We start from the raw sequence: 136,414 nt of genomic DNA on the forward strand, positions 1-136,414 counted from the left end.
GTTATTTCAACAACAAAATAATAATAATAATAATTATTAAGTATTAAGTATTGGATTTTTATGTTCCTGTATGCCCATTACAATGCAATGGCAGTCTTCAGAATAATAAGTACATAACTCCAGTTGGATAGTGCACTCACAAGCATAACATAACAAAAAAAAAAAAAAAAAAAAAATCCTCTCCTAGCCAATTTTTTTTATTTTTTTTTTCACTCAATTAATTGCTGGATCATTGTATCTCTTGAATATGTCTTCAATTCCAGCCATGACTTCAGCTGGAAGAGGGCATTCCATTGTCATAAATGCACCAATATCTTCTGTTAGTTGGTCGACTGAAGTTGCCCCTATGATTGAACTGGTCATGAATGGACGGTCCCGTGCAAATCCCAGTGCAAGTTGAAGAGGACTAAGACCATGTGCTTTGGCCAACTCGATGTATTTCTCCGTTGCTTCCTGAAATACAGGGGCAAAAATCATTACCAACAACTTTTTCATGAGACAATTATGACTCAGGTTATACATCTCAAAATGATCATGGAGATCTTTGAAACTTTGAACATATGAATCTACAAAAATCAAACAGTAATTGGAAGTAGTCAGAGGTAAACATACCTTGCTGATGGTTTTGTTGTATCTTTCCATGTAACCAGGAAATAGGTTGAATCTTCCTTTCTTTGCATCTTTTGAATTAATATCAAAATGCTTTCACGTAAGAGATTCACCACCCAATGGAGAATAAGTAAGCAATCCAATGTTGTAGTTGTTTGGGTGGCATACTTCAACCGGATCAACTGCACAAATGAAGTTAGTACAATGAGACTATATTCCTCATCTCTGTTTACTTCACAAAAATATGTAATTAAATATTTTGCATACAGTTTAACTCTAGGTGAATCCGATCCGAAACTGATCTAAAATCTCATCTATCATCCCAACTACCTAAAATAAACGACTAAAAGGAGAAGGATTAGCTGTCATATTGATTCATTCGATAAAGATATGTTTAATTATTCAATTTTCATTAATATCTCAATTAGTAGAGTATACCATAATTAACATGGACATTTAAATTGGACCAACCTTTTTTCTACCACTAAATACCCTTAATAAAATATTCAAACAAATTATTCAATGCTTTTAAGAAGGACTACTTCATCATTTCAAATTTTACTACCATTTATACCCTTAATATTACATAATACTTTAAAGACGTATGTGTAAATTCAAGTAAAAAATCAACTACACACCACTATTCAATTGTTTGCCACTTCTCCTTCACATTAATTGCCAATTTATTACCATTTATACCGAAATTAAATGCAAGGAAACCAGCCGTCTCTCTCTTTTTCTTCTCTTCTTCAATTATATAGATACTCCTCTGATTGGATTGAAGGTATGATTGGGCTTCTTCTTTTCTACTTCTAGCAAAAACTGAAAACAAGATGGATGTTGATCGGTTACTTTTAAAGGTGTTCTCTCCAATACTTAATTGATTAATCATCAATAACTACATGTATTTCATTCTAAATTGCAAAGTTGGGTTTTTAATCTTTCAATAAACCTATCTTAGCAAATTATTGGGTATGTTTGCTCGCTTTACTACCTATAAATCGTAGTTGTACTTTTTGTGCGTATTTGAGATATTATGTGCACTGAGTAAACACATGCATATGAAATTTGAATGAAGTTGTATAATGTGAATCATTGCAACTTCGTTCAGCCCAAAAAATGAATACAAAAGATCTATGAGGGGCTGCTCAGCAAAGGTTAGATAAGCCCATGCTATGTAAGTTTTGTATGGAGATGCTATTATGTATTACAAGGCTGATGCCTTAAGGAAGCAACAGGTGATACAATACTTGGACAACAACATGTAACTACATCTCTCTCAACCACAATCTCGGTGATCTGGAAGAGATTGACAGGCAAGAAATTCTCTTTTAACTTGCCGAGAAGTTTGTAAGAAAATATTCAAAACCATAAAATTAGAAAGCGATACTAAAGGCTGCATTTGAGAAGACTAGGTTTTTCGTGCTTTTCAGAGACTTGCACTTGCTTCCGTTCGATAAGGTTATTTTGCAATATTTTGTGCTTATGAACAATGAACTACTTGGCTTGCTTGGTACATTTCTTTTTGCTTTACGTAAAGAAGGTCAGCCCCTTTTTAAAAAATTAAAAGTTAATGAAAAGTGGCCATGTAAGAAAAAATAGAAGGAAACTTTGTGTATAGTATTAGCATCATATGAGCATATATATAATCTAGCTAACCTGTAGAATTTAATTTTATTTATTCAAGCTGCTAATGTACAACTCCATAAATTTGGAAGAAAAGGAGAGGCATGACCTGCAAAACATTTCACCGATTGAATTGTGACCTGGAAAGCATATATCTTAATTGTATGAACAACGCTTCAACTTTATTTTTGTGAAAGCTCCTTATGCAAATGGCAAGTCTTTACTGATACTACATACATACTATATTACTTTGATTCTTAGCTACATAATAAATATTAAAAGTAACTTACAAATTGTGTCCATTTGATCGGAAGAGTATGGACCTGTTTCTCGACTTTGACATGGTTTTCTGGCTGTTGAGGAGCATAAGATGCCGAAGTGGGGGAGAATGGATCATATACTTGGTTTCCACTAGGAGACAGAGTTGGCTTACCAGATGAGAAAGTGAGGTTATGTTGGTTTGGCACCAAGAAACTACCTGATCATATTATTGAATTTGATTGATTTTGCTACAATTGCAATGAATTCATCATTTTGGGAGGAAATGGTGCAGGAAAATTGGGTCTTTGTGGTGTTTGTGTAAGGCTTTGTGGTCCCATATGCAAGCCTAAAGTTGTTGGTGAAACGGGATTCAAAAACCTTGGTGGATGTGTGGGAGATGGAACTTGAAATTGAGATTGAAGTGCCTGATTCCTCGGTCGAGTACCTGGAAACCCTTGCATGACAAGTGTAATTAAATTATGTATATATATATATATATATATATTGTTAAATAAAATTATGAAATACTAAATATTTTGCATACATGTTGTCTGTGAATCCAATCCGAAACTGATTTGAAATTGACCCGTTGGCTTAGTGGGTCATCCGTTGGGTAACTCGTTATATAGGCAGGTTGGGTTTGGACTTGACAAACTCGACACAATAAGTAATTGGGTCAGATTTAGGCTTGCTCTCCTAACACGTGACCCGAATATGACATAACACAAACCCAACCCAACACGACCTATTACCACCCTTATAGTACACTCCAATGTGATAGAGATGAATGTAATTCAAACATATATCCACATATAGCAGAGTAGGCTTAGTAGCAGACACATATCAGATGAAACCCAACTAACTAAAAACTACATAATTCAAATTTTCTTATGCAAAATGCAAAATGCAAAAAAAAAAACGAAAGAAAAGATATTATTGTTTCATGCATAGTTAGTTATTGAAACTAATAGCCTCACAGATAAGCATATAAGCAGTCAAATAATATTCAGTAATTGGAACCGGATCACTTGGTTGGAAAGTTCAATGGTGCAATTGACCCAATATGACAAGTTCATGGGTCAAAAATGCACAAAATCAATTTAAGAATGATATAAAGTTTTATTTCTTCATTCTTCATATATACATACCCATTTACACTATTATATATACAGCCCGGCTCCTAAAAGGACTTTAAATAAGTACCAAATCTAAAACACCCACAACTTCACCTACAAAATGATTTAAACCCTATTCTTTTGTGCATATGATCTGTTAACTATAAAGAACATCTCTACAAAAATTCAACTCATTTGACAATTTTTAACACTGGCAAAAGATGAATGCAAAAACTAGACATTTCTGGACCTTTATATATATATATATTCAAAAGTGGAAAACAATTTTATCTAAGTTAGAGGATATCAAACGAGTTGAATTTTTGTAGAGATGTTCTTTATGGTTAGTAGATTATATGCACAAAAGATTAGGGTTTAAATTATTTTGTAGGTGAAGTTGTGAGTGTTTTAGATTTGGTATTTATTTAAGGTTCTTATTTAAGGTCCTTTTAGGAGCCGGGCTGATTATATATATTTAAATATTTAATTAATTAAATAAAACTGTCTAACGCCTGGCCTATTTCAGCATTAACGTCCATAACGTGGGCCGAGTTTAAAAGTACAGTTGGGCCTTGGGCCTTATTAGACAGACAAAAACGCGGGAAATAACTGACAATTGGTGGGAACCGTTTCACAAAAAAAAAAAAAAAAAAAAAAAAAAAAACTTCCAAACTCTTCACTTCAATTTCAAACACACTCTCTCTCTTTCATTTCTCTCTCTTAGGGTTTCAAAAAAAAATGTTCTCCCAATTCGATGGAAACGTAGCTTTCTCAGGCGGTGGATTCATGCCTTCTCAATCATTTCAATCCACCGACCCTGGTTACTCTTCATCATCCAAGGTAACATTTTTTTTTTCTCTCTCTCTCTCTCTCTTAGGGTTTTTAACTAATATTGTTTTTTGTTTATTACAGAATCGTGACTCGCAAGTCTTACTACCGTTAACAGTGAAGCAAATCAAAGACGCGTCTAACCCAAATGATGAGAAATCTAATATAGTCGTTGACGGTGTTGATGTCAATAATGTAAATTTCTCAAACTCTATTTATTTTTATCACCCTTTATTTTTTGTTACTAATATATGTATATATATATATATATATATACATTATTTTGTGTTTTTGTTATTAGATTAAGTTGGTTGGGATGGTTTCTGATAGAGTTGAAAGGGCTACTGATGTTTCTTTCTCTATTGATGATGGCACTGGGCGTCTCGTTTGCCACAGATGGTGAGTTTTTCTTAAGTAGATATAAGTCATGCCTTTAGTCAACAAAGCATCCCATTGTAAGAAATGAAAGCAAGAATTGTTTATAGTTATAATTTTTTTTTTCTATTTGTATTTAGGTTGAATGAGAGCATTGATTCAAGGAAATGGAACAAAATCTGAAAGAAGTGGGTTCCTTATCAGTTTACTTTTAGAGTAATAATTTAATTACTTAATAGCCTTTTCTTTTGTTTGTATGTTGATCTTTAGAGATGGAATGTACGTTAGAGTTCATGGAGCATTGAAAGTATTTCAGGGTAAAATCCAGTTGGACGCATTTTCCATCAGGTATGCAATTCATGAACTTATTAAGCTCTTTGAATGCAAATATTCACTTGGTAAGTATTCGTTCTCGAGTTTGTAAAATGGACTTGAGGCAAGTGTTCTTGGCCTATCATTTTACAGTTTCACTACATCCATGCACTAGTCATTCCTTGATTGTTTAATATCTTTCTTTAAAGAGCTTAATAAGCAAGATATTAATCAATCAACGAAGAAGACATTCATAGACTTGAAGTGAATATTTTGGATTTTGGACATTGACGGGAGGATTCACATGTACACTAACTCTGGCCATAGCAAGGCTGTCTGCTGAAGAAAAGAGTACTACCTGTAGTGGTAGTATCGGGGGCCCAAAGAGTCAAGGAGAGGATGCACCCGAGTTAGCGGAAGATAGTATACCGCGGCGTATGGGATAGAAGCTAGGTCACGTGGTCGCAGTACGAAAACCCTACACGCGTAGAGAATGGGACCGCGAGATGGGGGGACAGGTGGAGGGCTCGGATGGAGAAAGGAGAAGGATATAAAGAGAAAGTGAGGGGAAGGGAAAGGGGAGGCCATCAAGAGAGAAAGAGGGGGATAGGGTCCAAAGGAGAGAGGGCGAGAGAAGAAAGGGAAGGAACTGTAACAAGGGTGGAGTGGGACTGTAGCAAGTGTCAGGGGATTAAGGGGTCAGGTCTTGTAACATAAAAAGAGTTGTAACATTTGGCGCCGTCTGTGGGGAACGACGAGAAATGGCACCAAAGAAGGCGGTGGGTAGACCTCGGAAAGCAAGAGTCATAGAGCAGATGCCAGAAGCGGCGGTGGAAGAAGGGGAAGAGCGAGGGGAAGGAAGGGGAGAAGAAGAAATTCGACTTATGCGGGAGGAGATTGAAAGGCTGAGGGAAGAAAATGAGGGGCTGAGGAGAGAAAGAGAAAGGATGAGGAGGAGTCCGGGATGAGACGAGGGAGGAATCGAGAACGAAAGGGTGGAAGAGGAGGAGGAACAGTGGTCCGACTACGGTAGACAACCCGTGACAGGGAGGCTGACCATGGAGCAAGTTCAACAAATGATTAACAACGACCGGGAGGCGAACCGCTGCAAACGAAAGTCCAGACGGGCGCTGCCGGCCAGTGGTGGTATGGATCAACCGCAACCACCGGCAGACGCGATATGGACTTCGAGGTGCCAAAACGTTTCAATCAGCCAAGGTTTGAGAGATATGACGGAACGGAGACCCGGCAGATCACATTCATCATTTTCGACAACAGATGCCCTCGCAAGAGGCTGGCACGACGGTCTGCGGTGTATGATGTTCCCGGCCAGTCTTAAAGGAGGGGCTTCCGACTGGTACTATCGGTTGCCGTCAAGGAGCATAACCAATTTCCAAGGGTTGGAGCAAGCCTTTGTGGATCACTTTATACATCAGAAGCGGAGGGTGGTAGACATCGCAGCCTTATTCAACGTCAGACAAAGGTCCGCCGAATCTGTCAGGGAGTACCTGTGTCGCTTCAAGGCAGAAACACTCAAAGTGGAAAATCTGGATGAGAGGACGGCGGTGATAGCGTTCGAGAGAGGGCTGCGGCCAGGTACAGCGGTACATCAGTCCGTGGCAAAGAATGAGATTGCGACATTGCACGAGCTCTATCCGCGTGTAGAGAAGTATATCAGATATGAGGACACTATGCAGAAGGACTCGAAGAGGGGAGCTAAGGCAGTTACAGCGGTAGAAAAAGGGAGGGAGCGCGGGAAGACAGAGCGAGAAGACAGAGGAGGGGAAAGGTATCGCGGCAAGACACCGCGGCTGGAGAGGGGGAGAGAAGTGGCACGCAGAGAGCAGAGGGAGAGAAAGCCATACCGCGAGGTGGAGCAAGTGCCCCTGGCGAGACCGTTGAGCGAGATACTGCCGTTGATAAAGAATGTGCCGGGATATGAAGGTCCGCGAACATTTCCTGCCGAAATGCCTAATAAACCCTACTGCGAATATCACCAGGTACACAATCATGGAACAGACGACTGCTATGCTTTAAAATGGTTGGTCCAGAGGTTAGTTGAGAAAGGAGTGATGAGGGAGTTTGTAGCGGAACCTCAGAACAGGGAGCCGGTGCCCAATGCGGGGAGAATATTGGGAACCATAAACGTTATCTTCAGTGGGGAGGCACTGAGCCACAATGACCACCGGGATAAGGTCCGAAGGACAGCGAGCATCCAACAAGTTAATGAGTCCCAATGAGGGCAGAGTTACGGCACGGGAATGAGGAAAGGGGAAGAGGGGATTACCTTCTCCAATGCGGATCTCCGAATTGTGGATACTCCGCATGAAGATGCGCTAGTCATCACGGTGGCAATGGGTAATTATGTGGTCAAAAGAGTCCTGATTGACTGTGGCAGCGCCGTGGATTTGTTGTTTAAGGGAGCTCTAGAGGAGATGGGGATGGACCCGGGGCAACTGAGGCCCCCGCGGACCAGTTTGTATGGGTTCAATGGGAGTGTCACGGAGCCTATGGGGGAACTCTTGTTGTCAGTGACAGCGGGGCCGGTGACGGTGTTTTCGAGGTTTATGGTGGTGGACTCCCAATCCCAGTACAACGCGATCCTAGGAAGGAGATGGATACATGAGATGAGAGAGGTGCCCTCGACTTATTATCGTCATACGCTTCCTACCCCTATGGGAACATACGAGGTCCGTGGAGATCAGTGGCCGCCAAGAACGACCACCGAACACAATTAAGAGGATGTCCCGGAGCCGGGCATGGGTCGGCTTAACCCGAGGAAGAGGGCGGCATAGCAATTACAGTGTGGGGCCGTGGAGGGGGCTGAAGAGTCCGCAAAGGTTCCAAAGACTTTGGATGAAACAGAAGTTGTGGATCTGGGAGAGGGCGGAGACGGGAAGTTGACGTCGATTGGATCGAGGCTGTCAAGCGAGTGGAAGGCCAAGTTGATGCAATGTTTGGCAGAGAACAAGGACGTGTTCGCATGGGGAATAGAGGATGTTACGGGCTTGGATCCGGGATTCGCATGTCATCGCCTACATATGAGGGAGGACGCGAAGCCGGTGAGACAGAAGATGAGGGGAATGAGGGCTAAATACGCGGAAGGGATCCGGGAAGAGGCTGCTAGACTAAAGAATGCCGGGATCATAAGAGAGGTGGAGTTCACGGAGTGGCTGTCCCAAAGAAAAATGGAAGGGTGCGGATGTGTGTCGACTTCACGGACGTAAACCTGGAATGTCCGAAGGATAGTTATCCTATGCCGCGAGTGGACGAATTGGTAGATAGGACGGCGGGCTTCAGAATATTCTCATTTATGGATGCGTCCATGGGATACAACCAGGTCGCGATGTACGGGCCTGATCAGGAGAAGACCTCATTTGTGGTGGAAGGGGGCACATACTGCTATACGAGGATGCCATTCGGATTGAAAAATGCAGGGGCTACGTTCCAACGGTTGGGAGAGAAAATGTTCGAGGGCAAGATCCGGCAGGGCATCGAGATATACATCGATGATATGGTGGAGAAAAGCATGTCAGAATTAGAGCACCTGGAGGGGTTGAGGGAGACGTTCCAGATACTGCGGGCCCACAACCTGAAACTTAACTCGGAGAAATGCACATTTGGAGTCACCACGGGGAAATTTCTGGGATACATCGTGACGCAGCGGGGAATAGAGGCAAACCCCGAACAGATAAGGTCGCTGGTGGAAATGTCGTCGCCACAGATAGTGAAGGAGGTGCAGCGGTTGGCAGGAAGAGTCGCAGCTCTCAACAGGTTTATCTCAAAGTCATCCGACAAATGTAGGCCGCTGTATCGACTGCTGAGGAACACCACGGACTTCAGATGGACAGCGGAGTGCGAAGAGGCGTTCCGGGGGCTTAAGAGTTATTTAGAAGAGACACCGTTGCTGTCGCGGCCCGAAGTGGGAGAGAAGCTGTTTTTATACTTGGGGGTCACAGATTACGCCATCAGCTTAGTCCTCGTTTGGGTAGTAGATAAAATAGAGAGACCTGTGTACTTCCAGAGCAAAACCTTATTGGACGCAGAGACTAGGTATAGTCGAGTAGAGAAGTACGCCCTAGCCCTTGTATTCTCGGCCCTGAAGCTGAGGCCATATTTCGAAGCTCACGCAGTAATCGTGGTGACTAACCTGCCCCTCAAGCAGGCTCTGAGGGCTGAAAAATCAGGGAGGATGCTGAAATGGGCCGTAATGCTTAGCTCATACGAGATTCAGTATCAAGTCAGGACAGCGGAGAAGGCTCAGGCGGTGGCGGAATTCTTGGCGGAGTTCCCTGCAGAGGATCCAACATGGGGGGAGGAGATGGTTTTGGAGCCTGAGGGAGAGGAGGAACTGGATTGTCTGAACCCCTGGGATGCAAGGAATGGATGGAGGGTGTTTGCGGACGGATCAGCGACAGATGCGGGCAGCGGAATAGGCGTGGTACTGGTCACTCCGGAGAACAATAGGTTGGAGCAAACAATGAGATTGGGCTTTGCAGCATCAAATAACGAGGCGGAGTATGAGGAGGCGGATCGTGGGCATGAGAATGGCGGTAGAATTGGGCGTGAGGGAACTCACCGTGATAATTCGACTCAATTTGGTGGTATGCGGCGCTTAATGGAGGGTTCGCGCTTGATGTCCTAGAATGGCAAGGTATTTGGGGTCCCGTGGGCTTGGGCCTCGGGTTCAACCAAACCGATTCATCCATCTGAACCGTGGGGAGAACCGCCACGCCGATGCTCTGGCTTACGTAGCCGCCGCCATACCAGGATCTGAGGAAAGGACAATTGAGATAAGGAAATTGAGCAAACCGAGTACCGAGGACAAGTTAGAGGTAATGAGCACGACGGAGGGTGATGATGGATGGATGGGCCCGCTCAAACAGGTCTTGGAGGGGATTGAGGTGAAAGACCCTAAAGAAAGGCGTAGATTGGAACAGGCGTCGCGGAGGTACACACTGGTTAGAGGAGAATTATATAGAAGGAACTTCAACGGGCCTCTATTGAAATGTTTGGGGCCAAAGCTGGCTCAAGAGGTGCTCAGTGAGCTTCACGAGGGGGACTGCGGGAGCCATTCCGCTGGCCGTACAACGGTACACCGATTGTTAACGCAGGGTTACTTTTGGCCGCATATGAAAAGAGACGCTGTGGAGTTCTCCAGGAAGTGTGAGAAATGTCAAAGATTCTCTCAGCTGATATGGGCCCCAGCTGAGCCGCTGCACTGTGTATCAAGTCCGTGGCCCTTTGCAATGTGGGCCCTCGACATAGTGGGGCCGCTGCCAATGGCCCGCGGAAAGAGGATATTTCTGTTGGTCGCAACAGACTACTTTACGAAGTGGATTGAGGCCGTCCCTTTGCAAGTAGTAAAGGAAGCCCAAGTAATTAAGTTCTTGTGGGAGAACATCATTTGTCGTTTTGGATTGCCGTATGCTATCGTGGTAGATAATGGAGCGCAGTTCACGGGGGCGAGAGTTAAGAGCTTTCTGCAGGCCTATCGTGTGAAGCAGGGGTTTTCGGCCCCATACAACCCCGAGGGCAACGGGCAAGCGGAGTCTTCCAACAAGACCATCCTAAACAACCTCAAGAGAAAGTTGGAAAGCAAGAAAGGATCCTGGGCCGACGAGCTCAACCATGTATTATGGGCATACCGAACCACGCCGCGGACTACTACAATGGAGACCCCCTTTTCTTTAGCATATGGTGTTGAGGCCGTGATACCAACAGAACTGGTGGCAGCTACTACTAGGACTGCGGCCATCGAGGACGACTCAAACTGGGGCATCTTAGCCAGAGATATGAATCTGGCTGAAGAGAGAAGAGACACCGCGCGCATCCGACTAGAAGAGTACCATCGCCGCCTCCAACGGCAATACAACAAGAGGGTGAAGCCGAGGAGCTTTAAGGTGGGAGACCGGGTACTGAGGCGAGTAACCCCCAACACCAAGAAGGTGAGCGAGGGCAAGCTGGGTCCAACCTGGGAGGGACCTTATGTAGTGATTGAGGTGGGAGGCTCAGGCACCTACAGGTTGCAAACCGTGGAGGGAAGAGTTGTTGAAAAACCTTGGAATGTACGGTTGTTAAAAAAGTTTCATGAGTAAATGTAATGGGGAGTGGATGTAAACCACATGAGCTAGTTGTACATATATAAAACTTTAGCACTTTTGAGGTGGTTAAGGTTGCGTGAAATGTTACTGCCTTCAGAGTAGAGGGATCGGAAGGAGAGAGCCTTCCGAGGACGAGAAGTCCGAAACTCCGTCTGGGCAAAAAGAGTGTCCCCGACGGGGGCGAGATCTCAGGAGAGCCGGGGCGAAGGGAGTCGCCCCGGACCCGAGATGATGTGCCGGCAAGGGGAGGCGAAGAGGCCTCCTCTGACCGCGGACAAGGGGTCCGACATGAGCACAGGTCCAGGACGTTGTCCCGACCTGAACCGGGGCAAAGGGAGCGAGGCTCCCAGCCAGACTGGTGAAGATGAGGATAGAGGATCCTTACCATTAAAATCATGCAAATATCGGATACCGCCAAGGACACGTGGGATTTACAAAAACAAAATATTCGACATATCGATAAACAAAATGAAACAAAAGTTAACAGAGATACTACACAGAGTAACAAAGAAGCCTGGCCAGGGCACAAAACAGGCCATTTCAAGCAACACACTCTTAAACACTCTCCTGAATCACTGACTCCGCGGCTTCCTCGAGGGCGGCGTCAGCAGCAGCATCTAACACCCCGGCCACTATCACAGCGGCATCATCTGCAGCGGGATCAGATGCCGGCAGGGGCTCCGCCACCACCGAGGGTGGGGCCGCGGTCGGGGCTTCCGGGAGAAGTCGCCCCTCTTTGACAAGCCGCTCGTGCTCCTCCTTAATCTTTTTGGCCACCCTCTTGTCGGCCTGAGCACGAAAGTGATCCTGGAGCTCATCCATGTCAGCGTCATGCTGCTTGAGGAGCGCCGCCCGGTTCCCTGGTGCTTCTGAGAGGAGGGGGGGCGCGGTATCTTTGGGCCAAGAGGGTTTCCAGCCCGACTACTCAGCGGTCATTAACCTTATCCATATATGCGGTGCGGGCGGCCTCGCCATCCAGGCTTCGCCCCGGCCCTAAGCTTCTCCATCTCCGTAGCCTCATTCTTTTGCTCCAGCGGCCACGCCGCCGCCCGTCGGTCGATCCGATCCGGGCCCTCACCCCAAAAAGGCCCCGGATCATATAAAAGATGTCCAGGCTCATCTGAAAAGAAACAACAGAGGTTAGAGCATTCAAAGGGGAGGAAGGGAAAGACAAAGTACAATAGAGAGAGTACCTTCTCCCAGCCAGTGTAGAAGGAGGTCCGGTGAGAGTCGAACGTCCCTCCGTCGGCATAGGCCATGTCCCTGGGGAGATGAGACCCATAGAACAGAGACGAGGCCACGGCCACATTGTCCAAGGCCGAGTCGCGGATATTGAGAGTGCGGTTCCGGACCTTGAAGGTGGGGCAGAAGGTGGGAATGGGCTCAGAGCCCCCTCTTTCAGAGCGGGGGGCAACTTCCTTCCCAGGCCGCTGCTCAACGCGAGGGGGAGCAGCAGGGGAGTCCGCGGACTGCTGGGTGGGGTTCTCTTCAGATACAGACGTCCGCGGACGCTTGGAAGTCGGAGGAGGGGGGGAGGGAGCGGCAGTCGGGGGAACGACAGGAGTGACACCCTCGTCATCGGAGTCACTGTCAAAAAGCTTGCGCTTATGGGCACCCATGTCGGAATGAGGGGACGAAGTGGAAAGCGAATGAGGGGAAGAGTATTGGTCTTCCCAAGAGGTCAGAGATCGGTAAGGGTGTGGGTCAGCGGAATGAGGGGGGGAGACGGAGGATGACTGAGGGGGGCGGCGAGTTGGTCGGTGTCGGGGGGAAGCTTTCTTGGCGGGGCTCTTCTTTTTGGGAGGAGGTGAATCCCGAGGTTTCCTCTCTTTGGGTGGTGGGGGACGGTAGAAAGGGGAACAATATTTCCCAATAAACTTCAGCTGGGGGTCGGAGAGGAGGGGAGTGGCAGTGACAGGGTCAATTCCTAATACCGCAGCCTAGGCCGGTCCCAGGTCGCGTATCTTCTTGAACGTGGTGGAAAAGAAATTATCGTAGGGCCGCGACTTAGAGTCCGGGCGCCAACCTGAAAAAGAAAGCAGTCAAAAAGTCAGAAGGGGGAGCAAAGAAAATCTACACCAAGGGATTAGTAAAGAGGTAAACTCACCGCTGGGGAGAAAGGCCAGATGATTAAGGCTCAAGTTGGGAGGGAGATCCGCGGAGAGGAAGTTCCCGGAGATGTAAAGGGGGTAATGATGCCACAACTTGTCCGAGGAGGTGACACGGAGTATAAAGTGTTGTTTCCTAGGTCGAACACAGAAGGAGTGGTATCCCACGCTAACATCCTTGGTGCTCTTTTTTATATAAAAATGGGCGGTCATGTCGCGGACTGTTATTTTGGGGACTTCTGACCGGTTATAGTGGTTCGCGGCAAACATAACCCTCCAGAAGTTGCCGATGCCTTGGCAAGGAGGGATGTTGAAGTGATTGCATACCTCGACGTCGAGACGGGTAAGGGGCAAACGGAGGCCGGCTACAATCTGCCCCACCGTGGCAACTAGACAGCCCGGCTTATAGGGAACCAGGTGAGGGTAGTAGGTTAGGGCAGGGACATGCTCCAGTATGACGTCAGCAGGTATGCCATAGGCCGCCTTGACAGCCTCGAGATTAGGTCGGCGGCTGCGAGGTGGGGCCTGAGGAAGGGCAAAGGGGTGCCAGGAAGTGGAAGGAGCCCCGATCTGATCGGTGTGAGGTGGGGAGGCGGCACCACGGGACGGGGAGGAGGATGAGGTGTCGGATTTGAGAGCCGACATCGAGGTCAGGGGAGAAGGTAAACAGACAAGACCAGATGGAGAGAGAAGAAGCTGGATAGTCACGAATTCAAGAGAGAAACTCGAAATATAGCAAATAATGGATTAAGAAGGAAAGGGGACCAACCTGAGGGAAGAGAGGAGCAGCAGGAACGAAATCCTTCACAAAAGAAAACAGGAAGCACAACCGCGCGCGTGACCGGAGCAGTTAGCCAGGGAGAAGAGTAGAGAAAAGGGAGCAGTTAGAAGGAAAATGAGGAACTGAATGGAAGAAGAAAAGAATCGAGCGGGCTTTTTATAAGAGGAAAGGGCAAAAGAGTAATTGGGAGGGGCTGAAATCGAGGCGACACTAAAAGGGATTAGTCAGGGAGTGACGCGTGGACGCGCAAGAAACGAGGGGTTGCAGGCTATAATGGTGATGGGACTTGTGAGTACAGCAAGGAAAAAGGATCGTGGGGAACCGCGGAGGGAAACGTGATATCAGAGACTCTCGACCCCTCGATCACCAAATGGTCGCGGACTCGAGAGGGGGCATCTGTAGTGGTAGTATCGGGGGCCCAAAGAGTCAAGGAGAGGATGCACCCGAGTTAGCGGAAGATAGTATACCGCGGCGTATGGGATAGAAGCTAGGTCACGTGGTCGCAGTACGGAAACCCTACACGCGTAGAGAATGGGACCGCGAGATGGGGGGACAGGTGGAGGGCTCGGATGGAGAGAGGAGAAGGATATAAAGAGAAAGTGAGGGGAAGGGAAAGGGGAGGCCATCAAGAGAGAAAGAGGGGGATAGGGTCCAAAGGAGAGAGGGCGAGAGAAGAAAGGGAAGGAACTGTAACAAGGGTGGAGTGGGACTGTAGCAAGTGTCAGGGGATTAAGGGGTCAGGTCTTGTAACATAAAAAGAGTTGTAACACTACCCCTGTTATGCCTATTGAAGCTCAGAATTTGTTTAGCCCACCACTTCACAAAAATAAATAATTGTTCCCCAATTTTATCACATTCTTAATTGGAACTACATGTTAAGCACTCCTATTGTATGTGAACATATAGGTCTTACTCTTAATAGTTTTTATAGAGTTTATTTGGGGATGGGATTTTATGGGATATAAAGTACATCAAGATGTTAATTATATTTAAGTTTGATGTATTTTATAACTATGTTTAGAACCACTTTCCAATTTTGCCTAAACTTAGATTGTTGGAAGATTATATCTTTACAACGGGCTTTAAGGGAAATCTGAAATATATACACTCACTTTTAAGTCGCAACTTGGGAACTCCAGTGTTGTATGCGAGGGAGGATGCATCCTATTGGGGGAGGGACTTACTATCGATATGCTGCTAGTTTGTTTAAAGGAAAATCTAGAGACTGAACATTCTTTTTCAGGCCTGTCACAAACTTCAATGAAATCGCTTACCACTTCATTGAGTGCATATATGTGCACCTCTACAACTCTAAATTACAGGTAATTGTCACTTATCTCAATGAATATGTCTATCTTTAACATAATTTTGTATGCTTTTGACGCCTCACATCTACATTTTTTTTTATTAATGTGGTGTGTTTCCGTTTAAACCAGATGAAAGGTAGTGCACAGACTCAACCCCATGCGACCAATTCTGCCCAGGCGAGTGAACCCATCAACGGGATATCAAGGAGTCGGGTTAACAGGATATCAAGGAGTCTGTTCCAAATCAAGCAAGACACTAATTGGGTCTTACATTTCCTTCCAATTTCCTTTTTTTTTCAAATGTATTTAATGGAATGTTTTCCAATTTGTAGGTTTCGAAAGCAACAAAGATAGCCGCGGCCGAATCGATGGGACATCTAAGATGGTGCTTGATTATTTGCAGCTCCCTACAAACCTGTAAGTTAGGCGACAAAACTAACCCCTTTTATTTTTCTTTTCCTGCGGACAATTATAATGATCGTTGTGCACTAGATGTGTCTGGTTCCTTTCTAATCACCTGGTGTGAATGGTCCTTGATAGTGCAGATTGTATATGTAGTGCTTTTCTAGATTTCTCCCAAGTGCCTAACTAATGAATTTTGGTCTGTTTGCATTTCTTTGCCTTAATTTCGAGTTTGGCGATCGCGGGGTACATATAAATGAACTTGCCCAGCATCTTAAAGTTCCATTACAGAAAATCAGGTATCTCTCCTCCTCCTCCCCCCAAACACACACACAGCTTTATGCTTTTTAGTCCTTCAGCTGTCAAAATTCAACATCTTCATCGATACTATCCAAGATAGGCATTTAAGCAAATGTTTGCCCCTTTTGGTATGTGTAAGGAATCTATCGGATTACTGGAAAATGAAGGTGTGATTTACACAACAATCGACGAGAACCACTATAAGTCTGCTTTAAATGGTTGAATGCTCTTTCTTCTTCGAGTTCATCAGTGTTTGTGATTTGGTTTTTTAATCCACTTTGTCATGCTGTAATTTTGTAACTTTTCTTATTTTATGTTTTATTTTGTTCTCTAAAAGTTGTAGATCCTACTATGTTGAAAGATAAATCGAGATAGTGATAGTTGACGAAAGCTTACAATATTTAATAAATTTACATAGCTGTGTTTCTGTGCTTGTATTTATTTGTGGAATTAGCTTGATCGTTTTCCCTTCCTGTAATTCGTAATTCTCAACCTGTTTAAATTTTGCCCTTAGTGCTATGACTCTTTTCCGGACCCCATTGTTTAAAGTTTGATATATTGAGACAATAGAAACCGATGAGATGTTGCACTTCAGTGATATACCAGTATAATGCTAGAATGGTGTATAGAATATTGCATATGGAAGTTGAGAAAATTTATACTCGTAAGATGACTTGAAGAGACACATTGGGTCAATTGCATAGTTCCAGAATATCCGAATCGAACCAATTTTTTGGCAGATTGGTTTCTATAGGGGTGTGATACGGGGCGGGTTGGGTCAACTGCAGGGCGGGTCTAGGGGATACAAATCCTGGCCTGTTGGGTCAGCTTACGGGGCCGGGTCATTCGGGTCAGGTGGAAATTGTCATTTTAACCCAATTTTAAAAAAAAAAAAAAAAAAAAAATCCTAATTTTGCAAGTAATATCTTTCCAATTCACAACATAGAGAAAATTAATGGAATCAATCAATGAAAAATAAATAAAAATGAAAAACTATAACTTGAACCCAATATCATATATATCTGAAAATTTAATTTTTTTTTATCGTGATTTACCATTTGTAAATTGATTATCTTCTATAGTAAGATAAAATGAAGACGGGAAGATCTATAATACAAAACAATAAAATATAAACTAAAAAAATTCAAAATTAATACAATGACGAATGATTCATCTTCTCTAAATTTCGACTATTATTCCGCGGGACCAGAAGATGACGGAAAAATTAGCTCTAGAAAAGCGTCACAGTTTTATTCACGAAGGCAAGTTTTTTTATTGGACCTAAATTTCAATTCTTATTTTATGTCTAATATTTCAAGAATCACATAAAAATGTTTTCTTGTAGGTCAGAAAGTTTTCGAATGGGACCAAACACTTGACGAGGTGAACATGTACATAATCTACCTTCTAATGAACATAGAAAACTTTTCACGTGTAAAACACAATCGAAACATGTTGAAGTTGGAATTAAAGGAAACCATCCTTATCTTAATATATGCATCTAGGAGTGTAAAAAAAAACCATTGACCCATCATCCAGTAGGGTACCCGGTTTTCACCCGCCACCCAAACCCGCACCGACCCGAAAAAAGACCCGTCCAGCCCCGCCACCATTTTTACACGGTCGGGCTATGGGTGTAGGTTCTATGCTCAAACCCGGCCCGTCAAGCCGCCCGACCCACACCGTGTCAAAAGCCGTTAACCCGCATAATTTCAAGACTCTAACTCTAATATTTTTGTATTTTGTTTATATTTTCTTTTCACTTTTGTAGGAATTTGAGAGATATGAATACAAACTTATGAGTCCAACATCAATTTCACATATTCAAGTTTGAACATTGGGCAAATATCAAAAGTTCAAATTCAACTTTCAAATTTCGGAGAAGATGAATCATTCATCCTTGTATTAATTTCGAATTCTTTTAGTTTATATTTTATTGTTTTGTACCATAGATCTTCGCTCCCATCTTCATTTTATCATGCTATGGAAAATAATCAATTTACAAATGGTAAATCACGAGAAAAAAATTTCAAATTTACAGATATGGTTTGGGTTCAAGTTTTTTTTTTTTTTTTTTTTTTAATTTTGTTTATTTTTTATTGATTGATTCCATTTTTTTTTCTCTATGTTGTGAATTGGAAATATATTACTTGTAGAATTAAAAAGTTTTTTTTGGGTGAAATTGGGTTAAAATGATAATTTCCACCCGACCCGGATGACCCGCCCAAAAACCCGTCGGGGGACCACTGGATTTGTATCCCCTAGACCGCCTCCGCCCGACCCATCACTATTTGACCCGTGGTTGACCCGCCCGCAGATATTACACCCCTATATGCATCTAAATAACATCGTATCATTTTTTAATTTTGCAATACATTGTTTCGATATTTTGTGGTGGTTGTTATTTATTCAGCATGATTTGACTAGTCATGTTAAGACCGATTCGTCATTTTGGACTATAAGTAAATGCGTCTTTTTTTGTTTGTATTATTTCTAAGAAGTGTTTATTTGATATGTGTGTTAATAGTATATTTGTTTTTGTTGTGAATTGGATGTTGGTAGAGGATGATATATTGCATATAACTTTGCAAAAGAGAGAAAAAGGGTAGACATGGGTTTCTCCTATATCTGGTCAAGGTCAGCTTGATCCTTATGCGTCTGATCTCGAACAGAAGCGCCTTATGCTTCAGAGATTTCAAGAAGATGTAAACTTTGTTTTTGTCTTGTTACTCAAATGTTTTTTGTCACTGGTAGTTAGATATTGTTTAATATTTTCGTATATGTTTGTGGATAGTGAAAATTAAACATATAGAAGATTTCCCTGGGCTAATTTTGTGATAATATAATTTGATGAGGAAGTTGAATTAAGATGTTACGTAGGTATTAGGTAGGTATTAGGCCAACTGGGAGTCTGGATCCCTAAATTACTAAGTTTGAGGATCTGCGTGCTAGTAGCACTGTCATGCTTTGACATTAGAGTGGAGTTGTAAACGGGGATTTGTACTCGTCCTCTCAATCCCCAAAAACAAGTTGTTAATTGCTTCACAAGCGAAGTCTTTTAGTGTTTCACCTAACCATGGATTGTGACCAATGTCCTTGTTAGTAATTGATGGCCTCTCGAGTGCTAACAGTTGAGGTAAACTTGGAAAGGACATTGGTCACAATCTGTGTTTCACACAACCATGGATTGTGACCAATGCCCTATCAAGTTTGGGATAATATGTTTATAACAGTTCCAATGTGAAAGAAATGTTTTTATTTGAAATCCACTGTGAGAATTCTGGCTCTCTAGTGAAGGAGAGTGTTTTTTTTTCATAAGGTTTGTAGTTGTGGTAAGCATCAACTTTTACGATTTCTCTAAGCCTTTAGAGTATATAGTAGTAAAGGGATGCAAGGTTTCCTCTTTTACAACCTTGTGCAAGATAGCTCTCCATTCTAGTAGACCGCCTATTGTTCTGACAACTATGTAATATGAACACTGTAGATTTTGTTCAAAAGAAAAATGTGTTGGAGAATGGAAGATGCAAACACTGTATGTTAGTATTATTATTGTGGTATTTGTTGAGAGAGGCAAGAAGAGAGATAATAATTCTTGCTTTTGTAAAAAGAGAGAAGATGAACTATAAAGGAAAGATATTGTTTTCTTCTTTTAAGTTATGAGTTACAATTGGGTTTGAGCTCTAAAGCACGGACGCACCTCCTAATAGGTTGTGTCCGCGTCGGACGCGGGCGCGGCATGGACGCGGTCAACATTGTCAAGATGCAGTCAACTAAATCGGAAGCGGGTCAGGACGCGGTCAACATGGTCAGGACGCGGATTGTGACCTAAAAAAATAAAAAATAAATCAAAATAATATTAAAAAACTCAATTTTTTCATTGTTTTTGTTTTGTTAAGACTTATGACATGTTTTTAAAGTTTAATTAGGAAATATGAAACTTAATTTTATGGCTATTTATCTACCCTTATCTTTAATAGTTTTGAATTTATGAATGTTGATACATTTAATTTAGTTTTTAATGTTTAATTTATATAAAATAAAATTATAAATATTAATTAATTTCTGCGTCCTACTTTTTTGAGATATAACTGAGTTGCCGCGTCAGTATCCGTGCAACATAGGGTTTGAGTAAGGTCAGGGTAATTTAAAATGAGGAACTAAGCTAGTCTTGACACAATAACAAAATATAGTATGAACTCAATATTATGTTACTAACAAAGTGATTTACTTGGGAATGGTAGATTCAGCAGATCATATGCTCAGAACATTTATTGTCTGTTGCCACATGTTTCCCCCTATCAATGTGATTTTAAGATGCCTGTGGTTTTTCATTGAGCTGAAGCATATCTATTTGACAAGTGTGGAATACAACGTCTATTGTACACACAAAGTTGTTCAGTATAAGTCACTGCGCTCTCACTTTCGAATTGTTAAAAAGTGACCATATATATCTATGCAACTATGAAACCAGAATAGGAAATTCATGAACACCATCTTCAAACAAATACCACCAGGTCTGTAACTGCTAGATTCTGTAGGACTAGAAACTGTATACAATGTTTAGAAAAAATGCATTGAGGCTTGCTTCAGAGCCTCGCATCCAAAATCCCACGGAGGCTATAGGCTTATAGGTAGTGCAAGAGCCTTCAGTTTTTTCAAATGTTGTTAATTCTTTTATCCATTCACATGTCTTGTCTTATATTTTAATTTCCAAGTTTGTTTTTCTTTCGTTTATTTATAATAACAATATTGTATTCCAAGTCTATTTTTTTTCTTTATGTTTTTTTATTTTTATTTTTACAGAGATATTGTTTTCTTCATTTAAGTTATGGGGTTACAATTGGGTCTGAGTAATGTTGGGCTACTTTAAAATGAATAGTTATAGGAACTAAGCTAGTTTTGACATAATAACAAAATATAGTATGAACTCAATGTTGGTTACTAGCAAAGTGATTTACTTGTGAGTGGTAGGTTCGGCAGATCCTATGCTCAGAAACATATAAAGTATGTTGCCACATGTTTCCCCCTGTCGATGTTATTTCAAGATGCCACGACGGACGCTTTATACCCGTGACAGATACCGGCCAACACGGTATCAATGTCACTTAGTTTAAACCTGAGGCTTTTCATTGAGTTGAAGCATATATGTTTGACAAGTGTGGAATACAGCGCCTATCATACACACAAAGTTCTTCAGTCTAAGTCACTGCGCTTTCACTTTCAAATTATTAAAAAGCTATATATATACATATATATTATTATAAAACCGGAATACTAAATTCATGGACACCATCTTCAAACAAATACCACCAGATCCATAATTGCTAGAAACTGTATACATTGTTTAGAAAAACGAAATGTCGAGTTATGATTACCGAAATTCTTTAAATGAAGCTTCATCTCAACATCCTTTGGCGCAAATACCGTAAACTGGTCTTCAATTGGTAATAATTGCAAGTCAAAAAACGAAGCCATTACTAAGCAATCATTAGAAAACTCCTTTACAGATTCGACAACAAAACTAGGCTTTACTTTTGGGAACAAAAACTCAGAAATATCAAAGAAGGATCAAATATTTGTTTGAAGATGGTGTCAATGAATTTACTATTTCAGTTTTATAATCATATATATGTATATATATAGCTTTTTAATAATTTGAAAGTGAAAGCGTAGTGACTTAGACTGAAGAACTTTGTGTGTATGATAGGCGTTGTATTCCACACTTGTCAAACATATATGCTTCAACTCAGTGAAAAGCCTCAGGCTTAAACTAAGTGACATTGATACCGTGTTGGCCAGTATCTGTCACGGGTATAAAGCGTCGATGTAGCATCTTGAAATCACATCGATAGGGGGAAACATGTGGCAACATACTTTATATGTTTCTGAGCATAGGATCTGCCGAACCTACCACTCACAAGTAAATCACTTTGCTAGTAACCAACATTGAGTTCATACTATGTTTTGTTATTGTGTCAAGACTAGCTTAGTTCCTATAACTATTCATTTTAAAGTAGCCCGACATTACTCAGACCCAATTGTAACCCCATAACTTAAATGAAGAAAATAATATCTCTGTAAAAATCCAAAAAAAACATAAAGAAAAAAAATAGACTTGGAATACAATATTGTTATTATAAATAAACGAAAGAAAAACAAACTTGGAAATTAAAATATAAGATGAGACATGTGAATGGATAAAAGAATTAACAACATTTGAAAAAACTTAAGGCTCTTGCACTACCTATAAGCCTATAGCCTCCGTGGGATTTTGGATGCGAGGCTCTGAAGCAAAGCCTAAATGCGTTTTTCTAAACATTGTATACAATTTCTAGTCCTACAGAATCTAGCAGTTACAAATCTGGTGGTATTTGTTCGAAGATGGTGTCCATGAATTTCCTATTCTAGTTTCATAATTGCATATGATATATATGGCCACTTTTTAACAATTCGAAAGTGGGAGCATAGTGACTTAGACTGAACAACTCTGTGTGTACAATAGGCATTGTATTCCACACTTGTCAAACAGATATGCTTCAGCACAATGAAAAGCCATAGGCATCTTAAAATAACATCGACTGGGGGAAACATGTGGCAATAGACATTAAATGTTTTGAGCATAGGATCTGCTGAATCTACCACTCACAAGTAAATCACTTTGCTAATAACATAATATTGAGTTCATACTATGTTTTGTTATTGTGTCAAGACTAGCTTAAATCCTTATTTTAAATTACCTTGACCTTACTTAAACCCAATTGTAACTCATAACTTAAAAGAAGAAAACAATATCTCTCCTTTAAAGTTCATCTTCTCTCTTTTTACAAAAGCAAGAAATAAGAGATCTCTTCTTGCCTCTTTTAACAAAAACCACAATAATAATACTAACATATAGTGTTTGCATCTTCCATTCTCCAACACATTTTTCTTTTGAACAAAATCTACACTGTTCATATTACATAGTTGTTAGAACAATAGGCGGTCTACTAGAATGGAGAGCTCTCTTTCACAAGGTTGTAAAAGAGGAAACCTTGCTTCCCATTACTACTCTATACTCTAAAGGCTTAGGGAAATCGTAAAAATTGATGCATACCATAACTACAAACCTTATGAAAAAAAACACTATCCTTCACTAGAGAGCCTGAATTCTCACAGTGGATTTCAAATAAAAACCTTTCTTTCACATTGGAACTGTTATAAACATATTATCCCAAACTTGATAGGGCATTGATCACAATCCATGGTTGTGTGAAAACACAGATTGTGACCAATGTCCTTTCCAAGTTTACCTCAACTGTTAGCACTCAAGAGGCCATCAATTACTAACAAGGACATTGGTCACAATCTATGGTTGGGTGAAACACTAAAAGACTTCGCTTGTGAAGCAATTACCAACTTGCTTTTGGGGATTGAGAGGACGAGAACAAATCCCCGTTTACAACTCCACTCTAATGTCAAAGCTCGACAGTGCTACCAGCACGCAGATACTCAAACTTAGTAATTTAGGGATCCAGATTCCCAGTTGGCTTAATACCTACGTAACATCTTAATTCAACTTCCTCATCAAATTATATTATAACAAAATTAGCCCAAGGAAATCTTTTATATGTTTATTTTTCACTATCCACAAACATATACGAAAATATTAAACAATATCTAACTACGAGTGACAAACAACATTTGAGTCTTTAACAGGACAAAAACAAAGTTTACCTCTTCTTGAAATCTCTAAAGCATAAGGCGCTTCTGTTCGATATCAGACGCATAAGGATCAAGCTGACCAGATATAGGAGAAACCCATGTCTACCCTTTTTCTCTCTTTTGCAAAGTTATATGCAATATATCATCCTCTACCAATAACATCCAATTCACAATTACAAAAACAAATATATTATTAACACACATATCAAATAAACACTTCTTAGAAACAATACAAGCAAAAAAAGACGCATTTACCTATAGTCCAAAATGGTGAATTGATCTTAACATGACTAGTCAAATCATGTTGAATAAATAACAACCACCACAAAATATCAAAACAATGTATTACAAAATTTAAAAATGATACGATGTTATTTAGATACATACATTAAGATAAGGAGGGTTTCCTTTAATTCCAACTTCAACATGTTTCGATTGTATCTTGCACGTGAAAAGATTTCTAGGTACATTAAAAGGTAGATTAATGTACATGTTCACCTCGTCAAGTGTTTGGTCCCATTCGAAAACTTTCTGACCTACAAGAAAACATTTTTATGTGATTTTTGAAATATTAGACATAAAATAAGAATTGAAATTTAGGTCCAATAAAAAAACTTACCTTCATGAATAAAAGTGTGACGCTTTTCTGGAACTAATTTTTCCGCCATCTTCTGGTCCCGTAGTATAATAGTTGATGCCGGGCTTAAACTTATTATGGTCTGCATTGCGGGCTTTAATTTTAGACATTTCATTTTGGGCCCTTATTCCCTCTAGGCCCAATAACGTTCTCACTTGACCTATAGTTAATGGGCCCCACCTTCTAATGTAGTTGTCGAGTAATTAGTATGCTAATGGCTGTCATAACTTCTATCGTTTTCTTTAATTGGATTTTTGTAAGGCGGTGTTTGGCAACTAACAAAAAGCCAAAAGCTACCAAGCTCAGAAGTCCTTATATGATTTTTCATTTAATGCAAAATATAAGTATCTTTGTTAAAAATACAATTTCTAAAGCAAAAAGACGAAATTTAAAAGCCAATAAGTTAAAAGTTTGTTTGACATAAATAGTAAAAAAATGCTTCCTAATTAGAAAATATTACAATACCCACAAAAAAGTTACAACGGTAGTCTATAAAACATACTCATCCCCCTACAAATACCATCTCTCGCTATCCCCATATCTCCTTGTACTTCACTTGCACTTGTCGAACTTTGTCCCGCTTCATGACTACTACCCACACCTTGCACAACAACATCTTTTTTTTTTCAAATGTCTCAAAAAAATTGTCTTTAAGAGCATGCTTCCTTATAAAATTATGAAGAGCACATGAAGCAATCAGTATATTTCTTTGCTTGTGAAGATTATATGATGGCATTAATTCCAACACTTGAAACCGGCATTTCAACACCCCAAAACATCGCTCAATTATGTTACGGATTGACGCATGAGCATAATTGAATTGCTCATTTGCGGTTTTTGGTGATCTTCCATGTCCACTATACTCATTCAAATGGTATCTTTGTCCTCTGTACGGTGTTTGAAACCCAGGGGCATTAGCATATCCGGAGTCAACCACATAATATTTTCCTATTAAAAAGCAACTTAGTTAAAGTGAAAAATAAAATAAAAATGGTAATGAACTTAGCTTAGCTGCAATTACCATGTGGAGGCTGGGGAAAATTCAGTTGCGGATCTTCAATGGTTTCTTGTAGAATTCTTGAATCATTTACTGAACCTTCCCAGCTAGCAAGAACAAAAGTAAAACACATTTCAAAGTTGCATACACACATGACATTTTGAGTTGGTATGCCCTTCCTCCCTCGATATGGTATTTGTACTTTACCGGATGGCACAACTATTGGAATGTGTGTCCCATCAATTGCCCCAATACAATTCTAACAAACAAAACATACTAAGCTTTTAATATGATATCACTAATATAAAACCTACACCATCTATTATAATAAAACATAATGGCAAGACAAAGAGAGGTCGGGATCGTGTGGGGATCTAAGTTAGATGTGCATGGGGATTTGCATAGACACGTGTATGGCTTAGAACATTTTGAAACCTCAATGACATTTAAAATGTTACTTAATGAATCAAATGTTTTGTAATAAAAGATTGATTTGGTAATAAAAATACCAATTACTTCAGTTACCAAAAAATAGTTATCAATTACCTAAAAAAGTGGTTGTATTAATAGTTATATTAACTTTCTACATGTGAATTTCTACACCATTTAAGAAATTTGAAACATCATTTCTAATTTCTGTAAGGGGAATTAGTAAATCTTTTGACTTCTTAATTTCTTAGTAAATGGGTTTTAATTACTTCAAAGATCGGTTACCAAATACAACCAAATACAATAATACAATATGTATTAAATATCTTGAGCCATGTAAATGCAATTAACTCTCTCATTTAATCTCAAAATTGTGCGTGAAGATATTCTCAAGTTTCACGTGGACTTTGGGCTTGGTATAACTATGGAAAGAAATGAAAAAAATGTAAAACGTAACGCACGGAGATTGAAGATTGCAAACTTTTCATACAATTGAATTTTTGCATGATGTTATAAATATTTTTGCTTCAGCGGTGATGCTTAATCCCCAAACCTCGCCATCAGTTTCAGAAAACCAATCAAGTCTTGATCAACCTCTATGTATTCTATCAACTAAACATTAATTAACTCTCCTATATTATTAAGGCTATCCAACACATATAAAACACTACCTCCACACACACGCTCTCTCTCTCTCTCGCCATTAGTGTTTCTAATTTGTTCTTGATCTCTAATCATCTTTGGGAAGGTTTTTCAGGAGGTACGAATTTAGTGTTTTTTTTCCTAATTTTAGAGTAAATAGATTTGTTGGATTATTGTTTGATGTTAGAGCATTGACGTTGGTTTTTGGTTGAGCTATACGTTTTACTAACAGTTTTAATTTGTTCCAAATTTTTAACTTTGCCGATGAAGATTCAAGATTTTGGGTTTGAATGCGAAAACCAACAGTAATTTCACTCACAACTGAGTTGTGATGAGAGACCACCCTGCTGTTTCATCTGCTTTGTGTATGCATTTATTTTGTACTTTTGTTTTCAGTTGAGTTTGACAGTGGATATTGATGTCAAATTGTTTTCTTTATGTGTCATGCCTAAATTATTATAATTTAGCTTTGATTCGCTGATCATAATTTACTGTCGAACTCCAATACTCTATTGGTTGTTATTCTTTGTTGACGCCACTTCTTCCTGCTTATGTATTCTCACTTTACGCTTAAAAGTTAAAACGTTTGCCCACCCAAACAACTGTAGTCACTTTTTTTTTTTATGGCTGACTTTATTCTTAATCACCCAAATAACGCCCACCATAAATCATTAATAAACCATTGTTCTTTAATCACTAATAAAGCCTTTGATAAACCTCTTAGCATTATTATAATATTATTGGAAAAAATAAACTCCTACCATTATTTTCTACATAGGAATTAATGTATCGTTAAGAATAGAATCAGAAATGTCTGTAATACCAATAAACCGCTTTGTCTCCTCTACTAATCACCTCTCATGTCTCAATCAAATATCCGATTCTATGAAGGTTTTTCTTGCATTTCCATTTCCATTTCATTTGTTCAATCCAAGTAGCGATTTACAATTAAGTTAGTCGGGCTCCCAAATTGCTCTCTCAAGGTTCGCAATTATTTAATTGTTCGTTAAATGTTTAATTCCAATTTTGGTGCTCTCTTTTGTTTGTTGATGTTGATTGTTTTGCTTTGCATAGGATGAATCAGGACTGCTTCTCTGGCATTTAATTGATTTAGCTCTATCTGTCAAGGTTAATAAGTTTCAATGAATTTAACTCCATTACTAGCTCAGAGAAAGGACATGTAGCCAGATTTCTATTGATAGTAAGATACCAACATTACATCTTATGGTATGGTAGTAAAATACCAACATTACATCTCATGTTATGGTTCTTAATTTGTCCATTTTTTTCCCCATGACATTGTAGTACGTTTCATTTTTGTAAGGATATCCAAGGATGGGGATTTAGTGCAAGGAAGGTGACCATAAAAGTTGAACCACAAATGGTGGTTGGGATTTCACAGGGATTTGTGTTCGATCGGAGTAGATGTACGCTTTGAATCGTTTTGAAACATTTTTTTAGTATACTTTTAAAGCACGTTAATGTGTATAAATGCCAATTAAAAATGGAATAAAGGCCCACAAAATAATTCATAACTATTAAGTTTAATTTGTGAAATGCTAGTTTTTTTTTTCGATAATATATATAATTTGTGAAATGTAACGGTTGTGATAAAGGGTCAAAAACACAAAGTAGCATATGGAAAGATTATTAAAGGTTTTGTGGGCTTGGGCCTCTACAACAACGTTTCAGGCCGTTAAAAAAAAATTATTTCTTACAACCAATATTTACTTTCAATCTTTATGTTTTTTTAGATGAAAGATATATAACACTCCTTTTAGCATTTTAAAGTTACTTGCAGGCATATTGAAATTAAGATACCCACTTGCTCCAAAGCAGCGTAGCAGCATATTCCAAAGGGTAACATAGGTTACCTTGGTATTGAAAGAAATATAAAAGCGCTTGGTGGAAGCCAAGTGAGCACTTAGGGTTTTGTATTGTAGCTTAATAGTTCACTTGCTTATTAGTTTCTTTGGTTTTGTAGCAATGTAGGCAGTTTTGCTCTTGCATTTATTGCGGATTGTGGCTAATAAGGCTATTGTAGCTTTATATTTGTTGATTTGGGATAAACATTTTAGTCCCTTAGCTATGTTAGCTGATTTACTTGATAAGGTTGAGGAACGACCATATGCCCAAGGTGAATTAGATATATATAAATTCAAGTATTACTATCCTAATAAAAATGTGTTATATCTTATTTCTTGAGCTATTTATTGCATAACTCAATGGAGAAGAGTGTGCCAATTACCGTAACGCCCCTTGTTTTAGCTCGATTAAGCAACAAGAACATTATATCAATGCCATTTTCAACATCCCCTTCTCGCTCTCTTTAGATTTTTTATAGGATGTGGGATTTTCCCATTTACATGAATTTGTGATATTTGCTTTCTCTTTGCAAAGAGATGAAATATCCATTTGTTGTCATTTGCATTGGTGTTTGGGTGTTTTGTATTTTTTTTTTGTTCAACATGGTATATCCTGTATTAAAACTAAGTTCCACTACTGTATGCAATAATAGTTGATTGTTTTTTACTTCTTGAATCATCTTCTAGGATGTTCTTCCCATGTTTCTGTTAATGGTGGTTAATAAAGTTAAGTATACCCGTTCTAGTGAGATGTATGTTATGCATAATGAAAGCTCCATTTGGATGTCAGTATGCATGTCCATGGTTGTGTTAATCTGTCAATTAGTTGGATGATCAGAGAGGAATCTGAGAAGATTTAGACACCAAGCAATTCCATCAATCTTTAAAGTGTAGATCGATTGATGAGTGAGATGATGATAGCGTTGTGGAGCAGGTTGTAAAATGTGTGTTGGACTATTAACCACAATAACTCCACTGGCTAACCTTCATGGCATAATGGTTTTTGTTGCTAGGAGAGGATTATAAAGTGTATTCGGAGCCATGGCCTGCTGAGATAACAGCAGTAGATTAGTAAATACTAGGGTTAGTTAGACTTACCCCCCCCCCCCCCCCATTAATAGTTGCAATTAGTGTTACCCCCCATTTTCAAAAATATTAGTGATACCTTCGAAATTGCAAGATCCAACGGCTACTGAGATGATTTTTTTTTTTTCAGATGAAGAAATCGACCGTTAGATCTTACAAATGGGGGTATCACTAATATTTTTGAAAATGGGGATAACACTAATTGGCAACTAGTAATGGGGGAGTAAGTCTATCTAACCCTAAATACTAATGGATCTTAGACAAGACTAGGAATAGCCAAAAAGGTAGTGTAGTTCTAGGTTTGTTCTGATAACATAAAGGCTTAGACCTATTATGTAAAGGACCGACAATATATCATTTGATGTGGTGCAACATAATAGTGACGTGCTACGAATACAAAAGAGCCATTAAGTCCAGCAACGAAAGGAGAATTGGTCCAAGCTATTGACTTTTAGCATTAGTGTATCCACTTTTAGCATTTAGGGAAGATAGTGTAGGTGGAGTTACAAGATTATAGTTAAACTTTGCGGTATTTGATTTGCAACAAGTAAAGTATGATCCGAGTTAAACCATCATCCCTTGCTACTGTGGATGGTATGTATAGCGTATGTTTTTAGTATTATTCAGTCTAATGATTGCTTCGGTACTTCGATTTATTTAGTATTTATCTTTTGTACGCTCTCTTAGTTATCACAAAACAGAAGAGGTTAAACAAAGAAACATATGAAGATGTTAGAGTAGAATTGACCATACATTAATCAGGTGTTATCCTTGGCCTAGCATGGTAACATTATAATCAATGTGATTCTTAGGTCTTTTTTTGCACGAATTTTATACCGCCATTTATATGCATTGTTGTAATGAGCATTGACCCTGGACTACAGGATCATGTTTTTGGAAACAGAGTAATATTGTTTAGAGAATGGTAGGGAATAAAACTATGTAAGGAATTGAATAGGTGAAAATTTGTGGCTACTTTCTGGGAACTATGAATCAACAGATATCAATGCCCTATTTGGCTTTAGAAATCACAATTAACGTATGGTTTATTTGAATATCTACATTGGTGAGATTTGTTCTTAGCTGACAGCAGTGTGAAGGGATTTGATTTGGGCTTAACATCGATAAGTGAAAAGAATATATGTATGCAAGTCAGGCATTGGTCAGTTAAGAATCATGCTAATTTTATTGACACATTTCTTCCCATGCCTGCATTCACCTTGATGATTTGCAAATGATTATTGTTCTTGATTTTGTTACCATTTTATTTTGGGTTCGCAAATTAGACGCTATTGAAAATTGACGTGTTGAAGGAACATGGCCAAATGCCTGGTCTAGACTCCAGATGTGGTTACATTTAGGGTAATTGTTGTTCCGTTGGTTACTACTATGCTGATTTGAACGGTGAGTTGGAGTTTGAGTGCTGCTCAGTAGTAATGGCCAAGTTCAGAATATGCTTCACTGCTGAAATTTTAAGCTCGAACATGTAAGTTTGAAAACGGAATGAAAGTCCTTGATCACTAATAAGGACAACTACTAGCGCAAATAGTTTGAATGTATGTAACAAGGTCTGAGTTGGTATTATTTTTGCTTCATTGCTTGAACTGAGGTTGGGTGGTATTTCGGTGGTAGTGTTAATGCTACTTAATTATCTCATCCAGTGCAGTATGTGCAAGAAGCTACTATGGTCAAAGAGAAAGAATCACTATTCACAATGGCCAAAGTAAAGGAAGGTTTAAGTCCCAAGTTATTAATAAAACTGCAGTACTAATGGAACTAGGAGTTGAACCGTTTCTTTGGTTTTGTGCTGTTGTGTGTTCTTAAATTCCTACTTTTAAGTGAGTATTCTATCATCATATATTTTTGGTTTGCTAATGTCTGTTTTCCTTAACATACTTCAGTGAAATAATGTGAAAATATAATGGCATTTAGCACTTACTGAAACTTATGTCAAATTGGAATTGAAAGCCTACTCTTTTGTTTTACATAATTTAACCAATAAGCTTGAAATTGATCCTGTATGTAGCACAAGTGGTTAACGTGGGTTTTCTTTATTGATGTACTTTCAGAGTGATAAAGTTGTATCAAAGGTCAGTTTGCAACAACAACATTTGAGGTAGATGAACTGGGGATGAAAAGAGATGCTTTCTCATTCTTGCTTAAATTTGCATTGTTGCGTTGGTTTCAGGTATTCTGTGTAGTTACTCTTCGTTTATGATGATTATTTTCTTACTTCATTTAAATGTTCTTATTATGTATGATAATGTCAAGTGTTGTGTCTTATTGTATAGATAAATGATAGACCTGATTCTGTGATGGTCATGCTACAAGCAACAACCTCATGTAAAATAGTGGGTGGTATAGGAAATAGACTTTTCTCCGTAGCTAACAAGATTCATTGTTCTTCAGTTGTGAAAGAAAGATGTAGTTTGTCTTACAAATAACTGCCTATTGGTTGAAACTTAAGAGGAAAAGTCTAACTTTGGACAGTTGAGTCTTCCTAATCTTAACTCATAACTCAATGCTAATTCTTTGAATTTTCACAAATGGGTTTTTTAAACTCATAACTGAAGACTTGATCTATTGTTGTGTACTTGATGTATAGTTGCTATGATCTTGGTTATAAATTGCTTGGTCACATTTTGCTTCATCATTAAACCTCAAACTATAGCTAGCATGGAATACCTTTCCCTGTTTGATTACTACTGGCTAACCTAACTGATTTATGAATGTTACAATTGGTCTTTCAAATGATTATTCGTTATAAAAGAAGTATCTGAAGAAACATTATGGGAAATACATTCAATCTGATGAAGGTGGATACTATATACGAGGGGTGCAATGTGTAATGCATTTTTTCTGGCATGGAGCTTTTAGTCAAGTTTTGTTTTCTTTTGAGATTCGTATCGCTATATAAGACCGTTGCTATCTTCTCTTTACATTGAATGAACCTTATATTGCAAGGTTTTCTTGATTGCAATTTTTACGCTTCATTGTATAATTTTCTTTGTGCTTTCAATCTGATTTTTTCTTTAGTTTCTTACTTTGTCCTCTTGTGCATAACATGATGAAAAATTACTTTGACCACGTATGATATGTCTTGGCATTTTTTTGAGAACTTTTCATGTCAATAGCTTGATGCTGAAGTTGGTCCCTGAAAAGAAAAGTCGATTGATTTCTCAAAGATGAATACGGTAATAGCCTAACAGTTGAATACAAAAAAATGTGATCCTTTTCTTTGCAAATGAGAATGAGAGTGCTAGATGAGGTGGTGTTAATTATGGCACACAAGCATCATCCAAGTGGACTTTGTTTTGGCGAAAGATTGCAAAAGTTTTGAGGACTAATGTAATATCAAAGTTATTTTCTATACATTTTCCAAAATTGGAAGATTTTATGTTCCTTAGTGAATGAGAAGGTACAATAATGAAACAAATGGGCCATTGATAGTCTAACATTTGTATTAAAAGCTTTAAATTCATATAACATATGAAGGTCATCTTGGTATTGGATACTGCAAGTTTTTGCAGTTTGCAATTGATTTTAGTTACATTTAAATTATTACAACTGTTTTGCTATTGAAGTTATGCAACTATTAAGGTATACTGAGATTATATATTTGAAATCCATCATTTAAATAGGTAGCCCCAATAAGGACATCCGTGCCGAAGGCATGGGTAATACCTAGTATAAAACAAATAAAATGACCAAAGCCTCTAACATGTGAAAATTGTTACCTTGAACCACGGATAGTACTTATCGTCTTTGTTCGGGGCATATAACTTCTTTTGAAAACTTACAAACAGCCTTTGACACTGTTTTGAAGTGTCGAGATACAGTCTCTCCAGAATGTTGGAACCGATCGGCAACAGTTCTATTGGATTGGTTATGACCAATAGTGTCCAAGAATATACACATTTGTTCTTCCACAATAACATACCGTGTGTCCCTAAGTAACCCCCTGACTCTTAAAATATCACACATGTCATATAAGACGTTTGCTTTCATCCGAAACATATCTATGGACCTATTTTCATTTCCTTCAAGACAATTGATCACATACAGTTTTCCTGACAATGATCATTGTGATATGGTTGCTAGCTTATTGATATAGTTAGTATACTGAATAATGGCCTTTGTTGCAATCAATTCGGCAACTTCCCATTCTTTGTCACTTGTATCGGTCGAGGTAGAACTTGTTGAACTCATATATTTATCCTGTTGAATTTGAAAAAAGAAATATAATGTTACTTTCTCTATTTGTTTGGGGTAAGTAAATACAAGTAAGTACAAGCATTCTCTACTTTATCTTCTTGTTGATACTGCATATAAATTGATGATGCACCAATTTTAGCATAGCAGAAAAACTTATGATGGAAAGTAACAAAGATAATACACATGACCAAAGAAAACACTCAACTGCAATCACATGATAACATTAACCAACTAGAAATGAATGAATTGAAAAAGGTAGAGCACTGGCTAGACCCTTAGAACAAAAAATTCTACATATGGATTCTAATATGGTCTGTTGGACACTTGGACATAGACATCATAGAAGCTCCTTCAAAGTGTGATTGCACCTACCCTAGTAAGGAGATGAAACTCCACAGATGCTTATTCAAATAGTCACATTCTCAAGGATGGTCAAGAGGGACTACAAAGAACCTGAGCATAGCCAGGCCAAGCCAGCCCATCCCACAAAGTAATGCCATATATACCAGGAAGTTGCACCAAAGAGCAACACAGGAACATGAGATGTTGTATCACGCACTAACTCGCACAGGAGATGGAAATTATGGTTTCATTTTTTTGCTTCCACAGACTGTCAGAGTTAGAATCTTTTCCAGCAAGTCCTACCATTCGGATTTGTAGTTTGAAAGGCACTCTTGTACTTCAAATCCATTTTCATGGAACAAGGAAATCAAAAGGACAATAATTACATGTATATGGGTCCTGAAAGGTACAATAACTAATGGTACATCAATCTCACTAAGACTAGACATTTGCCCTCCACGGTGTAGGGTTTTTAGTACCTTGGCTAAATTCTTAACTAATATGGAACCATCACCTCTTACAAGCTATAAGAGCCTTCCCAAGATACTCTCTTTGGGCTATACTCATGACATATCAAGCTCAGCTAAATTGGAAAACAGGTCCTTTTTCTATTTACTGATTATGATATGGCTAATTTCATCAAGTACCTTCACCACTGACATGACAACCCGTTGGATTGGAAAGTACCTTACCAATTCATTATTCTTTCAAACACTCTATATACATAATAAATGATGATGGGTTATTTAGGCTTTAGTCCTACTTTTTATGGGGTATTTAGGCTTTTGTCCTAAAATTATCGATTATTAGGTTTTAGTCCTACTTCCATCTCCGATTTTCTCAAATGACCAGAATACCCTTATAGCATGTTTATCACGCGACTTGAAATTGAATAAAAGTCGGACCAAAACCTAATTTACCCAATTATAGGAGGGGTAAATCCTAAAAATGAGATTCGGACATGCACTAAACTCTAACATTTTCTTAACTTACATTAAAAAAAACAATGTATTTTGGAAAAAGTCATTGTATTACTTTTTTGTGCATTCTCTTTCTCTCTAAGTCTTAATTTTAAATTGTTCGAATACGCAACACAATGTTGCATTCATTGAGTCCTTTGAATTGGAGTGCTACATTCATGGGATTGAAATTCGTTCTGTCTTGGGAGACAATTGTTCATCAACCTTGAGCACCGAGAGGGAGCAAATTTGTCTTAAAAAGGACATAGTGATTATCACTAGGATCAAATTTAATCATTGGTAAATTAAGTTAGTTTGTTGAACTAAAGGTTTGTTCATGATATATTTGTTGTATCAATTTGATTTTGTTGTTTACTTAACAATAAATATACTTTTATAATAAGTTTCCTACGTAAATTACATCTGCCATTCGATCATTGATAGCGAGGCTATACAATAATGTCCATTTAGTTTTAATCATAAACATTTTAATAGAGGGGCTATACTTGTAAAACCAACTCTGTGTAGTAGATTCTGGGCTCACTAAAACCATTTATGGGCTTGGGCTTTTCTGAGCTGGAAGGTCTCTCTGTCTACATGGCACTCTTTTTAGAGAAGAACCTCAATTCGAGCGGTAAATTCTTCACTATATATTTGTATTAAACACGCGACTCGTCAATATTTATATTTGTATTTTTATCTTATGAATGTAGCACTCCAATTCAAAGGACTCAATGAACACAACATTGTGTTGCGTAGTCGAACAATTTAAAATTAAGACTTATAGAGAGAGAGAATGCACAAAAAAACAATGCAATGACTTTTCCAAAAATACATTTTTTTTTAATGTAAGTTAAGAAAATGTTAGAATTTAGTGTATGTATGAATCTCATTTTTAGGATTTACCCCTCCTGTAATTGGGTAAATTAGGTTTTGGTTCTACTTTTTTGCAATTTCAAGTCGCGTGATAAACATGCTCTAAGGGTATTCTGGTCATTTGAGAAACTCAGAGATGGAAGTAGGACTAAAACCTAATAATCGATAATTTTAGGACAAAAGCCTAAATACCCCATAAAAAGTAGGACTAAAGCCTAAATAACCCTAAAATGATTAATCCTCAATAAGTCAACGACTGTCATATATCTTAATTCTAGTAGTTTAAATAAACAAATACATAAATGAAAATATATGATGGTAAGAAAAGTTAATTAGAAGAAAGAGGAAAAGGAAATACCAGGGCACCAACTAAGAGAGGTAGAAGGTTCTTTATCAGCCAAGAAAAGGATGAGATTCACTTTGTTATTCACTGCTTCTGATTTAAACTTCTCAAACACATAATTGAAGTTTGAGATTGTTGCGTCTACACATGATTGAAGTTTGAGATTATGCAGATAAACTCAAGGCATTCAAACAGACTACAGGTGCCACACCAATTTTACAGTTCTCAACTCAGGCATTATTTATACCACACACAAGTCATCACAATATCAAGTAGCAATAAAACATCCTAAAACCAGTAGAACAAAAATATAATAAAACTTCCTACATACAAAATCATAGCAATTCCATTCCATACTTAAGTCATCTCCATTAAAATTTTATAACCTATGAAATGTAAACAACAGAACATGAATTCAATAATATAACCCCACTCACTATCACATTGAACATAAAAAAAAGGGGTTAAATCCAGAACCCTAACAAAAGAACATAACCTATAACTTAAGATTAAAAACCAAGTGCGGATGTTCTTAATCTTTCGGTAGCACTTCTAAATCTTCTACAAATCTCCTTCTTCAATGCTTAACAACACATCTCTTCTACGTGCATCTGACATGTGTAGAAAAGCTTCTTTCCATCCTTTGTCCTGAAATAGGGATATGGCTTTAACATAAGTCTGCCTTCCAATTTCGATACCCATAGCTTCAATGATGTCAACACATTCCATTATACTGAATTTGCCCCTCTTTTCGACTCTAGCTTGTGATGCTTCAGCTAGCATCTTGACAGCTTCCGTAAGCTCGGGTCCTTTAGGATCACTTCTTTCTCGCTTGCGAGAATGGCTTTGACTTTTGGTTTGAGTGCTTTGAGTGCCATAGTCATTATTTTCACGATTATTGCCACCCTCCAAAATTTGAACTTGAGGAGGCATAAGGGATTCAATAGTTGCTTCTTTCTCACCATTCTCTTCATTTGTTGAGTCGAAGTTATGGCTCATAGATGCTTTGTTAGATCCAGTCGCTATTGTGTCTCCAAAGATTATTTGCAAGTCTTTGTACTCGGGGCAACCTTAAACTAGCTCTCAACCTCTTTAAATGCTTGGCCTTTTTGTGAGTCTATTTTTTGTAATAAAACAATTAACATAGATTCAAAAAACATAGTTAAAAGGAAAGGAATACTAATAAATGATAACCATTTATCACCTTTATATAATCATCCCACCATGAATCACTCGCAATAAAAGTACCCAATACTTGATTAAACCTGTCCCACTAGTCTTTTCAACAAGTGCTTTGAATTCTCAAAACCTTTCTTTCATGTTTTGGTGCTTGTTCTTGTATGCTTTTGGTAAATATTTAAGTCCAAATCTCAAATAATACTTCTTTCTCAAGTCGAGCCATTCATTATTCATGAACTTACCATTAACTCTTTTAACACCGGGTGTAATCACATTTTCCTTCAACAACTTAATAAGGTAGCACTCTTGCTTTAAGTTCCATTCAGCTTCAACTTCTTTAGCTACCTCAAAAGGCTTGAACCCATCTAAATAAATCGAAAACAAATTACTACAGTAAACAAATTACTTTTATTTCCATTAAAACCCTACATTTTCACAAACACAGTTTCAACAGTATCGAAAAACACATAAAAAAACATTTTCACAAATACTCATTGTTCTCCATATTCAAAAGCAATCAATGAACTTAAATAATACTCTTAACAAGTTAAAACTAAACTACCACGGATCTACAACAATTAATGAATCAAATCAAATGAAAAATACCTTAATAAACAAGTTCGATCAAAACCTCATGAATATAATATCATACAATCAATAAGTATTTTCCAGTCAATTTTCAATCAAATCATGCATACATGCTAGTAATCTGAGCAAAAATTAACTGACGATCTTCGAGTTTAACAACTAAAACCAAATTCTTAAATTGGCATGTGAAATACAAATTAAAAAAGGAAACAATACATTAAAATATAAATTAGACAGACAAGCACATGCAATTGAGCCATAGCATTAAGTGACACGTAAAGCATCTTTGTTCCAAAATTTCTACATATAAACAAACTACATAAACCAAACAAGTTAACACATACATAGCACTGTCTCAATGTGTTAAACAGGTATATACATTCACTACTACTCAAAGCTATATAAAATTTTCAAACGCAACATCTAATCCAAGTATATGACATTTAGTTTATTAATCTCAATAACAACAATCAACACATATTCCACTTGATAATTATAGCAACCTCAATTAAAAAGATAGTGGTGTTCAAACCTTTTGTTAAATTGATTTCCACGAAAGAAAGAAGAGAGAAGATGAAGGCAAAGAAGCATCTTTTTTTTTTTCTCTGATGAAGAATAAGAGGACTCTCAAAACCCTATTTCGTTCCTATTTATATAGAATGAAAACCTATGGTTTTCAATTGCGATTGAAATCAATAATCACATTAACTAGGGTTTTCAATTTTGCGATTGAGAAAGGGTAAATCATTTTCACCTTGTTCTTCGATCAATGATTGAGTTGAGATTGTCCATGGATGGAGTTGAAATTTATCGAAGGGTGTAGAGGTATAGATTTTGGGTCTACGACCTGACGTTCTATTTGATAGGGAATGGCTGCACTCTTTCTTAGGATCAAGAGTTGCATATGTATCAAGTTTCTTGGGTAAACTTGAATCAAGCCTTACGTAGTTCATCTATCTCTACTTATAGATGTTTGAGTTGACCTTCCATATTTGCTCTAGGCCATTGTCAAGTGTATATCCATATTTTGTGCTATCTTGATGATTCGTCATTACTCCTGATGTTACAAAGTAAATGTCTCCTTGATTGGTGCATTGACTGAGCTCCAGGATCGTGGTGGATCATTTGCTTCCATATATGGCTGTAATTGATATTTGGGATGACCTGAATCTGGGTCGTTGTTACGTCCTGATGGCTTGGTACGATCTGGTGAAGTACGACCTAGTGTGTGGACATATATGTTGTAGTGATATGAATGTAGAATTTAGGGTACTTACACATCCCCTTTATTTTATTTATTCTTTGGACCGCTGTTGTGTGAAAAGAAAAGATAAAATAAAGCTTCAAACACGTGTCATACATCTTGTTCATTTGAATGGTTTTGGAAAATGTGCGGGAACTGTTGGACTTGATCCATGGGCCCAAATTGCGGCAGTTTGTGGGCGAGGTTATGATTGCTTTTTGTGGGAAGGCAAAATGTTTTGTCAGTATTCAAGATTTGTGCAACTGAAGGGTTTTCGCGTGGGAAGGCTTCTCATTTCTCAATCTATCAACATAAGTGAAGAAAGAAAAAACAGAGAGAAAAAAATAGAAAACTAAAAACTTCTCGTCTTTTCGTCTTCAGGTGCGTTCCTTCAATATAAAAAATTTGATCTTTTGTTTCTTTTTGCTTTCGTAATATCTATGACCAGTGATAGTTTGAGTGGGGTAGTTAAGTTGGATCAGTGGAGAGAGAGAAAAGTAAGTGATGAAAGTGGTGGTGTTAGGGCTTGTAGTGGTGGTGAGGTTTCATCTTCTTCCTCATTGGAGACGATGGCTGAGGAGGCGGGGTCTAGGTCGGTAGGTTGTACGGCTACTTTGAGGGAGGAGTTTGGTTGGGTTGACTCTGACCTGACTGTATGCAATCTGAGTGGAGAGAGGAATATGTTTAACAAGGATTACGTTCCTTGAGATGGGGGTGTTGTGGTTTGTTATGGCCAGCTGAAGGCTGGGATGGGTTACCGTTCTCACGGCTTACTGTGGAAGTTTTGAATTTTTGTGGAAAGGCCCCTTGCCAGTTCATGGGCAATAGTTGGAGGGTTCTTCACGTGTTGGACTTGTTAAATGAGAGGGGCTATAACATATGTTTATCAGATGTGCTAGAACATTTATCTATGAATAGGTCGTCTGCAATGAACTTTAGTTTGGAACTGGTGAAGGGGAAATCTGCTGTGATTATGGGGATGAGTAAGGAGGATTGGGGGCGTAAGCCGTTATTGGTTGTAGGTAATTATAGTCCTCCTGGTTGGGAGTTGGCGAATTGACTTATAAAATGGGATGGTAAGTCGTTATTTTATAGGTCATTGTGTATGTAAGGCAATTGATATTTTGAACATTCTAATCAGTTTATTTTGTTTCTGCAGAGGTTGTTATTAGGTGTAGTACAAGCACCAAAGCTATAGAAAAGTTTGCTTGTTTAAGTTGGGAGGAGAAACGAGCTGTCATGGGGGAGGTTGTGCATTACTTTAAGAAGCGTGGAGGAGAGAAGATCAACCGAAAGAAGGTTGAGCAAAAGAAGAAGGCTCGCAAGCTTGTATTTGATATCTCTGATTCTAGCTCGGATACTGGGATGGAGAGGGAGAATAAAAAAAGAGCACATGTTTCTGGAGTGAGAACGGCTGGAGGAGCTGCTGATAGTCGTTCTACTTCTAGACGACCTGAGGGAGGTGAAGGTGACCGGGTTGGTTGTGGTGGTGGGAGTGTTGAGGGGAGTGGTGATGCTCCCCGCCGGTTTAAGTGAGGCCTCAGCTAAAGAGGCGTTCTAAGGTGGTGGAGCCTGAGGGGTCGAAGAGGACCCGAACTGAGTCCGAGGAATGACCTGCTATGGGGGAAGGTCGTACTTCATCAGGTTGGGCTCCTCTGAAGAAGATGAACCTGAAAGAGCTGGCGGTGGACGTAGGGGTGGCTGATGCCTGGGGTAAGAAGAAGGCTAGTGAGGTTGAGCCTGCAGTCCAAAAGTGTAAGGGGTCGGGGAGTGCGGCTTCACTAGTTGCTGGAGGGCTGCTGGAGAACATTGCCCTGGATGGAGATAGGCACCAGTTGGAGTCGGGGAAAGATCTGGAGGTGAATCTGAAGGATATGGATCGATCCATCTACTTTGTAAATGTTTTTCCGATATGACTTTTGTTTTGTGCTTTGTGATAAAACATAAAAAGATAAAGTTTACCTACGAAATGAACGATGAAACTCAAAACGTAAGTAAACTAAACCTTGTTTATGTGCCTATATTTATCAAAGATTTCTACTCTCAATCCTATGAGATATAGTGGAGTAGATGATTCGTTCCACTCCTAGTCTTTCCGCATGCTGTGTTCTCTACGTATAAGTAATCTTAACTAAAGTCTAATGAGAGATTTATTTAAATGGAAACTAGACTACGATGCAACTACCCACAAGATGCAACTAGTCGACTATTAGAACAACTATGGGAATGCTACGCCGATTCTATGATAAGGAGTTAGAGGGGATTGATTCCACCTTAACTTCGACTTAATCCTACTAACGATTTAATCATCGTAATCCGAATTGAGCTGCGCTTGAGAACAATCCAGTTACTCCTAATCCCTAATTACACATGGCATTTCTACCAATTCATAACTAGCATGTGAACGATTACACCCATTCTCATGGTGAACTAATCATTTCTAGAGTGGAAAGGAAATTACGACGACTCTACGATAATCGGGATCAAGCTTTCATCAAGGCTTCTCAACCCCCTCAAATGGAGGTTTAGCCGAGAATCATCACGCTATCATTCCCAATGGAATTCAAACAAGACATGATAGAAAGATTGAAACTTTGCTTGTTTAAACTCAATTCAAAACTACTCATGCAATAATTGAATTTAACTAATAATGACAAACAATTGAATCTAAGAATTGAACTAAATAAGTAAATAGAAAATGAACTAGATTACCAAGAACACTATTTTATTAATCTAATGAATAATAAAACAATTATTCAAATACTAAATTAATAATCTACTTGTTCTAAAGTAATTAAATATGAAACTAGATCTAAAACAAGATATGGAAAACTAACTAATTAACTAATTGAAATTCTCAAACTAACTAATGGAGGCTAACTAATCTAGGTCTAACTATCTACCATTCACAAAGAGTCAAGCTCTTGTTTTTTATACTTTCAGATCCAAAAATCGTGCATGGGCTTGGAGCCATGTTTTGGGCCAGAGAATCAGGCCCAAAACCCAATTCTTTCAGTCCAAAAAGGCCTCTTCAGCTGCAGTTGGCTTCAACAGACTTTTCGTCCACTTTTGCTCCTCTGATTGGGTCAAGGCTTAGACCATTGGAAAGCTCTTTCCGAGTCGGTCGTTTTGACATAAGGTAGGCTCAATTCGAGGTCTGAGTCAAAGATCGCGGCGGCCGGAAGTTCTAGCGACTTTGAGTGTTGTTTACGCCTTGGCGTCCACTTTTCGACTTTTTGGCCCGGGCTTTAGAAAGGCTTTGTCTTCTTGAATCTTGGCCTTTAATCACAAAACTCCTTAGCAACCGACCTTTGTTCCTTTATCTCGCTAAAGTGGCACATTTCTGCACATAATGGACTTTGAAGCCTGAAATGCATAAAAACACGTAGTCAGTATTAACTCTTAATTATTACTTACATAATTGGTCTAAAAGTATGATATTCTGGGGTTAAAACTACAGTTTTGGGCTCTTATCACTTTGTAAGTATCCTTCCGATCGACTTATTTTGTTGGTTTGTAAGGTTGTGGGCCATATATAGGAAGCCGAGGGAGATGGCAACTATCTTTGACACTGTACAAAGAAAGAGTTGGACGCATTTGCTAAGGAGGCCTGTGACAAAGCTACTGGCTGTGCAAGAGGTGGAACGAGCTGAAATGGGGAGGGGGATGAGGGCTCGGGTCGGGGAGTTGGCAAGGAAGGTGGCCTTGTTGCGCCGTCTCTTGATGTTTCAAAGGTGGAGGTGGCACATTGGGTTTGCGGAGTTCAAAAATGCATGAGCCGTTGTTGAGAAAGCTTAGGATCGAATATAATGACTGGTCGACTGGTAGAGGGTGATGATGTCTACGTTACGGTGGATGATTACATAGAGCTAGAGCGTAGAAAGTACAAAACCCTCAAGAGATCTGTCGAAAGGGCTACAACAAAGATAATTATGGAAATCATGGGCAGATGCTAGTTGACAATCTGATCTACCATCCGACCTAGGTCTTGCTCCAACTGCTCAGCCCATTGAAGAGGTTGCCACAGAGGTGCTGAATGCAAGTGGTGATCCGACTAGCAGCTCTGTTGGTGAAGAGGGCTGCCCACTGGACCCCTTGAATGTGGAGAATCTTTCTTGTGTCAACTGATCTTGTAATTAGTTTTGATGATGGATGAGGTGTTTGAACAATATTTTTCCCTTTATTGTTGATACTGATATTTCAATTTTTGATGGGGATGCTGAGGTCATTTTCCCAAGATAACCTGGGGGCCTCTAGCATCTAACCAAATTTGTAAGAAGTAAAAATATTTAAACTACTTACTTGTTTTGAATTAAGATTGTCTTGTGATTGCTTCCATTGCTTCTTGATTTGTTATTTGACGACCTAAGCTGCATAATAATAGATGTGTGTAGGTAGTCTGATGCTTTGCTAGGTCGTAGATGCATGTAGGTCGTCTGATGCTTTGTACTACCTGATGGATGCGTGTAGTTGGCCCCTAGGTTTCTTAGTGTACTTAGGTGAATGGTTCTTTTTGGTGGGAATTTCTTATAGAGTTTTGGCTGATAATTAGCCTTTGAGTGGTAATTATAGTTGAGTTAAACTTAAACCTTTCAAAGGCCTTAAGTTGACTTGTGTTCCTTTTGGGGGAACCTTGGGTTGTATTTGACTGATAATTAGCCTTTACGTGGCAATTATAGTTGAATCAAGCTTAACCCTGGCATTAGTGTTAAGTTGATTTGTGGTCCTTTTGGGGGACCGTGGATTGGATTTGATTGATAATTAACCACTGCGTGGTAATTATAGTTGAGTCGTGCTTAACCCAAGCGTTGGTGCTAGGTCGGTTGCTTTGATATCCCATATCGGGTAGCGATTGCAAAATGCGTGGTACTCATGTAATGCAAGGATAACATTTATACGCGAAATGTTGATGTAATTTTATTCATATTGATTGATACATCTGGAGACAAATTACTAGTAAAAACATTTGAGTAGAGCTGTGTTCCAAGGTCGGGGAAGCATATTACCGAGCTGAGTTGGGTCAAGGCACAGAGGAAGATCAGGGGATACTCGGAAATTCCCCTACATCTTGTGGCGCTGTTTGTGGGGACGAAAGTAGGTAAACATTCGTTCAAACGACTGATTTAGTTTAAAACTCTTAGCATTGTGATGGCAGGAGCAAAGAAAACAAAGGGTGCTGCTACCAACGCAGCGTCGATGTTAGAGAAAAAGCACGAGATGCGAAGGGGGAGAATGCGGTCACCATGACGAATAATAATCCCTCCAAGGAATCACCAAAGACCGACAGACCCGGTTGTTCCGGTGCAGGCCCTAGGAATAATGCTCAAGAGGAACGTCAAAATAGTGAGAATGTTGTTCTCACCAACCCAGAATCTGTTCAGGCGAGTCAGGCAGTACATACTCTGGAATAGCAAAGAAGCAACCTTGAGCAAGAGTTACAGTTGCTGAGGCATTTTTATCAATCTGACACAAGGAAGGAGCCACTCATCGTTCTCAATGATGACGGCCTTCCAGAGGGCGGTCGTGCTAGGAACCCCAGGCGTGGGGAACTAGTTCGACGTGAACTATCAGAGTCAGAATACAGTAACTCGGATGAGGAAGAGGATACAATATCAGACCCAGAGTCAACTGACCAGGGTCGTGATGTCGACCCCCGACACCGAAAAAGAACCCAGAACAAGAAACTTTCTACCAAAGAAAGTGCATGGGAAACTGAGAAGAATGACCTGATTCGTCAGATGCATCGGATGACAGGTAAGGGGAGAAAAATGCAAGACTCCCTTGTTCAATCCTCCATAATGGGGGCAGGTAGATCACCTTTCGCATCACGAGTAATGAGAAAGCCATATCCCCGCGGTTACAGACAACCGAAATTTAGTGTCTTCAGTGGCAAGTCAGATCCGGTGGATCTTGTATTCAGATATCATGCCCACTATGGGACAATATAAAAGGTATGACCACGTCATGTGTCAAGAATTTAAAGCTTCCCTATCTGGATCCACGCTCTAGTGGTACCACAAGTTACTTAGCGGCGGTCGAGGTCCTTAGAAGAAATGTTCAGGACCTTCATAGACAGGTACTTGTGCAACAAGTACAAACCAAAATGGATCGATGCACTGTTCAACATCAAGAAAAAGGACGGAGAAGCATCGAGGTCCTACATGCACCGGTTCATGAAAATTTCCATCCAGATAGAGTCTTGTGACGAACAGACTGCTATAATAGCTTTCACACAAGGGTTGAATCAAAACAACGCCTTATTTGGATCCCTATCTAGGAAACCACCCTGTGATTTGGAGGAACTCCTAGATAGGGTTGAAACTCATGCGGGATGGGAGGAGAATGTCTTGGACCGACATCAGGAAGCAAAGAAGACAAATCGGATGGCTCCTTTAGCCCCTCGAGAAGGGAACGGGAACTCTTCCCCTCAAAAACGAAAGAGAGACCGTCATCGTGGTCGCCAAAGGGATGAATCCCCACCAAAGGGACGAATGCCCAGAGGACAGTACCAAAATGTAGCCAGTAGTGCAAATGGAAAACCACAAAAGAAGCCACTTATAGAAGGAGCTGAAGAAGCTCTTCCTTCGATGGACAGAAACTTTGCCCCTTTAAACAAAATGCTAGATGAGGTTCTGGACTTTATTAAGAACCAGAGCTACCTCAAATGGCCAGCTCCGCTCAAGCCCGACTCCCTGGGTACCAGAGACCAGAGGTCCTACTGCAAGTTCCATAAGAGTAAGGGCCACAGTACCAGAGCCTGTAGGACATTGAAAAATGAACTACATGATCTTATTAAAATGGGGTATTTGAAATAATTTGTGGCACACGAATAGGTGAACGCTGTACAACCTGAGGAGATCAAAGACGTCGGTTCGGGACCCCAGTGCTGGGACCACTCAATGTCTGGCTCCAGATAAACATGATTTCAGGAAAGGCAAGCAAACGGAGTGGGCAGGTCACAGAAAAAGGGGCGCGATATCAAATGTGCATGGCCAAGCAAATGAGGATCATGAACAGCGAATTGACTATGGGTGCTCAAGTCAGCGTTACGAAAAGATCCACTCATTCTTTTCACTGAGGCTTACTGTCTCAGCATCCAAAGTCCACATGAGGATGCGCTGGTTCTTACACTTCCTTTTAGATATTATGATTTGCATCGCATATTGGTTGACCTAGGAAGTTCAGCAGATGTGTTATACTATGACGATTCAAAAACTGCATATCCACGATTTCGAGATGGTTGCCACCAACTCTAACCTGTATGGATTCAGGTGGGGATAAAGCTCTAACAGTTGGGGAGATCCAACTACTTGTAGCAACTGGTCTGGTAACTCTCATCATAAATTTTGTTATGGTAAAAGCTAACACGCCTTATCACATGATTTTGGGTAGGACCTGGCTGCACAGACTCCGTGCCATTCCTAGCACCTATCACCAATGTCTAAAATTCCCACATAATGGGAAAATTGAGACAATCGAAGAGGAGATCAGGTGGCTGCTAAGACATGCTACGCTATGGCAATAAAGCAGTCCCCACTCCCTTTTGAACCAATGGAGGTGGGGCAACCTGCCAAATAGTAATTACAGTTGGATCCCCTTCTCCCAGACATGGTCCCAAGAGAGAGGGAGGATCCCCCCTCACTTGAACCGTTAGAAGAAGTGGAAATTGTGGGGGGCAGCTCGCCAAAAGAAACTTTCATCGGCACCTTATTGAGTTTTGAAGAACGCCGGGGCTCGATACGGTTCGCCGAGAAACACAAAGACATGTTTGTTTGGTCATTCGAAGAAATGCTAGGAATTGATCCCTATGTGGCATGCCACCGTCTCAATGTCCACAGTGATGCAGTAGTACTCAAGCAGAAGCCGAGAAAAATAGGTGCTGACAGATCCAAAGTAGTAAAATCCGAAGTTGAAAGGCTAAAGGCAGCTAATTTTGTCAAGGAAATCAATTTCTCCACATAGATTTCTAATATAGTTCCAGTACATAAGAAGAATGGGTCATGGAGAATCTGTACCGACTTCATGGATCTGAACCGTACGTGTCCAAAAGACAGTTACCCTCTGCCACGGATTGACAAACTAGTAGATGCAACGGCTGGACATGAACTATTATCTTTCACAGATGGGTCGTTGGGCTACAACCAGATCCCATTGCATGAGGAAGACCACAAGCATGCTAGTTTCACCACCGAGGATGGCCTTTACTGTTATCAGGTCATGCCATTCGGAATGAAAAATGCCACATACCAACGTTTGGTAAACAAAATGAATCAGGTATCAGTTGAGGGAGAAGTTTTAGGTCTTTATCTCTGTTCATCCGACTATGGTATTAGTTCTATATCGATATCGGTGGGCCGAAAAGAAGGTTGAAAAACTTGTCTATTTCTTTAGCGAGCGCTCCTACTAGCGAGAAACAAGGTACCCTACTAAGCTTGAAAGAGTTGTTTTTAGCCCTTATTTTTTCGACAGAAAATTACGACCATACTTCCGGTCCACACTATCAGATTAATTATAGATTATCGATTCACGGTTAGTTCAACGGAAAGACCGAATAGGTCGGGAAGGTTAGCTAAATGGTCTATACAACTATCAGAGTATGATATAATCTACGTCCCATGAATCTTAGAGAAGGGCGGGCACTAGCGAGTTCTTGGGAGATTTCCCAATGACCTACATTGGAGTGCGACTTAACAACCCGGTTCATATGATAACAACCTACGAATCCTAAAACACTTCGGCCCGGATCCTTGGGAGTTGTGTTATAGATGGCTCCTGTTTGTGGATGGATCTTCAAATGACAGAGGTGCGCGCAGGTGTTAGAGCTGTGATGGTTACTCCTGACAACCTGTGATTGGAGAAATCCATCTGGTTAGGTTGGAATGCCTCCAATAATGAGGCGGAGTATGAGGCCACACTCGTTGGCCTCACCATGGCTCTCGACCTGGGCCTAACACAGCTCACGGTTTTTAGTGACTCACAACTAGTTGTGTTTCAAGTTGATGGCGGTTATAAGGCCAGGGATGAATGAATGGCCAAATACTTGGAACTAGTAAGGGATCTCCAGAGCAAGTTTGAGAATATTCAGTTTTATCAACTGCCTCGATCAGAAAATTGGCACGCAGATGCTTTGGTATATGTGGCCTCCATGTTGGGCAACAGCGAGTCTCGCTCAATCCCTATCGAGTTCCAAGAGAAACCAAGCATCCAAGCACTCACTATTACAACTGTTTGTGCTATTCCAGTCACCACTCCAAATTGGATGGATCCATACAAGTCTTACCTCAAAGATGGGACACTCCCTGATAATAAAAACACATCAAGGCGTCTGCTTGCAAAGATACCAAGATTCACCCTCATTGAAGATGATCTGTACAAGAAGTCCTTTCTGGGACCTCATCTCGGATGTCTCTCCCCGGACCTATTTGAGCAGGTTATGAGAGGTTCATGAAGGAATTTGTGGCAACCATCTTTGGGGCGAGAACACTAGCTCTCAAGATTCTAAAGCAAGGATACTTTTGGCATTATATGCAAAGGGATGCACAAGTCTTTTTCGCCAAATGTGAAAAGTATCAACAATATGCTCCACTTATCCATGCTCCAAAGAACATGAGTGCACCCATTGGCCACTTGGCCGTTTACCTGATAGGGAACCGACATTGTGGGACCCTTGCTACCCGCTCCTAACAATATCAGATTCTTAATGGTCACGATGGATTACTTCACCAAGTGGATAGAAACAATTCCCCTTGTCTTCATTCGAGAATATGACGTCAGAAAGTTCATTTGGAACAACATTGTCCGCGGGTTTGCGATACCCAAAGTTATCATATCGGGTAATAGGCGGCCAGTTCAATGGCCGGATTGGATTATTTGAACTCGTGGAAGAGTTTCACATTACCCACCGTTCTCAACTCCAAAGGTATCCACAAGGCAATGGCCAAGCTTAAGCCTCCAATAGGGTTATTTTGGATAACATGAAGCGCAAATTAGATGAAGCAAAAGGTTTGTGGGTCGAGGAACTACCTAATGTCCTATGGGCATGCGAACTGACGCCGGGGCGGTGAGTCCCTATTTTCTTTTTACTGAATCGAGGCCGTCATACCTAACGGTAGCTCCCACTCAGAAGTCAGACATTGTGCACACCCTGGATAATGAGGAATTATTATGTAGAGAAATGGATCTCCTGGATGAGAAGCGGGAAGGTGTCGCGACCGTGTTTGTTTGGACCAACCATCGGATTCTCAAAAAAGATCCTACGACAAGAGAGTCCGAACTCAAGCTTTAAACTCTGGCAATCTGGTTCTGCGTGAGATCCCAGAGCCAAACAGCAAGCTTGGGCCCAACTGGGAAGGACCATACATCATTGACAAGGTTGGTCGAACTGGTTTTTACTACCTACGCACTGTTGAAGGTGACGTTCTTGTCAAACCATGGAACGACAAACACGCCCGCAAGTACTATCAGTAAATTGTTATTTCATGCTTTGTTATGCATTGTTTATTCTCTCCAGTCATCAATCAAGTTTTTCACCTTGCAATCGAATTTATTCCTTGCACATTCTTTATTTGTTATCCACAATGAACTAAGCCTTTAGAGAATTATCTTCTCACTATCTGTTCAAGAATATTATATGCCAATTTGCTTTAGAACCAGTGATACTGAGTATGGGGGAGTTGAACTATATGACAATTCCTTTCTCATCCCCATGCAACTGGAACTGTACGCCAATTCCTTCAAACTGCGATTATCCTCAATAGGTTAAGCCTTTAGGGAATCTAACCACACTAACTGTTTAGTAAACTGTACGTCAGTTCGACTTGGAATAAGAGATAGTGTTCTTGAGAGCCTGAACTATATGCCAATTCCTAGAGCTCTCAAAACATCAGGGGTTGCTAGGAATATCTGGGTTGGATCCAGATCCTAGCACTCAATCATTTGCCTGGAACTATATCGGCATGATGGCGCTGAGGAAGACTCCCCCACTGTTGTTCTAGCGATACCTTATTTATTTTTTAAATAAATATGACCTGTCATTATTAAACACAATGTTGTGCTCATGGCACCAAGTTACTTTCGCAAAGACATATGTCTCGATTGCAATCGAACTTTCAGTTACAGTTAACTTGAAGGGCTTCCATGATATCCTGATCAGATTCTAGTCATGCCTCATTTTAATCTGTTTAGCCTACTAGGGTCACCTATTGTTGTTTCAAATGAACTTTGGGGGCATCAGGGGTAGAGTATGAATAGTAGTACATGTCATATAACATAAAATGCTTCTAATGTATGCATAAACTAGAAGAGCTGTAGAGCTCAGTAAGTAAATATTATGCATGCATAAACTAGAAGAGCTGCAGAGCTTAGTAAGTAAATAGTATGCATGCATAAACTAGAAGAGCTGCAGAGCTTAGTAAGTAAATAATATGTGAGCTACATAGCTTAATATTACAGACCCATAGAATAATTGTTTTCTAAATCATCAACTGAAGGGCTAAGTCTTTACTTAGCCTATTAACAGGGTAGAATCAAACCGGTTCACCATTAGTGCTTCTTCTTGCACCATCAGTCAAGAACTCGGGTTCACTCTTAAGAAACGGTGGTGGTTGGACTTGCTAGAATAGTTAAAGGTTGAGGCAGTAACACTCACCTAAAAGTTGGCACTAGCAAAAAGAAAAGTGAATGGGAGGCATGTAATCATCGTGTCTTCTTCCGGAAGATGAGGAGGCATCGGGCATAAGTTCATCTGGATAGCTGAGATATTGGTGTCGGATCGGGGAAATAAGATGAAAAGATTGGTCACTCTTTCGTGATCATCCAACCGAGAAACATACCAATTAACCTTCAATAGCCTCCTTAAACTTAATTTGTTTGGTTGCATTGAATGACTTTTCAAAACATCAAGCACTCTCAGAGCAAAGCGAATAACATTTTCAGTCGACCTCTTCTTCACTTCACGCACCACTTTGAATAAAACTTAGAGGTCTCCTCCAAAAGGTCACCACCTTCTTATCGTAAGCGTAGACGCTTATCTTTTAGAGCCCCTCTCGTGGCGACATGACTTCATTTGCATGGCAATAGCTTGGCCAAGGATTCTCATCTCGGTGTTCCTACGGTGAAGTTCCCCTTGGACTTGGTCATGTTTTTCTTGCAGGGTGGTGAAGTGGGAACGCAGTTCCAAGAACTTCACTTTCCAAGAGGCAGCATCAGCAGCTCTTTTTTTGGCTTTTTCTAGAGAGCTCCAGAGGTTGGAGATAGTGTCTCTCATATTCTTGAAGCCAGTATCATATTTCTTCTCTTTCGCTAAGAGCTGGTCAACCTGGATCTGTAGCTCCTCAATTCTTTTCTTAGCAGCCTCTTTTGCCCAGACCAGCTCACCAATAACCATGTCGTCAATGGCTGTACCGGCTGAGGCCGCAAAGATTGGTTTTTTCATGGCCAAAAAGTTATTCACTAACTAGAAAAAGATATAGAGTGTGTAAGTGACACAATGAGAGAAACAAATGAACATTGAATAGAGAGGAAAGTCTTACCTTGGTAAGGTGAACAGCAGATCGGTGAAAGGACAGGTCCAGACTCCCAGCCACGTTGGCTTCAGCTTTGTCAACAGGAAGTCGTGCAGCTTCCAAAACTCCAAGCGTGATATCAAAGATCATTAATAGAGTGTTTGTTAAGAAGGGAAGTTCATCAGTTTAGCCCCAATGCTTCATCTCCACGATCATCTCCCTTTCAGGGGAATATAGATATTGTGGCGAGAACGAAATGTCATCACTCACCCTCCTCCTATCACCAAATTGAGAAGGAGGGAGTGCGATAGTCTGGCCGAGTTGTCTCAAGCAATACCCTTCCCCTTTCGATTAGCAGGGAGGGAAGGATCAGCAGTTAAAGGTACATTTCACCAACTTGTTCAGAACTTGTGGAAGGATCTGGAACTGGTAAGGCTACAACTACTTTCTCAAAACTAGAATGGGGAACAGTCACAAGAACCTTGAAAAGTGTTTCTTCATTCACAGAGAGAGGGCGAAATTTTGTTTTCTTACCTGAAGGGGCAACATCAGAAGAAAGAACATGATCAATTCTCTTTAGCTTATGACGATTGGACGTACGTACTTCTCTTTTTAAAATTGCTAGTAGCTAGCAGTTCAGGGCCCCTCCCGCCAATGATCACACAATCATCACTGACAGCAAGCTCTTGAAATGAATCTGATGTCACAACAACACTCGAAGCTGCCACAGAACTCTTCTCCTTGCGGTTTCCTCTTCTCCTAGTATTCAAAGAGGATTCGTCCTGAACTGGAGGAGGAAAAAGTCCAGCATCGATCCACAAGATGGGGAAGTACGGTGCACCTAGAATTTAGAGTATTTATCCCAAAAGGGGAAAAGCCGGGGGCAAGTTGCAGCAGTTCTTTAGCAGACATGTTGAAATATTTAAAAAGATGGGTGGGATCAGGAACTATCACCCAAGGCATCCTTTGTTCCTTGGGGATCTTCTTGATGAAGTCCACCGTAGCAGTGTCAGTTGCAATTAGTTGGTTCCAGGGGGAAAAGTCATCTAAGGAAAAATAGCAAAGAAATTCGGTCGAAAGACTCTTATAGTGATTGCAAAATTCGTAAGAAAATAGACTTACTAGTTGGAGCATGAGTGTGTTTTCTAGGAACAGAATTCCCACGGGTTCACCATCAAAGATCGGGCGATCTAACGCCCCACCTAATCACCAAACACAAAGGTGGTGATCATCCCAACCCCTCGTCACTCTACTTCCCCTCTAAAAAGATAATTGGAGAGTTCTTGTCTCCGGGTCATGAGGTAGTAGTAAGATTGGTCTCGAATCGCCCGAACCTTGTAAAATATCCAAACACCCAACGATTCAAAACGAATCCATGCCTCTTTGCTAGTATAGCATAGTACATGACAGCTCAGAGAACGGGGGTGCCGCTTGACCAAAAGCAAGATTAAAGTGGATCGAGACACTCTTAACAAATGGGTGGAGGGGAATAGTCCGGCCCCGAAGTTGACCAATGGTGATGCGCCCACCTCTTTGTAGGCCAACTCATCGACAACCTCCCCCACTCCGGCCAATATCATCAAGGATGTGGAATTTCTCCCGGATCAGTTCTAGGAAGAAAAATCTCAAGTTTACAAGTGACCGTTAGGATTCATGATCGGAAAAGACAAGAAAGTTTCAAGTTTTGGTTAAACCCAAGCGGGGAGATCAAAAGGGTTCAATGTACAGGGAAAAAGTAGTTGAAGAGATAATATCTCTCACCAGATCCTTTATATACAGATAAGATGAACAGTTACGATTAGCCCAAGCATTGCGTCTTTTCGGGGTGAAACTGTCATCATTACCTTTTTTAAGAAACGGCATGTCCGTTTTAATTTGTCTTTTTAGAGCCTTAATTAGTTAATTACGTAAGCAGTTCCAGCAACTATTTAGGAAAAAGAGTCTCGCACCAAAAGCAGTGTCATTTCAAGCTCCCATGTGCTAGATAGCGAGAGGGGCATCTATAAAGGGGATTTCCCGTCGTTGGATAGATAACACGTGTATGGGAAATAACCTAGGACTATAGATGTCCGAATGAGACAAGGACCATCGGATCGGGTTCAAATAAGTGATCTTGTGTTTAGCATGAGTGTTTAGAAGGCATGTGCCGTGCACGCGTGATTGACCGCCTCTAAGCATATGATTCTCTAGTCGTTAGGAACCCTGATATGGGCGATGCACTTGCCCGAAGGAAACTGAAAGAGGCGATCTTTGATGATAAGGAAGGAATCAGTAATGACATATCTTCAGAGTTACCTTTTAAATATAATATTCCCATATACGATGGGACTTTATGATCAACAAGGAAAGATAGGATTAGCTATATTACTTTTTCACATGTCTTTAGAGAAGTGAATAAGGTAGCTGACTATCTTGCAGGTCTTGTACATAATCATGAGTTGTCTCTGTTCTATTTTGCTAGTCCCTTAGATTATGAATTACAAACCATTGTAAATGAGGATGCAAATGGAAAAATCTAAGTAAGGGAAACATTGAGTTTAATACAAGTGGGGGGTGCTTCTAACCCTAGCTTATTTGTTTAAAAAACAAGGAAACCCTCTAACAAGATATGGTCTAGATTCAGGACTTCCTTTAGATATTTTGCATAAGAAGAGAGTCCTACTAGGAAGGCAAAGAGTCCAAAGATGGAAGGGAACTCTCGCAAGCGTGATCTAAGAGAACTCACAAGCGGAGGTTCAGCCTAACCCTGGGATCCTCAAAGCTCTTCCTATATAAACAAGAGGAATTTGCTCTTAGGAACTATGCAAAATAGGGTTTGATTCTCCTAAATAAAGAAGGAGATAATGATAGTGCGTTCAACAGTTCAACCTGAACTCACAATCATCTCATCCTTCCTGCTCCAGTAAAACTTCTAGATCACAAGGCACGTAGAAGATCCGCGGATAATCGATAATTCCCTACACTAGTTTCCTAGGTCGCTTGGATAGAATACCCTTATAGCATGTTTATCCACGCGACTTGAAATTGAATAAAAATGGGACCAAAACCTAATTTTACCCACCATAGGAGGGGTAAATCCTAAAAATGAGATTAGGACATGCACTAAACTCTAACATTTCTTAACTTACATTAAAAAAAAAACAATGTATTTTGGAAAAAGTCATTGTATTACTTTTTGTGCATTCTCTTTCTCTCTAAGTCTTAATTTTAAATTGTTAGAATCAAATACACAATGTTGCATTCATTGAGAGTCCTTTGAATTGGAGTGCTACATTCATGGGATTGAAATTAGTTTCTGTCTTGGGAGACAATTGTTCATCAACCTTGAGCACCGGAGAGGGAGCAAATTTGTCTTAAAAAAGGACATAGTGATTATCACTAGGATCAAATTTAATCATTGGTAAATTAAGTTAGTTTGTTGAACTAAAGGTTTGTTCATGATATATTTGTTGTATCAATTTGATTTTGTTGTTTACTTAACAATAAATATACTTTTATAATAAGTTTCCTCGTAAATTACATCGCCATTCGATCATTGATAGCGAGGCTATACAATAATGTCCATTTAGTTTTAATCATAAACATTTTAATAGAGGGGCTATACTTGTAAAACCAACTCTGTGTAGTAGATTCTGGGCTCACTAAAACCATTTATGGGCTTGGGCTTTTTTCTGAAATGGAAGGTCTCTCTGTCTACATGGCACTCTTTTTAGAAGAACCTCAATTGGTAAATTCTTCACTATATATTTGTATTAAACACGCGACTCGTCAATATTTATATTTGTATTTTTATCTTATGAATGTAGCACTCCAATTCAAAGGACTCAATGAACACAACATTGTGTTGCGTAGTCGAACAATTTAAAATTAAGACTTATAGAGAGAGAGAATGCACAAAAAAACAATGCAATGACTTTTCCAAAAATACATTTTTTTTTAATGTAAGTTAAGAAAATGTTAGAATTTAGTGTATGTATGAATCTCATTTTTAGGATTTACCCCTCCTGTAATTGGGTAAATTAGGTTTTGGTTCTACTTTTTTGCAATTTCAAGTCGCGTGATAAACATGCTCTAAGGGTATTCTGGTCATTTGAGAAACTCAGAGATGGAAGTAGGACTAAAACCTAATAATCGATAATTTTAGGACAAAAGCCTAAATACCCCATAAAAAGTAGGACTAAAGCCTAAATAACCCTAAAATGATTAATCCTCAATAAGTCCAGCGACGTCATATATCTTAATTCTAGTAGTTTAAATAAACAAATACATAAATGAAAATATATGATGGTAAGAAAAGTTAATTAGAAGAAAGAGGAAAAGGAAATACGGGGCACCAACTAAGAGAGGTAGAAGGTTCTTTATCGGCCAAGAAAAGGATGAGATTCACTTTGTTATTCATCGCCTTCGATTTAAACTTCTCAAACACATAATTGAAGTTTGAGATTGTTTGCGTCTACACATGATTGAAGTTTGAGATTATGCAGATAAACTCAAGGCATTCAAACAGACTACAGGTGCCACACCAATTTTACAGTTCTCAACTCAGGCATTATTTATACCACACACAAGTCATCACAATATCAAGTAGCAATAAAACATCCTAAAACCAGTAGAACAAAAATATAATAAAACTTCCTACATACAAAATCATAGCAATTCCATTCCATACTTAAGTCATCTCCATTAAAATTTTATAACCTATGAAATGTAAACAACAGAACATGAATTCAATAATATAACCCCACTCACTATCACATTGAACATAAAAAAAAGGGGTTAAATCCAGAACCCTAACAAAAGAACATAACCTATAACTTAAGATTAAAAACCAAGTGCGGATGTTCTTAATCTTTCGGTAGCACTTCTAAATCTTCTACAAATCTCCTTCTTCAATGCTTAACAACACATCTCTTCTACGTGCATCTGACATGTGTAGAAAAGCTTCTTTCCATCCTTTGTCCTGAAATAGGGATATGGCTTTAACATAAGTCTGCCTTCCAATTTCGATACCCATAGCTTCAATGATGTCAACACATTCCATTATACTGAATTTGCCCCTCTTTTCGACTCTAGCTTGTGATGCTTCAGCTAGCATCTTGACAGCTTCCGTAAGCTCGGGTCCTTTAGGATCACTTCTTTCTCGCTTGCGAGAATGGCTTTGACTTTTGGTTTGAGTGCTTTGAGTGCCATAGTCATTATTTTCACGATTATTGCCACCCTCCAAAATTTGAACTTGAGGAGGCATAGGGGATTCAGTAGTTGCTTCTTTCTCACCATTCTCTTCATCTGTTGAGTCGAAGTTATGGCTCACAGATGCTTTGTTAGATCCAGTTGCTATTGTGTCTCCAAAGATTATTTGCAAGTCTTTGTACTCGGGGCAACCTTAAACTAGCTCTCAACCTCTTTAAATGCTTGGCCTTTTTGTGAGTCTATTTTTGTAATAAAACAATTAACATAGATTCAAAAACATAGTTAAAAGGAAAGGAATACTAATAAATGATAACCATTTATCACCTTTATATAATCATCCCACCATGAATCACTCAAGAATAAAAGTACCCAATACTTGATTAAACCTGTCCCCACTAGTCTTTTCAACAAGTGCTTTGAATTCTCAAAACCTTTCTTTCATGTTTTGGTGCTTGTTCTTGTATGCTTTTGGTAAATATTTAAGTCCAAATCTCAAATAATACTTCTTTCTCAAGTCGAGCCATTCATTATTCATGAACTTACCATTAACTCTTTTTAACACCGGGTGTAATCACATTTTCCTTCAACAACTTAATAAGGTAGCACTCTTTGCTTTTGGTTCCATTCAGCTTCAACTTCTTTAGCTACCTCAAAAGGCTTGAACCCATCTAAATAAATCGAAAACAAATTACTACAGTAAACAAATTACTTTTATTTCCATTAAAACCCTACATTTTCACAAACACAGCTTCAAATAAAGTCGAAAAACACATAAAAAAAACATTTTCACAAATACTCATTGTTCTCCATATTCAAAAGCAATCAATGAACTTAAATAATACTCTTAACAAGTTAAAACTAAACTACCACGGATCTACAACAATTAATGAATCAAATCAAATGAAAAATACCTTAATAAACAAGTTCGATCAAAACCTCATGAATATAATATCATACAATCAATAAGTATTTTCCAAATCAATTTTCAATCAAATCATGCATACATGCTAGTAATCTGAGCAAAAATTAACTGACGATCTTCGAGTTTAACAACTAAAACCAAATTCTTAAATTGGCATGTGAAATACAAATTAAAAAAGGAAACAATACATTAAAATATAAATTAGACAGACAAGCACATGCAATTGAGCCATAGCATTAAGTGACACGTAAAGCATCTTTGTTCCAAAATTTCTACATATAAACAAACTACATAAACCAAACAAGTTAACACATACATAGCACTGTCTCAATGTGTTAAACAGGTATATACATTCACTACTACTCAAAGCTATATAAAATTTTCAAACGCAACATCTAATCCAAGTATGACATTTAGTTTATTAATCTCAATAACAACAATCAACACATATTCCACTTGATAATTATAGCAACCTCAATTAAAAAGATAGTGGTGTTCAAACCTTTTGTTAAATTGATTTCCACGAAAGAAAGAAGAGAGAAGATGAAGGCAGCAGCGTACAATTTTTTTTTTCTCTGATGAAGAATAAGAGGACTCTCAAAACCCTATTTCGTTCCTATTTATATAGAATGAAAACCTATGGTTTTCAATTGCGATTGAAATCAATAATCACATTAACTAGGGTTTTCAATTTTGCGATTGAGAAAGGGTAAATCATTTTCACCTTGTTCTTCGATCAATGATTGAGTTGAGATTGTCCATGGATGGAGTTGAAATTTATCGAAGGGTGTAGAGGTATAGATTTTGGGTCTACGACGACGCGTTCTATTTGATAGGGAATGGCTGCACTCTTTCTTAGGATCAAGAGTTGCATATGTATCAAGTTTCTTGGGTAAACTTGAATCAAGCCTTTACGTAGTTCATCTATCTCTACTTATAGATGTTTGAGTTGACCTTCCATATTTGCTCTAGGCCATTGTCAAGTGTATATCCATATTTTGTGCTATCTTGATGATTCGTCATTACTCCTGATGTTACAAAGTAAATGTCTCCTTGATTGGTGCATTGACTGAGCTCCAGGATCGTGGTGGATCATTTGCTTCCATATATGGCTGTAATTGATATTTGGGATGACTTTGAATCGGAGTGGGTTGTTACGTCCTGATGGCTTGGTACGATCTGGTGAAGTACGACCTAGTGTGTGGACATATATGTTGTAGTGATATGAATGTAGAATTTAGGGTACTTACACATCCCCTTTATTTTATTTATTCTTTGGACCGCTGTTGTGTGAAAAGAAAAGATAAAATAAAGCTTCAAACACGTGTCATACATCTTGTTCATTTGAATGGTTTTGGAAAATGTGCGGGACCTGTTGGACTTGATCCATGGGCCCAAATTCTTGCGCAGTTTGTGGGCGAGGTTATGATTGCTTTTTGTGGGAAGGCAAAATGTTTTGTCGATATTCAAGATTTGTGCAACTCAAGGGTTTTCGGCGGGGAAGGCTTCTCATTTCTCAATCTATCAACATAAGTGAAGAAAGAAAAAAAAAGAGAGAAAAAAAATAGAAAACTAAAAACTTCTCGCCTTTTTTAGCCTTCAAAGCGTTCCTTCAATATAAAAATTTGATCTTTTGTTTCTTTTTGCTTTAAGTAATATCTATGACCGATATAGTTTGAGTGGGGTAGTTAAGTTGGATCAGTGGAGAGAGAGAAAAGTAAGTGATGAAAGTGGTGGTGTTAGGGCTTGTAGTGGTGGTGAGGTTTCATCTTCTTCCTCATTGGAGACGATGGCTGAGGAGGCGGGGTCTAGGTCGGTAGGTTGTACGGCTACTTTGAGGGAGGAGTTTGGTTGGGTTGACTCTGACCTGACTGTATGCAATCTGAGTGGAGAGAGGAATATGTTTAACAAGGATTACGTTCCTTGAGATGGGGGTGTTGTGGTTTGTTATGGCCAGCTGAAGGCTGGGATGGGTTACCGTTCTCACGGCTTACTGTGGAAGTTTTGAATTTTTGTGGAAAGGCCCTTGCGGTTCATGGGCAATAGTTGGAGGGTTCTTCACGTGTTGGACTTGTTAAAATGAGAGGGCTATAACATATGTTTATCGGATGTGCTAGAACATTTATCTATGAATAGGTCAGTCTGCAATGAACTTTAGTTTGGAACTGGTGAAGGGGAAATCTGCTGTGATTATGGGGATGAGTAAGGAGGATTGGGGGCGTAAGCCGTTATTGGTTGTAGGTAATTATAGTCCTCCTGGTTGGGAGTTGGCGAATTGACTTATAAAATGGGATGGTAAGTCGTTATTTTATAGGTCATTGTGTATGTAAGGCAATTGATATTTTGAACATTCTAATCAGTTTATTTTGTTTCTGCAGAGGTTGTTATTCGTGGGCGTACAAGCACCAAAGCTATAGAAAAGTTTGCTTGTTTAAGTTGGGAGGAGAAACGAGCTGTCATGGGGGAGGTTGTGCATTACTTTAAGAAGCGTGGAGGAGAGAAGATCAACCGAAAGAAGGTTGAGCAAAAAAAGAAGGCTTCATAAGCTTGTATTTGATATCTCTGATTCTAGCTCGGATACTGGGATGGAGAGGGAGAATAAAAAAAGAGCACATGTTTCTGGAGTGAGAACGGCTGGAGGAGCTGCTGATAGTCGTTCTACTTCTAGACGACCTGAGGGAGGTGAAGGTGACCGGGTTGGTTGTGGTGGTGGGAGTGTTGAGGGGAGTGGTGATGCTCCTGCTCAGTTTCGTAGGCCTCAGCTAAAGAGGCGTTCTAAGGTGGTGGAGCCTGAGGGGTCGAAGAGGACCCGAACTGAGTCCGAGGAATGACCTGCTATGGGGGAAGGTCGTACTTCATCAGGTTGGGCTCCTCTGAAGAAGATGAACCTGAAAGAGCTGGCGGTGGACGTAGGGGTGGCTGATGCCTGGGGTAAGAAGAAGGCTAGTGAGGTTGAGCCTGCAGTCCAAAAGTGTAAGGGGTCGGGGAGTGCGGCTTCACTAGTTCTTTGGAGGGCTCTTTGGAGAACATTGCCCCGATGGAGATAGGCACCGGTTGGAGTCGGGGAAAGATCCGGAGGTGAATCAAAGGATATGGATCGATCCATCTACTTTGTAAATGTTTTTCCGATATGACTTTTGTTTTGTGCTTTGTGATAAAACATAAAAAGATAAAGTTTACCTACGAAATGAACGATGAAACTCAAAACGTAAGTAAACTAAACCTTGTTTATGTGCCTATATTTATCAAAGATTTCTACTCTCAATCCTATGAGATATAGTGGAGTAGATGATTCGTTCCACTCCTAGTCTTTCCGCATGCTGTGTTCTCTACGTATAAGTAATCTTAACTAAAGTCTAATGAGAGATTTACGAAATGGAAACTAGACTACGATGCAACTACCCACAAGATGCAACTAGTCGACTATTAGAACAACTATGGGAATGCTACGTCGATTCTATGATAAGGAGTTAGAGGGGGATTGATTCCACCTTAACTCGACTTAATCCTACTAACGACGAATCATCGTAATCCGAATTGAACTGCGCCATGAGAATCTGGTTACTCTAATCCCTAATTACACATGGCATTTCTACCAATTCATAACTAGCATGTGAACGATTACACCCATTCTCATGGTGAACTAATCATTTCTAGAGTGGAAAGGAAATTACGACGACTCTACGATAATCGGGATCAAGCTTTCATCAAGGCTTCTCAACCCCCTCAAATGGAGGTTTAGCCGAGAATCATCAGCTATCATTCCCAATGGAATTCAAACAAGACATGATAGAAAGATTGAAACTTTGCTTGTTTAAACTCAATTCAAAACTACTCATGCAATAATTGAATTTAACTAATAATGACAAACAATTGAATCTAAGAATTGAACTAAATAAGTAAATAGAAAATGAACTAGATTACCAAGAACACTATTTTATTAATCTAATGAATAATAAAACAATTATTCAAATACTAAATTAATAATCTACTTGTTCTAAAGTAATTAAATATGAAACTAGATCTAAAACAAGATATGGAAAACTAACTAATTAACTAATTGAAATTCTCAAACTAACTAATGGAGGCTAACTAATCTAGGTCTAACTATCTACCATTCACAAAGAGTCAAGCTCTTGTTTTTTATACTTTCAGATCCAAAAATCGTGCATGGGCTTGGAGCCATGTTTTGGGCCAGAGAATCAGGCCCAAAACCCAATTCTTTCAGTCCAAAAAGGCCTCTTCAGCTGCAGTTGGCTTCAACAGACTTTTCGTCCACTTTTGCTCCTCTGATTGGGTCAAGGCTTAGACCATTGGAAAGCTCTTTCCGAGTCGGTCGTTTTGACATAAGGTAGGCTCAATTCCGAGGTCTGAGTCCAAAGATGCGGCCTTCGGAAGTTCTGCTGACTTTGAGTGTTGTTTCTGCCCGCGTCCACTTTTCAGCTTTTGACCGGGCTTTAGAAAGGCTTTGTCTTCTTGAATCTTGGCCTTTAATCACAAAACTCCTTAGCAACCGACCTTTGTTCCTTTATCTCGCTAAAGTGGCACATTTCTGCACATAATGGACTTTGAAGCCTGAAATGCATAAAAACACGTAATCAGTATTAACTCTTAATTATTACTTACATAATTGGTCTAAAAGTATGACTGTTACAGGGTTAAAACTACAGTTTTGGGCTCTTATCACTTTGTAAGTATCCTTCCGATCTGACTTATTTTGTTGGTTTGTAAGGTTGTGGCCATATATAGGAAGCTGAGGGAGATGGCAACTATCTTTGACCTGTACAAGAAAGAGTTGGACGCTGCTAAGGAGGCCTGTGACAAGCTGCTGGCTGTGCAAGAGGTGGAACGAGCTGAAATGGGGGGGGAGGGGGGATGAGGGCTCAGGTCAGGGAGTTGGCAAGGAAGGTGGCCTTGTTGCAGCCGTCTCTTGATGTTTCAAAGGTGGAGGTGGCACATTGGGTTGCGGAGTTCAAAAATGCGCAGGCCGTTGTTGAGCAAGCTTAGACTGAATATAATGACCTGGTCGACCTGGTAGAGGGTGATGATGTCTACGTTCTGGTGGATGATTACATAGAGCTAGAGCGTAAGTACAAAACCCTCAAGAGATCTGTCGAAAGTGGGGCTACAACAGTAATTATGGAAAGTACTGGGGCAGATGCTAGTTGACAATCTGATCTACCATCCGACCTAGGTCTTGCTCCAACTGCTCAGCCCATTGAAGAGGTTGCCACAGAGGTGCTGAATGCAAGTGGTGATCCGACTAGCAGCTCTGTTGGTGAAGAGGGCTGCCCACTGGACCCCTTGAATGTGGAGAATCTTTCTTGTGTCAACTGATCTTGTAATTAGTTTTGATGATGGATGAGGTGTTTGAACAATATTTTTCCCTTTATTGTTGATACTCGATATTTCAATTTTGATGGGGATCTTTGAGGTCATTTTCCCAAGATAACACAGGGGCCTCTAGCATCTAACCAAATTTGTAAGAAGTAAAAATATTTAAACTACTTACTTGTTTTGAATTAAGATTGTCTTGTGATTGCTTCCATTGCTTCTTGATTTGTTATTTGACTAACCTAAGCTGCATAATAATAGATGTGTGTAGGTAGTCCGATGCTTTGCTAGGGTCGATGCATGTAGGTCGCCCCGATGCTTTGTACTACCCGATGGATCGTGTAGTTGGCCCCCTAGGTTTCTTAGTGTACTTAGGTGAATGGTTCTTTTTGGTGGGAATTTCTTATAGAGTTTTGGGTGATAATTAGCCTTTGAGTGGTAATTATAGTTGAGTTAAACTTAAACCTTTCAAAGGCCTTAAGTTGACTTGTGTTCCTTTTGGGGAACCTTGGGTTGTATTTTGATCGATAATTAGCCTTTACGTGGCAATTATAGTTGAATCAAGCTTAACCCTGGCATTAGTGTTAAGTTGATTTGTGGTCCTTTTGGGGGACCGTGGATTGGATTTGATTGATAATTAACCACTGCGTGGTAATTATAGTTGAGTCGTGCTTAACCCAAGCGTTGGTGCTAGGTCGGTTGCTTTGATATCCCATATCGGGTAGCGATTGCAAAATCGTGGTACTCATGTAATGCAAGGATAACATTTATCACAAAATGTTGATGTAATTTTATTCATATTGATTGATACATCCGAGACAAATTACTAGTAAAACATTTGAGTAGAGAGTTGTGTTCCAAGGTCGGGAAGCATATTACCGAAATGAGTTGGGTCAAGGCACGAGGAAGGAAGATCGTGGGATACTCGGAAATTCCCCTACATCTTGTGGCGCTGTTTGTGGGGACGAAAGTAGGTAAACATTCGTTCAAACGACTGATTTAGTTTAAAACTCTTAGCATTGTGATGGCAGGAGCAAAGAAAACAAAGGGTGCTGCTACCAACGCAGCGTCGATGTTAGAGAAAAAGAGCACGAGATGCCAGAAGGGGGGGAGAATGCCGGTCACCATGACGCGAATAATCCCCTCCAAGGAACAGTCACCAGCACCGACATACCAGTTGTTCCCGGTGCAGGCCCTAGGAATAATGCTCAAGAGGAACGTCAAAATAGTGAGAATGTTGTTCTCACCAACCCAGAATCTGTTCAGGCGAGTCAGGCAGTACATACTCTGGAATAGCAAAGAAGCAACCTTGAGCAAGAGTCTGATTCTTTGAGGCATTTGTATCAATCTGACACAAGGAAGGAGCCACTCATCGTTCTCGATGATGACGGCCTTCCAGAGGGCGGTCGTGCTAGGAACCCCAGGCGTGGGGAACTAGTTCGACGTGAACTATCGAGAGTCGAGAATCTGATAACTCGGATGAGGAAGAGGATACAATATCAGACCCAGAGTCAATCGACCGGTCGTGATGTCGACCCGACACAATCAAAAAGAACCCGAGAACAAGAAACTTTCTACCAAAGAAAGTGCATGGAAAGCGAGAAGAATGACTGATTAAATCCGATGCATCGGATGACGGTAAGGGGAGAAAAATGCAAGACTCCCTTGTTCAATCCTCCATAATGGGGGCAGGTAGATCACCTTTCGCATCACGAGTAATGAGAAAGCCATATCCCCGCGGTTACAGACAACCGAAATTTAGTGTCTTCAGTGGCAAGTCAGATCCGGTGGATCTTGTATTCAGATATCATGCCCACTATGGGACAATATAAAAGGTATGACCACGTCATGTGTCAAGAATTTAAAGCTTCCCTATCTGGATCCACGCTCTAGTGGTACCACAAGTTACTTAAGCGGCAGATCAGGTCCTTAGAAGAAATGTTCAGGACCTTCATAGACAGGTACTTGTGCAACAAGTACAAACCAAAATGGATCGATGCACTGTTCAACATCAAGAAAAAGGACGGAGAAGCATCGAGGTCCTACATGCACCGGTTCATGAAAATTTCCATCCAGATAGAGTCTTGTGACGAACAGACTGCTATAATAGCTTTCACACAAGGGTTGAATCAAAACAACGCCTTATTTGGATCCCTATCTAGGAAACCACCCTGTGATTTGGAGGAACTCCTAGATAGGGTTGAAACTCATGCGGGATGGGAGGAGAATGTCTTGGACCGACATCAGGAAGCAAAGAAGACAAATCGGATGGCTCCTTTAGCCCCTCGAGAAGGGAACGGGAACTCTTCCCCTCAAAAACGAAAGAGAGACCGTCATCGTGGTCGCCAAAGGGATGAATCCCCACCAAAGGGACGAATGCCCAGAGGACAGTACCAAAATGTAGCCAGTAGTGCAAATGGAAAACCACAAAAGAAGCCACGTATAGAAGGAGCTGAAGAAGCTCTTCCTTCGATGGACAGAAACTTTGCCCCTTTAAACAAAATGCTAGATGAGGTTCTGGACTTTATTAAGAACCAGAGCTACCTCAAATGGCCAGCTCCGCTCAAGCCCGACTCCCTGGGTACCAGAGACCAGAGGTCCTACTGCAAGTTCCATAAGAGTAAGGGCCACAGTACCAGAGCCTGTAGGACATTGAAAAATGAACTACATGATCTTATTAAAATGGGGTATTTGAAATAATTTGTGGCACACGAATAGGTGAACGCTGTACAACCTGAGGAGATCAGCACGTCAGTTCAGGACCCCCCAGGTACAGGACCACTCAATGTCTGGCTCCAGATAAACATGATTTCAGGAAAGGCAAGCAAACGGAGGAGGCAGTCCTGAAAAAAAAGGCGATATCAAATGTGCATGGCCAAGCAAATGAGGATCATGAACAGCGAATTGACTATGGGTGCTCAAGTCAACGCGTTACCCCAGAAAGATCCACTCATTCTTTTCACTGAGGCTTACTGTCTCAGCATCCAAAGTCCACATGAGGATGCGCTGGTTCTTACACTTCCTTTTAGATATTATGATTTGCATCGCATATTGGTTGACCTAGGAAGTTCAGCAGATGTGTTATACTATGACGCATTCAAAAAACTGCATATCCCTGATTCTGAGATGGTTGCCACCAACTCTAACCTGTATGGATTCAGTGGGGATAAAGCTCTAACAGTTGGGGAGATCCAACTACTTGTAGCAACTGGTCTGGTAACTCTCATCATAAATTTTGTTATGGTAAAAGCTAACACGCCTTATCACATGATTTTGGGTAGGACCTGGCTGCACAGACTCCGTGCCATTCCTAGCACCTATCACCAATGTCTAAAATTCCCACATAATGGGAAAATTGAGACAATCAGAGGAGATCAGGTGGCTGCTAAGACATGCTACGCTATGGCAATAAAGCAGTCCCCACTCCCTTTTGAACCAATGGAGGTGGGGCAACCTGCCAAATAGTAATTACAGTTGGATCCCCTTCTCCCAGACATGGTCCCAAGAGAGAGGGAGGATCCCCCCTCACTTGAACCGTTAGAAGAAGTGGAAATTGTGGGGGGCAGCTCGCCAAAAGAAACTTTCATCGGCACCTTATTGAGTTTTGAAGAACGCCAGGCTCTGATACAGTTCCTTCGAGAACACAAAGACATGTTTGTTTGGTCATTCGAAGAAATGCTAGGAATTGATCCCTATGTGGCATGCCACCGTCTCAATGTCCACAGTGATGCAGTAGTACTCAAGCAGAAGCCGAGAAAAATAGGTGCTGACAGATCCAAAGTAGTAAAATCCGAAGTTGAAAGGCTAAAGGCAGCTAATTTTGTCAAGGAAATCAATTTCTCCACATAGATTTCTAATATAGTTCCAGTACATAAGAAGAATGGGTCATGGAGAATCTGTACCGACTTCATGGATCTGAACCGTACGTGTCCAAAAGACAGTTACCCTCTGCCACGGATTGACAAACTAGTAGATGCAACGGCTGGACATGAACTATTATCTTTCACAGATGGGTCGTTGGGCTACAACCAGATCCCATTGCATGAGGAAGACCACAAGCATGCTAGTTTCACCACCGAGGATGGCCTTTACTGTTATCAGGTCATGCCATTCGGAATGAAAAATGCCACATACCAACGTTTGGTAAACAAAATGAATCAGGTATCAGTTGAGGGAGAAGTTTTAGGTCTTTATCTCTGTTCATCCGACTATGGTATTAGTTCTATACTGATACGGGTGGACGAAAAGAAGGTTGAAAAACCTGTCTATTTCTTTAGCCGAACGCTCCTACTAGCAGAAACAAGGTACCCTAAGCTTGAAAGAGTTGCTTTAGCCCTTATTTTTGCGACAGAGAAATTACGACCATACTTCCAGTCCCACACTATCAGATTAATTATAGAGTATCAGTTACGGTTAGTTCAATCTGGAAAGACCGAATAGGTCAGGAAGGTTAGCTAAATGGTCTATACAACTATCAGAGTATGATATAATCTACGTCCCATGAATCTTAGAGAAGGGCCAGGCACTAGCAGAGTTCTTGGGAGATTTCCCAATGACCTACATTGGGTACGACTTAACAACCCCCAGTTCATATGATAACAACCTACCTGAATCCTAAAACACTCGTCCAGATCCTTGGGAGTTGTGTTATAGATGGCTCCTGTTTGTGGATGGATCTTCAAATGACAGAGGTGCGCGCAGGTGTTAGAGCTGTGATGGTTACTCCTGACAACCTGTGATTGGAGAAATCCATCTGGTTAGGTTGGAATGCCTCCAATAATGAGGCGGAGTATGAGGCCACACTCGTTGGCCTCACCATGGCTCTCGACCTGGGCCTAACACAGCTCACGGTTTTTAGTGACTCACAACTAGTTGTGTTTCAAGTTGATGGCGGTTATAAGGCCAGGGATGAATGAATGGCCAAATACTTGGAACTAGTAAGGGATCTCGAGCAAGTTTGAGAATATTCAGTTTTATCAACTGCCTCGATCGAAAAATTAGCACGCCAGATGCTTTGGTATATGTGGCCTCCATGTTGAACAAATGAAGTCTCGCTTCAATCCCTATCGAGTTCCAAGAGAAACCAAGCATCCAAGCACTCACTATTACAACTGTTTGTGCTATTCCAGTCACCACTCCAAATTGGATGGATCCATACAAGTCTTACCTCAAAGATGGGACACTCCCTGATAATAAAAACACATCAAGGCGTCTGCTTGCAAAGATACCAAGATTCACCCTCATTGAAGATGATCTGTACAAGAAGTCCTTTCTGGGACCTCATCTCAGATGTCTCTCCCCAGACCTCACCAACGGGTTATCACGAGAGGTTCATGAAGGAATTTGTGGCAACCATGCTGGGGGCAGAACACTAGCTCTCAAGATTCTAAAGCAAGGATACTTTTGGCATTATATGCAAAGGGATGCACAAGTCTTTTCTCGCAAATGTGAAAAGTATCAACAATATGCTCCACTTATCCATGCTCCAGCAACAGAGCTGCACCCATTGGCCAGCCCTTGGCCATTTGCACAGTAGGGAACTGACATTGTGGGACCCTTGCTACCCGCTCCTAACAATATCAGATTCTTAATGGTCACGATGGATTACTTCACCAAGTGGATAGAAACAATTCCCCTTGTCTTCATTCGAGAATATGACGTCAGAAAGTTCATTTGGAACAACATTGTCTGCAGGTTTGCGATACCCAAAGTTATCATATCAGGTAATAGGCAGCAGTTCAATGGCGGATTGGTCGCTGAACTCTGTGAAGAGTTTCACATTACCCACCTGTTCTCAACTCCAAGGTATCCACAAGGCAATGGCCAAGCTTAAGCCTCCAATAGGGTTATTTTGGATAACATGAAGCGCAAATTAGATGAAGCAAAAGGTTTGTGGGTCGAGGAACTACCTAATGTCCTATGGGCATACCGAACTACATGCCAGGGCAGCTCGGGTGAGTCCCTATTTTTCTTGACCCTCTGACCGAGGTGTCCGCATCATGCACCCGGCGGTAGCTCCCACTCAGAAGTCAGACATTGTGCACACCCTGGATAATGAGGAATTATTATGTAGAGAAATGGATCTCCTGGATGAGAAGCGGGAAGGTGTCGCACTGTGTTTGGCAGCCAACCATCAGATTCTGAAAAGATCCTACGACAAGAGAGTCCGAACTCAAGCTTTAAACTCTGGCAATCTGGTTCTGCGTGAGATCCCAGAGCCAAACAGCAAGCTTGGGCCCAACTGGGAAGGACCATACATCATTGACAAGGTTGGTCGAACTGGTTTTTACTACCTACGCACTGTTGAAGGTGACGTTCTTGTCAAACCATGGAACGCACAGCACCTTCGCAAGTACTATCAGTAAATTGTTATTTCATGCTTTGTTATGCATTGTTTATTCTCTCCAGTCATCAATCAAGTTTTTCACCTTGCAATCGAATTTATTCCTTGCACATTCTTTATTTGTTATCCACAATGAACTAAGCCTTTAGAGAATTATCTTCTCACTATCTGTTCAAGAATATTATATGCCAATTTGCTTTAGAACCAGTGATACTGAGTATGGGGGAGTTGAACTATATGACAATTCCTTTCTCATCCCCATGCAACTGGAACTGTACGCCAATTCCTTCAAACTGCGATTATCCTCAATAGGTTAAGCCTTTAGGGAATCTAACCACACTAACTGTTTAGTAAACTGTACGTCAGTTCGACTTGGAATAAGAGATAGTGTTCTTGAGAGCCTGAACTATATGCCAATTCCTAGAGCTCTCAAAACATCAGGGGTTGCTAGGAATATCTGGGTTGGATCCAGATCCTAGCACTCAATCATTTGCCTGGAACTATATCGGCATGATGGCGCTGAGGAAGACTCCCCGCTGTTGTTCTAGCGATACCTTATTTATTTTTAAATAAATATGACTGTCATTATTAAACACAATGTTGTGCTCATGGCACCAAGTTACTTTCGCAAAGACATATGTCTCGATTGCAATCGAACTTTCAGTTACAGTTAACTTGAAGGGCTTCCATGATATCCTGATCAGATTCTAGTCATGCCTCATTTTAATCTGTTTAGCCTACTAGGGTCACCTATTGTTGTTTCAAAATGAACTTTGGGGCATCAGGGGTAGAGTATGAATAGTAGTACATGTCATATAACATAAAATGCTTCTAATGTATGCATAAACTAGAAGAGCTGTAGAGCTCAGTAAGTAAATATTATGCATGCATAAACTAGAAGAGCTGCAGAGCTTAGTAAGTAAATAGTATGCATGCATAAACTAGAAGAGCTGCAGAGCTTAGTAAGTAAATAATATGTGAGCTACATAGCTTAATATTACAGACCCATAGAATAATTGTTTTCTAAATCATCAACTGAAGGGCTAAGTCTTTACTTAGCCTATTAAGCAGGGGTAGAATCAAACTTCGGTTCACCATTAGTGCTTGCTACTGCACCATCGTCAAGAACTCCAGGTTCACTCTTAAGAACAGACTGTGTGGTTGGACTTGCTAGAATAGTTAAAGGTTGAACAGAACACTCACCTAAAGTTGGCACTAGCAAAAAAGAAAGCTGAATGGGAGGCATGTAATCATCGGTGTCTTCTTCAGAAGATGAGGAGGCATCAGGCATAAGTTCATCCTGGATAGCTGAGATATTGGTGTCCAGATCAGGAAATAAGATGAAAAGATTGGTCACTCGCTCGTGATCATCCAACTGAGAAACATACCCAGTAACCTCAATAGCCTCCTTAAACTTAATTTGTTTGGTTGCATTGAATGACTTTTCAAAAACATCAAGCACTCTCAGAGCAAAGCGAATAACATTTTCAGCTGACCTCTTCTTCACTTCCTGCACCACTTTCGAATAAAACTTAGAGGTCTCCTCCAAAAGGTCACCAGCCTTCTTATCAGAACGTAGACGCTTATCTTTTAGAGCCCTCTCGTAGCCTGACATGACTTCATTTGCATGGCAATAGCTTGGCCAAGGATTCTCATCTCGGTGTTCCTACGGTGAAGTTCCCCTTGGACTTGGTCATGTTTTCTTGCGGGGTGGTGAAGTGGGAACGCAGTTCAAGAACTTCACTTTCCAAGGCAAAGATCGCTGACTCTTTTTTGCTTTTCTAGAGAGCTCCAGAGGTTGGAGATAGTGTCTCTCATATTCTTGAAGCCAGTATCATATTTCTTCTCTTTCGCTAAGAGCTGGTCAACCTGGATCTGTAGCTCCTCAATTCTTTTCTTAGCAGCCTCTTTTGCCCAGACCAGCTCACCAATAACCATGTCGTCAATGGCTGTACTGGCTGAGGCCGCAAAGATTGGTTTTTTCATGGCCAAAAAGTTATTCACTAACTAGAAAAATATATAGAGTGTGTAAGTGACACAATGAGAGAAATAGATGAACATTGAATAGAGAGGAAAGTCTTACCTTGGCAAGGTGAACAACAGATCGGTGAAAGGACAGGTCCAGACTCCCAGCCACGTTGGCTTCAGCTTTGTCAACAGGAAGTCGTGCAGCTTCCAAAACTCCAAGCGTGATATCAGCATCATTAATAGAGTGTTTGTTAGTAACAGGAAGTTCATCAGTTTAGCCCCAATGCTTCATCTCCACGATCATCTCCCTTTCAGGGGAATATAGATATTGTGGCGAGAACGAAATGTCATCACTCACCCTCCTCCTATCACCAAATTGAGAAGGAGGGAGTGCGATAGTCACAGCAGTTGTCTCGGCAATACCCTTCCCCTTTCGATTAGCAGGGAGGGAAGGATCAGCAGTTAAAGGTACATTTCACCAACTTGTTCAGAACTTGTGGAAGGATCTGGAACTGGTAAGGCTACAACTACTTTCTCAAAACTAGAATGGGGAACAGTCACAAGAACCTTGAAAAGTGTTTCTTCATTCACAGAGAGAGGGCGAAATTTTGTTTTCTTACCTGAAGGGGCAACATCAGAAGAAAGAACATGATCAATTCTCTTTAGCTTATGACGATTGGACGCACGTACTTCTCTTTTTAAAATTGCTAGTAGCTAGCAGTTCAGGGCCCCTCCCGCCAATGATCACACAATCATCACTGACAGCAAGCTCTTGAAATGAATCTGATGTCACAACAACACTGGAAGCTGCCACAGAACTCTTCTCCTTGCGGTTTCCTCTTCTCCTAGTATTCAAAGAGGATTCGTCCTGAACTGGAGGAGGAAAAAGTCCAGCATCCTGATCCACAAGATGGGGAAGTACGGTGCACCTAGAATTTACAGTATTTATCCCAAAAGGGGAAAAGCCGGGGGCAAGTTGCAGCAGTTCTTTAGCAGACATGTTGAAATATTTAAAAAGATGGGTGGGATCAGGAACTATCACCCAAGGCATCCTTTGTTCCTTGGGGATCTTCTTGATGAAGTCCACCGTAGCAGTGTCAGTTGCAATTAGTTGGTTCCAGGGGGAAAAGTCATCTAAGGAAAAATAGCAAAGAAATTCAGTCGAAAGACTCTTATAGTGATTGCAAAATTCGTAAGAAAATAGACTTACTAGTTGGAGCATGAGTGTGTTTTCTAGGAACAGGAATTCCCACAGGTTCACCATCAGCATCAGAAGGACGAACGTCCCACGAATCACCCAACACACAAAGGTGGTGATCATCCCAACCCTCGTCACTCTACTTCCCCTCGAAAAAGATAATTGGAGAGTTCTTGTCTCTGGTCATGAGGTAGTAGTAAGATTGGTCTCGAATACGCCGAACCTTGTAAAAATATCCAAACACCCAACGATTCAAAACGAATCCATGCCTCTTTGCTAGTATAGCATAGTACATGACAGTTCTGTAGAACAGGGGTGCTGCTTGACCAAAAGCAAGATTAAAGTGGATCAGACACTCTCTTAACAGTGGGTGGAGGGGAATAGTGAGTCCGGCCCTGAGTTGACCAATGGTGATGAGCGCCACCTCTTTGTAGGCCAACTCATCAGACAACCTCCCCCACTCCAGGCCAATATCATCAAGGATGTGGAATTTCTCTCGGATCAGTTCTAGGGAAGAAAAATCTCCGAAGTTTACAAGTGACCAGTTAGGATTCATGATCAGAAAAGACAGAAAGTTTCAAGTTTTGGTTAAACCCTAAACGGGAGATCAAAGGGTTCAATGTACAGGGAAAAAGTAGTTGAAGAGATAATATCTCTCACCAGATCCTTTATATACAGATAAGATGAACAGTTACGATTAGCCCAAGCATTGCGTCTTTTCGGGGTGAAACTGTCATCATTACCTTTTTTAAGAAACGGCATGTCTGTTCGAGCTGTCTTTTTAGAGCCTTAATTAGTTAATTACGTAAGCAGTTCCAGCAACTATTTAGGAAAAAGAGTCTCGCACCAAAAGCAGTGTCATTTCAAGCTCCCATGTGCTAGATAGCACGAGAGGGGGCATCTATAAGGGGGATTTCCCGTCATTGGATAGATAACACGTGTATGGGAAATAACCTAGGACTATAGATGTCCAGAATGAGACAAGGACCATCAGATCAGTTCTGCAAATAAGTGATCTTGTGTTTAGCATGAGTGTTTAGAAGGCATGTGCCAGGCACGTGATTGACCGCCTCTAAGCATAACAGTTCTCCTAGTCGTTAGGAACTGATATGGACAGTACTTGAACTGAAGGAAACTGAAGAGGGCGATCTTTGATGATAAGGAAGGAATCGTAATGACATATCTTCAGAGTTACCTTTTAAATATAATATTCCCATATACGATGGGACTTTATGATCAACAAGGAAAGATAGGATTAGCTATATTACTTTTTCACATGTCTTTAGAGAAGTGAATAAGGTAGCTGACTATCTTGCAGGTCTTGTACATAATCATGAGTTGTCTCTGTTCTATTTTGCTAGTCCCTTAGATTATGAATTACAAACCATTGTAAATGAGGATGCAAATGGAAAAATCTAAGTAAGGAAACATTGAGTTTAATACAAGTGGGGGTCTGCCTAACCCTAGCTTATTTGTTTAAAAAAAACAAGGAAACCTGCCTCTAACAAGATATGGTCTAGATTCAGACTTCCTTTAGATATTTTGCATAAGAAGAGGAGTCCTACTAGGAAGGCAGAGTCCAAAGATGGAAGGGAACTCACAAGCGGTGATCTAAGAGAACTCACAAGCGGTGAGGTTCGCCCTAACCCTAGGACTCTCAAAGCTCTTCCTATATAAACAGTAGGAATTTGCTCTTAGGAACTATGCAAAATAGGGTTTGATTCTCCTAAATAAAGAAGGAGATACGTAGGCAGGCGCCAGGCGGTTCAACCCTGAACTCACAATCATCTCATCCCTTCTCTGTTCAGTAAAAACTTCTAGATCACAAGGCACAGAGGAAGATCAGGGGATACTCGATAATTCCCCTACACTAGTTTCCTAGGTCGTTGTTTGATAGGCTTTACAGTTGGATCTACATTTAATTTGTGGCAAGCGACCTGAAAGTCGATTTCTGGCATATCGATATACGACCAAGCAAAAACATCTTTATTGAGAGATAGAAATTTGACAAGTTGCTCCTTGAGCTTGGGGTCTAAATCAGCCCCTACATAAACAAATTTTGGGTCATCATTTGTTCCCAAATTGACTTTTTCTCCAGGTTCGATTTGTGCTTGCTTTTCCTTGAGCTTGTCCGTTGTTGATGCTGGAGGGCTGGAAGCTTAAGGATCTTGCATCTTTGGGATGTCCTTTGTCTAGACGACCTGGGCTTTGGCCGTGGATCTTACGCTGAACTGATTGAATCTATGAGCTTCTAGATGGTTGCTCCTGAGCTCCATGATGCCTCGGGGTTCGGGGAACTGCAAGACTTGGTGTAAGATTGATGGAATTGCTTGGATCTTGTGAATCCATCTACGTCCTAAGATGGCAGTGTAGGACGACTTGACATCAATCACATTGAATCGTGTTGAGGTATTGACCATGTTCTCTTTCTGTCCAATGGAGACTGGTAGGATGATGTCTCCAATGGCATCTGTGTGGTCTTTAATATTACAAAAATACACTTTTACTATATCTTAGCTAATTATACTAGGAATAAGAAAACTATATTTTTACTTATGATCAAAGTTTTTACTCTCAATTATCATGTAACAAACTTAGAGTAAAGATTTCGTTCCACTCCTAGTTGCTTAGAACGTAACAGTTTCACTAACTTAAACAATTCTATAATACCAGTGAAAGCAATGTTTTTTTAATAAGATTAATGTGTGGGAATAACTAATTAAGATATTCTAAATTATACTATGGCAATTAAATATGAAGATGTGAATGAGAAGGAATTAGGGAGATTTGAAATCCAACTTGATTAATCCCTAATATGCTAGTACGAAGTTGTTGCAATCCTAATCTTTATGTTTTCACATAAAGGTTCGGTGTTTTTATCCCTAATTATTTATGGCATCTCTACCAACTAATAATTAGCATGTGAGGCAATTAAAACCCATTCTCATGGTGAATTAACTACCCTCTAGAGTGGAATATCTTACTACAACTATTCTATACTATCACATCAAGTCTTCATCAAAGCTTAATCAAACCCCTCTAATGGAGGTTTAGCTATGATTCATTAGACTATTATGGACATAATAATAAGGAGAAGAAGACATAATTAAAGAACACTTGTATTGGAAATAGCTTGGATTGAATTAATGGTGGCTAGGCTAATAAAACATAAACTAGGTTAAAACTAAAGAGAAACTAAATTATTCTAGCTAATGGGAGAAGGTGATAGAGTTGTTTCTTAGTCCTCTTTATATAGGAGAGGGCTAGGTTTACAATTTCATGCATGGGCTTTGGAGCTATATTTTGGGGTATTAAATCAAGCCCAAAACCTAATTACTTAAGTCCAAAAAGGGTTTCTCTGCTGGAAATTACTGCAACAGTCTTTTTGTTCACATTTACTCCTCTGATTGGATCAATGCCTAGACCATTAGAAAGCCCTTTCCGAGCCGGTCGTTTTGACATATAGTAGGCCCAATTTCGAAGTCTGAGTCCAAAGATATGGTCTGCGGAAGTTTTATTGACTTTTATGCTCTATTTCTGCCCGCGTTGACTTTGACTTTTCATCTTTGACTGGGCTTTAAAAAGGGTTTTTCTCGTTGAAACTTAGGCTTTAACCATAGAACTTCTTAGCAACCAACATTTGCTCCTTTCTCTTGCAAAAGTCACATATTTCTTCGCATATTTAACTCCAATACTTGAAATACACAAACGTACGTAAACAGTACTAACTCTTATTTATTATAAGTATAATTGGTATAAATGGAATATTATTAAGGGGTTAAAACTACAGTTTTGGGCTCTTATCAAACCACCCCCAAGCAGCATTTGCTTGTCCTCAAGCAAATATGAGAAATTAAAATAAGTGACCAAAAATGGAGTTCCAACTAATCTCGTTTCACCAAGTGCGATTGCATTGACCATATGCAATAAGGCCTTCAACCACTAGGAATTCCCTAGGGGACGAGTTATAGCCTCGTGAGAGTTTTTCAGAAAAGGTACTCACAAACTTCATCTATACTACAACGACTAAGAAATAAAATTACCGTTTCCTTATTTATTCTCAGATATCTATACATCTCACTAGCAATGAATACAGAATAATCAATTCGAAACCTAAGCTAATACGTGCATAATAATCAATCATCTACGGATAAACATCTCTACTACTAGTATAGCATATAATGATCGTGGCCTCTTAAATTCATCCGGGATTTTTTCTGACGCATAATACCCTTGATGAATAATAAAATCAGATGCCTAGATATTTATTAATGAGGACTATTTTATCTTTTTATGTCTTTATAAATTTTCAGTACCGATATTGTCCTTAAATAAAAATATTGCTTAACACCTTTAAATAGGAGCAGTCAGTCTTTTCATGTGGCAGTATATTAGAAAACCAAATCCATGCCATTCTCAATTGTACGCCTATCTATAAATGTCATTTAATTAGTAATAATTGGGTTATTTAATAAGAGGTTAAGAAAAGGAAAAGTTTAATCAGAGAATACGAACCTATTCTTTTCCATTCTCTCCCATATCTTCTGTTTCTCACAATTTTTTTTTCTCACAATGAAACTACTACTCTTATTCTTAAAGGAAATAAAAAATAACCAAAAAATTGAGTGTAATCTGAGTGTAACAAAAAAAATGAGATGCAGCGGTTCTAGAAAGCACTAAGTCAATGTCTTTATCTTTTTGGGTGGTCTGCTGCCATGGAAGCATTTCCATTTCTTCAGTGGATTAATTATGGAGGGTACAAGAGAGCCATGAAATCTACTGGTAGAGATCTCGACTCTGTGTTTAGAAGTTGGGTGTAGGAGCATCGACAGAGAAAACTTTCTGCAGATGTTGGGGATCATGAAGATTTTATTGATGTGATGATTTCCAGTTTAGAAGGTATGGAGTTCCCTGGCTACGACCATGATACCATCATTAAGGCTACGTGCCAGGTAAGCATTACTAAACCAGACAATTTTGGACAAATTTACTTAAGTTTTACAGATGGAATTACGATTGTAGTAAAGTCAATATCATGATCATTCAATTTTGATACAATGTTGTTATGTAGAAATTTAAGTTTGGTAACTGAGCAAAAAACAAAAATCATTTAAAAGTTTCTTATTAGCATTATTGTTAATTTGCTTTCTTATCTTAGTACGACAAGAAATTAAGTTCTTTGGAAATTTTCTGTCATGGAATATTCAGTTTACTTGATGGGTTTCAGATTTTACGTAGGCTATATGGTTCTAAGTGGTACAGACACAACCATGATCACCCTAACTTAGGTCCTATCTTTGCTGTTGAATAATTGCCATGTGCTAAGAAAGGCTAAGGATGAGTTGGATGCTCACGTTGGGAAAGGAAGACATGTTAACGAATCAGATATTCATAAACTGCTTTATCTTCAAGCCATTGTGAAGAAAATTTTAAGGTTATACCCCTTGTTCCACTGTCAGCATCTCATGAGTCCATGGAAGATTGCACAATAGGTGGTTACATAATCCCGTTAGGCACAACTGTGATAGTTAACCTTTGGAAGCTACCGCGAGACCCACAAGTGTGGTCAGATCCTTTAGAGTTTCGACCAGAGAGATTTATCACGAGTCACATGGATGTAGACGTAAGAGGTCAACATTTTGAATTGATACCTTTTGGCTCAGGAAAAAGGTCCTGTCCTGGGATTTCATTTTCTATTCAGGTTCTACATTTGACTTTTCGTCGTTAATTTCTGACTCACTGAAATGCGGTTAAGGGGTTTATGGATTATTTGATGGACGAACAGTTGGCACATACATGATGTCACTTACCAGCAGATTTCATTAAGGTCCTCTCATTAGTAGAAAGGCCCAGATGAACAAGAGAAGATAGCAAAAACATTTGCCTGGACTGCAAAGTTAATGGATCTAAACCTTATAAAGGAAGAAAGAGATGACGCACAAATATGAGATACGACGCAAGGAAAACAATAAACTTCTTTTGGAACTTGCTTTTATTCAATCTAACTCCATCTCACATGGGCATAGAATTTCCAACTGATGAAACGTGATTGAAAACTAAAACTACACACTCATTTGGGTTCGAATGTATATGGTTGTATAAGTCGGCATTGTCTCATGGGCATGACGGGTTGCGACCAGGTTCTCCAAAGTAGAATTTGTACAGTGAATTTGTCGGTTTCGACTATGGACTCAAGAGTCTCTAAAAGTGGAGATTCAAGCAAGCCTATAACTCCCTGATTTAACATTGGTGAGAACCAAGTCACTATTGGGAAACAAGCTTTCCTACTTTTTTCAATATTTCGTAAGTGATAGCAGCACCTCACTTTGGAACCTTAAAACACTCAATGACTGCTCATTCGCCTTTGCAATGAGAGCACCTTTTTTCATTTGATTAACTAACTTATTTTACATTCAATTTATTAAAATGGTTATATCAGGTCATGAAGATGCAACCATACGAATATCAAGTTGGAAATATTTCGCATCAGAGTGCTCTGCAGCTAGATTAAATGTATGTATGGAATCTATTTTTCTTTTTAATTTGATATATATTTATAGTCTACAAATCCTTATCAGTTTCTATGATCTTTCTCAGAGGGATGTAAGGATGAAGGTTAATCCATAGCCTACAGAAGAATCAAGGTTTATATGTTTTCTAAAGTTTAGATTGACAATGTAATCTGCATGGTATCGTAGAATTATTGATTTAAAATCAGTTAATTTTCATATATTATTTTTTTGTCATTTGTGGATGCAATATATATTATGCAATTTGCAGTCGCCGTTTGTGAAGCTATAAGGGATAATCGAAACAAATAAAATCCTATCTCCCGATTCAACTGCTGTTGTGCCCGATTGTGTTGATATTCATTTGTGCAGTGTTTAGTCATATAGACAAGTATGTTAGTCAGAGATTCAGTCGTGATGTTAAAGGTAATAGCATTGAACCGAACGATGTGGTTTAGTCGAAGTATTGCTTGGATTTGTGTGTACACTAATAGTTCATTGATACCATGCCATTCTGGTCTGTACACTAATAGTTCATTGAAATGGAAGTAACATTTGTTTAAAAAAAAGGAAAAAAAAAAATTGTGTATATACTTTGTGATAGATCATAGCAAGTTCTAGATTTCAAGCGTATGGTCTGTCTTTGCGTTTCATGTAGTATTATAGCAAATTACGCCCCAAAATAGCATTATCATTAAGTGTTTGACCATCCTTCAAATATGTTTTAAAATTGCGCCGGCTTCTTTGTTGATAAAAAATTCATGACTTATCTGAGGCGAACAATTGAACCATGTCAACTTTGACATTTTGCGTATTATATGGATGAGTTCATAATTCATGAAGCTATCTTTTTTGTTGTGCTTTTTATTCCATTGTGTTTGATTTAATTTTACATGAGCATGATAGTTCGTAAGTCATGGTGTTGTTACTGTAATACATGTTAGTACTTCAGGTGTATGGCCTTATGGTTCTTATAGTAAAAAAAGTTCTATATGTAGGTTGGTCAGTCGTGGAAGGCTATGCTGGCTGATTTTACTCTTTGGCAAGAACAGAGATCCATTTCTAATATTTGAGGTTCAGGAGTGGCAATGATGAGCATTGTGATAAGCAGTGAATGGAGCTTTTTCGGAGGTTCAAGAGTTATATATTCTGCATCTGAAAGTAGTAAGATCTGTGCCCAATGAAAAACCTTCTGAAGTAAATGCTTCATGTAAGATTGTAATTCTTTTGCTCATTGGTAGAAAACATAAAACTTAATAAGGCTATGTGTAGCTATTCCTTTTTGTGACTTACATGCTTGAGTTGACAACAACGTTTTGGTTAGATTCTTTATGGATTTTCTCTTATGGAATTACATGAGCTGCAAACAACGATACTGATCCTAAACAAAAGTGCCTCAACTACCATAAACATTTTGGTATTGCAGGACTGGATACACATAAAGAAAAATGAAGTTATTGTCGCCTTTGTTGTTATCTGAGTTAGATTATCTTATAATTAGATGTATTTTATTTTATTCAAACTTCCTCATTTGGGTGTTACACGTGAATTTCTTCAGAGGACCATGTCGAGAATCTCAATCAAAAGGTGTGTTTAGTTTCTATGAATTCATAACTTTCCTTCAAAAAACAAACATTGTGTAGCACTACACGATTGATTGCTAGCTTATTATTTAACAAGTTGTTTACTCTTGGCAATTTTCCCCATAGGTATTCTATCTTGGTTGTGAGTTTTAGATCGCCCTACACCATTAAGGTTTTTCTTAATACATGATATGATCAAGAAATCCTACAAGTGGTCAAGACCTTCCTAACTCATTGTTTAGTGAACAAGGCACTATCAATTCATCTATCATATCTCTTTGTTTTGAAATTTATTTGTTTATTTAAAATTCCTGATTATATATTTTGGTTTATTATATTTTTTCCATTATTGTTTGAATTGGAGAAATGAGTTATTATTGAGGTGTATGTAAGTTACATGGCCATTGCTTGCTTGTGGATGTAGGTAATTAAATAGTTCGTAGCCGGCAATCCTTTTAAGATGAAAGATATAGAAAAATCAGAATCACGCTTTCCTTTGTATCTGCATCCCACTTGACATAATTTAAAACTTTGAATGTTGGAGACTTGGAGTTGAGCAGTTGTGACTTGATTATGTTCATGCTTTGTTTCTACCATATTATTTTTCGACGGATTTGTTGTTCTGTTAGTAAAATGTCAAGGTGAAAGCAATCTATTAATTAGTAAAAATAGTATATGTACTCTTTTTCAACTGTTTCTTTGTGAATGCAGAAATATTACATGGCTTATTCCAGGGAATTTGTTCGCATTGTTAGCATCCAGAAATCACCTGTCATCCATCTCTTTGGAGAATCAATTGCTGGGGCGACTACAATCAGAGGCTTTGGTCAAGAGAAGCGGTTCGTGAAGAGGAATTTGTATCTTCTTGACTGTTTTGCTCGCCCTTTCTTCTGCAACATAGCTGCCATTGAGTGGCTTTGCTTGCGCATGGAATTACTCTTGACTTTTGTCTTTGCATTTTGCATGTTTCTGCTTGTAAGCGTGCCACACAAAAGCATTGATCCAATCAAGTATAGAACTCTTCCATTCTTTCTCTTTATATTTGAGTCCTGTTCATTTTCTTGAAAAACATCCCAATATTTAACTTCAGATGATGACAATGTATCATAAATATAGTTTGAGTTTAGCACTTACTGCAGTCCCCTATTATCAGATCTTTAAGGTGTTGGAAGTGCTTCTGTGCAGGTATGGCAGGGCTTGTTGTGCGTATGACCTTAACTTAAATGCACGCTTATCATGGTGGATACTGAGCTTTTTCAAGCTTGAAAACAAAATTATTTCTATTGAAAAAAATTCATCAAGATTCTCAACTCCCAAGTGATGCTCCACTCATCATTGAGGACTCTGCGCCCTCCATCCTCATGGCGAGAGAATGGAACAATTGAACTTACTGATCTGAAGGTTAGTTAGGCTTTTCTTTTATGATTGCATTCACTTTGTTAATGATTGCTATGATTATATCCATAAACCTTATACAAAAATGATTCATTCATGTTATTTTGTCAAACTGATTATCTCTATTTTCTGAAAATTATTATTTTTAAGGTTTGTTATAAGGAGAGTCTTCATGTTGTCCTTCATAATGTATCGTGTTCATTTCCTGGTGGAAAGAAAATTGGAATAGTCGGACGCATTGGAAGTGGTAAATCAACGCTTATCCAAGCTCTATTTAGACTAATCGAACCAGCAGGGGGAAGGATCATCATAGATAACATTGATATCTCTAGGACGCTGCAGTGAAATCGAACATTTCAAGTGATGTTACTGCTAAGTTTAGAAAAGTTGAACATTTCATTTGTTGTGTTACTATTCGGGCATTTATAGGATATAGCTCTAGGTGTGTTGCTTTATCTAAATCAGCTCGAGTGAGATAGGCATTTTTCTAGAATTTAATCATTTTGCTATTAGGTTTTAATTAGCAGCAAGGCCGCCACAGTCAATAACAAGCAGAAGCTATTGATAACACATATTTGAATATATCTCAGCATAAACAAAAAGTCTCAAATAGAAAGTAAGGTTCCAAAACTTTGGGAAAATAGGCTCTGAAGAGCCCTTCAGGCTTCAACCAAGGCTTAGGCGAGAAAGCAAGATGACTAAAAGAGAAGAAGGGGTCCGTTACAGGTAAACATACAATCAACAGTATTAAGAATGCATGCACATTATTCAAATCAGTCAAAGGTCGAGGGAGTCGGAGTATAACCAATCTAACCAAGTCAAGATTATGACAGCTCAACTTGTGTAACTAATTCTATTGTGAAAACTCCAAGATATCATTCTCTTCTTAATAAATTCCAGTTCAATTTGTCAAGCCACCCCATAACTCACTTTTTAGAATACCTTCTTGAATGCTATTTACTCCACCAACAAGTTTTAGTAAGTTCGTAGACTTGATAATATATATGCTACAGGTTATCACAAATTGTATTGGGATAATTGAATTGAACTACAGATTACTAGACATATTCAAAACTGTAGATGAGGTATGGTGCGTGCTAATATCATAGTCGGGATACTTGTCATGAAAATTCATTAGTTTTTTTTTTTTGTTATTCATTTCCACTCATTCATATGTTGTGGAATCACTAGACTGGCTTGAGACAAGCAGTACATCAAGCTATTTTTAGAGTAGCATGCCCAAAATAAGCATCGGGTGAAGTATGGAGTTTGAAATCAAATAATGATTCTAAAGGTTTACATTCGTCAATTTATTTATTTGTAAATATTATTATTCATAATTGTTCGTAGTTAGTGTGTTACAAAGAAGCCTTGGGCACCTTCTATGTAACACTTTAAGTCTTAGGCGTCTGAGGTTGAGGTATATCTAACCTTTTTAATGTTTCAGAAAAACATAAATTAGACGTTCCCCAATATAAACGAAAACACTAGAGACTAATTTAGACTCCCTAATATCTCCATTTTTGGTTATTGAAGAAACAAATATTTTCTTTTTTCGATTACTCCGACAAGGATCTCATGGTACGTTGTTCACTTCTTCTTTCAAATTCTAATTCTAATTATTGTTTGTAATTGGAACTAAAATAAGACCTGATTGTAACTACGAATATTGACTATATGATTTCAGCGACCACTTTAAAACATTCTTTGCTTTCTGTAATTTCTCTCTTTCTCTAATCTAAAGTCAATAGAAGAAGCTCACATGTGTTTGCGAAGAAAGCATTTGCATTCAGTTCACTTGAAATACTTCTTTTAACATTCTACAATCTACATACGTTAAAATGTGCTCTTGCTTTTTATTTTCTTTTATGGTGAAGAATTTGTGATCTTGCTGGTTGTTGGTGTATAATTTTTATATTTGGTTTTATATTCTTTTTTAGACAAGGAAGAGTTTTCTCTGGAGAGCTGATGCAACACGTGAACTGTGAATTCTAGGACTCAGTGAGGACGACATACTTGCATATATATATATGTTGGTACCCTTTTTTTTGCAATACTTTTATGAGTTATGTTATTTTTCAAATGATCATCTTATAATTTGTATGCAACAAAGACACCTATCGACTGTACTATGTCCCCCTTGCTTGTAACAATGATTCACCTTATTAAAATAATGTAACACATTTACTATAGGAAATAGTGGATTGTTCGTGTCACTTCTCTCTAGGATACTAACTACTGAGGGACGTGAGTGGTGTACATGCTAAACAAGGCACTAGGTAGTGATTCATATGAGTTATGCATAGGTTTGAATAGAGTAATGGTCCTCTGTAGAGCAAGATATGCAAAGTTTCATTAGGTTACGGTAGTCACCACTAGAGTCCTGTGATATACTATAGGATGATTAAACCGTATTTACGTTGACAGTGACTGGTGTGGTTGGGGGTGATTAAACCATATTTACGAGGTGTTGGATTCAGCAAATCCAGATTTGGAGACTCAGGGGCACATTTTAATTGTTTGTAAAATATATTTAATTTCATGTCATACCAAAGATTAAAGCCCATGTGTATTGTCACAATATATTTTGGACTTCAGTCATACTTTCTTTGCCCACCTGATAATTAAAACATAGGTTGGACATCATCAACTTCAAAATTTAAACTTCACCTGACTCTTCTTCTTTGTACAGATATTTTCCCCATAATCAATATAAGAGACCCATACAAAAGGCTTGGAATCATATGTCAAGCTTATGAGGATGAAATTCAAGCAGCAAGGAACTTTCTGATTAACAAATATGTAGGACACAATCCCAGTGTCGATGTTATAGAATCAGCGCATGACAAGATAATTGCAGAAGTTTCACGAAAGGAGGAGACCAAAACTTAACATCAAGAAAAAAGTGAGGGATGTAACTCAGTCATGGATTGTGCTGTCTGTCATCGTCATGAAGACGACTGCTGTCTTTATGACGAAGTTGGTGGAAGGGGTTTGAAATCTACTTGTGATAGGCATCACAACCCCGTCTTTGTAGTACTTGCTGTGCTTAACGTTCTCTTTCCGATAGAGGATGGATTGACTTTGCAAGTGTTAATATCTCTTTTGACAACCATATATTTCATATATGATCGTCTGAAGAGCAAACTCTGAGCTCTGCTATATGGGTATGCATACTGATAGTTCTTTTACTACTAAGATCGTATAAATACTGCTCTATGGATCTTTGTTTTTGTTTTGTTGGATAACGCTGGGCTTTACTCACTCAGGATTGGTGCTTTTGGCTTTTGGTGTCTCCTGGCTATTGGGGACCTTTTTGTTGGTGTTTGTGATTCCACCTGTACTTCGAGGTCTAAGGAGTTTGGAAGTCAGAACTTCACTCTTAACTTATGTGCTTCTTTGGGTTTCTTCTACTTATCTGAAGTGATTGCAGTACCCTTTGGCATCATATTTTATGTGAAGTAGGTGGGCCAAAAGCGGATGTTTATGGATGTTCTCACATGTCTCTTATTATTGCAGCAAGCATTCACGTTTTGTTTGTTTCTCTATCATTTTTATGATTTTCTCGGAGCGCATGCTCCTCCAGTCATTGTGTTTAATACGTGTGATAGTACTCATCCTTTCATTATCGGATGCAAACGTTCTCGCTAGAAATAAAATCCAGGATGGTAAGTTAGGTTAAAACTCTTAGTTTAACACTTTAACTCTCCCTTATCTCGATCGAGCTTATAACGCACATTGGGTGGTTAGAGGAACCCCCCCCACACACACACACACACACACTCACACATAAATAAAAGGATGAATATTGAACCAACAAAGATGGATTCTGCTACATGAACAAAACCATGTATGATCTTTGGGCGTTTTTTGTCACTCTACTCTCCAAACCAATAAGTGGAGTCTCCCCTCTCTCTCTCTACTTTTTCCTTACAAGGCCTCAAAAACTTATCTATCAATATCAGAAGGCATGTCAAAGTTTATAATACAATTCATTTTCTTCAAAAAAAAACCCAACCATCAATAAATTCCATGCTTTAGGATGTGTTTTATATATAATCGTTTACTAACCTTCATATACTCTTTAATAAATTTGTTTGTCAACAATGTGCAAAGCACGTGCATCTTGCTAGTATATATAATGAACTATGCTATGAAATGCAATAACAGGTCCGTTTCTGAAACATTGGAATAACGTCCTTAAGTAGGTCCTCACAAATATGTCAAGACAAAAACACTCTAATTTTTCCACTCAAATTTTGCTCACTCTAGTGTGTAGTGGGCACACTTTACCACAATCGCAATGACGTACAAGGGAGCCGAGGTCGATCAAACACATCTGCCACTTACTATCACACTAATATATTCCTAATTGAGCTAGAGGTTTTTATTAGGTGTTGCGGGGATTAGGTGATGGTTTAAAAAAGAAGGAATTAGATATTCAAAAGGACAAGTCTGAGATAATAGAGTCTTCAAAATATGTAACTAGAGAAAACCTTGTTCTTACTTTGCTTCTACACTTTGTTTCAATCCTTAGCCATTTCTTTTTCTTTTTCTTTTGGTTTTTGACTCCTTTGATTATGTTTTTGGAGTTATAACTTTTTATTTTATTTATTTATTTCTTTTCTTTTCTTCATTTCATCTCTATTTTCAGACTCATTCAAAAATGGGTAGGCTAATTTTTATTTTGTTTTGTTTATTATAAAAGGGTAAAGGATTTGTGGTTTATGAAAAGGCTAAAGAAAAGCTCAGAGGGGCGACTAGCGGAAAATAATTTCATATAGGTTTGAATTTCTGGCTATATCGATCCAAAAAGGGCCTAAATTCTCGATTAGGATATGGTATAATGATCAAGCAAGTGGATGTGTGATTTCTCTATTCGGATTTTACTTCTCCCTTGTGTCATTACTCAGATATTTCACTCATAAGGCTTTTAGGCTATATTCTCACAGAATTTGTAGAATAAGTGTACTAGCCTAGATTTCAGAAACTTACTGTCAATACAAACATAGATGCTCATGCAATATATTTATGGAAAGATGCAATGACTATTACCTATATATTAACTTAAGTTTCTAAAAACTATTCTAATTTAAGAGCTACAGTGAAACTTCTAGACTACTATCATCACAGAAAAATAAACAATATTCCTAAGTGCATAGTATAAATACTTTTTATTATTTTTTTAATTGAAAGCAAAGTGCATATTATACATATATATATCCTAATAGGAGCCTTAAATTACACGTGTTTCTATGTCACCCCCAAACAGAAACATACTTTGTCCACAAAGTATAGAAATAATAAGGATAGAAAATACAATGGAAACGCATGAAAATTTTAGAGCACCTACAAAACAAATTCAAAACATACTAATATAGGTAACGAAAAATAGACGCAACTCTATATGGGTTCCACCCGTTATGGGAATAACAAAAATTAAATTGCTTGGGACATAAGCGGACACTAACATAAAGTAAAACTTACCTCATATCCAGCATTTAAGCATTGTCCTCTTCTTCTACAAAGAAGTGAGGTTCCTTTGCATCCTGCCAAGCCATGATAATTTGTCAGGCCTCACGCCATTTATCATCAACATGTGCTAGCCTGTTAAGCATCACTCGGTCTGATGGGTGTAAGGGGCAACCCGATGAGGTTGTAGCCGCCACCTCAACCAAGTCATAGCACAAAAAGAGGGTACAATGCAATTGGTGGGTTTCATAATGTCAATCCCAACCCAATCCATGTAGCAGGTACAAAAATCAGGAAAGAAACATAACATGATGTGGCAAACCAAGACAACCATAAGAATGTACTTATGCGTCGTACTATGGGCTCGTGCTAAACTGGACACTAAGGTCTAGGGAATGTCATATAACATACGTCCCTCAGCTAAAGCAAGGAAGACATCACCAGCGGCGTTATTTGCAGAAGAAAACCACCATTCCCCTAAGATATTCAGCATGATAAAGAACATGATAGTGCCTACATTAAGGGATATGCTACCAAGGGCTACGTTATATAGCCCTTGGTCTTCTACACGAAAAATCCCCACCCCATAAATCTCTTGGAAATACTCATAGTTATAGAGGTATATATTATCAGACATATAGCCCCATGAGTTTTGGGGAGCAGGCATAGTGATAAAACATAAAATTGAATAGTTTACCTACGAAATGAACGATGAAACTCAAAACGTAAGTAAACTAAAACTATCTTATGTGCCTATATTTTATCAAAGATTCTACTCTCAATCCTATGAGATATAGTGGAGTAGATGATTCGTTCCACTCCTAGTCCTTCCGCATGCTGTGTTCTCTACGTATAAGTAATCTGTCTTAAAGTCTAATGAGAGATTTACTTAAAAGGCAACCTTCTACGATGCAACTACCCACAAGATGCAACTAGTCGACTATTAGAACAACTACGGGAATGCTACGTCGATTCTATGATAAGGAGTTAGAGGGGGATTGATTCCACCTTAACTCGACTTAATCCTACTAACGACGAATCGTCGTAATCCGAATTGAACTGCTTCAGCAGAACAATCTGGTTACTCCTAATCCCTAATTACACATGGCATTTCTACCAATTCATAACTAGTATGTGAACGATTACACCCACTCTCATGGTGAACTAATCGTTTCTAGAGTGGAAAGGAAATTACGACGACTCTACGATAATCGGAATCAAGCTTTCATCAAGGCTTCTCAACCCCCTCAATGGAGGTTTAGCCGAGAATCATCACGCTATCATTCCCAATGGAATTCAAACAAGACATGATATAAAGATTGAAACTTTGCTTGTTTAAACTCAATTCAAAACTACTAATGCAATAATTGAATTAAACTAATAATGACAATTAATTGAATCTACTTAATTGAAACTAAACAATTACTTGGAAATGAAACTAACTTATGGAGAACACTATTTTATTAATCTAATGAATAATAAAACAATGATTCAAATACTAAATTAATAATCTAACTAATCTAAGTCTAGCTATCTACGTAATAAGGGAATTTATACCTAAACAATTGTAAATGACAAGAATCGAAATTGACAAACTAGCTATTTTATTTATCAAACTAATGAAGAACAATGATTCTAAAGATTAATCTAAAACAATAATTGAATTTAAACTAAACTTAATTTTATTACATGAAAACTAGATCTATATTTATCTATATTTTTTAGGTCTAACTAGCTACCATTAACAAAGAGTGAAGCTTTGGTTTTTATACTTTCAGATCCAAAAATCATGCATGGGCTTGGAGCCATGTTTTGGGCCAGAGAATCAGGCCCAAAACCCAATTCTTTCAGTCCAAAAAGGCCTCTTCAGCTGCAGTTGTTTTCAATAGATTTTTCGTCCACTTTTGCTCCTCTGATTGGATCAAGGCTTATACCATTGGAAATATCTTTCCGAGCCGGTCGTTTTGACATAAGGTAGGCCCCATTCCGAGGTCTGAGTCCAAAGATACGGCTTTCGAAAGTTCTCACGACTTGTGTCTTTTTTTCACGCACGCCGACTTTTCAGCTTTTGACCGGGCTTTAGAAAGGCTTTGTCTTCTTGAATCTTGGCCTTTAATCACGGAACTCCTTAGTAACCGACCTTTGCTCCTTTATCTCGCTATAGTGGCACATTTCTGCACATAATGGACTTTGAAGCCTGAAATGCATAAAAACACGTAATCAGTGTTAACTCTTAATTATTACTCACATAATTGGTCTAATAAGTATGATCATCTGAGGGTTAAAACTACAGTTTTGGGCTCTTATCAAACCACCCCAAACAGCATTTTGCTTGTCCTCAAGCAAAGATGAGAAATTAGAATAAGTGACCAAAAATGGAGTTTTATCTACTCGTTTTCATTGAGAGTCGATTGCATTGACCATATGCAACAAGGCCTTAAACCACTAGGAATTCCCTAGTGGACGAGTTATAGCCTCGTGAGAGTTTTTCCAATTGAAGGTACTCACAAACTTCATCTATACTACAACGACTAAGAAATAAAACTATTGTTTCCTTATTCATGCTCTAAATTAACTATACCTCTCACTAGCAATGCATATAGAGTAATCAAGTCGAAACCTAAGCTAATATATGAATAATAATCAATCATCTACAATAAACATATATACAATGATTAATACTATGAAATGCCTAGCAGGTTCGTTTCTGAAACTCGGAATAGCGTCCTTAAGTAGGTTATCATAATAATAGTCAAGACACAACACTCTGATTTTTCCACTCAAGTTTATTTACTCCGATGTAATGCGGTGGGCACACTTTACCTTACAATCTCAATGACAACAAGGAAGCCTGAGTCGATCAAACACATCTGTCACTTACTATCACACTAACCTATTCCTAATTGAGCTAGAGGTCTTTATTAGGTGTTGCGGGGATTAGAAGATGATTTAAGAAGGAAGGAAATGGATATTCAAAAAGGACAAGTCTGAGATAATAGAGTCTTCAGATTATGTAACTAGAGAAAACCTTGTTATTTACTTTTGCTTCTACACTTTGTTTCCATCCTTAGCCATATTTTTTTCTTTTTCTTTGGCTTTTGACTCCTTTTATTCTTTTTTTTTTTTTTTTTTTTTTTTGGAGTTTTTATTTTATTTCTATTTTTATTTTTCTTTTCTTTGGATGGAAACTTCTTTTCTTTATTTTCTGAAGCAATTAACTAACTTTTGTTTACACAGGTTTTTCTCTTCTTCTTTGTTCCTCATTCTATTCTCAGACTTATCTAAATTGGGTAGGTTGAATTTTTTTATTTTGTTTTGTTTTGTAACAGGGTAAAGGATTTGTGGTTTATGGAAGGCTAAAGAAAGGCTCAGAGGGGCGACTAGCGGAAAATAATTCATAGGTTTGAATTTTTGGCTATATCGATCCAAAGAGGGCCTAAATTCTCGCTTAGGATATGGTTTAGTGATCAAGCAAGTGGACGTGTGATATCTCTATCCGGATTTTACTTCTCCCTTGTGTCATTTCTCAAATGTTTCGCTCATATAAGGCTTTAGGCTATATTCTCACAGGATTTGTAGAATAAGTACTCTAGCCTAGATTTCAAAACTTCTCAAACAATCATCGATACTCATGTAATATATTTATAGATAGATGCAAAGATTATTACCTATATATTAACCTAAGTTTCTAACAATTATTTTGATGCAAAAGCTACGTGAGACTTCTAGATTGTTAAGAGCATAGAGAAAGAAAACAATACCAATATTCCTAAGTGTATAGCATAACTTATTTATTTATATTTTTGAATTTTTGAAATTTTAACTAGAAAACAAATGCATATTATACATATCTATATCCTAACAGATGCCTTAATTACACGTGTTTCTATGCCCCCCCCCCCCCCAAACAAGAAGCATGCTTTGTACTCAAAGTATTTTAAATAAAGAGGGTAGGAAAAATACCATTGAAACGCGTGAAATTCAGGAACATCTGCAAAACAAAGTTAGAACGTACTAATATAGGAAATAAAAACTGACGCAACTCTATACGAGTTCTACTCATTATGGGTTAACAAGAATGAAATTGCTTGGGACATAAGCAGACACTAACTAGAATTAAAACTTACCTTATCTCCCGCTTTACTCATCATCTTCCTCATCCTCTTCTTCTATAAAGAAGTGAGGTTCCTTCGCATCCTGCCATGCCATGATAATTTGCCAGGCTTCCCGCCATTTATCATCTATTATTGCTAACCTATTAAGAGTCACTTGGTCTGACAGGGTGTAGGGTGCAACCTGATGAGGTTGTATCCTCCACCCTTGCCAAGTCATTGCACGGAAAGATCGAATAATACTATTTGTGGGTCTTACAGTGTCGACCGTAATCCAATCCGTGAAACGTGTACAAAAAACAGGAAAGAAACATAGCATAATACGGGAAATTAGAACAGGCATAAGAAGGTACTTATGCCTCATGCTATGGGATCGAGCTAAACTAAACATTAAGGTTCGGGGAAGGTCATGACACATACGTCCCGTGGCTAAAGCAAGGAAGACGCTGCAAGTGGCATCATTCACAGAAGAAAAACGCCATTCCCCTAAAATGTTTAGCATGATCCAAAACATAACAGTTCCTATGTTCATGGACAGGCTACCAAAGGCGACGTTATATTCCCCTTGGTCCTCGATACGGAAAATGCCTACGCCCATACGACTCATGAAAAACTCATAAGTGTAGACATACATATTATCTACCCAATAACACCATGGGTCTTGTATTTCAAATGGCATAGCAAGTCCAAGCACAAATGCTAGCAAGAACCTGGTAATTTCCATTGGTTCATTATCGATGTTGATGGAGAACACTTGTTCTCCATCTGGTCTCTCAAAGAAAATGCAGTTATCGTAAAAATAAGATGTTAGTGTTGGAGAATAAAGTGCATCAGGTCTTACCATAAGCGGTTCCCAAAATACGTATGTGATAAACTTTCATAAACCAAGCACCGTAAGTAGTGCTTTGGAACAAATCTTCGAAAGACTGTTCCGGTATCAATGTAGGAGATGTCATCTCAAAATTATGCTCTGAAATAGCTGCGAATGATCCGGGAACACCCCGCAGAAAAAATGGAATTTTTCTAGTTCACGGAAGTCAGGGCGCGAGTGCGCTCTGAAGATTTTGGAATTCCAGTGTTTGAGCTGGTCGCTCACCTTAAGCGAAAAGCGCCTCGACAAAAATTCTGAAAAAATGCAGAGGCGCTGAGTGCACTCCTCCTCCTCAGCAGCGCTCCCGAGGTGTCTTGAAGATCGGAAAATTAGACGAAACATGGGAATCGTGGGAGTGAAAGGTGAGTGATGGAAGTTAGGTGTAGTGTGAGTTGTGAGTGTAGAATGAATGAAGTTTATATAGGTTTTAAGTTGCTAAAACGGATCGGGAAGTTGCCAAAAAGTTTTACGGCAGTTTCCGGAAATCCTAAAATTTCCAAACCCGAAAACAGAAACAACTCATATTCTTGATTCTAAAACAAACCTAGTATCTTTTAGGTTGAATTTAGGATAGAATCTACCTATTTTATCGAGATTTCCTTCTACCATGATACTTATTCGTAGATATGCCTAATCGGCTATATTTGCACCTTGACTCCGCAATAAATTCTAAAACGAGGGTCATATAAAAATCATGCTGAAATAGATAACACCACCCCCAAACAATTTGGGAAGGTGGGATCAATATTAAATAACCACGCACAATAAAAATAACCTTATTATATTAAAATTTTCATTCGAAGTACATTTCACTACAAAATTCAAATTACGGAATTAAACTTACATTAAAATAAATAACAATAATGAAACTACAAATAAACATCAAACGATACTATCCCTAACCACTTCGGTACTAGTAACGGAGGGCACACGCTCAGGAGATGGCTCCTGAGCTCTCGATGGGCCAGCACCATTCGTCTTTCGGCGACGACGCTCGTGCCTCGATGGTGTGTCCTTAGAAGGAGAATCCCCGTGAGGTGGGAATCGTGCAAGCATATCGGCCGAACTCGGCGCCGAGCTTCTAGCTCGCCCTCATCTGTTCCCCACTGCCGTCCTCCCTCTGGGTACGGATCTCGAAGTTATGATGGATAGTAGCCTGTCGAGTTCGGAGGTCTTCGCAGATAGTGTTGAGTGAACGCATGCCACGATGAATTACGGCCATACGTTCTGCATCTGACCAACACCTCTCCGGGCATCCGCGATCGTAACAAGTCAAGTCCTCCTCATCCTCCGGCATTCTCATTTCCCCCATCCTCCTCGGCATTCTCATTTCCACCATCCTCCTCATCCTCTACCCTATCCTCAGGCAACCTCCAAACTCGTTGGACACAATCCTTATAGATGCGAGGATTTCGGTGTAGGGTGATGTAAGACCTATCGACGAGTCGCTCTCAACTTCAAATGATCTTGGTTATCAACACGGGGAGAGGTGCAAATGACCTTCCCTACTCCCCTAATCATGCTAAGCAAAAACTCCAAGATACTGAGAACTTCGTACTTCGCCTCCCGAGTATCCATAAAATGTGGAGGCAGTTCAGACCGATGTCGCTGACCTTCTCCTTCCCCAGGACGTTCCGACCAATCCACTGAGCTGCAGCCAGCTGGTTGGTTCTGAGGGATGCGTGGCGAACACAATGCGATCTCGCATTGTAGTTCCTTTCGGTAACTATCACGTGCATCAATGGCTCTACCCCATTATATTGGGACTCCTGTAACATGACATCCAGATGGATTCTAGGCAGAATGCCTAGAATCTCGGCCAACAACCTAGTAGTTACTTCCTTCCTCCTCTTCGCCACCATAACAAAAATTCTAGTCCCCTCCAACTCCCTCGTGTTGTAGAACCGTCGGACTAAGTCTTCGTGGTAAAAGGCTTCAGTCGAGTACCACAAGCTATTCCAGTCTCTACTGACCATTTCGTCACCGTAAAACGGCGCGAAGTGGTCGCCAGTAAAAGCTTGCTCCGGCAAACTTCGACGTTGTTGAGCCATTTTAGTGTTTGGAATGTAGTGGGGGTTTAAATGGGATGTGGTGTTGGAATTTAAATCGACCGACTGAAACAAACAGTGGTGGTGGAGCGGTGGTGGCGCGACAACTTGAATTTGTAAATTTCGGTGGTTTTTGGTGATGTAAGTTGGTGGATTTGGTGGTTGTTTTGTTTTAGAAAAGATTTGAAGTGGATTTTTTATGGTTGGCATGGGTTTAATTAGGTTTCTTTTTAATTTTTTTTTTTTTTTTTTGGTTTGGAGCTTTGGTGGTCGTTAATGGCGATTTTGAAGGATGAACGCGACTGTTGGGGCAAAGGTAAGGGCGCGGGTGCGCTGCCGGTGCGCGCGGGTTGGGCCCAAGCCCAGTTCAAAATTTTTGAATTTTTTGATTTTTCGCGAAACTTCAAATCAAAATTGCCGCTTCGTTACCGGTCCGATTTTTGCGAATGAGATATGGAAATGATCAGGAGAGAATTTCCAATCCAATGATCCATAAAACACTCTATTCCGACTGTGGATGACATATAAGATAGTGGAAAATGCCTCGAAGTGCGTGCATGACGTACGTTATGTGAACGACTGAACTCTAAATTCATAGATTATGTCAACCCGGATCGAAATACAATTAAATGGCCTAAGCAACTCTAATGGGACATAAAACATTCTAGGACGGAAACACGAACACCCCACCCCCAAACAAATTTTTTACAACAAAGCTTAGAAAATTTGTTTTTTAGCAGTGGGTCTTTTAAAGTCAGATTCCCGAGACTTTCTAGATTACTATGTTTATTTTTTAATATATATATATATATATATATATTTACTTTTATAATGAAAAACAATAAACAAGAAAGACATAATTCACCCCATAGAGAAACATGACTCAAAAATCCGAGAAAACATGCAAGAGTGGAAAACGTGAATTATGTTAAACGTGGACTTAGGATCCGGTACTTACAGCCACACACTCCGTAGGGAGGGCCCGGTTACATTAATGGTCCACCCACCAATATTTGGAAATGAAAGGAAATGCACCAAACACAAAAGTTGATTCGTTTATAGTTAGATACTCGAGACTTTATCTAAACATATGTCTGAACATGCAGTTTATCATATATCAACAACCAAAATAGTTGTGGATCATTCCATAAATAAATATCACAGAAAATATATCCAAACACAATCAAGCACCAAGATTTCCTATGACACAACCTAGTGAAATGCCAGCGAAGTCGGATAAACCTATAATGTAAGCTAGCATGCACCTTCTTTTTCATCTTTAAGCGAGAGGGTGTTCTAGTAAATAAGTGTGGAAAAGTGAATGGTTGTGGAGAATATGGTGGATATGGATAAATTGTAGAAGGAAAGTATGTAAACAATGAGGATGTGGGTTTAGCACAAAACTCATTCATGGTGTAGGTAGGGACTGTTTCAAGTCTGAAAATGAAGGTGTCAAATGCTTGGTTCTTCTGAAGTATTTGTTTACTAGGTGGATTTAAAAAATTATGAAGCACAGAAAAAACAAAAGGATCGAGTGCAAACTCGAGATTCCTTTGAAAGGGTAGAAGGAGGGGAGTCGAGGTGGATGTTGTGCAAAGTAGTTCTTGATAGGGTGAATCATCACCTGCTCTAAGAAACTCATCGAATTCCTCATCTAGATTGGTCATATCCACGTTACTTTGATAGTCCTCTACATCTTTGAGAAAGTCATCTATCTCATCCTCATTCGTAATATGTGTATCGACTAGTGTAGGGATGAAAATGTTGGAGTCTGAACTTCCAAAGGAAAGAAATTTGGGCATATGATTATCAGGGAACGTGTTGTTGAAATAATCTCGAGCAAAGCTCGATCATGTTAACCTCTCCATCCATAGATCTAATCGGGTAATCGTGTCCTTTGTTTTAAAAACATTGACTTCAAATGACAAGATGGCCAAAAGACATGGACATTGAACCATCGCGACAATTAATGAGCGCATTGGCAGTTGCTAGGAAAGGACGCCCTAAGATGATCGGGACAGAGTCGTTAGCGACTTCTGTATCGAGGATGACAAAATCAGCCGGATAGTAAAAATCTTGAACTTTTACCAAAGCACATTTTCGACCACACCCTTAGGATACTTAATAGACCGATCGACTAATTGCAACGCCATTTTAGTGGGTTGCATCTCGCCTAGACCTATTTGTCTATACAAATAAAACGGGAGTAAGTTAACACTAGCCCCCAAGTCTAATAACGCGGTCGTCATATAAGAATCTCCTAAGGTGCATTGTGCAATGGGGCTACCGGGTCCTTGTACTTAACAATTCCATTATGTTCGATATAGTTGGGAATTGTTCCGTTAAAAAGGCGCTTTTGGTATATTGGTCCTACGCCTAGTAGTACACAACTCCTTAAGAAACTTAGCATGGTGTGGTAGCTTTTAATAGCTTCGAGGAAGGGAAGGTTTATAGTTAGATTCTTGAAAACGTCCCTAATCTCCTCATAATTAGTATCCCTAGTTAACACGGCTAATTTTTGTGGAAACGGTGGTTTCGTCTATATTTTAGCAATGGTATCACCGGATGTTTAACCGTGGCTTTCGTTTCTTAGGTTGTGTTGTAACCGGTACCTCTACGGTGGTAGGCTCTTCAGTTTCTATTTCGGTATCTAGTCTAGTAAAATAGCGGTGTAGGGGACTCTTGGTGGGGTAACTATAGGCATAGTTACTTTGTTATCAACCACTCTGCCAGAACGGAGAGTGGTGATGGCCTTTAGCTCACCTACATTTTTATATTCATTACTAGTATTATCGGTTACCTCAAAGGCTGTGTTTGTTGTTTTAGGATTAGGTATTGCATGACCTGGAAACACACCTTTGGGTTGGGCTTTATCTTGGGCCAACTATTGGCTTAAATTATTAACGGATTGTAGAAGCTGTTGGTTAGATTGAGCCATGGTTTGGAAAAGTTTTTGGCTCACTTGTATGAAGGTGTCAAGACGATCCGGTTGTGTGGGTGTAGTAGTCACGGGTGGTGTGACTGGAACTATTTCACGTGAATTATTTATGGGTGGATTTTGATAATTATTATAACTACCTTGACCTTGTGCTTGACCTTGTCGAGGTTGCACTTGGTTGTTATAATTATTAAAATTACCCTGACCCTGTCCTTGTCGTGGTGGAGCTTGGTTAAAACTGTGCGTTGGCTTAACATCTTGATTATTGTACCCTGAAGGTGTGACGTGTTGGTTATTTCTCCAACCGAAGTTGGGATTTTGTCTCCAATGAGCGTTAGGTTCACTATTAATGGAACAAGCCTGTTCATAGGCTATAGGACAGTGGAAGTCGGGATGCTCAGGGCTCCAACAGAAACTACATGGATTTGAATTTACGCTCATGACGGGGATAGGCTTTTGTTGAACGTAAATGGCCTCTACCTTTTAGTGAGTGATTCGATTAGAGTTTTAAGCTCGGGATCGTGTTTAATTTCAAACATACCGCGCCTTAACTCAGATTTGATGAACTAGCGAGCGGTGGATATCATCACTACCCCCCCGTTGTTATTTCGCTTAGTTTGATCCTCTAAAATTTATAAGCCTCCGAGGCTCCTTTGCTTAAGAAACTACCCCCATTCATTATGTCTAGGACTTCTTTATGGTGGTGTAGAAGTCCTTTGAAAAAGGCACGAACTAACGTGTCTTTAAGCTAAGTTATGATGTGGACACTTTATAAGGAGATCGGTGAAATGATTCCAAGTCTCAAAAATGATTCATGAGGATTTTGTCGAAAAGAAATGAATCTTGGAAAGCATCTCATCCGTCTTTAGGGGTGGGTAAAATGTTCCATAAACAAATGAACAAGTTTAACCCGAGTCCACGTAATTAGGGCGCTTTGGGCGCTTAACCAAGACGCCTTTATCGGCTAAGGTAAAAGGGAATACCCCGAAGTTTTATTTGTTCCGCACCAACCGTAGGATGGTGGAATGTTGTTAGGACTTGTTCAATCCCACGATGTCTTTGATAAGGTTTTTCATGGTCTAAACCGTGAAAAACGGGTAGCAAATTAAAATATTTGGGGGGATCGAAATCCCCATCGGGGTCCGCTAAACGATGCAAGATTTGGGGCTATCGCCAAGGCTTTATAAAAGTTCGAGAGGGAGTCTCTCCTTCGTCGGGCATTGTGTCGGTCGTGTGTGTGAAATCGTAGCTAGAGGTGTAGTAGGTGGTATACTAGATAGAATCGTTTGTTGACGTTGTTGTGTTTTTGTTCGACCAGACCTTAATCTCATACAAGGCTAAGTTCAAATTTAGCTAAACACATCAACACTCCAAACAATTCTGATATACTAGTATAAACCTCTAACGAGAGATCGCGAGGTGCGGAAGAAAGGAATACCTGATTGCGTCCCTTGCTTCGCTTATGAATAAGCGTCTTGTTTACGCGTGTTCGTGTATATAAATAGTTAGTACATCAAAAACTTGAAAAATCGGGTTCGAATCAAACCCGTGGAAATCCGCAAAAGTCATTTCGGTAGCGCTGGTCGCTTAGAAGCGCTGTCGCTACCCGTGTAACTCCAAGTTACAAAGTGTTTTAGGGCGGTCGCTCAAGATTCCAGGCTTATGGGCTTGCAGTGCGCTTCTCGCTGGTCGCCCGCCTGTATTTTTTTCGCGAACTTTTCATTCTTGAAACGGACAACCACAGTATGAATCAGACAAGGGTGGGTGGGTTTAATGGAACTTTAAGAAAAGTACTTATACTACAAAAACAATGCGAAAGTGAAACTAAGATGGCAGCGGCGCCATTTGATAAAACATAAAATTGAATAGTTTACCTACGAAATGAACGATGAAACTCAAAACGTAAGTAAACTAAAACTATCTTATGTGCCTATATTTTATCAAAGATTCTACTCTCAATCCTATGAGATATAGTGGAGTAGATGATTCGTTCCACTCCTAGTCCTTCCGCATGCTGTGTTCTCTACGTATAAGTAATCTGTCTTAAAGTCTAATGAGAGATTTACGAAAAGGCAACTAGACTACGATGCAACTACCCACAAGATGCAACTAGTCGACTATTAGAACAACTACGGGAATGCTACGTCAATTCTATGATAAGGAGTTAGAGGGGGATTGATTCCACCTTAACTCGACTTAATCCTACTAACAACTCTAATCGTCAGAAATCCAATTGAATCGCCCATGAAATCAACTGGGTTACTCCTAATCCCTAATTACACATGGCATTTCTACCAATTCATAACTAGTATGTGAACGATTACACCCATTCTCATGGTGAACTAATCGTTTCTAGAGTGGAAAGGAAATTACTTAATTTTACTCTACGATAATCGAATCAAGCTTTCATCAAGGCTTCTCAACCCCTCAATGGAGGTTTAGCCGAGAATCATCACGCTTATCATTCCCAATGGAATTCAAACAAGACATGATATAAAGATTGAAACTTTGCTTGTTTAAACTCAATTCAAAACTACTAATGCAATAATTGAATTAAACTAATAATGACAATTAATTGAATCTACTTAATTGAAACTAAACAATTAATGGAAATGAAACTAACTTATGGAGAACACTATTTTATTAATATAATGAATAATAAAACAATGATTCAAATACTAAATTAATAATCTAACTAATCTAAGTCTAGCTATCTACGTAATAAGGGAATTTATACCTAAACAATTGTAAATGACAAGAATCGAAATTGACAAACTAGCTATTTTATTTATCAAACTAATGAAGAACAATGATTCTAAAGATTAATCTAAAACAATAATTGAATTTAAACTAAACTTAATTTTATTACATGAAAACTAGATCTATATTTATCTATATTTTTTAGGTCTAACTAGCTACCATTAACAAAGAGTGAAGCTTTGGTTTTTATACTTTCAGATCCAAAAATCGTGCATGGGCTTGGAGCCATATTTTGGGCCAGAGAATCAGGCCCAAAACCCAATTCTTTCAGTCCAGAAAGGCCTCTTCAGCTGCAGTTGTTTTCAATAGATTTTTCGTCCACTTTTGCTCCTCTGATTGGATCAAGGCTTATACCATTGGAAAGCTCTTTCCGAGCCGGTCGTTTTGATATAAGGTAGGCCCCATTCCGAGGTCTGAGTCCAAAGATACGGCCTTCGGAAGTTCCACACTTTGTGTGTCTTTGTTTTTGCCCACGTCGACTTTTCAGCTTTTGATCGGGCTTTAGAAAGGTTTTGTCTTCTTGAATCTTGGCCTTTAATCACGGAACTCCTTAGTAACCGACCTTTGCTCCTTTATCTCGCTAAAGTGGCACATTTCGCATTACAATGGACTTTGAAGCCCGAAATGCATAAAAACACGTAATTAGTGTTAACTCTTAATTATTACTCACATAATTGGTCTAATAGTATGACTGTTACAGGGTTAAAACTACAGTTTTGGGCTCTTATCACATAGCCATTCATTCCAATAGCAAAGGTTACCAAAAACTTGCTGAAATCCATTGTCTTATCATTAATGGTGACGGAGAACATTTGTTCCCTATCTGGTCGATATAAGAACTTACAATTATCATATAAATAAGCAGTAAGTTTAGGAGAATAAGAGTCATCAACACTTAACAATAGATTCTGCCATCTCGACTGCACAATCCTGTCGTGGAACCAGTATCCATAGGTGTCACTCTCGAGCAATTCTTCAATGGACTACTCCGGTATGATTTGAGGAGATTTCATAGCAAACAAACACACTACTGAACTCCTGGGAGTGACTATGGAAAACCCCATAAAACAAAATTGGAGGTGTGTTGAAGTTCGAGTCTTGGCGGCTTCGAATGGCCTATGGAAGAGGGAGTCTTGCTACCACTTTCGGACAAAGGAAAATTCTGCGATCCAGACTTTTGGGCGCGGGCGCCTCGAAAGTAATCTTGCTGTGGTATGAATTGAGAGGTGAAATTGAGAGGTATGGTGTGAAGTATATGAAGTGCCATGTATTTATAGAGCACTAGTTTCTCAAACAAAAGACCACAAGGTTTCCAAATTGATAAGGAAAGAGATGAAATAAGAAAAGGGCTTCTTAGACCAAAATAGAAACAGCCGAGAGCACAGGCTCAACAACACTTCTATATGTTTTTAATAGCCTATTTAAAATAGTAATCTCAATGCCTTTAACCTTTGAGGTTGCACTAAACAAAAGTAGCTAATTCGAGCTACACCACATTAGCAACATGCTCACATAAACCATATTCTTAAAACCTTGCAAGATTAATTTCCAAAAAATATGTGGATAGGGTAAACTACAATGCTAAACAATTAATGTCACCCCCAAACAAGTTAGAAAGGTGGGATTCATGAAAAATAGATAGCATGCTTGGACAAAAATTAAACTAACTTGAAATTCAAATAACAACCAAATACATAATCCAATATTAACTACTTAACTAAACAATTGGAAAAAAAAAAAAAAAAAAAAAAAAAAAAAAAAAAACAGAAATTTTTCCTAAAAAAACAATACAAAACAACTAGCCACGAGATGAGGAAGGGAAAAGAATAGGAAGTTGAGTGATCAAGAATGGAAAAACCAAACACCCCACCCCCAAACAAATTTTTGAAAACATGGTTTAGAAAATTTGTTTTAAAACGTGGGTCTTTTAAAGTCAGATTCCCAAAACTTACTAGACTAAAACATGTATTAACATGCAGTTTATCATATATCAACAATCTAAAGAATTGCGGGTATGTCCATAAATAATTAACACGGACTGCAAACCTAAAAAGAATTAGACACCAATATTTCCTATGACGTGGCGTAGCGAAATGAGAGTGAATATTGATGGATCTAGAACCTAACTAACCTAGCATGGAATTTCTTCTTTTTTCTCCAACGAAAGGGTATCCAAGTGAATGATCGTGAGAAAATGGATGGTTGTGGAAGATATGTGGGATATGGATAAGTTTTACAAGTAAGGAAAGGAAAAAATGAGAATGAGGGTTTAGCACAAAACTCATTGGTGGCGTGGGTTGGTATAATCACACATATGAAAATGAAAGGGTCGGGTGGCTTGTCCTTGGATATTATTTATGTATTCGGAGTGTTTAAATAATCATGAAGCATAGTAGAAGTAAGAGGGTCAAGTGCAAACTCAAAGTTCCTTTGAAAAGGTGGAAGATGAGGAATATTAGTGATGGAAGGTGAATGAGTGACATTAGGATGTGAGGTGGGTGAATGGATGTTGATTGGGGGGACTCGCGAGGTGGAAAAGAAGAGTTGCAAAATAGTAAAAGGAAATCTTCCTCGATTTCATCTATGTCCAGGGAGTCATCATCGAAGTCAGAATTTCCGAAAGAAAGGAATTGGTGCATCTGATTCTCAGGAAACATGTTGTTGAAATAATCTTGAGCTAAGCTCTCGATTATGCTAACTTCTCCATCGATAATCGTATCAGGTAACTGTTGCATTATTTTAAAAACATTTACCTCAACAGAAAGATGGCCAAAGGACATGGACAACAAACCATCGCAGCACTTTATGAGTGCGTTGGCAGTTGCCAAGAAAGGACGCCCTAAAATGATAGGAACAGAGTCGTTAGCGACTTCTATGTCGAGGATAACGAAATCGGTTGGGTAGTACAAATCTTGAACTTTAACCATCACATTTTCAACAACACCCTTAGGATACTTAATAGAACAGTCAGCTAATTGCAACATCATTTTAGTTGGTTACATCTCTTGTAGACCTATTTGTTTATATAGATAATAAGGGAGTAAGTTAGCACTCGCCCCTAGGTCTAATAGAGCAGTTGTCGTGTGGGTATCCCCTAAGGTGTATTGTACAGTAGGACGACTAGGGTCCTTGTACTTAACGATTCCATTATGTTCAGATAGAGTGGGAAACTGTTCAATTAAAAAGGCGTCTTTTGGAATGTTTGTTTTCCGCCAAGTAATGCATAACTCTTTTAGAAACTTAGCATGTTGTGGTAATTTTTTAATAGCTTCAAGAAAAGGTAGCTAGGTTTATCGTTGGATTTTTAAAAACTTCCCTAATCTCGTCAAAATTTGTATCCTTGTTTAACATGGCTAGTCTCTAGGGAAATGGTGGTTTCTCTCTATATTTAGCATATGGGTCAATAGGAGTTTTAACCTTGGCTATTTTTTTCTTGGGTTGTGGTTTAACTGGTACGTCTACAGGGGTAGGATCTTCAGTTTCTATTTTGATATCTAGTAAATTTTCATTTTTAATGACCGTTGGTGGTGTATCAATGGGCATAGTTACGGTGTTATCAACCACTCTGCCAGAACGGAGAGTGGTGATGGCATTTAACTCACTTACGTTTAAATTTCTGGTACTAGTATTATCGGTTACTTTAAAGGTTGTGTTTGGCGTTTTATGATTAGGTATAGCTTGACTTGGAAACACACCTTTTGGTTGGGCTTTCTCTTGGGTTAACTGTTGTATAGATTGATGAATCTGTTGTAAAATTTGTTGTTGAGCTTGCATGTAGGCATCGAAACGATCCGGTTGTGAAGGTGTAGTTGCCATAGGTGGTGTGACAGGAACTATCTCACGTTGTTTATTAACGGGTGGGTTGTGATAGTTGTTATTAACCGGGACGATACCTCTATTATTATTATTATAATTATTGTAATTATTATAATTACCTTGTCCTTATACTTGTCTTTGTGGAACTGGGTTGTAATTGTTTGCTGGCCTAATATTTTGATTATTAAACCTGGAGGTGTAACTAGTTGATTATTTCGCCAACCGAAGTAGGGGTTTTGTCTTCAAGGTACATTAGGAATAGGAAGGCTATTAAAGGAGCAAACATTATCCGGCTGTGATGGTGGTTGTGATAGTTGTTATGACAGGAGTAGGCTTATGTTGAATAGAAATGGAGTCTACCTTTTTTGTGAGAGATTCGATTAGAGTTCTAAGCTCGGGATCAGATTTAACGTCAAACATACTGGCAGCCTTGGCTGTGGAAGAAGAATTAGCGGAGCGGGGTATGTCGTCACCCCCCCCCCCTAGTTATTATTACGCTTAGATTGATCTTCTAAAAACTTATAAGCCTCTGAGGCTCAATTACTAAGGAAACTACCCCTAGTCATTATATAAAGAACCTCTTTATAATGATGTAAAAGCCCCTTGAAAAAGGCACGAACAAGCACATCTTTTACAAGGTTATGATGCGGAGACTCGATAAGAAGATCAGTATACCGGTTCCAGGCCTCGGAAAAGGATTCATGAGGGTTCTAGCGGAAAAAATGAATTCATTGAATCATTTCATCTGTCTTCAGCGGTGGGTAATACTGTTCCATAAACAATTGAACAAGTTTGGCCTACGAGTCCACAGAATTAGGCGTTTGGGCAGTTAACCAAGATGTCGCCTTATCGGCTAGGGTGAAAGGAAACACCCTCAGTTTAATTTGTTCCGAACCTACGGTAGGATGATGGAATGTAGTAAGAACTTGTTCTATCCTACGCATGTGTTGATAAGGCTTCTCATGGTCTAACCCATGAAAAATCGATAACAAATTAAATATATTCGGGGGAATTTGAAAATCCCCCACTGGGTCTGCAAGAATGATGCATGACTTAGGGCTATCGTTTAGGGCTTTGTAAAAATCAGAGAGAGGAGTCTCTGCTTCTTCAGCCATTGATGTAGGTGTAGTGTGTGATATACTAGATAGGCGTGTGCGTTGACGTTTACGATATATAACGCTATATGGTTTTTTCTTACCAGACCTTAATCTCATGTAAGGCTAAATCCAATATGAAAAAAACATGAACAACAGTCAAACAACCCTGATATACTAGAATTGAAACTCCTCTAATAGAAGAGGCGAGGAATGGAAGAAAGAGTACTTGAATGCCTCCTTGCTACGCGTATGAATAGCGTCTTTGATACGCAATCTCAATGTATTGAAAAACTTCGGAGCACTAAATAAAAAAAACTTGAACAAAAAGAGAGCCCTCAGAATTCAACCTATGAATTGGGCTTTTCGGAAGAATGGGCTCAAATATAAATATAAACAAACAAATTGCCAATGCGCCGAGTCTTGTGGTCGATTTTTTTTCCAATAACAAGAGGATGGGCGCGCTCAGAAATAGAGTTAAAATGGGCACGGACGCGCTCCGAGTACTGTGTCAAAAAACTTTTCCAACCGACTTCCAGGAGCAAAATTCCTGTTGTTTTTTTTTCTGAGGAAAAAAAACATAGTTAGAACCAAACAATCGGGTGGGTGGGTGAAGTGGGATATTGGTAGAATTGAAAACACGAAGGGAAACTAATCTAAACACAACTAAGATGGCAGCAACGCCATTTGATAATACGAAAATACATTTTTACTATATCTTAGCTAATTATACTAGGAATAAGAAAACTATATTTTCGTCCTTTATATCAAAGTTCTACTCTCAATTATCATGTAATAAACTTAGAGTAAAGATTTCGTTCCACTCCTAGTTGCTTAGAACGTAACAGTTTGACCAACTTAAACAATTCTATAATACCAGTGAAAGCAATGTTTTTTTAATAAGACTAATGTGTGAGAATAACTAATTAAGATATTCTAAATTATACTATGGAAATTAAATACAAAGATGTGAATGAGAAGGAATTAGGGAGATTTAAATTCTACCTTGAGTAATCCCTAATATGCTAGTACGGAGTTGTTGCAACCCTAATCTTTATGTTTTAACATAAAGGTTAGGTCTTTTTATCCCTAATTATTCATGGCATCTCTACCAACTAATAATTAGCATGTGAGGCAATTGAAACCCATTCTCATGGTGAATTAACTACCCTCTAGAGTGGAATATCTTACTACAACTATTCTATACTAACACATCAAGTCTTCATCAAAGCTTTAATCAAACCCATCTAATAGGTTTAGCTATGATTCATTAGACTATCATGGCCATAATAATAAGGAGAAGAATACATAATTAAAAAACACTTGTATTGGAAATAGCTTGGATTGAATTAATGGTGGCTAGGCTAATAAAACAATAATTAGATTTAAAACTAAAGAAGAAAACTAATTTATTATCTAATGGGTGAGAGTGTTAAAGTTGTGCCTTAGTCCTCTTTATATATGAGAGGGCTAGGTTTACAATTTCATGCATGGGCTTTGGAGCTATATTTTGGGCCATTAAATCAAGCCCAAAACCTAATTACTTAAGTCCAAAAAAGGTTTTTCTGTTGGAAATTACTGCAACAGCTTTTTCATCCACTTTTACTCCTCTGATTAGATTAAGGCCTAGACCATTAGAAAACCCTTTCCGAGCCGGTCGTTTTGACATATAGTAGGCCCAATTTCAAGGTCTGAATCCAAAGATACAGCATGCAGAAGTTCTATTGACTTTTATGCTCTATATCTGCCCCCATTCACTTTGACTTTTCAGCTTTGACTGGGATTTAAAAAGGCGTTTTCTCCTTGAAACTTGGGCTTTAACCATAGAACTTCTTAGTAACCAACCTTTGCTCATTTCTCTTGCAAAAATGATATATTTCTTCACATATTTAACTCCAATACCTGAAATACACAAACGTACGTAAACAGTACTAACTCTTATTTATTATAAGCATAATTAGTCTAAATATAATATTATTAAGGGGTTAAAACTACAGTTTTGGGCTCTTATCAGTCTCCATTGAACCCGTAGAGTGGTGCATTTGACTTTATCATCACCGAGTCTGGCAGGTACATATCCTTGTATGTTTGGTAGAAGAGGATGTCACAGGAGTTGCCTGGATCGATTAGGACCAGTTTGACTGTCCATCCGTTGATCTTGACGTGCACTACCAGGGCATCATTATGCGGTAGGCACACCTTGTCCAAATCTTCCTCAGTAAATGATATGGAGGTCATAAATTGAGAGCTGGTAAGAGTGATCACTTCAGCTTTGTGGGATAGGTGGTATATTTCTTGGAGTGCTCCTACATGCCTGCACTTTTCACGACCTGAGGTCTTATTGTTGGAGGTATCTGTAATGATGTGGATTATGTGATCAATCAGAAGAGTGCTATCTCCTATTGTGCCTCGACCGACCTGGAGATTTAGGTCGTAGGGTTGTTCTGCTTTAGCTCCTTCTGTGAGCAGGTCGTTCATGGCTCAGGCTCCTGCTTCTGTTGCAGTTGGCATTCAGCTTATGCCTGAGGTGCTTTCTGGCAAGATTTCTTTCAGCTTTCTCGGCCTCTTCGACTAAGTCTTGGAGGTAGTATTTGAGGCTCCAACACTCATCTGTGTTATGGTGGTGGAGTTTGTGGAAGTTGCAGTATGGACGTCCTAGTATTGCTATGACCTTGTTGATGTTTAGCTTGAAGTAAGGTGTTGTATATATCTTCTTTAGGATACGTCCTGGAGAAGTTGGAGAATTCTCTTTTGGTGTATGAGGGCTTGTGGGAGTTGTAGAGGAAATTCCAAGTATCCCCTAATCTTCCTCCATGCCTTGTGATCTGGAATCCTTTGCTGAATGGAGAAGGGATGAGATGATGGTGAGTTCAGGGTTGAACCGTCTGACGGCTGCCTACGTATCTCTTTTCTTCTATTGGAGACTCAAACCCTATTTTACATAGTTCCTAAGAGCGAATCCCTATGGTTTATATAGAAAGGACTATGAGAATCCTAGGGTTAGGGCTGTCTTTACCACTTGTGAGTTCCCTTCCATCTTTGGACTCTGCCTTCCTTTTAGGATTCCTCTTCTTATGGAAGTCTAAATCTAGACCATATCTTATGAGAGGTAACTTTCCTTGTTTATCATAATGTCTCATCGTGTATGGGAAGATTATATCTAAAAGGTAACTCCTAAGATATGTCTGTAGGAACCGTTATTCATAATGCAAATATTTCTACAAACCGCGAGAACCCACGCGCAGCGGAACCAATGGGGTTCTCACGATTTGGATAGAGAACATACCTTTTAGATCCGGTTTTGATAACTCTGAGAATCCAAGCTTTATGAATCCGAATCAACAATCAACCCCTTGATCTTCTGTTGTATTCCTTTAGAATAGATTGAACGTTGTCTGGACAACGATCTACCAATCCCCTTCTTTCTCACAAAGCTAGATCTAATTTTGTATCTATCTTTTCTTGCCTTTTTTTCTGTTCAGATGAATAGTGAATTTCGGCCAGAGAGAGATTATTCTATTTATAGGCTATAACAAGGACCATCAAGAGAAATTAGGGTTGGGCCTCCTGACGAGTTTGGGCTTCCCATGTTCGCCCAGAACACACGGCCCAAGTCCGTCAACAAATGACTTATTCCACTAAAGGCCATTGTTGCACTACCGCCCTAATCCCAAATTACGTGTCAGCGTTTATGGGATCCATATTATATGCTCGTTGATCTCCCCGTGTTTAAGATATCGAATGTCCGTTGATTAAGTCAAGTTACTGACAACTACATTAATCAACTTCTTATGTCCTTGAGTAGTACCACTCAACCTCATTGTCATGTCGGAATAAATCCACCTGCAGGGTTTACATGACAATCTTTTTGAGCTCCTTAAGGGGATATCATCAACCCGACTTCTTGTGGGACATGGATTCCTTCTATAATCAACAGCACACCTTACATACAATGTCATTACCCAATCCATCGAGTTTGTTGATTCACAAATGAATCTTACTCATTGATGATTTAAAGTAATGTACAATGCATGTAAGTGCCCGTTATTATATCCGGATTAGGAGGACAAGCATCCATAATAACGAGCGCTTTTTCTCTCTATATATAGTCGATAAGGAGAAACAACCTCACTTGGTCCCGCTCAATACACACAAAGTGTACTAGTGTAATCCTATAGTCAAGATAGACTAATACCAGATTATACTACAACCGTACCAATGGTTTGTCCAAATCCATCTAGGTTGTGAACGATTACTTATACTTTATAAGGTACTGATGATATGATCTTCTGTGTGTTCACACCATATCATCTACAACATAAAGTATTAGACACATGCATATAACTAATAACATATATAATATGTATAACATTTGCCCATATGATTCTCATTCAAAATATAAAGAATTAGAGTTAATACAAAAGTAATGCTTTTAGTATATAACCCTATCAATGTCATCATGATTCCTTCTTTATCATCAAAGATTGCCATCTTCAGTCTCCTTTTATTCAGGAACTGTCTATATCAGTTCCTAACGACTGGGGTAACTATTATGTTTGAAGGTAGTCAGTCATATGGCTATCACATGTCCACTAAACACTCGTGCTAAGCACGAGATCACTTATTCACAAAACTGATCCGATGGTCCTCGTCTTATTCTAGACATTTATAGTCTTAGGTTATTTTCCATACACGTGTCATCTGTTCAGTTACGGGAAATCCCCCTATAGGAGTTGTTGCCCTTGTTGTTGTTGCCTGAGTACTGATGGCTCTCTTTGGGTCCTCGCTTGTCGCTTACTGCGAAGACTTCTTTGCCTTTATATTGTGCCATCCATTCTTCATACTTCATGTACTTGTCGACTCTGTGGTACAGGTCGTCTAGGCGTTCTGGCTTGTTGCGCATGAGAGACCCTGCTAGATTAGAATCGTCTAGGAGGGCGTTGGTAAATGCTGAAGTTGCAAAGCTATCCTTGAGGCCTGACTCCATTGATAGGAGTTCCTTCTTGAAACGTCCTAGGAATGCACAGATCGTCTCGTCGTGTGCTTGCTTCAGCTAAAACAGTGAGTCTAGGTCGGCTTGTTTCTTCCTATTGTGGACGAACTCTGCTGCGAACGTCTCGGCCAGCTTGTTAAAGTTGTTAATTGAATCAGGAGTGAGCATGTAGAACCAGTCTAAAGCTTCATCCTCTAAACTAGCTGGAAAGAGTTTGCACTTCAGGCAGTCATAGTCTGGAGCGCTGTAGAACACAAGGATCTAGCTGAAGCGAGCTATGTGTTGGCCTGGACATGAGCTGCCGTCATACAACGGGAACTTTGGTTGATGAAATCTGTGGGAGGCTGCTTGTCCCTGACTTCAGTGGTGAATGGTGACGCCTTGTATGACTGGAGCATCTTCTGTACGATCTGGGCTGCATTGGCCTTTTCGCTTGACTTCTCCAACCTCTGGGCGAAGTCCTCTAGTCGTTGATTGGTAGTTGTGGTGAGAGCTTTGACTGCGTTGTTCTTGATTGCGTTTGGAGCCACATTGTTGGTGTTGGAGGTGGTTTGCTCACACATAGCTTGGTTTTCTTGTTGAAGGGCTATAAAAGAATCTTGGAGAGTCTTCATTTGATATGCCAAAGCTTGTAGCTGTGCTTCCATGGTGGTTTTCTGACCAGCTTCGTGGGCTTCAGAAAATAGTTTGTCTGTTTTTCTCAAGGAAATGGACTGGCAAACGGCGCCAATGTAGAGGTATAGATTTTGGGTCTACGACCTAACGTTGTATTTGATAGGGAATGACTGCACTCTTTCTTGGGAGCAAGAATTGCCTACGTATCAAGTTTCTTGGGTAAACTTGAATCAAGCTTTACGTAGTTCATCTCTCTCTACTTATAGATGTTTGAGCTGACCTTCCATATTTGCTCCAGGCCGTTGTCAAGTGTAGATCCATATTTTGTGCTATCTTGATGATTCTTCATTACTTCTGATGTTACAAAGTAAATGTCTCCTTGATTGGTGCGTTGACTGAGCTCCAGGATCGTGGTGGATCATTTGCTTCCATATATGGCTGTAACTGATATTTGGGACAACCTGAGTTTGGGTCGTTATTACGTCCTGATGGCTTGGTACGAGCTGCTGAAGTATGACCTGGTGTGTGGACACGTGTGCTGTAGCGATATGAATGTAGAACGGAGGGTACTTACAAAGGGTTTTTGGAAAAGAAGTGATATCGCTTTTTATAGGAGAGAAACAGAGAAACCACGGGAAGACAAAAGGGGAAAGCTAGAAAAACTAACTACCTGAAAATGAGTTTTTGGACTTTCTAGAAAGACATTTTTTTTGCTTTCCCACTTCTTATATTTTTAGCTTTCTGAAATTGCCAAACGTGCTTTTGACTTCTGTCCTTCTAGAAAGCCAGGAAATGACTTATTGAGGTGTTGCCAAACGCCCTCTTAATCATGTCGATGTTTGAATATACTGCAACCTCTTATTTACTTGTGAATCTCCTTGTATACTCTAAAAATGAGTGGATATATATGGAGACCGACTTGAAGTGATCATCCTGAATTTGGAGACTTACAAAAACCCAATTAAAGAAAACGATCAGAGTTATGACAGCCATTAGCATGCTAATGACCTGACAACTACGTTAGAAGATGGGGCCCATTAACTATAGGTCAAGTGAGAACGTTATTGGGCCTAGAGGGAATAGGGGTCCAAATGAAAATGTCTAAAATTAAAGCCCGCGACGCATACCATAATAAGTTTAAGCCCGGCATTAACTATTATTCCGTGGACCATAAGAAGATGGTGGAAAAATTAGCTCCAGAAAAGCGCCACAGTTTTATTCATGAAGGCAAGTTTTTTTATTGGACTTAAATTTCAATTCTTATTTTATGTCTAATATTTCAAAAATCACATAAAAATGTTTTCTTGTAGGTCAAAAAGTTTTCGAATGGGACCAAACACTTGATGAGGTGAACATGTACATTAATCTACCTTCTAATGTACCTAGAAAGCTTTTCACGTGCAAGATACAATCGAAACATTTTGAAGTTGGAATTAAAGGAAACCCTCCTTATCTTAATGTATGTATCTAAATAACATCGTATCATTTTTTAATTTTGCAATACATTGTTTTGATATTTTGTGGTGGTTGTTATTTATTCAGCATGATTTGACTAGTCATGTTAAGACCGATTCGTCATTTTGGACTATAGGTAAATGCGTCTTTTTTTGCTTGTATTGTTTCTAAGAAGTGTTTATTTGATATGTGTGTTAATAGTATATTTGTTTTTGTTGTTGTGAATTGGATGTTGGTAGAGGATGATATATTGCATATAACTTTGCAAAAGAGAAAAAAATGGCAAACATGGGTTTCTCCTATATCTGGTCAAGGTCAGCTTGATCCTTAGGCGTCTGATCTCGAACAGAAGCGCCTTATGCTTCAGAGATTTCAAGAAGATCGAGGTAAACTTTGTTTTTGTCCTGTTAATGACTGAAACAATTAACATAGTTTCAAAAAACATAGTTAAAAGGAAAGGAATATTAATAAATGATAACCGTTTATCACCTTTATTTAATCATCCCACCATGAATCACTCGCAATAAAAGTACCCAATACTTGATTAAATCCTATCCCACTAGTCTTTTCAACAAGCGCTTTGAATTCTCGAAACCTTTCTTTCATGTTTTGGTGCTTGTTATTGTATGCTTTTGGTAAATATTTAAGTCCAAATCTCAAATAATACTTCTTTCTCAAGTCGAGCCATTCATTTTTCGTGAACTTACCATTAACTCTTTTAATACCGAGTGTAATCACATTTTCCTTCAACAACTCAATAAAGTAGCCCTCTTGCTCTAAGTTCCATTCGGCTTCAACTTTTTTAGCTACCTCAAAAGGTTCCAATTCCAAAGGGGTACTGCTTGAACCCATCTAAATCCATCGAAAACAAATTACTACAATAAACAAATTACTTCTATTTCCATAAAAACCCTACATTTTCACAAACACAGTATGAACTTAAATAATACTCTTAACAAGTTAAAACTAAATTACCACGGATCTACAACAATCAATGAATCAAATCAAATGAAAAATACCTTAATAAACAACTTCGATCAAAACCCCGTGAATATAATAGCATACAATCAATAAGTATTTTCCAGTCAATTCTTAATCAATTCATGGATACATGCTAGTAATCTGAGAAAAAATTAACTGATGATCTATGAGTTTAACAACTGAAACCAAATTCTCAAATTGGTATGTGAAAAACAAAAAAGGAAACAGTACATTTAAAATATAAATTAGACAGACAAGCAGATGCAATTGAGCCAGAGAATTAAGTGACACGTAAAGCGTCTTTGTTCCAAAATTTATACACATAAACAAACTACATAAACCAAACAAGTTAACACATACATAGCACTGTCTCAATGTGTTAAATAGGTATATACATTCACTACTACTCAAAGCTATATAAAATTTTCAAACGCAACATCTAATCCAACTATGGCATTTAGTTTATCAATCTCAATAACAACAATCAACACATATTCCATTTGATAATTATAGCAACCTCAATTAAAAAGATAGTGGTGTTCAAACCTTTTGTTAAATTGATTTCCACGAAACATATAAAGTCTGTTGCCACATGTTTCCCCCTGTCGATGTGATTCCAAGATGGCACATCGGACGCTTATACCCGTGACAGATACCGGCCAACATGGTATCAATGTCACTTAGTTTAATCCTGAGGCTTTTCATTGACCTGAAGCATATATGTTTGACAAGTGTGGAATACAACGCCTATCATACACACAAAGTTCTTCAGTCTAAGTCACTACGCTTTCACTTTCAAATTATTAAAAAGCTATATATATACATATATATGATTATAAAACTAGAATAGTAAATTCATGGACAACATCTTCAAACAAATACCACCAGATCCATAACTGCTAGAAACTGTATACAGTGTTTAGAATAACGAAATATCGAGTTATGATTACCGAAATTCTTTAAATGAAGCTTCATCTCAACATCCTTTGGCTCAAATACCGTAAACTGATCTTCAATTGGTAATAATTGCAAGTCAAGAAACAAAGCCATTACAAAGTAATCATTAGAAAACTCCTTTACATATCCGAGAACAAAACTAGGTTTTACTTTTGGGGACAAAAACTCATAAATATCAAAAGAAGGATCAAATATTTTCTCTATATAGTTTCTAGCAGTTATGGATCTGGTGGTATTTGTTTGAAGATGGTGTCCATGAATTTACTATTCCAGTTTTATAATCATATATATGTATATAAATATAGCTTTTTAATAATTTGAAAGTGAAAGCGCAGTGACTTAGATTGAAGAACTTTGTGTGTATGATAGGCGTTATATTCCACAATTGTCAAACATATATGATTCAGCTCAATGAAAAGCCTCAGGCTTAAACTAAATGACATTGATACCGTGTTGGTATCTATCACGGGTATAAAGCGTCCGACGTGGCATCTTGAAATCACATCGACAGGGGGAAACATGTGGCAACATACTTTATATGTTTCTGAGCATAGGATCTACCGAACCTACCACTCACAAGTAAATCACTTTGCTAGTAACCAATATTGAGTTCATACTATGTTTTGTTATTGTGTCAAGACTAGCTTAGTTCCTATAACTATTCATTTTAAAGTAGCTCGACATTACTCAAACCCATTTGTAACCCCATAACTTAAATGAAGAAAACAATATCTCTGTAAAAATCCAAAAAAACATAAAGAAAAAAAAAAAAGACTTGGAATACAATATTGTTATTATAAATAAACGAAAGAAAAACAAACTTTGAAATTAAAATATAAGATAAGACATGTGAATGGATAAAATAATTAACAACATTTGAAAAAACTTAAGGCTTTTGCACTACCTATAAGCCTATAGCCTCCGTGGGATTTTGGATGCGAGGCTCGGAAGCAATCCTCAATGCGTTTTTCTAAACATTGTATACAGTTTCTAGTCCTACATAATCTAACAGTTAAAGATCTGGTGGTATTTGTTTAAAGATGGTGTCCATGAATTTCCTATTCTAGTATCATAATTGCATATGATATATATGGTCACTTTTTAACAATTCGAAAGTGAGAGCACAGTGACTTAGACTGAACAACTTTGTGTGTACAATAGGCGTTGTATTCCACATTTGTCAAACAAATATGCTTCAGCTCAATGAAAAACCTCAAGCATCTTAAAATCACATCGACAGGGGGAAACATGTGGCAATAGACATTAAATGTTCTGAGCATAGGATCTGCTAAATCTACCACTCACAAGTAAATCACTTTGCTAGTAACATAATATTAAGTTCATACTATGTTTTGTTATTGTGTCAAGCCTAGCTTAGTTCCTCATTTTAAATTACCCAGACCTTACTCAAACCTAATTGAAACTCATAACTTAAAAGAAGAAAACAATATCTCTCCTTTAAAGTTCATCTTCTCTCTTTTTACAAAAGCAAGAAATATGATCTCTCTTCTTGCCTCTCTCAACAAAAACCACAATAATAATACTAACATACAGTGTTTGCATCTTCCATTCTCCAACACATTTTTCTTTTGAACAAAATCTACAGTGTTCATATTACATAGTTGTCAAAACAATAGGCGGTGTACTAGAATGGAGAGCTCTCTTGCACAAGGTTGTAAAAGAGGAAACCTTGCTTCCCTTTACTATTATATACTCTAAAGGCTTAGGAAAATGGTAAAAGTTGATGCATACCACAACTACAAACCTTATGAAAAAAAACACTCTCCTTCACTAGAGAGCCTGATTCTCACAGTGGATTTCAAATAAAAACCTTTCTTTCACATTGGAACTGTTATAAACATATTATCCCAAACTTGATAGGGCATTGGTCAGAATCCATGGTTGTGTTAAACACAGATTGTGACCAATGTCCTTTCCAAGTTTACCTCAACTGTTAGCACTCGAGAGGCCATCAATTACTAACAAGGACATTGGTTACAATCCATGGTTGGGTGAAACACTAAAAGACTTCACTTGTGAAGTAATTAACAACTTGCTTTTGGGGATTGAGAGGACGAGTACAAATCCCTGTTTACAACTCCACTCTAATGTCAAAGACTAGCACACAGATCCTCAAACTTAGTAATTTAGGGATCCGGACTCCCAGTTGGCCTAATACCTATGTAACATCTTAATTCAGCTTCCTCATCAAATTATATTATCACAAAATTAGCCCAGGGAAATCTTCTATATGTTTATTTTTCACTATCCACAAACATATACTAAAATATTAAACAATATCTAACTACTAGTGACACAAAAAACAGACTCACAAAAAGACCAAGCATTTAAAGAGGTTGAGAGTTCGAGGTTGCCCCTAGTACAAAGACCTGCAAATAATTTTTGGAGACACAATAGCGATTGGATCTAACAAAGCATCTGTGAGCCATAAGTTTGACTCAACAGATGAAGAGAATGGTGAGAAAGAAGCAACTGTTGAATCCCCTATGCCTCCACAAGTTCAAATTTCGGAGGGTGGCAATAATCATGAAAATAATGACTATAGCACTCAAAGCACTCAAACCAAAAGTCAAAGCCATTCTCACAAGCGAGAAAGAAGTGATCCTAAAGGACCCGAGCTTACAGAAGCTGTCAAGATGCTAGCTGAAGCATCACAAGCTAGAGTCAAAAAGAGGGGAAAATTCAGTATAATGGAATGTGTTGACATCATTGAAGCTATGGGTATCGAAATTGGAAGGCAGACTTATGTTAAAGTCATATCCCTATTTTAGGACAAAGGATAGAGAGAAGCTTTTCTACACATGTCAGATGCACGTAGAAGATATGTGTTGTTAAGTATTGAAGAAGGAGATTTGTATAAGATTTAGAAGTGCTACCGAAAGATTAAGAACATCTGCACTTGGTTTTTAATCTAGAGTTATAGGTTATGTTCTTTTGTTAGGGTTCTGGCTTTAACCCCTTTTTTTTATGTTCAACGTGATAGTGAGTGGGGTTATATTATTGAATTCATGTTCTGTTGTTTACATTTCATAGGTTATAAAATTTTAATGGAGATGACTTGAGTATGGAATGGAATTGCTATGATTTTGTATGTTGGAAGTTTTATTATGTTTTTGTTCTACTGGTTTTAGGATGCTTTATTGCTACTTGATATTGTGATGACTTGTGTATGGTATAAATAATGTCAGAGTTGAGACCAGTAAAATTGGTGTGGCACCTGTAGTCTGTTTGAATGCCTTGAGTTTATCTGCAGAATCTCAAACTTCAATCATGTGTAGACGCAACAATCTCAAACTTCAATGATGTGTTAGAGAAGTTTAAATCAGAAGCAGTGAATAACAAAGTGAACCTCATCCTTTTCTTGGCTGATAAAGAACCTTCTACCTCTCTCAGTTGGTGCCCTGGTATTTCCTTTTCCTATTTCTTCCAATTAACTTTTCTTATCATCATATATTTTCATTTATGTATTTGTTTATTTAAACTACTAGAATTGGGATATATGACAGTCGTTAACTTATTGAGGATTAATCATTTATTATGTATATAGAGTGTTTGAAAGAATAATGAATTGATAAGGTACTTTCCAATCCAAAGGGTTATCTTGTCAGTGGTGAGAATACTTGATGAAATTAGCCATATCATAATCAGTAAACAGAAAAAGGACCTATTTTCCAATTTAGCTGAGCTTGATATGTCATGAGTAGCCCAAAGAGAGTATCTTGGAAAGGCTCTTATAGCTTGTAAGAGGCGATGGTTCCATATCAGTTGAGAATTTAGCCAAGGTGCTAAAAACCCTACATTGTGGAGGACAAATGTCTAGTCTTAGTGAGATTGATGTACCACCAGTTACTGTACCTTTCAAGACCCATATAAATGTAATTATTGTCCTTTTGATTTCCCTGTTCCATGAAAATGGATTTGAAGTACAAGAGTGCCTTTCAAACTACAAATCCGAATGGTGGGGCTTGCTGGAAAAGATTCTAACTTTGACAGTCTGTGGAAGTGAAAAAATGAAACCATAATTTCCATATCCTGTGTGAGTTAGTGCGTGATACAACATCTCATGTTCCCGTGTTGCTCTTTGTTGCAACTTCCTGGTACATATGGCATTACTTTGTGGGATGGGCTGGCTTGGCCTGGCTATGCTTAGGTTCTTTGTAGTCCCTCTTGACCATCCTTGAGAATGTGACTGTTTGAAGAAGCATCTATGGAGTTTCATCTCCTTACTAGGGTAGGTGCAATCACACTTTGAAGGAGCTTCTATGATGTCCATGTCCAAGTGTCCAATAGACCATATTAGAATCCATATGTAGAATTTTTCTGTTCTAAGGGTCCAGCCAGTGCTATGCCTTTTTCTATTCATTCATTTCTAGTTGGTTAATGTTATCATGTGATTGCAGTTGAGTGTTTTCTTTGGTCATGTGTTTTCTTTGTTACTTTCCATCATAAGTTTTTCTGCTGTGCTAAAATTGGTGCATCATCAATTTATATGCAATATCAACAAGAAGATAAAGTAGAGAATGCTTGTACTTACTTGCATTTACTTACCCCAAACAAATAGAGAAATTAACATTATATTTCTTTTTTCAAATTCTACAGGATAAAGATATGAGTTCAACAAGTTCTACCTAGACCGATACAAGTGACAAAGAATGGGAAGTTGCCGAATTGATTGCAACAGAGACTATTATTCAGTATATTAACTATATCAATAAGCTAGTAACCATATCACAATGATTCATTGTCAGGAAAACAGTATGTGATCAATTGTCTTGAAGGAAATGAAAATAGGTCCATAGATATGTTTCGGATGAAAGCAAACGTCTTATATGACCTGTGTGATATTTTAAGAGTCAGGAGGTTAATTACTTAGGGACACACGGTATGTTACTGTGGAAGAACAAATGTGTGTATTCTTGTACACTATTGGTCATAACCAATCCAATAAAACTGTTGCTGATCGGTTCCAACATTCTGGAGAGACTGTATCTCGACACTTGAAAACAATGTTGAAGGCTGTTTGTAAGTTTTCATAAGAAGTAATATGCAACCCCCCCGACATGACTACTACACACTCGTATCTAAGGAGCAAAGAAGATAAGTACTCTATCAGTGGTTCAAGTAACAATTTTCGCATGTTAGAGGCTTTGGCCATTTTATATGTTTTATATGGTATAGGTTTTATATTAGTGATATCATATTAAAAGCTCAGTATGTTTTGTTTCTTAGAATTGTATTGGGACAATTGATGGGACACACATTCCAATAGTTGTGCCATCCGGTAAAGTACAAATACTGTATCGAGAGAGGAAGGGCATACCAACTCAGAACGTCATGTATGTATGCGACTTTGATATGTATTTTACTTTTGTTCTTGCTGGTTGGGAAGGTTCAGCAAATGATTCAAGAATTCTACAAGAAACCATTGAAGATCCGCAACTGAATTTTCCCCGGCCTCCACATGGTAATTGCAGCTAAGTTAAGTTCATTACTATTTTAATTTTTTTTTTTTTCACTTTAACTAAGTTGCTTTTTAACATGAAAATATTATGTGGTTGACTCCGGATATGCTAATGCCCCTGGTTTTCTAGCACCGTACAAAGGACAAAGATACCATTTGAATGAGTATAGTGGACATGGAAGATCACCAAAAACCGCAAATGAGCAATTCAATTTTGCTCATGCGTCACTCCGTAACATAATTGAGCGATGTTTTGGTGTGTTTAAATGCCGGTTTCAAGTGTTGGAATTAATGCCAACTTATAATCTTCACAAGCAAAGAATATATAGTGATTGTTTCATGTGCTCTTCATAATTTTATAAGGAAGTATACTCTTAAAGACGATTTTTTTGAGACGTTTGAAAAAAAAGATGTTGTTGTGCAAGGTGTGGGTAGTAGTCATGAAGTGGGACAAAGTTCGACAAGTGCAAGTGAAGTACAAGGAGACATGGGGATAGCGAGAGATGGTATTTGTAGGGGGATTAGTATGTTTTATAGACTACTGTTGTAACTTTTTGATCGGTATTGTAATATTTGCTAATTATGGAGCATTTTTTCACTGTTTTGTTTATGCCAAACAAACTTTTAACTTTTTAGCTTTTAAATTTCGTCTTTATCTTTAGAAATTGTGTTTTTGACAAACATACTTATACTTTGCATTAAGTGAAAAATTAGATAAGGACTTTTGAGCTTGGTAGCTTATGGTTTTTTGTTAGTTGCCAAACACCGCCTTACAAAAACCCAATTAAATAAAACGATCAGAGTTATGACAGCCATGCTAATGCTAATGACTAGACAAACAACGAAGTTTGAAGGTGGGGCCTATTAACTATAGGTCAAGTGAGGACGTTATTGGGCCTAGAGGGAATAGGGGCCAAATGAAAATGTCTAAAATTAAAGCCCGCAACGTAGACCATCTCTACACTATAAGATAGCCGGGTCTTCCGGAAGCCTCCTCAACTCTCGAGTAGGCAAATTTAAATCTCCTTATTTACTTAATTTAGAAATACCTCCCTCACTAAATTTAGAATAAACCCCATTTTTATTAATATAATTTGAATAAGGTCTTTTTTTATTAATAATTTAGAAACACCTCTCTAATAGCATAAGCCCCATTTTTATTAATATAATTTGAATAAGGTCCTTTTTTATTAATAATTTAGAAACACCTCTCTAATGGTGGCTTAAATTAAATAATTACCCTCATTTCCCACATTGAAATTAAAACAAGCCCTATTTTATTATTGATAATTTAAAAGAACCTCCCTAATATCACTTAAATAACATAATTATCTCTCATTTTGTTTTAAAAAAATAAATAGATGAGTCTCTCCTATATAATTACAATTACAATTTACAATTATAATCCAAAGAAACCATGCTAACTATCGATCTCGAGGGACGGGTTTCAAGACTTAAAAAAACCGATGGCGTAGCAAGGTTTGCATACTTGTACTCTGGTACGAGCCAGTGTTTGTTTTGTCAATTGAAGGGTGCAGGTACTGCGTAATTTGATCCCACTGCCACACTCAATTTAATACTAAAATGCATATCTTCCAACAGTTCCGCACTGATGTATTACTTGATTGAGTGGTTGTAGGGTTGTTTACTTGCGCACTCATCAATGCTTTGTGCTTACTCCACTAAACTAATCTTGTTGATTACATTATTATATCTAAAATAGAGATTTTCAACTTTATTTTTTATAAAAATAGAATGATTGAAAGATATACGTAAATATATACACACGGGTTTAGGTTTTTCGGTTTTTTGATATTCTAATCTGAGCCCAACCCAAAACCGAGTCGGATTTTGATTTTACAAAATCAAGTCCAGACCACCGAGTTAGTCTAGGACCATCAAAAGTCGGGTTTTAGTCCATCGACTTGAGTTAACCCAACTACCCAACCCAAATTCCACCCCCTATCCTTAGCCTATACTTTACTGCCCTATTTTGGTCTCATTCTAAATCTCATGTCACCAACAAAAACAACACAAGAAGAAAATTAGTAAAGTAAATACCAATCGTGCCCTTTAAATATATATATATATATATATATATATATATATATATATATATATATATATATCGAAAACACTTCCTCCTCACTCTTCTTATTCTCCATATCCATTTTCTAAAGTCTAGAATCATCCATAGTACAAAATATCAGAATATGGGTATTTATCGATATTCAATTTCTGGATATGTATCGTGGATACATCCCCCTCTTTGGGGATATTTGACATTGTTCCACATGCAAATATCGTGGATATATCAAAAATATCGATAAATATCGTGGATATTATGGATATTTCTTGATATATCATGGTACATTATTTATATTTATTTGAAATATAATGGTAAACATTAAATAAAATTGTTATATATACAAAATATCGCAAAATATCGCAAAATATCATAAATATCGCAAATATTATCGAAATATAACTAATATTTGCAGTCGTATATATCTCTAAACATATCGTGATATTTAAATATTTTTTTTCTGAAATATGGATAGATATCCCCAAATATCGGGATATTTTGTACTATGGAATCATTTTGTTTCAAGATCTGACCTTTATTGTTTGTTTTAATAATAATATTAATAATATAGGGTCTGATTTGAATTTTGCTAGATCTTACCCGGTATTGGTTATCTAGTAATAAGTTTAAGCCCGGCCTCAACTACTATTCCGCGGGACCTAATAAGGGTACGTTTGGGGAATTCTCACATCATGGGTTGTTTCGTAAAAATAACGGCGTGAATTAGAATGGTACTCGAAGTCGCACCCATCTGCGTGAGAAACAGGAATAAGATTTTGGGGGAATTCTCGCTAAGTTAGTTGCAGAGATAGTTGGGTTTGTTACTGCCTCAAATCTCAAACATATTCTCTTCTTGGCAACAAGTGCAACAAACAATCAAGGTACAGTAAAATCTTCTTCTTGTAAAATTTATATTTTTCATTGTCTTCTTCGTTCATACATAAAGTTTTCTTCTTTAGTCATCAATTTTCTTCGATGATACACAAAGCCTTCTTCTTGTGCGCGCAGGTTCAAAAAAATCGTTTTGCCGTAGCAGTGATACTCTCGCAGGTACTTGCTATTTTATCATATTTTTTTTTCTTTTGTTTTCATGTTGGCGTGCTCTAGTGTCGACCTTGCATTATTATTGTTGCCTGTCCTTTTGGGATCTATAGCTTAGATGTTGAGGTTTCTCTATTTGTTTTAAATCTTCTTTTTTCCAACCTACCTTTTGTCGAGCTTTTGTATATGGGTTTCTTCCATTTTTTTTTCTTGAATTTGATATATTGAATATTGATTATTTTCGTATGTATATAGTTTATGTTCTTTGATCTATTTTTTATTTTCTATAAATGTTGAACTAGTTTTCTATCAAGTTGGAAGTACTAGCACTGAACATTAACTTATTTGCTTGTGTCTCTCTGTGTGCTGATCGAGTTCGTATAACTGGGATTGTCATGTACATACTCTACTTTACTCTGTAGGGAGAGCTTATTAATTAATCAAGCAACTTTTAACTACAAAAAACAGATGAACCAACTCACGACTCACAAGCTGGAGAGAATATAGGCTGGGGTGGTAAAATTTTCCCTGTATAGGCATTTTGATATCTTAAGTTATTAATATCATATAGGGTTTAATGCTACTGAATGTCGGTTTTAAAGTTGATCTCTTTTTTGGATTACCAAATGCAACAAGTGGTTAGGATTTTTCGCATACTGTGTGCTACGACGTAGATCTATACACTGTATTCGTGTGTTCTGTATCATGCAAGTATTAATATTAAGCAGAGTCATTTTATGGAAAATCCAGAGAACCCAACTGGGTTTTGGGGTTTATATCTAGCTAAATGAGATGAGGTTGTCACGTAGGCCTTTTTCTCTCATTTTGTCATGTACAAACGAAATGGGAAATAAAAAGAAATCATAAGTCCATTAACCTTTCCTGAACAAGCAATTTGGGGGGTGGGGGTGGCGGCTAAGTTCAATTCGTCCTCTGACTTTATCCCATGTAGCTTGGGATCCCTTTTTGATGAGATATAAGATTTGTTAATGGGCTGACAGGTTTTGAACCCAGGTCTACGGTAATGACTCTTATAAACATAACCATGGTAGCTGGCACCAGAATTAATGTTGGGAATTGGGACACCATTGTTTACCCTACATTTGTCAAGTTCAAATAGTTCTCTTCCATTACCATGATATCTGTTAGTCTAAGAATAGAAGTGGTCTACATAGCTAAGATCAGTAATGCCTACATATATTGAGTAAGGTCTGGAGCTTTCTAAAGCCAACTGGGTGGAGAGGACGCCTCCCTGCTTTTCCTTTTCAAATATGCATACTTGTAATTTGACTATCTTAGACGATCAAAGTCATCCTTAGTCATCATTTCTCTTGTTGTTTCGTAGCCTACATGAAATTAGCTGCCTATTGTTGTTGATGTGGTTTAAAAGAAAAGGATAACCTGATGTCCTGGACTGATTTGGTATATATGAGGTGAATATTTAGTTTAAATCACATTTACTTTATAGTCTTTTTTTGTTTGATTCTTTGCTTATGTCAAGGTCGTCCCTTGTTCTTATTAATTGGTTGAAAACTGTATGAAGGTCTCTCAATATGCTCCAGACTAAATAATATTGCAGTCAAATAATTAGTGACGATGTGCCCTACTGTTTACATTTTGTTTTTCACATAACTTGTTACTTTATGTGATAATTCTCAACAGCCAAACAACATGAGGGAAATTGACAGTGAGAATTACTGAGAATTCTCACAATTTGCCAAACGGCCATTATTATCGCATGACTATGAGAATTGGATTCCATTAGAATTCTAACTCTCACGAGAATTTCATTTCTCATTTCCAAACGCACCCTAAATTTTATTCACAGTTTTATTCACGAAGATGGCGGAAAAATTAGCTCCAGAAAAGCGCCACAGTTTTATTCACGAAGGCAAGTTTTTTTATTGGACCTAAATTTCAATTCTTATTTTATGTCTAATATTTCAAAAATCACATAAAAATGTTTTCTTGTAGGTCAGAAAGTTTTCGAATGGGACCAAACACTTGACGAGGTGAACATGTACATTAATCTGCCTTCTAATGTACCTAGAAAGCTTTTCACGTGCAAGATACAATCGAAACATGTTGAAGTTGGAATTAAAGGAAACCCTCCTTATCTTAATGTATGTATCTAAATAACATCGTATCATTTTTTAATTTTGCAATACATAGTTTTGATATTTTGTGGTGGTTGTTATTTATTCAGCATGATTTGACTAGTCATGTGAAGACCGATTCTTCATTTTGGACTATAGGTAATTGCGTCTTTTTTTGCTTGTATTGTTTTTAAGAAGTGTTTATTTGATATGTGTGTTAATAGTATATTTGTTTTTGTTGTTGTGAATTGGATGTTGGTAGAGGATGATATATTGCATATAACTTTGCAAAAGAGAGAGAAAGGGCAGACATGGGTTTCTCCTATATCTGGTCAAGGTCAGCTTGATCCTTATGCGTCTGATCTCGAACAAAAGCGCCTTATGCTTCAGAGATTTCAAGAAGAGGTAAACTTTGTTTTTGTCCTGTTAATGACTCAAATGTTGTTTGTCACTAGTAGTTAGATATTGTTTAATATTTTCGTATATGTTTGTGGATAGTGAAAAATAAACATATAGAAGATTTCCCTGGGCTAATTTTGTGATAATATAATTTGATAAGGAAGTTGAATTAAGATGTTATGTAGGTATTAGGCCAATTGGGAGTCTAGATCCCTAAATTACTAAGTTTGAGGATCTGCGTGCTAGTCTTTGACATTAGAGTGGAGTTGTAAACGGGGATTTGTACTCGTCCTCTCAATCCCCCAAAGCAAGTTGTTAATTGCTTCACAAGCGAAGTCTTTTAGTGTTTCACCCAACCATGGATTGTGACCAACGTCCTTGTTAATAATTGATGGCCTCGAAAGTGCTAATAATGAGGTAAACTTGGAAAAGACATTGGTCACAATCTGTGTTTCACACAACCATGGATTCTGACCAATGCCCTATCAAGTTTGGGATAATATGTTTATAACAGTTCCAATGTGAAAGAAAGGTTTTTATTTGAAATCCACTGTGAGAATTCAGGCTCTCTAGTGAAGGAGAGTGTTTTTTTCATAAGGTTTATAGTTGTGGTATGCATCAACTTTTACGATTTCCCTAAGCCTTTAGAGTATAGAGTAATCAAGGGAAGCAAGCTTTCCTCTTTTACAACCTTGTGCAAGAGAGCTCACCGTTCTAGTAAACCACCTATTGTTCTAACAACTATGTAATATGATTACCGTAGATTTTGTTCAAAGAAATATGTGTTGGAGAATGGAAGATGCAAACACTGTATGTTAGTATATTATTGCGGTTTTGTTGAGAGAGGCAAGAAAAGAGATCATATTTCTTGCTTCTGTAAAAAGAGAGAAGATGAACTTTAAAGGAGAGAGATTGTTTTCTTCTTTTAAGTTATGAGTTACAATTGGGTTTGAGTAAGGTCAGGGTAATTTAAAATGAATAGTTATAGGAACTAAGCTAGGTTTGACACAATAACAAAACATAGTATGAACTCAATGTTATGTTACTTGCATAGTGATTTACTTGTGAGTGGTAGATTCAACAGATCCTATTCTCAGAACATTTAATGTCTGTTGCCACATGTTTCCCCCTATCGATGTGATTTTAAGATGCTTGAGGCTTTTCATTGAGCTAAAGCATATCTGTTTGACAAGTGTGGAATACAATGCCTATTGTACACACAAAGTTGTTCAGTCTAAGTCACTGCGCTCTCACTTTCAAATTGTTAAAAAGTTACCATATATATCATATGCAATTATGAAACTAGAATAGGAAATTCATGGACACCATCTTCAAACAAATACCACCAGATCCGTAACTGCTAGATTCTGTAGGACTAGAAATTGTATAGTGTTTAGAAAAACGCATTGAGGCTTGCTTCAGAGCCTCACATCCAAAATCCCACAGAGGCTATAGGCTTATAGGTAGTGCAAGAGCCTTAAGTTTTTCTCAAATGTTGTTAATTCTTTTATCATTCACATGTCTTATCTTATATTTTAATTTCCAAGTTTTTCTTTCGTTTATTTATAATAACAGTATTGTTTTCCATAATATGAATAATTTCCAAGAGCCCTTTTGTTTATTTATAATAACAAAATTTTAGGGGTCAAACTCTAGATTTTTGTCTTTATGCTCAATGGTTGAGGAATCGGTTAATCATGTGCTTTTGCATTGTCCTTTTTCCTGGACAATTTGGTCTTGCTTTCATTGGGAGTCTGGTATGGTTTGGGTCAGTCCTAGTCGAGTGGTGGATCTCCTTACTCAGTGGTACACAAGGCCCTTTTCATCTAGAGGGCAGAGAATATGGAACATGCTACCTTTTGCAATTATGTGGGGTATTTGGTTGGGACGGAATAGACATATTTTTTAGGGCAAAACTATGGTGATCTAGAAAGTCGTATTAGATATCAATGGGCTCCTTTGTTATTGGAGTAAAAATTTTGTGGACCTAAAAAACATTCATTTTGAATAATTTGTAGCTAGATGGGAAGATATTATGTATAGAGAGTCTTGAGTAGGGTGGTTGGTTTATTTTTGGGTTGTTTTTATATTTCCGTTGTAATGGTAGGTTATTTCGACCTATGTTTTCTTTCATTAATACAATTTAACTTTTACCGAGAAAAAAAAAACAATATTGTATTCCAAGTCTCTTTTTTTTCTTTATGTTTTTTTGGATTTTTACAGAGATATTGTTTTCTTCTTTTAAGTTATGGGTTACAATTGGGTATGAGTAATGTCGGAGTACTTTAAAATGAATAGTTATAGGAACTAGGCTAGTCATGACACAATAACAAAACATAGTATGAACTCAATGTTGGTTACTAGCAAAGTGATTTATTTGTGAGTGGTAGGTTCGGCAGATCCTATGCTCAGAAACATATAGTCTGTTGCCACATGTTTCCCCCTGTCGATGTGCTTTCAAGATGCCACATCGGACGCTTTATACCTGTGACAGATACCAACACGGTATCAATGTCAATTAGTTTAAGCCTGAGGCTTTTCATTGGGTTGAAGCATATCTGTTTGACAAGTGTGGAATACAATGCCTATCATACACACAAAGTTCTTCAGTCTAAGTCACTGCGCTTTCACTTTCAAGTTATTAAAAAACATATACATATATATGATTATACAATTGGAATAGTAAATTCATGGACACCATCTTCAAACAAATACCACCAGATCCATAACTGCTAGAAACTGTATACAGTGTTTAGAAAAACACATTGAGACTTGCCTCAGAGCCTCACATCCAAAATCCCACCGAGGCTATAGGCTTTTAGGTAGTGCAAGAGCCTTAAGTTTTTTCAAATGTTGTTTAATTCTTTTACCCATATCACATGTATTATCATATATTTTAAATTCCAAGTTTGTTTTCTTTTGTTTATTCATTATAACAATATTGTATTCCAAGTCTTTTATTATCAAGTGAGCGGAGCGAACTTTCTGGGCCGAGTGGGGGGAATGGGGACGAACAATATTGTATATTTGGTTGGTTTCTGTTTGTCTGTCCTCATTGCTTGTCTCTTCTCTTCGTCCCTCTCCCTCTCCCTCTCCCTCTCCACTCTTCCTCTCCGCTCACGCCCCTACTGCATAGCAGTATACTAGTTATTATTATTATTATTATTATTATTATTTAATTTTGGATTTTTAACAAGAGTATTTTTCAACTCTAAGGCTAACGACTTTGAGGCTCACATTAAGCCTATGGTAGTCTTGGCGCCTCAAGGCTCGTATGTTTTTTTCTTGAACACTGACTCTGTACGCTTCATTTTTTTATTTTCCCGCACACTTAACCTGCAATCAACAAGTATTTCAATTGGGCCATCCAGCCCAAACAGGATTTGTTTCAACATCCAACTTTTGATAGTTCTGATATGGATCATCCATTCTCATCCTTAATTTGTTTTTTTTTTAAAATTGTTTGGCCTTGTAAACCTGCAATCACATGTTTGAATAGCAGAATCATAAAAAATGAGTGCATCATGATAGCTCGTGCATTGTCTTGTATTTATCGTACCCAGTACTATGTTTAATGCTTTGAAACGTAATTCTTGCGAGTCTTCTGAGGTTTTGTCAGCTTCTGACCACAAATTCAATATGTAGCCACAATTTGATCACACTTTCAATGGTGTTTTGAAGTGAGCCGATGAATCCTGTTATTCAGTGGGTATCACCAGGGTGGGGGTGGGGGATGTTATGGGAATAAAATTGTAACTATCAAAAGAAATATAAAAGGGGGGAAAAAAAGATAATCTTTGTAAAAGAATGTCTTTGATCGTTCAGTCACTTTTCAAGCCCCCTTTTCAAAGTGAGATTATGTCATTGAAATCTGCTCCGGTGAAAAGAGGTTGTAATTGAATTGACAGAACATTGTAAATTAGATATTTCATTTCTGGCAGGTTGAATTTCTAGTTCAAGTTATCTTGCAGTCTTTCTAGACTTACGTTTTTCCCCGTCATTCTATGTTGTTATTATACACACTCTATAAACGTTCCCGTTGGTGTATTTCAGAATTTCTAGCGATGTTGCTCTACAGTTTCTTTTGCTGCGAGGTTGAATTTTGTGTTAAATTTCTATTTTGCTTGTTTGAATTTTTGGGCTATCATCTCTCATGGAAGCATAGACAGTGAGACATGCATACAGTCGAGACTGCGGCTACTCTATAGGCACACCCATTGGTCCACGCTCTATTGGGTGCTTACTCTCACATGTTGTGCCAAGCAAGCACCCGTGCCTCTCACTGCATGGATACATCTTACTTTGTTCCATCTGGAAATTTTCAGATTAGATTTTTATTAGCTGCTTATTTTATGCTTGGTTCGAGTGCTTACACAATAAATTCTGATTCGTCATTTTGTTGAAGATCTTACTCGTCTTTTCTTCTTCGCAGAATCCAGGCTTTGACTTCTCACAGGCTCAATTTTCTGGTAACTGCCCTGATCCACGGTCATTCATGGGTGGAATACGCAATAATTGATGATCCTAATATGCTCTAGGATTCCACATCAGTTTATTGGGATTTTCACTTGCCACAAGTAGATAAAATGCTCCATTGTGGTTCTCCTATCTGTCCTTTATTTCAGAGCTGAAACTATTGATGTATTATGTATATAGTTACAACCAGAAGACTATAAGTTTGTCGTGCTACGAAAACTGAAGCTACTATTGCATTGAACTTTTTATCGGAGCAAGATTCATGGCTTTTGTTCCAAAAGAATGCAGGTGATGTTGTTGATTCTGTCGATCTAATGAAGTGGCTAGAGATGTTCATTGCACTTGTTACACTTGGAAGGATTATGTGGGATAACCTCGACAGAGATGTGTGGCAAAATGTACTTCTACAAGTGAGGGAGTCTGATTTTGATGCCATTAAGGATATAGATGCAATGGGCTTCAAGCCAATAAAGTTAAGCTACGACTTTTTACGGAATGATATATGAATTTTAATTATGCTTTTTATTTTGTTGTTTGTTTCCCGAAGACTACAAAATCAGCATGGATGAATTGTTGAGGTATGTGATGGGATAAGGCATACTAAAAGATGTTTCCACTTGGAAGCAGGGAATGAGCAGACTGCGTGCCAGAGTGATTGGCAAACTTACATCTTCATGTTTGTTGTTAAAAGGAGATGGGGATGGAAGTGATACGATGCATGACATTGTTCGTGATGTGGCCATAATAATTGCCAAAAGAGACAAGGAGTCTATTGTACTAGCTAGCTGGTAGAGAATTGAATTAGCCAGAGAAAGAGCGGCTGGGGGAGTGCAAGCAATTGTCACTAATGGGAAGCACACTTAGTGAGCGGGCTCGCCTTAATGTCCGAATATGCTGACCTTATCATTGTCAAGGCGTCAATCCCTGGCTCCCTGCGGGTTGTTCCTGATACTTTTTTAGCGGGGATGGAATCTCTTGTAATCCCAGATATAAGCTACTTCTATTTAGTCATTACCACCTTCACTATCGTGCCTCACTAGCCTCCGCTCAATTTGGCTAGATGATTGTCCAGAGTTACAAGATGTATCTCTCCTAAGACGAACTTCTGTGAGGATGATACCAGAGAAAGAAATACACAATTTCACCAAGCTGAAGTTGTTCTCACTTGAGACTTAGTAGTTGAATGACAATTAGAAGTGGTATCCCCCAACCTTCCTGTTTATGTTATTTGCATTGAATGGCATGTATGTACTACTAAATTAGCAGAAGAAATGAAATATATTGTCTATTTTTCTTAATGGGCAAAAGTGTTCAGATGAATTAAACATAACAAAACCACTATTCTTGCATCTCAATTTAAGTTGTCTAATTAGCAGTCATTATTTGCTCCTTTCAGATGAACTTATCTCTTTATTTGACCATAACCACTTATTGTTTGTGTAGTGGAGCTCTGCTCAATTACAAACATGCTTCTAGTAAAAGTTCAACATACATACTGGTAAAAAAACAAGAGTAAATTAGATTAAAGCAACTTTGCCAATTAGATTCCCACCCCCAGTTCTTTCAATATTATACTTCCACCCCTAACTTCACACCAAAATACATTCCGTCTGTTTGCTGTATCTGCAAGTAAACATATACCCCTCACCAGGTAAAATGACCAATAATCCTTTTGACTCCCCCAAGACCAAAACTCATCCAATTGCCACGTGGCATCATCACACCCATCTAATCCAACGAACCTAAATTTTTTCCCTAAATGACGTCTACTACCCCTGCCCACCTAAAATACCCAAAATAACCTCACTCAAGTTTTCTCAATCGCCACGTTTCAACATCCTAACCAAATCCATCACCGCCACGTGGCATCATCCTAACTAACTTGATCAGTCCGCACGTGGCAAAAATAGTCGTTTGGTTCTAAACCACCTTTAAGTGAACGTGACCATTGTTCACTCAGTGAACTCCTTGCTCAAAAAGGAAGAAGAACTGGAAGAAAGAAAAACAGAAAAAATGGGAGGTGGTGGAGAATTAGTCACGTCAAAAGCAACGTTGGAGAAGGTATTTCCACTTTGTACCTATTACTTCTTGTTACTTATTAGTTCTTGTTACTTAAATTTTGTTAAGAGTATTCTTTTGTTAATTTTAGGATCATGGTTGCTTCTCATGTGGAAAGCTTGATCATTGGATTCAGAATTGTCCCTGGAACGGCTCTCCTTGCAAGAGATGCGATGTTGGTCGTGTTGTAAGAACTTCACAACAACCTCATTCATTTGGTCAAAAGTTTTTGAGTTGCCCAAACCCAAAGTGTCGGGGCTTTCAATGGATGAAGGATGCTCTGAAGGAGTCAATCGAGCAACAAACTCAGCAACAACCTAGTAAGTTGTTTTCTGTAGATGGGGGGAGCTCTTCTGTAGTGAGTTCTAATGGGAAGTGGAGAGTTTCAGTTGAAATAGAAATGGATAATTTGTGTGATGGGTTCGAGGCAAATGTGATTGTGAAAGGGAAAGAGAAGGGTTAAGTTTGTAGTTTGTTGAGTGTTTCAGCAAGATTTGCCAAAACACACCAGTTGAGGGTTGGAAGTAATGTTTTTTTGGAGATGGTGAAGAAGATGGTGATTGGGGAAAGATGAGACTGGACTTCGGTTTTGAAGTTGCCTACGTACCCAAAGACATTGCTTGGGATCAAGTCTCGATTGCGTAGTTCTGGAAAAATGACGGAGGTTGGATTTTATAGGTAGGATTGGTGATAGTTACTTCCTCGTTCTCCAATATTCCAATCGTGGGATGAAGTTAGAGAACTGGCAGGAGAACTGTCTAATCATGGGATAAAGTTGGAGAGAGTGGCGGACAACCGGCTCGATGGGATGAAGTTAGAGAACTGGCGGGACAACCGGCCACCGTCGGATGAAGTGGGATGAAGTTAGGCTGGCGGGACAACCGGCACCGTGGGATGAAGTTGGAGAATCATGAACAACCGTCGGCTCGTGGGATGAAGTTGGAGAACTGGCGATAACCGGTCATTCGTGGGATGAAGTTAGAGAACTGGCGGGATAACTGTCAGCTCGTGGGATGAAGTTGGAGAACTGGTGGGACAACTGTCAGCTCGTGGGATGAAGTTGGAGAATTGGCGGGAGAGCTGTCAGCTCGTGGGATGAAGTTGGAGAACTGGCGGGAGATCTGTCCAATCGTGGGATGAAGTTGGTGGAAGTTGTTTGACTCGCAAAACATGTGCGCAATTGATATTGATTTTACGTGTAGGTATGTAGGCTTTGAGCATGGGCTCTGAGCGTGGGCTTTATAGTAGATAAGCTCTAAGAATGGGCTCTGAGCGTGGGCTTTTTTGTAGATAAGCTCTGAGCATGGGCTTTTTTGTAGATAAGCTCTGAGCGTGGGCTTTTTTATTGCTAAGCTTTGAGCATGGGCTCTGAGCGTGGGCTTTTTTTATAGATAAGCTCTGAGCGTGGGTTTTTTTGTAGATTAGCTTTGAGCATGGGCTTGTATTGAATTGGGCTTTTATTGGGCCACATTTGTGGGGGCCGGAACATCGCCCTCTCTTTGTTACATGGGCAAGGCCCGTGTGGCAAAGAAGTAATAATGATTGTATTCGTGGGATTAAATAAAAGTGGTCGGAAAATTTCTTGAAGAGTTTGACATGAAATCGGTATAAAAAATCAAATTTGTTCGATAAATGATGGTATTTTGGTAAATATGGGAGCCATTGGAATTGGGCTTTGTTTGATAATGGGCCTAGAAAAGTTTAGATTGTCTACCCAATTGGATCAGCAAAAAAGAAAAGAATAAGAGTGGACAGGCTCACAGGCATATATTGACTTCGAGATTCAAAAGTGGAATAGTTGGAGAGAGAAAGGATATCAAATGCGTAGAGCATCAGAAGCTTTCCTCTCTAGATGTGCCTTCAGAGCTCGGATCAACATCAAGATAAATGCAGACTACTTGAGATCCTTGGAAAGCACAAGTGGTTCATCAGAGGGTGAATCTTCTACATCAAATGAGAAATAACTGGGGAGAAATATACCCAAGCTTTCGGTTGTTGGTGGAGCTGTTGTTCTTGCTTGTAGCTTGGCTCTTAACGAAGGCAGTTATATTTGGAGTAGCTAAAAGTTTTGTGAAAATTGGGGGGACTTTGTGATTAAGGTGTAAATTAAACTTGCAGTTGCACTGAGTGATGTTGGAATCAGTTCTCTCTTCTACAAAATTAAGGGTGTATTGGTGGAGTTTCAAAACAGATTGATCGACTAACTAATAGATAGGCAACTTTCTTTTTTGAAAAACTGATCGGTTAAAGAAATTGATCAGCAATAGTAGCTACAAGGAATGTAATTTGGAAAGCATCGGTTTCTCTTATCAAAGGATCGGCAAAAACCAAAAGATTTCTACCCACTCAACTGATCGGTATTTGTTTGGGCGGTAATCGAGTGATCGACAATTGGATTATTGAGCACCTTGATTTTTGGACAGGTTTATCGGTTTTGAATTGGTAAAGAGGATCGGTAATTAAAATAGATCGGCAAAGGGATCAGCAAGTGATTGTGCGGCAGTTCAAGGGAGCTGAGCCCGATGCTCTCACGAAGGATGTGGTGCACACATTATTATGCGATGAGAAGAGCATCATTTAGACCGTCGGTAAAGTCGCTTGTTGGCTAGCGGTGCAAGAGCCAATATTAGCAATATTAATGGTGACACACCGCTGCATCTAGCGGCCGGCTTAGGCGATAAGGACATGGTGAAGCTATTACTACGGAAGGTGGTGAACAAAGAAATTTGTAATCATCTTGGTAAGGCAGCTTATGATGTTGCAGCTGAATCTGGTCACACAATTCTGTTTGATGTGCTTAGACTTGGGGACAAACTAAGTAAAGCAGCACGCAAGGGAGAGGAACGTGCTATTAACTGGCTACTTGACAATGGTGCTTCGATCAATGGAGCCCATTTTCTGGATCTGAGTCACCCGACTCCATATAACTAGCGAAAGGGGAGAGCCTTATTCCAACTCTATCAGCTCCAATTTCCACAATTTCCATATACTCTCATTGACTACTGCTTCCACAATTTCCAGAGGGAACCGACACCGATTTTCAAGAGTGCCACTGTATTCATTTGTTCGGTCATTGACTTGATCTTTCATGAACTGATCAATTAGGTAGCCTTGTGTCCCATGGATCTCAACCCCACCAAAACCAGCTTCTATAGCATTCCTAGCAGCAATTCGAAAATCGTTTACAATTTGAGGAATTTCTTCTGTTTTTAAGCTCAGAGGAGGCGAACATCATGTGAGAACTTTCACACAATATTCAATCAATTCAACTACTTTTTAAGAAAACACAGCAGCAATTCAAGTTTACTATAGCCAGCGACAAATCAAGTAGCGGGGATTCAAGTTTACTACAGCCAGCGGCAAATCAAGTAGCGGGGATTCAAGTTTACTACAGCCAGCGGCAAATCAAGTAGCGGGAATTCAAGTTTACTATAGCCAGCGGCATATCAAGTAGCGGCAATTCAAGTTTACTATAGCCAGCGGCAAATCAAGTAGCGGCAATTCAATTTTACTACAGCCAGTAGCAAATTTTCTTCCTAAATATTGATCATCGGCATTTTAATTTGATTCGAATTCAAACTTTCTTCCTAAATATTGATCAGTGGTAATTCAATTCTTCCTAAATATCCTTTGGATCAGGGGCATTCCAGAAATCACACATCCAGCGGCATTTCAATTCAATTTGAAGGAATCGGCCGTAACAGCGGAAATCCAATCAAAGGGATCGGCAGCGGCAATTCAATTCGAAGAAATCGGCAGCGGTAATTCAATTCGAAGAAATCGGCAGCGGCAATTTAAAGTGATCGGCAGTACCAGCGACAATTCAATTCGAAAGGATTGGTAGTACCAGTGGCAATTCAATTCGAAGGGATCGGCAGCGGCAATTTAAACTAATCAGCCGTAACAGCGACAATTGAAATCGAAAAGATCGGCAGTATCAGCGGCAATTCGATCCGAAGGGATCGACAGCGGCCATTTAAACTAATCAGCCGTAACAACGACAATTTAATTCGAAAGGATCGGCAGTACCAGTGGCAATTCGATCCCATAATTCAAACCGGAGTTCGAAAAAATAGCAGATTCAAAACCAGCGGCAGATTCAAAAAAATAGTTTTTTGCAATTCAAACCAGCTTAAATAGGTCGGCAGTTTCGTAATTTGTGGATAATGTAATTTAAAACAAAGGGATCAGCAGCTTTAGCAATTAGTTTTAGTGTATGGCTGATTGGCAGTATGGTAAATAATATATCAGAAAGGGTTGGTGACTAAAGCGAAATGGTAACTAAAGTGAAGGGTTTTAAAAGATGGGATGGGTCGGCATTTGAAGTGGGTATTTGTATTTGGGATTTGGTAATGGAGCGAAAAAGGAAAGAACAGGAGATGGCGGCCATCCAAATATTAATTGAGCTACCATTCTAAAGATTTCAATAGGTCGGTTTGAGAATTCCTAGCATGGGTATCGGCTTAAGATAGTTATACATGAAGATTAG

General features: G+C 38.7%; 5 protein-coding genes and 1 pseudogene across 6 annotated transcripts; 5 read left to right on the top strand and 1 right to left on the bottom strand.

Annotated features, from left to right (window-relative positions):
- The first annotated feature begins 4,306 nt into the window (after positions 1 to 4,306).
- LOC147496287 (replication protein A 32 kDa subunit A-like) lies at positions 4,307 to 4,997 on the top strand. Its single transcript, XM_086562526.1, has 4 exons — positions 4,307 to 4,451; positions 4,524 to 4,634; positions 4,741 to 4,838; positions 4,955 to 4,997. The coding sequence occupies exons 1-4, from the start codon at positions 4,350 to 4,352 to the stop codon at positions 4,995 to 4,997; spliced, it is 354 nt and encodes a 117-aa protein (XP_086418652.1). The 5' UTR covers positions 4,307 to 4,349.
- Positions 4,998 to 6,355: 1,358 nt separating this feature from the next.
- Positions 6,356 to 7,366, top strand: LOC147496288 (uncharacterized). The gene has a single exon (XM_086562527.1). It carries the CDS (start codon positions 6,356 to 6,358, stop codon positions 7,364 to 7,366), a length of 1,011 nt encoding a protein of 336 aa, XP_086418653.1.
- A 9,977-nt stretch (positions 7,367 to 17,343) lies between these two features.
- On the top strand, positions 17,344 to 112,724 carry LOC147496289 (protein BOBBER 1-like). Its single transcript, XM_086562443.1, has 5 exons — positions 17,344 to 17,390; positions 17,474 to 17,511; positions 112,243 to 112,353; positions 112,437 to 112,485; positions 112,589 to 112,724. The coding sequence occupies exons 3-5, from the start codon at positions 112,249 to 112,251 to the stop codon at positions 112,678 to 112,680; spliced, it is 246 nt and encodes an 81-aa protein (XP_086418569.1). The 5' UTR covers positions 17,344 to 17,390; positions 17,474 to 17,511; positions 112,243 to 112,248; the 3' UTR covers positions 112,681 to 112,724.
- Positions 79,115 to 85,905, top strand: LOC147496290 (protein CHAPERONE-LIKE PROTEIN OF POR1, chloroplastic-like; annotated as a pseudogene).
- A 120-nt stretch (positions 112,725 to 112,844) lies between the features above and the next one.
- LOC147496291 (uncharacterized) lies at positions 112,845 to 113,201 on the bottom strand. The gene has a single exon (XM_086562528.1). It carries the CDS (start codon positions 113,199 to 113,201, stop codon positions 112,845 to 112,847), a length of 357 nt encoding a protein of 118 aa, XP_086418654.1.
- A 9,330-nt stretch (positions 113,202 to 122,531) lies between these two features.
- On the top strand, positions 122,532 to 130,390 carry LOC147496292 (uncharacterized). Of its 2 annotated transcripts, none has more exons than XM_086559292.1 (7): positions 122,532 to 122,736; positions 122,864 to 122,905; positions 124,725 to 124,787; positions 124,871 to 125,019; positions 125,103 to 125,151; positions 125,255 to 125,397; positions 129,824 to 130,390. In XM_086559292.1, exons 3-7 carry the CDS (start codon positions 124,739 to 124,741, stop codon positions 129,908 to 129,910), a joined length of 477 nt encoding a protein of 158 aa, XP_086415418.1. In that variant the 5' UTR covers positions 122,532 to 122,736; positions 122,864 to 122,905; positions 124,725 to 124,738; the 3' UTR covers positions 129,911 to 130,390. The 2 variants fall into 2 exon arrangements, with proteins under 2 accessions (XP_086415418.1, XP_086415419.1); XM_086559293.1 differs by having other exon boundaries at positions 122,548 to 122,736; positions 124,559 to 124,787.
- The last annotated feature ends 6,024 nt before the right edge of the window (positions 130,391 to 136,414 follow it).

The sequence above is a fragment of the Coptis chinensis genome, chromosome 5 (assembly GCF_015680905.1).
Source record: "Coptis chinensis isolate HL-2020 chromosome 5, ASM1568090v1, whole genome shotgun sequence".
In the NCBI taxonomy this organism is placed as follows: Eukaryota; Viridiplantae; Streptophyta; class Magnoliopsida; order Ranunculales; family Ranunculaceae; genus Coptis; species Coptis chinensis.

Bases quoted from the DNA above. Each gene is read 5' to 3' on its own strand.
- LOC147496287 (XM_086562526.1), top strand. From the start codon at position 4,350: ATGTTCTCCCAATTCGATGGAAACGTAGCTTTCTCAGGCGGTGGATTC. The intron at 4,452-4,523 runs GTAACATTTTTT...TGTTTATTACAG, and splicing joins GTTACTCTTCATCATCCAAG to AATCGTGACTCGCAAGTCTT. The intron at 4,635-4,740 runs GTAAATTTCTCA...TTTTGTTATTAG, and splicing joins ACGGTGTTGATGTCAATAAT to ATTAAGTTGGTTGGGATGGT.
- LOC147496288 (XM_086562527.1), top strand. From the start codon at position 6,356: ATGACGGAACGGAGACCCGGCAGATCACATTCATCATTTTCGACAACA.
- LOC147496289 (XM_086562443.1), top strand. From the start codon at position 112,249: ATGTACATTAATCTACCTTCTAATGTACCTAGAAAGCTTTTCACGTGC. The intron at 112,354-112,436 runs GTATGTATCTAA...TTATTTATTCAG, and splicing joins GAAACCCTCCTTATCTTAAT to CATGATTTGACTAGTCATGT. The intron at 112,486-112,588 runs GTAAATGCGTCT...GGATGTTGGTAG, and splicing joins TTCGTCATTTTGGACTATAG to AGGATGATATATTGCATATA.
- LOC147496291 (XM_086562528.1), bottom strand. From the start codon at position 113,201: ATGGGTTCAAGCAGTACCCCTTTGGAATTGGAACCTTTTGAGGTAGCT.
- LOC147496292 (XM_086559292.1), top strand. From the start codon at position 124,739: ATGGCGGAAAAATTAGCTCCAGAAAAGCGCCACAGTTTTATTCACGAA. The intron at 124,788-124,870 runs GCAAGTTTTTTT...GTTTTCTTGTAG, and splicing joins CCACAGTTTTATTCACGAAG to GTCAGAAAGTTTTCGAATGG. The intron at 125,020-125,102 runs GTATGTATCTAA...TTATTTATTCAG, and splicing joins GAAACCCTCCTTATCTTAAT to CATGATTTGACTAGTCATGT.